Source organism: Embiotoca jacksoni, unplaced genomic scaffold, assembly GCF_022577435.1.
Source record: "Embiotoca jacksoni isolate LCO1_2020_lvr unplaced genomic scaffold, fEmbJac1.0.p SCAF_5, whole genome shotgun sequence".
Taxonomy (NCBI): domain Eukaryota; kingdom Metazoa; phylum Chordata; class Actinopteri; family Embiotocidae; genus Embiotoca; species Embiotoca jacksoni.
Window position 1 is genome coordinate 13,120,213 of NW_027185403.1, and position 144,179 is coordinate 13,264,391.

At 41.7% G+C, this 144,179-nt stretch overlaps 1 protein-coding gene across 3 annotated transcripts; it reads right to left on the bottom strand.

Moving 5' to 3' along the window:
• Nucleotides 1–5,521: 5,521 nt before the first annotated feature.
• Nucleotides 5,522–119,669, bottom strand: nlgn3a (neuroligin 3a). 3 transcript variants are annotated; one of them, XM_069171433.1, is made up of 8 exons: nt 119,336–119,669; nt 96,994–97,715; nt 95,837–95,896; nt 85,880–85,939; nt 78,129–78,278; nt 44,063–44,248; nt 15,435–16,224; nt 5,522–6,499 (listed from the first exon to the last, which is right to left on the bottom strand). In XM_069171433.1, the coding sequence occupies exons 2-8, from the start codon at nt 97,463–97,465 to the stop codon at nt 5,644–5,646; spliced, it is 2,574 nt and encodes an 857-aa protein (XP_069027534.1). In that variant the 5' UTR covers nt 97,466–97,715; nt 119,336–119,669; the 3' UTR covers nt 5,522–5,643. The 3 variants fall into 3 exon arrangements, with proteins under 3 accessions (XP_069027534.1, XP_069027535.1, XP_069027537.1); XM_069171434.1 differs by lacking the exon at nt 95,837–95,896; XM_069171436.1 differs by lacking the exons at nt 85,880–85,939; nt 95,837–95,896.
• Nucleotides 119,670–144,179: the final 24,510 nt, after the last annotated feature.

Here is a 144,179-nt window from a genome sequence, read left to right on the forward strand (position 1 = left end):
GGGAAAAAACTTAACTGTCTGTGTTCATTGTAATTGAAGAATATGTCACCCAGTGCACTAGTCTGGCCCCGTTTCTCTGGGTTTTTAAGAGTTTTTGGATGACGGAAAGTGCAATGGCACACAGGCATACACTTCATCTGGCTGTGGCTGTGCACACAGTACTTGTTAGCAGGATAAATTCATTGTTTGGTTTGGGTCTGCTTGTGGGATTTGTTGACAATAATAAAATAGATAAAATATGCCAGCCTTATCCTTTAATGCGAAAGCTGCGTGATTGTTGGAGGAACAGAGCACTCAAATTACAGTGATGCTCTTTTTGGATTGCAACGCTCTCTCTCTCTAAGCATTTTGTAGGATGAAAAACATACAGAACACCATTATCAGCCAAACCTCTTGGCTCCAGGCCTGCTGAAAACGGATGTCATGTTTTATATTCATGAGAAGCACAATAAGATACAGAAAGAATAGATATTTTATTTTGATAACGCCAGTTTCCGTGATTGTAAATACATTCTATGGACATGAACACAGAAGTAACAGGGCATTGTTAAAGTAATCTGTACAATGACACTGAGATAACACAGATTTATCCTGACGTATTTGGGCTCAAAGACCATTGGTTCTGTTGATTACAGTCTTAGTTTTTTTTTTTTTTTGTGAAAAATGGGGTACAGTATCTGTGTTTGATGTAACCAAAAAAAAGCTCCTCGTTAGGAAAACCTGAAAAAATACGCCAGTGATTTGTGTATGCTGAGAGGGTCCAAACGAAAAACATTCATTTTTTTTACATTGAAATAATAGATTATTGATGTTTTGGAGAAAAACAGGCTATTTAAATTTAACGTAAAAGATGTTTGGTTCAGTGTCTTTCTCAATAAGTAATTTTCATTAGCTTCGTCGTCAGCAAAGAAACGCAGTAACTAAAGAAAATTACACCTTAAATGACTGGAAATGAGTGAGCAGACCAGATTATGGCACTTATGAAGAAGAATAAAGAGAAAATGGGCAAGTCATGTCAGTATGAGACAGAGGTAGAGCTGCTCAGATTCTTTTTTGTGTGAGGGAGGTAAAAAAACCAAAACACATGCATGCACAAAAGAGCAAGAAGAGAGCAAAGATGAATGAGACAGGAAGCAAGAGATGAATGTGGGGGAAAGACGGAGAGGAAATATAGGTAACAACAAGTTCACCATGGTAGAGATACAATTCTCAATATCTTCACACACACACACACACACACACACACACACACACACACACACACACACACACACACATGAACAAACACATCCGCAGCTCTCTCTCCCAGCGGGTGGCACTGTGTAATTTGGCACATCCATTTCCGAGGCTGGGTTTGTCTCCGGTGCTGTCGAGGCAGTCACAAACCCCATCGGGGTATTCCAGCCAACCCTTGAATGATGTCACTTTCGAAACACACTCGCTGAACTGCAAACAAATCTCGACTACGGGAAAGTGTCTAGCTCACAACTGTCCCATTTCTCCTCTGCTGGTGATTCTTGTCATCGGAAGTTCGGACTAATACAATCGAGCCTTCAGGTGCCTGATTGCAGAAAAGGAGTTTGACCCCGTTTCCTCTCGCTGTACCGCAGCACTGCAGTTTCCATGGTCTTCCCCTTTGGTCCGGCACTTAATGATGATCTTCACAGGGCCATGTTTGTAACCCAAACTGTGTCCCCGAGGCCACCAGGTCTACCCTTGCCAATACTCAGCGACATCTGCTCTGCTTTAACAGCATATGGAAAAATTACATGGCAAAAAACAACTTGCCCTCCCATGACATTTCTTCCCTTTGATAGTTCGCTCTCAACTCCACCACTCAATTTTAGCCCAGTGCCACTTTATGTGTGTGTGTGTGCTGGAGCCAATGGAAACTGACCTCCAACCACTGCACACGAATCAGACGAGGGAACAGTCCACTTTGATTCATAGCCCGTGTTAAAGGGTCAGTTCACCCAAATCACAATTTTTTTTTTATTTTGACAAAAAAATAATATTTCGCCACAAAATACATTTCCTGTAAAATTTGCAGGAGCTTTCATCCACATCTTGAGACATTCACCAGTAAGTAGTCTTTGCTCATATTTAATCATTAAAGAGTGGAATGGTGATTGGACTTTTGCTGCGAACAGCATTTAAAATGTTATTCAACACAGAATCCTTGGCCACACAATGATTGTTGTAAACCTGTCAGCAAACAGCTGCTCATTTATACTGTACATCCAGCAGGGACGGAGCAACATTAGCATTTGTTTAGAGTGGTGTTTCTGGCCACCTGTCCAATATTCACTGTCTTTTTAAATGAGAAATAATGTCAGAGCGGTGACAGAGAACCAAATCAGTCAGGTTGCTGAGTGTTGAAAAAGCTCCGCTAAAGGGAGCAGTGTAATTGGGTGATTACTATCTGTGGGTTCGATCCATAGTAACTGTAAAAATATTGATAATAGCAGTTACAAAAATCGGAAATTTTTTTGCCTGTTACACAAAATAAACCACAGACCATATTGAGAACTTCTGCCAAAGAAAGAGTCCCCAATAAATGATTGAACAGTTAAACCAGTGCATTCAAGAGCAAGTCGTTTTTTTACAAACAGATGTTTCATTTTTTTATTTAAATATCTTTGCACACACGCACACACACACACACACACACACACACACACGCACACGCACACACACACACACACACACACACACACACACACACACACACACACACACACCAGCAGAAGTCTCACTTCCTGAAAACAGTGACAAATAAAACCCAAACTTTCTGCACTGTTAGATGCCAAAAGAAAGTTGAAAGTGTTTTAAAGTAATTATGGTGAAACGATCCTTCAACGACTTATTCCAATAAGGTTTACAGAATCATGATTCTGTCATTTTCATTCTATTATTGCTGATGTAAGGAGTTTGACCATTTCCACTGGTTCCTTCTTATGGAAGCACATACACAGAGACATAATGTTTCTGTATGTATGACCATGCTCCAGGTAGAAACTAACTGCCTGTTTCTTTCTTAACGGCTGCGCCTCATTTGAAGTCAGTGGCTGATTAGGAGGTGAGCTCCACATAAGGCAGGATGAGGCAAAAACAAGATGATGCATATAGATCAGTCTCCAAGCAGTTTTTTTTTTCTTCAAATAACCTCTTCTCTCTTTTTGCTACTGGCAGGATTGGTGATGAGCTGACCAAAGTGTGCTTCTCGCTCTGCTGTGTCTCCAATCATCAAATACCAGGGGAAGCTGTAATGGTATACTCCATAAATATGTTGAGGTCTATGTGCATGAAGTATGTAAAAATTGCCATGCAGATCTAGGATCACTGGTCGGGTCGCATTACTGCACTTCGCTGCAACGCATGAGACAATTTGTGGTATACGCCAAGATGCTTAATGAAAATTGTCAGTTTTACTTGGAGAATCAATAACTCCAGTTTTCTCCCAAAGAATAACATATAATAGGATGCGATGTGAGTACATCAAGGCAATCTTTTCACAATCTCCCTTTGCTGCAGCACTACTTTGCATGAATTAAAGTAAAATCTGGAGTTATGCACGCAGATAGGCCCCAAGCTGTTAGCCTGCTTTTCTGAGAGGTTTCAGCGAGAGAAAAGGAGAGAAGGAGGAGGAGGAGGAGGAGTGGGTGGGTGGGTGGGGGGGGGGGGGGCATAGAGAGGAAGTCCTGGGGGAGAGCGGTGCACTTGCTGCAAGAATATTTCTTTTTTAACTCATTCAAAATGGAAATAATAAAAAGTCATAAAAGGGAGGAGAAGAACTTTGATCAAGAGAGGAAAAAAAAAAGTTTAGTGAAACTTTATATTCTTCATTTTTTTACAGTTTTAATTTGGCACATGGCACAATCAGCATGTATGCATCTGGTATACATAAATAAATATTAAATATTTTATACATAAATATACATATAGAGCTCTAACAAAGACACCTCGAGTGGTCTTAGCTTGGTATGTTTTCAAATGACAACAACAATACATATAAATTATTTGTGTTGGTGATTTTCAGTCTGAACAGTGTTTTAATTGTTTTTTAGGTGGGACTGATATCTCCATAGAAGCCCTATACATATATGTATGTATGCCCATATTTATATATATATATTCAAAGAAATACAAGTGTGCACTGATGTAGGTTTATTCAGTGCAAACAGGCCACTGTCTGCTTTTGAAGAGGAACTCTTACAAAGTCAATGGAATCGTCAGTTAGTTCAGTTGAATCTTTAGCTATTTTTTTTCTCTTACACATAAAATAATAGATTTATTTTTGTAATCTTTAAGCAAAATTAGACATATATAACTTTAAAAATAACAAAAGTGCTATTTTGCAAAGACAGACACCCAGAGACGCAGCAGAAACACTACTGGTGATGAACCAAAATCAACAACATGAGAAAGTACTCCACCCCCCCCCCCCTCAAAACCACAGTATATAACCTACAAACAAAAAAACAGGTGCACGGACACACACACACACACACATTCTCTCTCTCTCTCTCTCTCTCTCTCTCTCTCACACACACACACACACACACACACACACACACACTCGCTCACTCACCACTCTTGCATTTGCAAGTTCCAACAACGTGTCTCTTCCTTTATCTCAACCTCTTGACCACGCTGGCACGCAGGGGATGAGAATCATTTTCACATGCACACAGACACACAGGTGCTCTAAGCAGCATGTGTACGTGCACACTTTGTGGAGATAATATCAGATAGCTTAACAGATAAATTGGCTGTAAAAGATGCACTTTTTTTCTTAACAAAACAATCACAGTAACATAGTATTTATCTCTGCCTTCTCATCTCCTGGCAAGAGCTGTCCCGACAAACCATTTCTATACGCGCCAAAAAAGAAAGAAAATAAAGATAACACCATTTGTGTGGCTGTTGTGTTGGTACGCAACAGAAAAATAAAAATGATTTGCCCAAAATGGATTTAAAATCTCTACATCTGCATATCCTTTAGATTGCCATCCTCGATTCAGTCTCTCATCTTTGAGTCTCATCTGCTTGTAACACGCTCCATATGGAATAGTCTCAGGGAATAGAAATAATGACAAAAAAGAACAAGCTTCGTAAGGCATTGAAACGTAAAACAAAACAAAGAAGCAATTAAAAACATTTTGCAAATATTGACGTAGAGGCCATTGTTCTAGATGTGTCTCCCACAGGAGGAAGGGATGGGAAATAAAAAGCACTTCTCTTTGTTTTGTTATGAATTCAAGAAAAAAAGTGTTGATATCTCCTCAGTCTGCTTTAAAAAGGCTTTTAAAATGATTATTTTTAGAAAAAAACACTGCAGAAAGACCCCCTCCCCTGATCAGGAGAAGGGAAGCAGTTTGATTTTGGCAGCTCTGCACAACTTGACATCCATAGAGAGCTCTCAGCAACTCTCCTCGTAGTAAAAGTCTAGTTAAATCTCCTCACGTTTTAATCCGACTCCTGCCCTTCCCCACCCCTCCCCCTCGCGGCCCTCCCCCTCCCTGTGATATTTATAAAACACAATCCTCTCCTCCATTCGTTCATCCTCCTGCTCCTCCTCTACCGCACCGCCGCCGCCTCCTCCTCCCTCGCCTGCGCTGGCTGCCCCTGGCCTCCTTAAAGCTATACGCGGGTGGTTGAGTGGGAGTGTGGCAGGCCGGTGGAGTTGAAGCCAGTTGTGAAGGTGTTGTAAGGGTGCAGGTTGGGCATGCCCACCAGGGAATTGGGGATCATGGTGATGGTGTTGGGGGTCATGAGGGGGATGTCGTCCGGAGAGCGCCGCAGAGTGAGTGTGTAGTCGGGCAACGAGGCCAACCGCAGAGCCCCCTCATTGCTGTTCCCCGCCTCACACTCATGGTGCGTCTGGTTCATCTGCAGCGACATGATCTCCTCCTCGGGCGCGTGGTGGCCAATGTCGTTGGAGGTGGTTTGGCGCTGCGGGCTGGGCTGCCCGTGGCCGGAGTCCTGCCGCCGCTTGTCCTTGCGGTAGTAGAGGGCCGCAAAAGCCAGGACATTGAGGAACAGCAGCGAGGCTCCCACAGCGATGGTGACACTGAGCTCCGTGGAGTAGTCCCGCGGGTTCTCCACGACCAGTGGCCCTGTCTCCTCGTCGTCGCTCCAAGAGTCTTTGTCCTCACTGTTGTAGGCCGGGGACATGGGCGGCCGCTTGGTGTTGAACGGCCAGTTTTTCCCGTTGGGCCTCTTGGTGGACAAAGTGTTCTGCGTGGTCTCTGGCGGGGGCACTTTGGTGGTGGTAGAGGTGTAGTGGAACATGTCGTGGAGGTTGTACAGGTGGGGCACTAGGTGTTTCCAGAAGGCCACTTTGGTGGCACGGTAGTGGTCGCGCACACGTGGCTTCAGGCCGATATGCAGGTACAGCTGGTCTTGGGGGTTGTACTTGGACCAGGCCACCTCCTCGAAGCGGTTGGCCTTGGTGTGGATGAACTTGGTGTCCTGGGGAACCGGTTTGTTGGGATCCCTAAAGACACAGACAGAGACAGACGAGTTAAATACTGTTCTGACAGTACATTTTATTATTCATGCTTCGACACTCATGCGGAGACGGGAAGCACATAGAAATAATTAAAACAAAAACAAAACAGTATGAGTCACGGCTTTTATTTGGGTGTGAATGAGATTCAGCTAGAGGAGACTTTATTGATCTTGCTTGACAAATCCACAATAACAATAGCACAAACGCACATCAACTAACCAACAAACCATCCCCTGCAGTTAATAATTGATCCAGATGCAACTGGATCAACTCACATAGACTTCCTTTTTTCCTTTATTCTCAGAAGCCTTCATGCAGCAGCACCTAATCCCTCTCCCCCTTCAGCCACCTCTTTGTGGGTATAATGTGCCTGTCTGTGTCATCCCTCTTCTCTCTACCCAGATGTTGTTCTTCTTTCAGTTCTGAGGCAGCCCACCCACAAAAACCAGGGCAGAGTCTTTTAAAGTAAACACATATGAATAAGTCAGCAGGCTTTAGGGCTCGCGTCAGGAGGCATCTTGTTGTTGATAATCCAACGCTGGTGGAGCCCCTGTGCTAATTGCTCGGGGAAGGCAGCACAGTGTGCATTGGCATCCAGTGTACCGATGTAAAGTGGACCATATTAATCAAGACACTAACGGAACTGTAGAACTGCGTGTGTGTGTTTGTTTGGATATAAAGTTGTGTGTGTGTGTGTGTGTGTGTGTGTGTGTGTGTGTGTGTGTGTGTGACTGAAAGTGAGAGACAAAAGGGATGTGAGAGTGTGAGAAAAAAAAAAAAAAAAATTCTCGATGCAGTTCCTCTTTTCATCTACAGAGTTCACTGTTCCACTTTTCACTTTTCAACACTTTGCCTCAATCGACCAACCATTTCAATTACAGTGAAGCTATTGATTTATTGAGGGGGATTAACATATAGCAATCGCCAACAATCACACAACTCTTTTGTTGCTGTACAATGTGAGGAGTGGGAGTTGTGCAGCCCATTAGTATTGCTTTTGGCGCTGATGAAATGACGTTGTGATGATGTCTGTGCAGAAAAACCTGAAGAATAGCCTTGTTGCCTTGAAAACACAATAACTGATGTTGGTGCATTGATGTTAGAACTGCGCGAGGATCTGTGCGACTTTCCTCTAAATATCATGAAATATTCCTTTGTGGGTCTGATTGCAATGTCAGAGGCAAGCAAAGTTCAAATTTAGTTGGGGATTTTGGGATATGGCGGCGACAGTGTTTTCTCTTTGTATTTTTTTTGTTGGTACAAGCTAAACAAACAACAACCTGCAAACATGGCTAAAAGAATTAAAAGCCTTTGCAGTAGAATTCACCCTACATCCTCTCTCCTGTTCGTTTCCCTGCTGTCAATTTTTCTTTTTTCAGGTCAGTGCTTCTGGGAGAGGTGAGAGAGACAGAGAGAGACAGGGAGAGGGAGAGGTAAAGCAAATTGAGATGGCTGGAGCTGAATCCCTGGACCTGGGCCGGTGTCAGCAGAGCAGCCCGTAAATAACCTCTTTTATTAGGCCCGTAATGATCCCCAATGAATATTGACAGCCAGACTATGATGACTTTGTAGCTGAATATCAGTAATTAAGTTTCAAAGGAGCGGGTGGTGGAGGTAAGGTCATATTGATCTCCCTGCACGCAACATGCCAGAGAACAGGATGTCAATGGAGCAGCTGGAGACGTGGTTGTCTGCAGCCTGCATGCATATGAATTTTCACTGTGCCATCACACACATACATGCAAGCAAATGTTCTCCCCCCTCTGCCTCTCACACATATACATACACATGACGGCATTGATGGAGGTCAGAGCTGTTAATGGGAATTCTCTATTTCCATGACACTGCAAATGCTCTCTTTCCAGGAGGGTCAATTTGCTGGATTGTGATGGCAAAAATATTGCAAAAAGGTACTTGGAGAGATCTCAGAAAACAATCAGTGTGCGCAGGGAGCAAGGGAGCGGTGGTGCAGAGGAGTTAGAAAAGCTCTTCGGTGGCTGGCTGGCTGGTTCAGTGCAAGTGAAGATGAATAATTTAAGGAACACAAAGAAATCAATGTGGCATCTTTAGTTAATTTGATTTGCCGCATTAGAGAACAACTGGCTGCCTTATCTAATTACACACACATATGCTTGGGTAATTGTTGCAAAGTCAATAGTAAACAGGCTACATTCCTTTGAACAATTTTCTACCACTGCAGCTCAACTTTGGACTGCTTTTTTGGCTTTGAAGTCCTGCCCTAAGCAGTCGAGTCAGAACGAGCGATCGGAGCTCGGGCTCTGCTTCTCGGTGTGGTGAGGGCTACTGGGTTACCCTGCTCTATTTGTACCAGGGCTTACTGGGTGTTGCTGTGTGATGCAATTTAGTCGGATCCACTTTATAATGTTTCCAGAGCGCTGTGTGCTCCATCTCTGGTAAAATGGAGCTGTAATCATCTTTGAAGTTTTCTGCAACCTGTTTAAATTCTGTGCAGAAATTACCATTAGCTCACCTTTATGACTTCTCTCCTATAGTCTACACTCCAGTATAACATTTTCATAATGAATGCTGCATGAGTGGAACAGCTGGCAAATACTTTTCGCTGGGAATATTTCAGGGAGGTGTTAATTTGTTGTCCCTTTGTATGCATATGAGGACAAAATAACATAAAAAATATATATGTGCAACAGTACTAAACAACAGCAAAGTATACAGTCACACATACATTCACACGGTAAATTCTAGGCCTCACAAGCTACTGTGTTCACGGCTTGTAGATAATAAATAATTAAAGAAACGTTTAAGGAATTCTGATGTAACTACACACAATAATCTGTCAGTGAGAGCTCCATGTGTGTGAACAGAGAAATGTTCTTCTGTCTTTGTATATGAAACAATGTAATGACTAAGAAGCCAGTTCAGACTTGTCACAGTTGAATACTAATAATAAAATTAAACAGGCAAGGAGGAGAAAGCTATCAACAGCCTGCTGATCAAGACTGGCCAAAGACTTCTGAGTTACCGCTCTGTAAAGAATTTTCATACGAGATAAAAAAAAAGAAAAAAAAGAAAACACTTATTAAACATTAAACAAGTGCCTACTCATTTGATGTGGCAGAGTAACCTCAGATTAAAGCTGACACTTTGCACTTGAACCTCACGGTAGTCGTATCATTTCAAACATTATAACAGCTGGGTGATGAAACTCGGAAAAGTCTGTTGCTGTCCAAACACTTCCCGAGCTCGTTGCGTGTGTTCAGCTCTGTGACTTGCATGAACGGGCCCTGGCGTCATGTGATGTTTGTGGTGCTGTTGGGCTCTCAGAGCTCCCCTGCATTAGCTGATAGCCTGCCTCCTGTCAGACCTCCCACCTAATCTGGATGGTCATTGAAGCTGTGGCTGGACTCCCAGGCAGAGGAGAGGGATTATTACATCCATAAAAGCAGGGGTTTTAACGGCCTTTCAGATTTCCTCTGATGTGATCATATAGCTGTGGTACTATAAACCATCGTCTTCACCCTTCCCTCCTCCAGCCCCCCCCCCTCACCCAACACACACACATACACTTTGATGACCCGCTAACCCCTGCTATCCTCGGCCTGCCATGCGTGTTTAAGTGCTCGCATGTGTTTGGATGTATGATTGACTGGGAATTTGTGTGCATGCGTGTGTGTGTGTTTGTACTGTATTTGCGACACATCATGGTATAATGACCTCTCGGACCACACAAGTGCAGCACTCAAGACATGACACATTTCACAAAGCTGTACACGAGGTGTATACCGCTGACAACAACTCTATCTGAAAAAAAAAAAAAAGCCTTGTGTAAGTGTTAAAGAGCTCCTCTATAAAACGCTGTGCCACCTGGATGACAGGCACGACTCCTGGCACTACCTACCCATGTGTCAGAAGGGGACCCGAGCTCATTACCTATTCTGTGCCCTATCTGCAAGCACTGATGTAAAAGGTAGATAAGGGGAAAGAATGAATATCATTTTCTTTCTTTTTTTCATTTCCCATGCACCTCCTTCCCCTTTTCATCCTGATGTAATTTGAAGCGCTTGAATGATCATAGACCTAGCCATCACCAAATCTGAAAAGACACGTTTAGGTGCCCTAAGGCAGAAGACAAGAATCTATTTTCACTGCACTCAAGGTCTCTGAATCGAGCTGAGTATAGCTTCTCAATATAAAACAAGGAACATGTATTAATTCAGCGGCACTGATGCTCATTTTGCTAAGCTTCAAAAATATGCAAAGTTGAAGACTGTGTTTTTTGTTGTTGTTATTGTTGTTACTATTGTGTAACAAATTCATCCCCTGCAGTTGTTTGTCTACTTACCAGGTAACACAAAGTTAAAGGAACTGTAATTTCCACTCCAACAGAAGGCTACCTTCCTCCGCTTTCAGTTTTTTTTTTAATTAATTTTTTTATAAAATACACTCAAACAAAATCTGGGTGTAGATTTTGTTTTGGTGCAGCGAGAGGGGGCAACTTCAGCACTGAGGAGGCAAATTATTAGGCGGTGCTCTTTTACCCTTCATGTGGTTGCATGCTGGGGCACAGGGCTGAGTGATGCGTGGTTCATATTTAATGGCAGCCTTCAGTTCAGCAGGCTAAATGATGCAGGGCTGAGGTGCTGTGACTTTGGGGTGTGTAGACGTGTTGGAGGACACAGCTCTCCTTATTATGGATGCTATTGATTTGTTTGATTGGATGAGTGGCAGCCAACAACACACCTTAGCCTCCTCCATCACTTTCCCTGCATTCACTTTCTCCCTATTTTGATAAATTATCAGCTTTCTACTACTTCAAAATTGATCAATTTTAGTGCTAAACATGAATACTTTTTAGTTATATTCATTCCAATTTAAATCTGACAACCACTCACTTATAGACGTATACATACAAATCTACTTCCTCTTCTTCTCCTCCTCGCCTGCTGCCCTCTTCTCATTACATTCAGCGCACAGCATGGACACCGATCAATGGCATCCAGGCCCCTTAACAAGCCACACCACTTCCTTACCTTCTCTAATGCAAATCAGGATATTGGCTACAAATCTCCCATCAAGTGAGTGCCTACTTAATGGAGTAGGTAGGTGGCTGCTGGGGGGCTGTGCTGTTTCACAATGCCAAGCATTCACAGACTCCTGCTGCAGGTTGAGAGTTGGCCCTAACGAAAGAAACCAAAGAGGATAATCCGGAGAAAGGACAAGGAAAGAGATCGGGGATGAGTGATGTAACAACTGGACAGCTGGGGTAAAAAAAAAAAGAGGAAAAAAAACAAACTCTGAAGCTGTGCGTGAATGAGGTCAGACAGGAGAAACAGCTGATATATATGTGTTGTTAATCCTACAGAGGAGGGGTGTTCGATTGACAAGCAAGAGGAAAACAAAAGAAAAAGAGTTGTAAATCACAGCGATAGCTGTTAAACTACGTAGACGCACTGTTACTTCTGTCTACATTTGATTGGTCGGCAGCCATTGTCACAAAAGCAATTAATAGTGCATATTTTAGCTCGTGCTGTGAACATAATACGTGGGTAGATTTTTTTTTTTTTTGGTATGGAATAATGAGAGAGAGAGAGAGAGGGATGGAGGAGAATGAGAAAAATAATTCGACACATGACAGCGCTCTGCTCTTTAACTACCTAGCAGACCCTGCACAGCATGTGGCACAGCTCACACATAGAACAGGGGAAATAAGCACTAGGCAGCAAAAAAAAAAAAAAAAAAAAAAAAAACAAGTAAGAAGATGGACCAACATATTTATAGCACTAATGATATATAATGTTTGATCTCCTCTGAGCTTTTCATCATTCTGTCTTTTCTGAAGTGTTCTGCCAGTGTTTTTGTGTACAGCCGCATTGCTGTGCTTGCATTTGCGTTTTGAGAAGGCGCAGAAGTTGGGGAACTCGTGGCAAAAGGTTTTTTAGAGAAACAGTTCAGAAGAAGTTGTTGTGACAATAAAGTGCAGGCCAATTTTGCCTGTCAGTAGTAAAACAAATGTTACAGCCAGAAAAATAACTCGGAGCAGAGTAAATCCCCGGCTTCTGAAACGTTCCCAACTCTCAGGAAAGAACAGGCTCATAGTGTAAATGCACCACTCGCAGTCACACTCACATACATGTGCACGCATACACACTAAGAAGATTTGACAGTGTGCGCTCTCTGTATGCTTTTATGCTTCACTGACACTGATGGGGAGGGGGGGCAGTGGGGGCTGGGGGAGGGGGGGGGAGTTAACACAAAAGAGCCAGGGACAGGAAGAGCTTTGGGGGGAATGCTGCTATGATACACACTGTTGACATGCAGCCCAAGTGTCAACATCATGTCACACATGTTTCTACAGCCGATTTAGAGACCGGGGCAGGAAGTGCAATCTGGGTCAGCTCATTACGAACATCTGGAAGGGGGAGTGAGAGCTGCTTTGCAGATACAGGCAAGATGGCTGTTGGACGGGCCACGAAGGCGAAAGCAATCCAACTGGGTCTTAATTAAAAGTATGTCCTCCAGAGCCAGATTGGGTTGGGTGGTGTTGGAGGAGAGATCTACAGTATATCCCCCCTGTATGGTCTAAATGAGGAGAATGAACTTCAGAAGCTGTGGGAAATGTCTCGCATCCTCAACCCCTCCCACCCTCCTCTCCCAAAGAGCTGATGGTAGATTCTTTTACATGGGCTGGAGTAAAATTACCCTTTAGAGCAGCCCGCGGAGTTTTTTATTATTATGCTGGCATCTAATCCCAGGCTCTTTACCATCTGAGTGCCTAATTGTGGTTTGCCTGTAATCCTCTTGTCTGGAGTTACGCCAAGGCCACGCACCATAGGATGGATACAACCCGTAGCAGGGCGAGCGTGGATCTCGAACCAGTTTATCCTCCTGCTGCTCTGCTTCTGATCTCTATCAATCAGTGACATGGAAATCTACAAGCAACTGACACGGGGTCAGCAGTAAAATGCAATTTGCTGTTTCTACTTCTGCTGCTTCCCTTCGGTGAAGGCCAGGTTAGAGTCACAGCAGGCTCACTGCCCATGATACTGTGCTGAATCTGAGCGGTTAAAGGTATGACAGGCTGTCATCCAAATTAATTTGGCTGACATCGCAAGATCCAAGTTCAGAGTAATTCAGTAAGCAGTACGCATTGCTACCTTGAGGAATCAAACTTTTCTCATTAAGATTGAACACAATGTCTCTTCTTAGGACAGCAGATCATTTTCTTGAAAGGACAAGTAATAATTTCCATCTGTATCTCCGAACTGCAGCTTTGCATGTGTTGACACAAGATGTCTGCCAGGCAGACGAGACAGATGTTAAGTCCGAGCATTGCTGATGGACCTCAGTGCTTTCCTTGAGGAGCCAAAACAGCCGACATCAGTCCATCTGCACTCGTCTGCCATTAACAGTTCAAGGATCCCGCAGCCAGACGACTGGAATGTAAATGCCACCTGACTGGACAGCAGATGATATAGAGACATAAAAAAACAGAACAGGATTTCAGCTGGCATCCCATTCAGGATGGGATCAATACATCGCTGGTAACAGGGATTGTCAAATTAAAATTAAGTTGTTTCACTAGAAATGATTACTGGTAGTCATACAAAATGGCCAGGCTTTGAGACAGGTGGGGGTGAAATTGAGCAGGATGGGGAGCGCCAGTCACCCTGAGCACAAGTGATCGACTGGGTCCAAGCTGAGGGAATCAATACCGCTGAGGGCAAGAGTTTGATATGGCTCCCTGATAAGTCTTTCTGTCTTTTGGGCCCCGGTATAATAGAGCACAGATAGTATTTCTAGCCAAACACAAAAATAACACACATACACACATAAGTATACAGAAAGGCAGGCAGCCGTGCACACATACTCAACCCAAACACTCAGCTGAGCACGAATAGGACAGCACACATTCTGGAGGAACATTTAATCTTCCTCAGATTCAATATGTCTCAGGTTTTCAGACTGGGACCAAAGAAGTCCAGGCAAAAAAACAGCTGTGAAAAAAAATGTCTCTGTTGAAAAATGCCTTTTCTGTCCCATACTGTAGAGCTTCCTTTTTCCTGCAGCTCCTTTTCTACAGCACAGAAGTGCTTTTAATAGGACTGAGATAGGATTTCTCTGACTTTCTATTAATAAATTAGCAAGTCTGTAATTGTGTGATCATTGGTTTTACTAATTTGCAAGTACTGCTGTAATACAAACACGCAGTAGTAGTCTGAGGGAATACGTTGTGTTTCTGCTGTTAGAACCACAAAATAAATCTTATCTGAAAACGGATTGAATATGAATTTATTTCATGTTTGGCATTTTCAGTTTTCCCACTGTTCAAATAATTTCCCAACATATAGCCATCTAATGTTGAGTGTTCCTTATTATTATGGCACTGTGTTGTTGGTGAGTTTACTTCCTTTGGACTGTGTCGTAGACAGGCTGAAATACTCTGAGATAATAGCAAAAGAAAATAAAGATAACCCTTTGTGTACATCCATCACTACTCCTCTATCAGATGAAACAATTCAAATATTAACTGTAGGAAGTCACACCTCCAGTTCAAGTTTAAGTTACTACTTCTGCGTATTTACTACTTTTAACAAATGTGAAGGAGATGGTTTGTTATTTTTCCTTTGTAAGAGACAAATGGTCACTGGTCTTCATCTTACACACTAATCTCAAACTTGAATTCACTTTCCTTCTTAATGAACAATTTACAGTCAGTATACAATGGCTGCAACTAATGATTTGTTTCGTGATTACATAATCTATTTTCATGATTACTAGATTAATTCTTTGGTGAATGAAACACAAGAAAATTGTGAAAATTGTCTATTACATCCTGCAGTCCAAGTTTCTATTTTGACCTCTTTTGTCCAACCAGCAGCCCAAAAACTAAAAATAATAAATCTAAACCGATTAAAAACAAAATACAAAATATTTTACTTACCCAGTCTTGGCAAAGTTGGTCCAGTAGGTCATGACCACAGCACTGAGCATGACATCATTCTTGGAGAAGTTACAGGGGAAAAGGTCAGTGGGACCAATCATAGGAATTCCAAAAACATAGGGCACCTCGTCCCCGTGGGCGGCGTCTGACCAGGCGGGCTTCATCAGGCTCTGGCAGTGGTGGTAGAAGGCGTAGAAGTAGGTGGGTGAGCCGTAGCGAGCGTGGAGATCAGCCGTCACCACCGATGGCTCAACCCACTGGTGGTCGGTAAACAGAGCCACCAGCGTCTTTCGCCTGGTCTCCGGGTTGTCCCTGTCTGCCCAGTCTGTGTACATGAACTTTATGGTCTCCCTCAGTGTATCCTTGCCCTCCGGGTAGCCGTACAGACTGTCCACGAAATCAGACACAGAAAAATCAAAGTCGTTTCCCGATACGCCGTCCTCTGAATCCACCACGTTCTCCACAAACCGCAGCCCCTCCCCTTGGTTGACCCCCAGCATGATATCGTAGTTCAGGAACTCGCCCTGCTCCATTAGGATCTCAGGGTCATCAGGGATAACGTCACCGTCAATTACGGGTCCAAAGGCTACGTGGTACCTGGCGGGCTGTATGTCCTGCTCCACCAGCTCCCTGGAGCTCTTCTTCCTCAGACAGTCCACCATGTCCGACGTGTCCAGGACATTGCAGCCCACCTTCTCCGCCAGGAGACGTGTGTACTTGACCGGCTGGTAGTTCACTGCCCAGCTGGAGAGGGCTGACCCACTCTGAATGATGGCCCTGTGGAACAGACCTGCACAAGGACACAAGAAGAAGAGATAGGATGATGTGTCACTGTGAGGCAGGAAAACTCAGTTATGCACTATATTGCATGATAGTTGTTAATTTTGTTGCTGTCATGATCAAAAGGGGGCTGTCAGCTACACAGTTGATAAGAATAACAAAGGCCAGACAGAACAAGTCCTTGTTGCCACACAGAACAATAATGGAATCATTGCTGTGATAATGAAGGTGCAGATGGCCTGCTCTCACAGACAGAGGACAAAATCAGCACTCTGTCTGTCATCTTCTCTTCTTACGTCCATCTCCACATGCTCTCTTAGTAATCATATCAGTGTGTTTGTCAGGAGTAGACGCTGACATTATAGTTTAATAGGCAAAACAGCCGATACCATAAAACATATTAAATCCCTCACTTGTATAGAACAAACCACAGTGTTGAGTATATGAACCATGTTGCTCATTTCCTCCCGGTGATGATGTACTTTTCAAGGTAGCTTAAATTGGCTGAACCTCAAACACTGCAATTATAGACACAGATGCTCCTTTTTGCAGTCATTACACACACACACAGTACCCCTGCATCAGTTATGCCTTACGTAAGTTAAAAGTCTTGTCTTTTTTTTTTTTTTTTTTTTTTTTTTTTTTTACCTGAAAGATCACTAAATTCTACAGAAGGTTGTGGGTGGATTGCTAAAAATAAAATTAGACTCCTACTCCCTACATTTGCAAAAGGTACTGAGCTGCACATTTTCACCTGGCAACACAATACAACATGGTGGCACACAATAAAAGAAGACCAAGCTGAAGAGAAAAGCATGCTCTCCTGCTTGTGTATCACTGAAATAGACACATGTTGAATAGAGAGGCAACAGATCATGTATTATATCAGTCTACATACAGTAGGAGTTTGGTGTGTGTGTGTGTGTGTGTGTGTGTGTGTGTGTGTGTGTGTGTGTGTGTGTGTGTGTGTGTGTGTGTGTGTGTGTGTGGGCTTTGAAGGGGGCGGAGGGGGTTCGGAAACCCAAGGCAAACAAATCTACAGTCTCATGGGGTGCTCTTGCAAATTCAATTACATTTTAGTTGCAGTGCAGTAAGAAGGAAATCTAAAATGACTTTTCACCACAAGGAACAGATCCGAAATAACAAACATAATTTCCTTAGAAGTAATTGAGTTTCATCCCCGATGAAAAATTCCTCCTTATAGACCTCAGAGTGAAGGTGACATGACATCCTGTCTCTTGGGTAGGCCTCCCTTCACATCAATGCCAAAAGCCTTGCAACCCCTGTCTTGACAGCGCCGCTCACCCGTCCACCTGATACGGTTTTTCAAAAAGTGATATTTCACTGATCTCAGAGAAAATGAGAGGCACAGCTCTCAGCACTTGACCATGCTGCTGTATGGCTCGTGGCACTATCACTGCATGAATCAAGGAATTCCACTGAACTTGTGATACTGAAAGCCACGGCGGATGAAATGCTCCTGAAATGTCATGCATAAAAAAAAACAAAAAACGTCATTAGACGATCTGACATTGAAAGCACAAAGACTAGCAGGGAAACGTGCAAGCACGCATGGTGACATTTCAGCATCTGTGTGGGTGGCTGCGTGTTGAGATCTTTGTGTTTATGAGGTAAACAGCAGACCTAAGTGCCAGATATATCACTGGTAGTCTTAATCAGAGGCGGCGGGGGGCTTATTTCTTCTTGGCAAAGACAAAGTGTTTATTTACAGAGCTATTTACATTTATTTGTTTGCAAGTAGTAAGTAGAATTAATGTGTCTGGGTGAGTGAACTGTGAAATGTTTCTGTAGTGAGTCTGTTTTACTAGTATAAGCCACATGTTGCGTATTTGAACAATGATTTTTGGGTCTGAATGTTGGATTGTTATGTAAGTATTTGATTTCACCCCAGAGCAAGAAATCAGATCTGATGTCTGTGTTTCTGCATCACGTGTTTCTTTCTACATGGATGAGACCTTCAGCTTTCAGTGGCCTCGCCCTGACGCTGCCCTTTGAGCTGTCCTGTGGTTGTGTATCTCAGCAGGACGGTGGCCTGCGCCGTGTCTCAGGGAGCGGAAGCAGATGTCGAGGGTTTCACCCACTTGAAAGCATTAGAGGAGCCGTCGCAAGATGAAAGATGGCCGCTTGGAGGCAGAGGGGAGGGGGCTGGGGCTTAATCCTGACATCCCTCCCTTCTCTTCCTCCTCTCCCCTCCCTTCCCCTCCTCTCACTCTTTAGTGGTATTGCCTCTCTTCACATCTCAACTCAGATTGCGCCGTGCAAACAGAGCCAGTCATGGTGCAGGGAGTCTGTCCTGAATCCCAATGCCGCCAGCCATGCCACAGCCACTTTCTGAATGTCTTTGATCAGAAGTTGCTGTAGGAAAACGGTTGCCAGCAGAGAAGTTCTGTGATTTCCAGGGCGATTGACAGACATACGCATATCAAACCCGTTTGCCGTAATTGAGGATAGCTGCTTGAATGTAACTTGGCTTGGTCCGACGTGTACCTGCACCCAAAACCAAAAGATGGCCAGCTGCAAAAGAAGCTGCAGCCAGGTTGACACTGCTGGATTTATCTCCCGCTCCGGTTGATGAAAGGGAGGGAGAGCGACGGAGGCTTTACTATTGTTTGTCGAGAAACATATAAATCCAGCGCGCAGGAGCTGTCATCGAACCGATAAATATGTATTAGAGCTGTATGTGATGAGCCCCACTGTGGTAGGAAGCTCACTAGGGAAGGTCAGAGAGAGAGAAGAGAAGCACGGGCTTCATCACCCACTGAGGGAATCCACTAATTATCCACACTGGGAGGTGTATATGTCTGTGGATAGGAGTGCACGCGTGTGTGTGAGTTTGTGCAAGCGCGTGTATTTGTGCTGACTTTGATTGATAGGACACTGAGATGATGAATACACCGACAGACAACAGGCATCATCATGATGGGGGTTAACCATTTGTGACATTGTTTTGTCTTCGGTATCTACTCTGACATCTAAGGAGGGAAACGATTCCTCACTCAATATCTGGATGAATTAAACGTGAGATCCAGCTTCATCAACATGCGTGTCACATTCATATCTAGCATGTTTTATTTTGTAGGAGCAACAGATAGCCCTATCATTATCTGCGTGTGTTTGACATGCCAGAACTCGACACCAAAACTGTGAGCAGATCCATCAAACCATAGCGTTGTTGGCAGATTGAGGTCACGCTGAATTATGACTGGAACTCCAAGGTAATCACTCATTGGGCGCCTGCTAAAATGCTGTCGCGTCGCTCTGCAGCCTCCTCAGCGCTGCGGTTTGCTGACCTCGACCGCGTTGCCCCCTCACTAGACACCCGTTAAATGGGCATGCGGTTCAGGCCCAGGATTGGTGGAGTGTGCTTGTGGAGATAATTCACAGATGATAGAGGGGAAGGAAAAAAAGCTTGACCTTGGGGCTATGACGATCACCGCATTGGTTAGACAGTTACACACACACGCACACGCACACACACACACACACACACACACACACACACACACACACACACACACACACACACACACACACAGGCTCCAGCAACACACAAGTTTGGGCCTTGTTTTGACAGTAGCAGTATGGATAAAATGCTCTGCATCGCTGTGGAGAGACAAACATGATGTGGCTCCGCTTTGGATCACTGCTGATATATTAGGTGGCAACTCCGGGCTTGTGTGAGAGTTTGTGTTAATGGACAAGGATGTTCTGTTGGCGATAATGCCGGTTAGCACAATAAATGACTGTATTGTACTCTGGAACAGCTGGCAAAATTCACTCAAGCATCAGCGGTGAGTTTTATCAGTCTGGCCCTGAGATATATGCGACTGGAACCACTACAACCTTAACAATGTCATCTGAAAAAATAACAAAGATAGCACTGGCGTTAATGTGAAGTCTATCAGATAACCTTGAAAGTTTGGATCGCCCCTTTCATAGGTCAGTGATTTATTTTCCGAACAATATTCCACATGACTTTAAAAGCTAATAGGGGTGAAAATATGTAAAGCAGCAAAATCTGATCAAAATTCTTCTCATACACATAAAACCCATCACAAGAGAGAAATAACGCGGCCACTGGGACATGTATTCCTCTCTCTCGCTGTTTTTTCTCGCTCACAACTTCTATTAGATCTCTTTTTTTCGGCTTCAATCTTTCCTCTGCTCTGTTTTTCTGTCTCTCGGTCACGTTCTCCCCGTCTCTTTTTCTGAGGGACCATGCTGAGTACCTCCCTGCTGATTATTAGACATAAGCCTGCGTTCAGTGGAGCTTGAATCCTCTGAGCCATCTTACCTCCACCATCTCTTCACTGTAAGCAAATCTCCACAGAGCCGTGGACTATGCAGAGCCCCCTCTGTTGCAAACATTACTCGCCGTCTACAGTCAAACTAGGCTAGCACTCAGTTGGACACACTCAATAAATGTTGCTCTACCTCTCTTACTACATTTCACGCAGGCTCATTCCTTTCTTTTTAAGTGCTGTTTTCTTTAAAGCTCTCATGTCCTTCCAGGATGCCACAGTATTTCTGTTTTTCTAAATTATGAGGATATATGAAGTCCTTTAATCCTGTGATATATTTAAAGCCAGCTGAGAGATGAATACGTATAACATTTTCCTAATTGTATATCCTTGGCCACTTGCAGTCTCATAATACAGGGTTAAAGCTGCTGTCTCCATGGCTACAGCCAACAGGCTGCATCCACTTAAACACAAGTGCCACTGGTCTGATCATGCATTAGTCCATGGGTAATTTCACATTGGTCTGGCAGTCCTGAAAAAACACCTACATCGTTTTTGTGCTCCATTAATATTTGGGCCCAATATTGAAATCCTTAACTTTAAAACAGTGCTGATGGAATCAAGAGAAGGCAAAGCTACAGACCTCTGAGACAGCAGCAGAGTCATTGAATATACTTCCTGGATTCCCTTACCTACATACCTACAAGGACATACTGTAAGGTAACGCACAAGAGTATCCGGACAGTGAGCATGTGTGAGCATTCCTAAAGTAAGACTGTTATTTGTAGTACCTTTTTGCTGAAAGGGACAATCTGTAAGATTTTTATTTCAAAACATTCAAAAATTACCAAAAATTATCCCCAGAATATGAAGATCAAGCGGTGTTGACGTCCTGGCAAAGATGTTTATTTATTGTACAGATCTCTACTGATGTTAGCATGCTAACCAGGTAGCACCAGTCTGTCCTATCCCGTGATATCATGCTGCACCTCAAGAGGCGTCCCGTCTGCGCTGAGTTTCAAAATGAGAGGAAGGTTGCATATGATATCTCAGTTAGCTTGTCATCGAGTTGCCCATCAAACGGAGGCAAATTTTTGTAGCAAACAAACCAGTCGTACAGACCTTGTTTGGAAAACTCAAAACGGACCTTTACTGTAGCTACGAATGACACAAACTGTGGCAATAAACATTCCAAAGCATGTTTAGATATACGGTTTTGCTTTGGCTGTTTTTTCTTTTTTGATACTATGGTCTTGCTAAAAACATCCATCCATCCTAATATCTAACTAATTAATGCCACCAGCAATCTGATCAGAAGGAGTTGGTGCCCAGTCTGGCACGTTCACGCATGGTATAACAGTCAATCAGCTCGGATACTGCTGCTGCTGGTGCGACCACTGACCATAAAAGGCATCGGTAATAGGGGGAGTCTTTCTAATAGAGAGAGCACTATAATTTCGAGAGGGGAGCAGGAATGACACCATAATAACTTTGTATTTCATGGGAGAAATTAAAAGGGAGTGTATGGAGCGAGAAGCTTTTTGGAGCCAGCCCCTTGGTGGTATTGCAATTTAAGGCACTTCCACATTGGCTTTTTTTTTTTTTTTACACACAGAATACACATTTTTGTATGCAGTCTATGGTCCATACAACCTAAATTTACAATCATCAGTTACAAAAAAAGCCAACTACCACCTAACTGCAACCAGTCAAAAATCGGCGAGCTGGACTAAAGGCAGGCTTCCTGGATGCTACAGTGACTCACTATTGACCCCTAACATACAAAGTGGTATTACAAGACACACCTTACAGTAATTTCTACATATTCCACCTTTACATATGAAAAATGACATACAATCATCCAAATTGGCATTACTACCAACAACTGATTACATGGATGTTTTGTTTCCTTTCTCTGTCATGGTTACAACTATTCCTGTTACCTAGCTTTATATGTTTCCAGATTTTCTCTGGACTGGTTTCATAACAGATGATCCAACAGGACTGATGCCAAAGAAAATGCATCTTCCTCCTGGAAATGGACTCTTTTGTTTTGCATTGATTGTAAGTCCAAAGTGCACTGTTGCCTAAAACGTTAGCCTCTCCTCAAGCATCCCATGAGGTGTTGTAGCAATATTTAAGTGAAGAGCAGTGGGCTTTAAAACAGAAGGGCTGCCCTGCTCATGTTTCATCATGTCCATAAAGAGACAGTGTCTGAGGGGCCAGTGTTTTCATCTATCAGTGTGAGACATGCTTCATGCCAGCCCTATATAATGTTGTTTGAAGCTGTTGGTCTTCTGCTCTAGCCTCTGTAGAGACTGCCTGCTTGCCTGCAGGCTGTGGCTTAGGCCAGATAAAGAGTTTGATCCAAGAGGGTGGATGGATGGAGGAAGAAGGGAATGGGAAAGCAGAACAGAGGGGGGAGAAAAGGGAAAAGAGAGAGGGAGGGAAGAGAGGAAGGCAGGGAAAGGATGAAGGTATTAGGGAAGAGAGGAGGACATGGGAAATAGCATGAGGCAAAAGTGGAGGATGCAGAGGAGAGGAGAGGAGAGGAGAGGAGAGGAGAGGAGAGGAGAGGAGAGGAGAAGAGAGGAGAGGAGGATAAAAATGACCCCATTGACAGGCTGTACCCAGGTTTAAGGATCGATGTGCATCTGAGCCCAGCGAGTGTGATATCTCCAACTAATCACGACGTGACATCCACTGGTCAATACCGCACACTCCAGGCCTCATCATCACACACGCTGACCTCCCTCTGTCTGCACGCACAGCACAACAGGGCCACCGCTCCTCCTTGAACTCATCAATCTGGCTGCTAATCACAGGCATGCACACCACACCTGAGTCAAACAGTATTTGTGGACTAATTCTCAGAATTGAATTCAGCCTCGACTTGACGTGGGTAGGGTTTACGACATCGGGACATTTCAGATTAATGTGTTGTCATTCGTGGTACAGCAGATTAAGCTGATATTTCAAATAGTTCTTTGTGTTTGTCGAAACTTTTTGCTGCTTCTGTGTTATACTGTCCGATAGGACAAATTGGATCTGACATTCTCAGCTGGATAATGCTGCCATTTACTTGAGCATCCTGTGATCCAGTTATGGTGCCCACAGACACAAAGCATAAGCATAAATACACATGTAACCCACTCACTCTCTGCTGCCTGAATAACATCTTTTATGACACTTAAATGAAGGTTAGGGCAGCTTTTAAGTACTTTGCTGTGGTTGACAGAAGCCAGAAAAGCATGTAGAAATGCATTTGATGGATGAAACAATCACAGGGTGCATGCAGGCTTGCTTTTTTATGCCGAATATGATTAGACATTTTTATCAAAGAAAAATGTTTGTTCAAGGTAAAAAAGTTTGTACAAAATAAGGAGCAGATTACTCAACAATGTTATACTATTATGGATCCCATGTGCAGTTAAACCAAGAAAAAGCCTCTTCCTTGAGCTGTTTCCTTTTATCTCTGCATTTTCATGACTACACATGTATGTGTGCATACACACTGCATTTATTTTCTTCCTCCTGTCTCCTTGCAGCCACCCTGCCATACCAAGAGAAACAGAGAGGCTGCATGGTGAATTTTTCCATTTGCAGTCATGCATGTGTCACTAATGCTGCAGCCTCTGAAAAGCACAGAATGCTATCTCTTGTGTCCTTCTAGTGCTAGCTCACTTTGTGCTGTGGCATTTCAGGCGGTATTCACCGAGCTCACTCCAGACTGCTGCAGTCCTTAGATTGGCCAGATAGCTGTGTACACACAACAACACACACTGTCAGCGAGTCTTGACTAGGCGTCGATGTGGAAATGCGAAGAATAATGAGTTATTACAGGGTTATCTGTGTGTATCTCCATGTCATGACTGTAAGCAGCTCTGCTAATCTCATTAGATGAGACAAGTTGTTAAAAATGTTTTCTGATTTCCTCTCCCTTCTCCTACTGCATCCACAAATAGATTTCAGATCAATGTGCTGAGAGGAAATGATTAGTGCTTTTAGCTCCCACAGAAACCGGTTTTCACAGGAGATCCGTGCAAATGGCTGCTGTGTAGTAACAGCGCAAAACATCTGACTCCTGTTGTTTCTAAATATATGCACCATATTTTACACCCCATCTGCATTGTACAGCAGCCCCAAAGCTTGGTTCATTTTTACATATGCAGTGACAGACAGAGACAAAGATGCACTGACTTCAAGGGAGCAAAGCTCCATAAGTAAGAAATCAGATGTAAAATAAGTAGCATGGGAGGGTCAAAGATATAAGTCACACACAAATATGACAATTCAGCCATGAAATGTGAAAGGATGGGAAGCTTCTATTCTTGGCAACATCTTGGCTATGACAGCCAGATGGGACGGCTGAAACTAATTTTTTGGGCCAAGGAAAGCCACAGAGAGGGCGCAGTTGCATTTGTGACAGACAAATTATCACAAGGGGTGTACGCTCCCTTGGGGGGAGGCAAAGACGTAAAGACAGATTGACAGAGATGGAGAAAGAAAGAAAGAGAGACCCTGATCTAAGTGTCTAAGTCTTACAGAAACAAATTAGCTGTGAGCTGTAGGGTACAGGAGGTGCAACTGAGATGGATACGCACATCCCGGCTAAAAGCAGGAGGTGGGTGGAAGCTTAGTGCTTACTCTGGCCCTTTTCAAAGACTTCCAAAACAGCAGATCACTTGCTTACAAGCCTTTGAGTCTGGTTCAGAAAAGGGTACGTCCCAGATCTGATTGTAGCTCACATACAAAGGCAAACAATGTGCATGGTGTTCACGCACCCGGAGCTCCAACATGTTGGCCTGGCTGTACATGTGCATCCTCTAAATATCATCTGTTTCTCCAGGGAAATCCAATCCTCTCTCGCTCACACAGAAAATACCTACAGGCAATGCTTAATGTATGTATACCATACAACACACCCACATGAACACTAGCACGCATGCACGCACACACACACACACACACACACACACACACACACACACACACACACACACACACACACACACACACACAATAGATTACGGGAAGCTCATTAGGCACTGCACACAGAGCACCTAGTCGGCAGCAACCTTTTTTTTTTCTGACCAAGAACATCAACAACTCTTTTAATCTCAACCACCATTAATGAACCAGAAGTAGAGAAAAAAAAAACACTCCCCTGGATGTGCTGTAATTCCTGCTCCCCTCTCGAAATTATAGTGCTATTACTGATACCTTTTAGGGTCAGTGGTCACACCAGCGGCAGCGGCGTCCGAGCTGATTATCTGCTGTACCATGCAGGCTGGGCGCTGGCTCCGACAGTGTCAACATATTCTCCTAGCTGTGCCTATGTCACTCTGTGTGTTCCTCTCTCCCAGGGTCTGACACCGCTGGTGCCCGCTCTGCCCATTGTGCCAGTTGCCCTGCAGCCAGAAGCAACACAAGCTTTGTTTAATTCAAGACGGATGCAAACAGCGGACAAAAATAGGAGGGATATGGGTCTCTCACACCTCGACCTCATTCCCTGGCACATATTAAAGATTGAGAGCAAAAACTGCGGTCTGGGATGGGACAGCACTTCGAATGTGATCCCAGCACCTGACTGTGGAATTACCTGCTGAGGAAGGCAGCTGTGTTTGTGAGGTTATTCAGCCTGTATGTGCTGAGAGAAACACAGTGCAGAGATTGCAACACTGTCACAACAGCCCATCCCTAGAGAGCACTATGTCTGCCCTCCAAGCCTCATGCTTCATACTGTAAACTCCCATTGAGTCAATTACGGTGGCAGACTCTTTAGCCACTGCGTCCACTTACTGTAAGTGAACGTTGAGACAATTGGGTTATGACATGTTCTGCTGTAAAAATGGCTTGGAAAAGTTCCATTGGCTGCAGCGGCTCTCTGAATATCTACTCGAACAAATCAAGTCAACTGGAAATCCCAACAATTAAGATCTATTTGTGCAGCCTATCTGAACTCAGCTCTCAGCCACTGCGCATCGATCTGCTGCAAAACTAGTCCAGATCAATCCATTCAAGTGTTTTTATTTTGATTGGGAAATACGCAGTTGCTGAGACGTTGAGTTCAGTAATAGAGATTAAAAACATGTTGACCGCAGTGTTGAGATCTGAGATCCTTCATTTTTGTCTCCTCGGAACAAAAGCGTGCTGACTACACATTTATCTTCCCTAAAAACTGGAAAATACATCTCAGCAAGACAAACAGACAGACATATGGATGAAGTAAGCTGCCAACGTCTATTCTTATTGTGTCACAGACGAAGAGAGAAAGAAGGAAGAAAAAGGAGCGGGAGGTCATGGCAGTTTAAGAGAGCAGGGGGAAAAAAGAAGTGAAAAAAAGTGCTAAGACTCAGTGTGTGCTATTGTCCCTGGAGAGTATTCAAGGCAGGCAGAGGCTCTCTGCATAGGAAAATGGCACTCCGCATGCTAACTGTGACTTTGCATTCATTGTGAGGAAGACGCAGGGTGACTCATACAAGCATTTCATCGGGAATATGTGCCGTTCTCAAGCTTAATACGAAGGCTCTGAAACAATTTTCGAGTGTGATTTGGTAGAATTTAATTTCTCAACACCGAGATATTTCTATGGCGTATGAGTTAGAGAGATATGTCAGATTCATGGCTGGATCTAAAGACAAGTCTTTTCTTCCTACTGTAGATTTATCAGGCCAATGACAGAACTATTTGATTTCGATTGAAGCTAAGACAAGGGGAGAAACTTTAAATAACTGCGTTACTTCATTTGTCAATGGGTTATTGTCATTTTTTAATTTTTTTTTATGAGAGTTTAGACCATGACAGTGGCGAAACAACTACATTTGGAGCCAGTCCGCGGTTAAGAAGCATCAATGGCCTTCGGAACAGTTTGCTCAAAGCATTTTCATTTAACTGCATTTTGTGCGGCTCTGCCACCCCTCTATAGGGTCATATTGGCTTATGATGCTCTGCAACTGTGAGTAAATATGAGCCTGTGTATTAGATTTTGGGCCTGAGATGAAATCTAATTTCTGTGGGCTCAGTGAGAGAGATTGCTTGCTGATACACACATCCACACATCCAAGGCCACATCTGGCAGGCCCTATCAAATATACATGAACTACAGCAGATCATGATATGGCCGCACTCCCATTTTTTCTTCAGGTCCACCGCACATTCATGGTGCTTGTAAGGTGTTTGATTGTAAAGTGTTTGATACAGACATTTACTTTGATATTTACCAACTTTGCAAAGATAAACATGGCGTGACATACATTTTTTTCTGTCAGCATGTACCATCATCTCGGATACTCTCCGATCTCATGAGGATACCATTTAAGAACTGAACATTGTAATGAAGGCAATAAACCATGGAGATGACTTGCCTGATATTGAAAAGTGACAGTTAATTTCAGTCATTGGTGAAGCCAGCTGATAACAGATTGATAGTGTCACAAACTGTAATGGACAACTAATTAATATCCATTGCACTGCCTCCATTTGGACCATTAATGTATCATATTGACTTTCAGATGAAACAAAAAAACGGAGTGACAGAAAACATCTCAATGTCTGGCACGGTGTCAACCTCATTTCAGACCGGCTGGCCTAATAACAAGGACATTCCCCTTGCACAGCAGCACTCCAGCCGTTTTCAATTTTGGCAGGACAGAAAGCAGTGTATTTTTACCTCCGGTCTTTTCTGTCAAGCTCTGAAAAGGCCAAATGGGTAGTGGTGGACAGTTCCTTCACCACCTCGATGCCCAAAATTGTGTTGGCTGCTTACACTGGAGTGGTGGTGCAGGGAGTAAAACACAGAGTGACAGGCCGAGGTCCCGGCACAAGGGCAAAGAGCTGTGAGCTGAGCCATGGTGAGTCCCCGCCCTGGCAGCATCATTCACTATTTATTTGCTGCCTGTGCTCACTGGCATCATTCTGTTTGCTTATGTTGTGAAGCTCCTTGGTGCGTGTACATACGTCTGCATTGTGGTGAACTTTTCGTGCTGCCTCGTGGAGCCGTGCGACTGCCTCACTGAGGTAAGAAAGGCATTCAATAGTTGCCTTTCCACCTCAGCGGTCACACCTCAGATTGTCAGTCTTTTACATTGAAGCCAGTCTGTAGGCAGCGGAGGAGAGAAAAGAAAAAAAAAAAAGAAAGAAAAGGAAAGAAAAAAATATTATGGTCATGTGAGAAGGTGCACAGTTTCCTTTCTCATGTTCCTGTCCTCTTTCCCATGGTAACATGCCTTTCACTGCAATCTCTCTGTTTCAATATCCTCACCTATATTCTCCTCTCTGTTGTGCCTCTTGCTGCCAGTGCCAGTAGGCACACAGCTGTAGCCACATGAAATCCCGTGGAGAGGCAGAGTATGTGGACTTAGATGTACACATGGACTGTGTGTGTCTGTATTTGTGTGAGTACGTCTGCATGTGTGCGTAGCAGAGGTGAGCTGAGCATTCAGGGGGGAGTAAGGGGATATTTACGCAGGACAACCTTTAACTATAGTCAATCCCACGGGTTTGGACCTGCCAACGCCAGAGCTGTGTGTGTAAGACCTGTGTGCTCACAGAGTGTGTATCCCAGTGTTTGTGCACGTACGTACATGTTTGGCCAGTATTGATGTAAGTCCGTGGAGATGAGTTATGTATGTGTACGGGCATGCGAGTGAGACTTGAGTGTGCTTGTCTATCAGTTAGGCCCCATGCTGGCATGCTCCACTTTCTCAATGTCAAGCTAACACATATTCGACACCAACTAACGTCACAATACTTGACACATATCGCACCCACAGACATTCTTTTCCAGCACACAGTCACAGTGGCATCGGTAAACCCATTGCCATTACTATAGAATGTGTCATTGTCAGCTTCCATCACCATATAAAGAAATGACACACAGGTCGGGGCTGTAACACACAGATTACACATCTACGTTTCAGTTCAGTTTTATTATATATATATATATATATATATATATATATATATAAATATAAAATAAAAATGTGCTACATTATTTTTATGTAGCTATATTATTTAGGTAAGTAAATTTTGTGTTTTCTATAACCTTGTGAACTTTTAATATTGTCTGGTGGAGGCTTCAAATAAGCCCACTGGGTTTTTTGCCTCCCCTTGCACTGCACAATTTTTTTAATATATTTATAAAATCTTGTTTTCAAATTTGCATAAAATAAAAATCCGATCAAATCAAATCATGGCAGTTTTTTTGTTGCTCTGATCAAACAACACATGCACAGTTCAAACTAATTTTTTTACAAGATTGATACAAACTTGTAGACAAATTGCAAAAAACAGAGACAACATGCAAGTGAGGATAGATAAACATAGATTGTATAGACAAATACCAAGAGTGCAAAGAGAGCTGGAATAAATACTGATCTAGTAATAGGTTACTTTATATATGGAAAGTGTGTGAGTGTGAGCAATATATGCATTTATACATGTCTATACACAGTGATTTACTGACTATGATTATTTAGTGTACATGTTAATGCAATTTAAACTGTAAAATACATAAATTATGATTGCTGTGGATTGCGTATTATCTCCTTTCTTATCTGTTGTCGTTGGGTTTTACTATAGGTATATATGACTTAATTGAGTAGGTGGGCACAGCAAAAGGTTCTGGATTTGTGTTGACTGGTTATTCCACTAGGCTTCTTCATGGATGACATTTGACTCATCTCAGTAGGAAAACTACAGCTATAAAAAAAATAAATGAATGATGGCTGAATTCCATTTCTCTGCATCTGTGCTTGTGTTTCAGGGTCCTAGTATTGTACATGCCAGCTCACTGACACATGTTTTTTTGGTACTGAAACAAAATGGAACCATTGTTAATGAACATCCGTGTTTTTCCTACTGGCTGAATGTGGCTACTGTGAAAAAGGCCTGTTGTTAATATAACAAAGCCCTAAGAAAGACATGTTTGCAACATTCGGTTCAAGTTCAAGTTCAATAAAAAAGTGTATTGAGCTGTTTGATTAGACAAAGTATACTCATTATATGACTCTGTCTGTTACTATATTGTCCTAAATATGTTTAGTTTTCTTTACAAATGATTCAAGGCCCACTTTCTATTTTCTTTCTGAGACTTTTAACTGAACCGCAGGATCTTTATTCGTGGATGAAATCAGAACAGCCACTGATCTTTCTCCATGACAACTGAGCAAACACCATCTGCTGACTGTTGAAAGCTATAAAGTGGAGCTGGAGTTGGGATTTTTGTTTTTTGTCCAAACAGTGTTCGTTTTGCATGTTTACGGCATTTGATTTAAACAACTTGGTCTAAAACATTTAACATTATGTTTGCATTTGGCAAATCTATCAAATTCACACCTGACAAATAAAGGTACAAAATTATATGAAAATTAAAATCAATCCAAATCATATAATTACATGTCCAACCTTAATTTAAAAGATTTAGGATTTATGAATCTGCGTGCCTTGTTTTATTCGATCAACAAACATTGTCTTATTATCATGGTGGTCTAAAATACTATCTTTACTCACAGGTGGGAATTACGACTACATTTCCGTGACAGGGGAGTCAATAGTTGCCGTCATTTGGTTTAAATAGCTGAGTCCATATCAGTTTTAAAAAACGTTGATTGTTGTCAGTCTCACCAGAAAGCTCTACACTTTGTTTGTCTGCATTCCTGCATGGAAAATGTTAGCGACTGGCCTGTGCTAATTCGCTGAAGTACTTCCATGGAAACATGTTTTCCTGTTTGAATTTTAATCAAACACGAGCCACCCTTTTTCATCCGGGGATGTGTTTTGGCTGTGACGGGGGTGCAGTGTTTTTGGCTCTGATCTGTAGCTGTTCCAATGAATACCATCAGATATTCACAGTGCCATCTCTGATGTCGCAGCTTTCCATCCTCCTTGCCAGCTTCATCAGTTCTGACACAGAGAAATAGACTTGTGCTTTTGGGTTCCTGACAAATTACAGCAATACAATCTACAGTGTTTGAATAATTTAACATCGCACCGCTTGGGGGGAATCTGGAAAACAAAAAAAATAACAACACACACACACACACACACACACACACACACACACACACACACACACACACACACACACACACACACACACCAAACGAACCCTTCTCTCAGCAGAAGGTATCATCTGTCTATCCCCTGGGATTGTGTAATCTTGTATCTTTCTGTATCTCTGCAAGTGAGGAGCATGTTTTGTTATCAGTTGCTGGTGCCCATCTCCAGGGAAAACTCAGGTACCCATACACCCCCTTGTCTTTCCCTATGGGTCAGGTTCAGAGGGCAAAGTGGGTTGGAGAGACAGTTGATCAGAGGAAAGGTTTATTCCGTACAGCTCTTTAATAGAGACCAGAGGGATAGGAGGAGCAGCAGAAGCTGGTAGGGCTGTAGTACAGTGGCGCTGTTTCACACACAGTCTCCCTCTCGTCTCCTAATGAGCATTCTATTAGCAGCTAGGGGACGGATTTAGGCAGTTATGGCAGACGGAGAAGGCTGGCTAACAATGCAAGTGGTTAGCTAAACAGCTGTTCCCTCTCCGCTGCCACCTCCCATCCTCGGCTAATGAAGCCCTCACCGATGAGCAGGAGTCCTGGGACATGCTGGAGAGCAGGCACTGATACCCAGACAGGGAATCTCAGTCAGTCACAATCCTAATACAAAAGTCTGTATGGAGGATAGCTTCACCAATAGGACAACCACGGTTCCAATTAGATAGTGGCTGTAAGGGGAACCCTAAGAATAGCACATAGGGCTCGCTCAGACATTTTTGTGAGCATTCTGTGCTGCTCTGTGTTTGGAAAGTAAACACTCATTTGCATTGTTTTTTCTGACTGGAAAATGGCAGAACCTATGATGCACTTCATAATGGATAATAGACAGATCACGCTGATGATTTTGGTGAAATGTTGCTTCATTATCCTCTACAGTGTGAGTGGCGTTCACGGTGGTGGGCATCGATCAAGATTAGTGACATGCCATATGGGTTTGTCAACATTTTAAATTCTGCAGAGGATGCATGCTCTCCAAACAGCCTTTACATAAACAAGGAGAAATGTTTCAGCAGTGATGCCTATTTTTCAAAAAAAATTGATGCAGCATTATGCTTGGCGAACAAAAAGAACAATTTGTTTTACTTAAATGTCAAGTCTGTCAAAGGCTTGATCATCTGCTGAGGGCCTGGGTCACCTTCAGAAGATGTACGGGTTAAGATTTACTTATTCTTTTTCTCTCTTTTTTGAGCTGTCACTTGAGCTGTCAGATCTGCAGGATGCTGTAAATGAAGGGCTGCTCTGAACGTGGGACTGCATCAAAGCTTGGGCAGGAGGTGTCAAGATTCTGAAAGTCTACACTTTTTGATTTTGCAGTAATTAGCCAGCTGTCCTTACTGTAGGTGTGAACATTGAGTTTTGAGTTCTCGGTAATTCCTTTTCTGTTCATTCTTTACCCAGATACTCCTACCAATGAGATGAATATTAAACTGCTCGTCATCAACAGCTTTGAGGGAATACGTTTCCTTTTAGCGTTTTATCTAATCTGCTTTTGGTACCTTGTGAATAGTGTTTTGTTTTACTCCAATTTTACTGCTCTTGCTTTTTAATTTCACAAATTGGTTTCTGATTCACCTCATTGCTAGACTTTACCAGCTGAAAACTTCCTGGCAATTTCACAATAAAAGCCTTCCAGCTGTTTAGGGAGCATCATCAAGATCCAAGGCAAAACCCTTTGTTTTATTTCTTTAGTGCTGTAAAACAAAGTGACAGCATCATTCTGTTTTCTCCTGAAAGTAAATGGCACCAATACACCTCAATGAAACCTGACCAAAGGTCTGAAAGAAACTGTAGAGCCATGTGTAAATGTTGTATGTTAATATTGCATAATTAAAATGTATTCTGATGGTATTCTTGTTTGTTGAAAAAAGAGACAATGCTTGTGAACATTGGTGCAGGTTTATTACCAAAACAGAGCAGATAATTCAAGGAAAATTACTCTGAATATATTTTGATAAATAAATATTCAATATTTAACTAAAATAATTAAAAGAACATTCTCTACTTTAATTATTACAAAATTAGTACAAAACTGCAGTTTTTCCAAGAGGGTTTCTAGAAAATTAGGAAATTATGGATCGATTAAATATAATTTTACTTTTCAATCGGGAAGCTCGAAATGTTTCAAACACTCTCTGTGATGCAAGAACGAAAGTCCTGGGTGAGAAATATTATAATACTACTACTTGCAAAATACTTTAACATGTACATTTTTGACTGTAGAAAGTAAACTCCCAAAAGGGCTCTAATATTCCCCCCAATATTCCTCCAAATCTACCTCAGTATACTCAATATCTACAGCCCTGGTATGGACAGATCACACATTCGGGGTTCAACATGGCCCAGGAGGGCTTTTGTTTTCCATCAATTTGTAGATTAGATTAGGAAATGCTGTGAATGTTGGCTGTTTTTGTATCATTTCTTTGTGGGCAGAAGATAGTGAGATAATGATAAACTTGTATTAACAACCTGTTCATATTAATTTTTCACAGGGAAAAAACAAAACATACATGAGCTGAGAGCCCAGCATAATGTAGACATTGTGGGGATTTATACATGCACTTGAACATATCAATACTTGTCTGTGCTGGGAATGATTCTTATTGTATTTAGGGCTGGTATGGCAGAGGGTCTAAAAACCCCTATCAAAGCGGACACTCCTCCATTTTTAAATTGTGTATCTGTGGTAAAACGGGAGTAATTTGGAGTGTGGATTGAGGAGGTGATTAGTGCAATATGTGCAGTATGATTGCTTTGTTGTTGAGGTGTGAGAGGTCAGGTGTGTTTGGATATGTTGCACAAGCTAGTTTGTTAAAAGCATTAAGAAAACATTAACAGCAGCTGCTCATTATAACATGAAGATGCTTTTTTTTTTTTTTTTTTTTTCCTGAATTTTGATTCTTGAATGTTTTTCTTTCTAAAGTCTGCAACATTAGTTCTCAGTTCAAATATAAACTAAATCTGGACACTGTAAGTTAAAACAGAATTTCCCATCCAGAAGAAAGGTATTGTCTTCAAGTTGTGAAATAGCACATTGGCAATACTGTTCTCTAACAGTTGTATTCGATTTAGTGAGTCACTCTCTTTTACCACTGAAAAGGATCTATAGCTTATGTTACCTCTCTAAGCTAAAAATCTATTAGAGCCTTGCGGGCTCGAGAGCTAAAGATTTAGTCTTTTTGTCAGGTTGCACAATGTTGGCCCTTTATAGTAGAGGTTTCTGCTTGTCAGCATGTTTGCTGAAGTTCCTCTCATTGGGGATTGCATTGTGCTCAGACTATGCAAATTTCACAGCTAAGGCTAATGCATTTGCACTGCCCAGAATTGAACGACTTGGTGGGCAGGCTTGCAACGGCAGATCACAAGCTGTGGACTCACATGTGCACCCACAGTGGACATTTAAGTTGTACAGTTACAGCACATTATGTCAGCAATGGGGATCCAGACGGTAAACATGAACGCCATTCTCTGTATCACACTAGGATAGGCTCTCAGCAAGGAAATCCCTCGGGCTGGCTCCTATTGCAGAGTAATTGGACTGATGTTTTTCCTATGTGACACTTCTTATCACACATTGAAAAAACAATTTTCCCTCTAAGTCATCCTGTCTGTAAGCACAGACTGTAGCAGGCTCTATGTAAACAGAACGATGTGTATATATATGGATGCCTATAATCATGCAGTGAGCAAGTACTCTTCCTCTTTGTGTAGATGAAGTAGTTACAGGAGCATTGAGCGAGAACACACTCATACATTTCCTATTTCAGAACAATTTAAAAGTTGCAAAAACATCACTGGAAACAGTTTGAAACACCTGGTAATGTTGCCTCCTCGCTGCGAAAGATGTGTATAAATCACATGTTATGCAAACTCAAATTGACTAGGAATGTGATGGTGCTCTCAAGCATGGCGTGCCTTCAAAGCAACTCCACACTATCCATCTGTTATTCACGCAGAGACATTGGGTGCTTTTTTTTTTTCTCCGCTGAGATAAACAGATGTACGGACACCGAAAGGACTGACCTAGCTAGCAGAGGTGAGCTGTCAGCAACAACAAGCAAACACAGAGTGCTCGTGGTCATCACTAAAGGGGAAAGTTCAGCTAATTACATCGTTGTTGTTCATCTGGCAGACAAACACGGAAACAACAGTCTATTTAACAGCACATCTAGCCAGCCTCATTGCCTGGTGTGGAATGCCTAATGGATAAACAGGGAATCATGGGTAAAAAAAAGAGAGAGAGGGAGAGAGATCTAAAAAAGCAGTGAAGAATGCAACAACAAAAAAAAAAAGACAAAAAGAGAGCGAACATGGATGGACATAGTGATATGCGAGAATAGCATGAGGGGAAACTATTGAGTGGTGGCAGAAATTGGGCCAGTGTGTGTTGAACAACAGGGAATAGAGGGAGGGTGAGAGAGAAAGAGAGAGATAGAGAAGGTGTGAGAGGAGGAGGGAGGTCAGTGGAGATGTGGAGATGGGCGGAGGAGGAGGGACAGGGGAGGGAGGGTGGGTGCTATGAGCCCCCAGTGCTCAGCTGTCAGTGCTTCCTCTGCAGGTGGGGCAGGAGGAGTGCCAAGTCCCTCTCTCCCACTCACACAGACACCCATGCATCCCTCTATAATGGATGCTTTACACTGGTGCCAGAGAAAGACTGAGGCAGAGAGAGGGAGACATGGTGAGAAGACGAAAGAGAGACGTGGGGGAGGGTGGGCAACGAGAAAAAGAAAGAAACTGCTGTGAGAAACAGGGAAATAGGAGCTGAAGAAAATGCCTCAGAGATTAAGGTGCTGGAGTGTAACAAGAAAATGGACAGACACACAGAAGGAAGGACAGACAGACAGACAGACAGACAGACAGACAGACAGACAGACACAGACAGAAACCTCCATCAAGTCATTAGACCAATCAAGACAGGAAACAGACGAGACAGTCTGGGAGCAATATGATGCAGCTATTGGTTTAATTGATCTAAAGCCTAACAGGATCAAAGCAGGCTGAGGCACAGCCAGGACCTGCAGTCCTCACCACCACTGTCACTGTCCATTAGGAAGTGTATGAATGCGCCTTTGACAATGATTTATCAAGACTGATTCATAGATGGTGTCTACCTGAACTTATGACTTGCCGGTGTCTCCAGTGGGGATTGCAGGTCATCAACAGATGACATATTCTGCAGTCGCCTCGTTCATCAGCTGCGATTAGATTCCAAAAGCAATCTCAGCTATACATCACCAGATGGGTCTCATTGTATTGTCTTGGAGAATATTGCTCTGACAGCCCAGTGTGTGCCACATGTCGCTCAAGCTGCCCATGCCCATCCGTACAGTTGTGGATCTGGGGCTACAGGTATATGCGATGCTCTGAGCTATTACCTCCGTTGATGGAGGCATGGATTTACTAAAGTACTCAATTATCCCCTGCTTCTTTCTCTGACCTGCTGCTCGTCTCTTTAACACCTATAACTCCATGCTTTATAGGCTCTACTACCTGCTGCAAGCAGAGACAGACTGATGCCCGGAGTACTTGAATAAACTGCCTTCACCGTTTAGGACCATTTGTCAATTCTTCATTCCTCTCCTCTCTTCTGGCTTGGGATAGGTAAAGCTGCCTCACTTTGATGGACAGTTCAAATGGATATTATTTTTTAGAGTGTTAACCACAAACTGGCTACCTGACCTCAGAGGCTTCATCTTTAACCTAATAACACCCCATCACTCTGCAGGGCCTCCCCCCGTCCTCCACCCTGCTCAATATAACTTTGACTTAATTTTTTCTTTGCAACGCTGAGTAGTGAAGAGAAAAAAAACACTTATTTGCTGCCTGAATTAGGCCAATTCCAATTTCTTTCAAGTACAAAAGAGACTAATACCTTTTTGTCGGTGGGTAATCCTCCATCTTTGTTTTGTAAAAATAAAGCAATTTTGCTCAGCTAAACAAAGTCAAAGACGCTGTCGTTCAAAGAATGACAAAAAAATGGTAGATAGGCCACTCGTTAAAAGCAGTTTGCTTTTTCCACACAACGAAGGCCACACTATATGGCAGACAACAAAAGCTGAGTAGTCAGCGTAAATAAATACAAGCATTCTTGCTCCGCAGAGATGGCATCCCCCTGGTTTAATTATCGCTCTTGTCAATCGAGGCGGAAGAATACGGCACCTGACAAGGCGCGTCCCCATTCTCTCATCTCGTATAGGCCTTTTTCACACCCTGAGATGCACAGACACCCTTCAGCAAACAGCCAAATCAAACCTGGAGATAGAGGCATTCTGTTGCCCCAAACACCCAGGTAACTTTACAGTGTCGAGTTGCTGTATGCCTTTGACACCTTAGAAATAGGGTCTATTCAATTTCGACAATCGTCTCTGGTTTTTGTCAAGCACGAGGCATTTGCACAACAATGGCAGCTGCATAGTGTATGAATAACATCCCAGGGATGTGGTTATGCAGCTATCTTTCCCGGTGACTCCGATTCATATTTCAGCTCTTGTAAGGGGCCTTTATTTGGTGCTTAAACCTGACAGGCGATGGATGCCTGAGCTCACAGAAATGAAGTTGACGCTGAGTGGGGATGGATTGCACCTTCAGATCTGAATGGGAAGAGTTCGGTGCTGGGACATTATGGAGTGCAGGCCTGTAGGCCATTCCACAAGGAGAACCTCCCATGGGTCTCGTTTCAGAAAGGAAACCAACATGTGTTATTTTCAAAGGTCACAGACAGATGTAACATTACAGTTAAAGAAGTGATGTAATGTACACGCACACACTCTTCATTTGGCCTCTTGGCCTCCTTCTTCACTCTCTGAGATAGGGTAATTTCAAGCAGCATTTATATTAGCCTTAGATAATGTGTGTTATCTCGTGATACAGCACTGAATGAGCGCACACGTTTTCAAGGCTGAGCACATCCTTGCAATTCCCAGCAATACTGTTTGTGTTCTTTACTCTAAGGACAACTACAAGCCTGCATGTACATGGTAAATGATTGTCGGAGCAGAGGTTAGGTGCTCATGGCAACGCATGCTTTGAATCCCATGACAGCAGCGATATTGACAGAAGCAGATTGATTTGGGTTCCAATAAACATTGCTGTCAGTCTTATTTCCTTTACCTATAGGTCCATGAGTTAAATAGATGCCAGAAACAGCACATTTGCACTTCTATTTTTCAAAATTATACACCCATCCAAGTTTGTTAGCATCTTTATAACACCACTGTAAACACATAGGGCTTAAAACATTATAAGTAACGCACAACACTAATATGCATTAAAGCTACTGTATATGGAAATATATTCCAATTTACAGTGAAACTGTCTTCATAATTTTTTACATTGAACATGTTACAATAGGTTGTAGTCCTATTTGTTGAAATACAGGAACACACCTATGACAACGCTACAAACGGCAAAAGATGTGGCTCGTTTCTATTCCCACTTTAATGGTAAGTTTGCATACAATAGTCAATAATGTAAACTAGTAAACTAGTTAGTGAACTCCAAAATACAATTCTGCTATTTTCAAAAGAAATTCTGGATTACTCATCAAAAGTACGATTGTCTGATTTCAGTCAACACAATCCTGCAAATGTTTCACCATAAAAGCCTTGTTAAGTAATGAAGGGTTAGTGTCTGCTTAAACACTGGAGGGCTTTTAATTTGAACAAGAAGTGTTTAGTTTGTATAACTGCGTAATGCATTATTTTTAACAGGGCAAACGGTAGCGGATCAAAACTAGGCTTTGAGTTGGCATCGTGAATCAATCAGTGCACCTTAAATGTCAGTATGACAACTCTGACCATTCCATTTGTTTTTATTGGCTCTCTTGCACGGCATACACTTTAGAGCTGATTGGATCTTACTTAAAAAATGTAAGTAAATTTCAACTGGATGAAGACAACCGTGGAAATCTTATTTCCTCACCTTGAGACAAAAGTAGCAGAGCATCATTCTTGTGCATTCTGGCAGCACTACACATATGATTGTAGAAATATACAAAATCTGAATCACAACATTAACGTAAATATTTACTAAAGCAAAATCTCTTTGAAATTAACACTGAGGTTTGATGGGCTGAACACAAAAATCAAATAAAAAAACTGTTGATGAAACATGTCTTTAGTCATTACCTGACCATCACATGTCAAAAAAGTCAGACTACTGCAAAGTGATAATGATAATGATGTTGATTTAACATTGAAGCTATATGTATAACAGTTATAACAATTTCACTTTTGAGGATATAGTCACATTTACTGAGATGTGTGTGACATTTTAATTTAGGTTATTCTTTTCTTTGTCAGCCAATTTGACTTCAGATGATTCACTGTGTGTACATACTTCACAATACTTTATCATAAAGGACACGGCAGCGATTGCAATCCTTACATCACACTCAAGTCACTCTAATAGAAGCCTTAGTATCTCACCCAATCAGCAGAAGGAAGTAATATATCAATTCCCATGACTTCCAGTCACATCCTTTCTGAGACTGCATGAATCATGAATTTGCGTCTGAAAATCAACAGAAAGTAGTTCATAATGAAAGGTAGCCAAAAATAAAGTGCAGATTTAAGATTTGATTTAAGGAAAACTTAATCACCCTCTGTGCTATCGTTCCCACTAAATGGATTCAAAAATGTACCCTTTCTTTAAAACTGAGTCCCTGTCCCACTGCCATCTTACTACTTATGGTTCAGGGGGTTTCAGTGTTTGCTAGGGGGTGTCTTGCATTAAAAAGTCTTGGTACTCATTGCACTGCTGTAATAAAACCGTGCATTTAACATGCACATTTATGGTCCTCAATAACCCAGAAGTCTTAATAAAAATGAAAGTTGACATTGGCATGAAGGATCCTCCACACTAGCTGTCTTTAATGTCCAAGACATTCCATTAAAAGGGGAGCACTTCCTTAGAAGTGGAGCTTTTATCCTGATTGCTTACAGGAAGAGAGAGAGAGAAAAAAAAGAGAAGCCAAACGACCTTCAGTGCCTCCACAACTAGCCCTTCCCTCATGCGTGCTCTGTGAATAGACACGCCTGTGTGCACATGTGCGAAGCTGAGATACACGCACTGATGCAGCCACCTGTGTGTAGATGTACAGTATGTTTCCTGTAGGTTTTGAATGGAGAAACAGATGTATCGACTCTTTGATACAAAACACTCAAGACATATGTACAAATACACATCTGAGTCATTGGCTACTGTGTATTCTGTTCATGTACAGAGAAGCCATCTCACTTTTTAATGATTATTAGGAGATAGGGAAAAAGACAAATCTGCATGTTCAATTAGCGCCTGTGCGATCCCAGAGAGATAATACATGGGACTGGCTAATGTCCTTGCTTCTGAACTTCTTTAGCCGTTTTCCTTTTGAAGCTGGAGAAAAAAAAGAAGATGGGGATGGAGATTTCCCTCAGTGGGAACACAACTGTTGAGCTACATTTAATAAGCTGGTCAAAAACACTCTCCTGCCGAGAAAGATGGCGCTTTTAATGACCATTCTGCTTCCAAAGTCTCAGATGTGCAGCTAGATTGCTTGCCACATAGCAGACAAGGCAGCCATCTTATTAATAGCAACGCACCACACATGCTGCAGACTAGGGAGCAGAAATCCAGAGAGGGAGAAAGGGAGAGAGACACACACTGGCACATGGAGAAAAAGCATGTGTCCCTTGCATGCTTTTACTGCCTGTGAAGGCAGGGAGACAGATGGGTGCAGTAAGGAGGAGATTAGATGGAGGAGGCAGGGCACGGACCGTCTAAAAAATCTAGCCCTCATGAGAGGATGTCCAGGCCAGCCTCCACACAGGCCAGAAGGGGGAGGCTCTGTGATGGATGTACCCTGTGACTGGAGTCCTCGGCACGCCCACATGGAGACGCCACCAAGGCCAGGCCGGAGGAGCAGGCAATCAAAGAGAAAGGCCGGGGGGCTTGGATGATATAGGAGGATTCAGCTTATTAAATAAGCTTCAGGAGGAGCATGGAGCATCTGAAATAAGTTGTCACTCTGCCACCAACAGGCATAAAAGGAGCCTCTGTTAGATGGAAAGTCTATGCACTGCAGGCAGTGATGACAGACTGTGTACAGTAAGAGTGGGAATACTGTCATTAAGTACACAGACACACCAGGGAGCTCCAGAACAGTGTGTCATCGTTGATTTACTTTTCTTGCTTTTTTTTGCTTGGGTCTAGTTAACCTACATCTGAGCAGAAGGTGAAGGAGAATGTTTGTGTCTACACAAGTGCATGGACACGTTTTAATCTCATCCTATGTTATCATATCCTACCGTACTCCACATATTCAACTACGCAACATTCAATATGACACGACTCCCTGTATTTCTACGGCTAGAGAATGAAGTTTCATTTGTAAGCAAGTTGGAATAAAAAGTGAGGTGGAGCCATGACATACTGTTTACAATCTTGTTTCCTGACTTAATTTCCATTCAGAGTGCAAAGTAGGAAACTCAATATAAGACACTATTGATGCAACAGTTTGCTAACACAGATAGAAAATCATTACACAAATCCATTACTAGTGGCCACCTGAAACCAGGTCTGCTCATGACAGTGTATAATTCTTTTGATTATAGATTTTGACTTCAATTTTCACCACCATGCGCATCCAGGCACTTTGATTAATTTCTTGTTTACTGCGTTGTCCTGGCAACAAGCACATACTACCAGTTTTTGCTTCAACAGTTAAGACTATAGAAGAGGAGGAGGAGGAGGAGGAGGGGTGGCATACAGTGGAGGCTGTGAAAACAGGTGCAAAAAGACATTTTTTCACTTGGATTTCCTGTCACATCCAGCAGCCCACTCCAGTCCTAAACTTTATATAATTACAACAATCTGTGCTCTCAGAGAGTCTGTGTGAAATCTGATTGCCATTGGTAACATTCACAGCAAGAGTCCTGGCGTGATAGAAGGCTTCCTGTTTCAATTTCCTAGGATCCCTCAAGTTTTACAGGCTCTTTTTTTTTTCATATCCCATCAGTGGGGCATACATTTCCATTCAGGGGAAAAAAAACAGACCCGGTAATATCCAATTTACTGGGAGGCAGAGGAGATGGTTTCATTGGCAGTATAATAACATGCTACATGGAGCGTAGCATTATGGAGTATGAATAAAAAAGGCATTTATGGTAAAAATTCAATCCAAAAGCAGTCATCATTCATCGGAGGAAATCAAGGCAATTAGTAACACTTTGATGCAAATTGGAGAACGCAAAAACACATCACAAACCCTCGGCACTGTAATGGGGCCCAAAGCGGAGCAGCGCAAATGACCTCGTTCAGATGCATGTTGGTCTGCTGATCAAAAGTCCAAGTACAGTGATTTTACTCTGCCTAGTGACAAGAAAACAAAATAGTGTGTGTACGGGTGTGGGTTGGTGTGTGTGGTGACTGGAGGAGGGGGGGGGGGGGAAACCACTTAATGGCTTTATGACCACTACACTGCCTAAAACCAGGCCTGTATGTGCTGAGTGATTTCTTTAATGTACTTCCATATAATGTACAGTAAAAGCCCTGTGCTGCATTCGCAGCCATGTGTGTCCGGAGCAGCATGTTTGTGTCATGTTAACACATCGACAAGCGGGTGATGTGAGCGTGGCAAAACTTAAAGATCTCTCATTTGGAATATCACCACCGCATAATGTGGTGCAATGTGAAAACAAACAAAAAAAACACCTCAGTATCCTGATAGCCTGTCACGTACAAAACAAAGCTGTCAATAAATGCAAGAGAACAGCCAGCTTTTAAGTGGATGGATGAATGTGTGACTAACTTCCAGGTTAAGTATGATGCAGTGACAACTTGGCTGCGTGGGGGTGGAGCTGGGGGTTGACATTCATGGATGGAGCGCAGAGAAACAGTTCATTCGTATGAACCGAAGCGCTTCCTGCAGGAACTTACCTGTGCGTAGTGAGGCTCCATCTTAATTCAGTGATGCATTAGAGGAGCATGAGTCTGAGGGATGTTTATTGCATGTCCAAGTCAAGCATGCATGCTGCGTTTAGTATTACAAACATGACCAGCAAAAGCGGTATATCATCATGAAGTAGCATTAAGGTAGCCAGGAGATAAACAACATTGCTTAGAAAGAGGACAGTGTGAGCGTGTGTGTGTCATTTAGTGTAAATGTAGTTTCCACTAAAAAGCTGTCTCTGGTACACTGTCCCCTTTTATCTTGCTTACAGAGACACATTACAACTACATGTTTATTCCGGATAAGGAGAGGGATACTAAGCAAATCAGCAAAGTATGTCAAGACCCACATGTGGCTCAAAATGTGCCGTGGAGTTTCAATTTGTGGAGGGACTGAAAATCATAGTCATTTATATGCAAACACCTGCTGAAAACATTCGTTATGCTGTACAGTACCATGGAATACATTATTCGATACCCGCTACCTGCATCGGCAGTTTCTGATATCAAGCAGTCTACACAGCAGCAGGCGTGAGCTGCACAGCTGTATCACGCCCCCCCCCCCCCCCCCCCCCCACACACCCCGCCCCATTGTGTGTTACTGTACCTTCAGAGTGATGGGAGAGAGTGAGCAGGCTGACGCAGGAAGCTCCGATTCCAGAACCAAACACAGTGATGCGGTTGGAATCTCCTCCGAAGAAGCCGATGTTCTCGCTGATCCACCTTAAAGCCTGGATCTGGTCCAGGAGCCCGTAATTTCCTTTAGCAGCCTGGTCACCGGTGCTGAGGAAACCTGCAACGCATAAAGATAAGAAACTTAACAACTCAGCCAGAGGAGGCCAGTCTAATGAATCACATTTAATAAGATAAAAAATAAATAAAAAAGCAGCTAGTCAAAAATTACTAACCCAACACTGATATTGTCACAAACAGCTTCATGCCAAGTGACAGCAGCGTTGAAATCATGACTTATTAGATGACATGGCTGTTGGTAAAATAGGAGTGCGTGTGACCACATGTCATCTGCACCTTACGGGAAATCAATGGCAAGTCTCCCTGGCTGAACACCCATCATCGGATATATTGAGCAGTCCTGATGAAAACCGTGCGAATCTATGAAAACTTTAGGAAGGCAGAGAGACAAAAAGACGTGATAATAAGATTTACAATTGTTTCGATGTTGCAAAATCCTCAGTATGGACTGCAACCTCATTATATGTCCTATCAAAGTCACCATCTTCCTCTGACATATTTATATTCTCTCGCACTCTCCAGCGCCACAAACTTTCCATCTAAACATTGAGAAGTGCCAGTATTCGTGTACATTTTTCCTCCATGTCTGTGTAATCTGCCATATGAGGTCTGAGTTGGACAGTGAGTCTCTCTTGGGTACATCAGAGCTCATGTTAACACACCACCCTTTTCCAGCTCCTCTCCAGGGCCTAAGCTCTGCTGAATGATGGGTAATCGAGAGTCACGGAGAAGATCAAAGGCAACCAATCCCGGAAGTCCACACAGTGGACTCAGTGTCCATCAAACCCCTGAACATGCACGCGAGGTGACAGCTAGGAGACATGTGTGGAAACCAGCACCCCACTCTCTGCAGCGGCAACACCGCCAAACATTTCACAAGCGATAAATGTGTTGGTGGTGGCGAATGTTTACAAGCCTCCAGTGATGGTCCTTCAGCATCTCAGCATTGTTCCTAACTTCTATTTCATGGTGTCTGCCCCCATGTAATGATGAACTCTATGTTTTCGAGTCCTAGGGGTGAAAGAAACAGTTTGGATATCAGCGATGCAAAAATAATATTAAAAAAAGATCAAATCTGTGTTTTGACTCAGATCAGCACAACAAGGCTCACTTCAGAGAGCAGCTTGCTGTGGGGTCAGAAGCTGTTTATGGTACACTCATTATCTTTGTTTGTGCGAATCCGGAGACACAACCTCCTTGCCCCACCCCCCTCCAGCAGGCCCTCCTTACCCCAAGGGCCCGTTGGCAGTGGGCAGGGGGAAAGGCCAGGCCTGATCATTGATAGGAGAGAGGCAGTGGCACAGGAAGCAAAGCAGGAGACAAATGGATCAACAGATGGTCTTCTTCAGATGCATCCCTGAGGATGACAGAGCAGCAGGGCACATGCAGCGAGAGAGGGAAAGAGACAGGCAGAGGAACAGAGACAGACACAGAGAGGAGAATGGAGGACTCCCAATTGAAGAGTGTCTCCTTTTCTTTCCCTCTCGTGGCTCCTCCTTGCTTTCCATCATAACTAAAGGACAACAGCTTTTACAATCCTCTCCAGGGTGCATGGGGGAGACAGAAGAGGCGTCACTCTCCCAGAATAACCCTCATTTGCAAAATGGTTCACACTTCACCAAGTGGATGTCAGATGGGTTAAGAAATGTCAGGGGACTGTCATGTAAAAGGAATTCTGTACAACTGTTAGCCTAATTGAAAAGATACCGTAAACATGATCCATTTGGAAATGTAATATGAAGCATTGCTAAATGACAAAATGTAAATAATAAGCACGGCATCCTCAGCTGGCATAATAAAATACTGCTCAATACTATAGTCTTTTTGTTTATCTCGGCTGATTCCCCAGCATCTATAAATGAAACTGGTCATTAAAATGCCCAGGTGGAATCCAATATCTTAGACAACAAGACATGCTGCAGGCACCATTTAAAAATACATCTAATATAGCTTCTGGTTATGTTTTAATTGGAAAGGTGACAGAACGTATTTTCTTTGGAAAGCAATTAAGATAGCAAAGTAATTGTTTTTATGCATGCCTATTTTTTATTTTTTACATTTATAGCAGCCTTTTGTCTTCACGCTCGTGCTCTGGAGGGTTTTGTTTTGTTTTCTTTATGTCACCTATAGGAGGTGATCACCTGAGCATCACCTCCGGACGTCCAGGCTACCTTTTTAGATTAAAGTCCAGGAAAATATTTACAGACACATTCTGATTACTTAAATATTCCCACGTAGTGTATCATATTGTTTTACTCTGGTTTGAGAAATTTCTCCTCACTCTCCAGGGACTAGATTTCCAGATTCATTAGATGATCCTTGTCTGATCAGCGCTGCGTGGGTGTTGGCTGCACATGAACCATGATGTGCAGTGTACTATCTCTTCACAGCTCACACCTACACAGGACCTTGTGGATTCTGGGCTGCAGCTCGGTGCTGCTGAACTGTTTGGTCAGGCTGGTTATGTGCTTGACTGCACTCCTCAACCTGACATTCAGCTGATATCTTTAATACACACTCTGTGCTTTACAATGAGCATTTAATTATAAACTATAATCACATAATATCCATCTTGGTCGGCTGCCTGAATTCAAATCAATATGCAAATTCCCTTTTAAATGATCTGACCAATTAACTTTGGCACAAACAGTATACACAATTACAGTGGCCCAGTCAAGCTAATTCAACATAAATAAAGTAATCATTAAACTGTAAATAGTTCTAGTTGATCTGCTACTTTAAAAGTAAAGTTCCTACAAATTAATTTGTACTAATTTAATTTTCTCTGTGACATTATTAATCCTGTTGTGAGTTCAGTAACAAATGATAGATTAAATGAGAGCTATTTTAATTTCAGTCTTAATAACTGAGGCAGAGCCCACGTGTCATACCTACAGGTTGGATACAAACGTCATTTGTGGTTTACCTGATGTTTCTTTTTTCTCTTAAAAAAAAACAAAGAAATGATTTTGTATATCAAGCTCAAGAGGTTCAGCGAGAAGTCTTTGCTTTTACAAAGGAACTAGAAACACATCAAAAAATAGAAAACAGCCCCGGAGCTGAACTACACTGGAGAAAATAAATCATGTGAGTGATCTTTATTTAAGTCAAACATCTTAAATCATGTATGCCAAATCCAAAATGCACTTAAAAAGATCTGTTGATAAAAACGGGTTATATAACCATCACTTGCAAAAGGTCATGTCAAAGAATAACTTTTCAAATTGTGTCAATGGTTGAAACAAAGATTTCCAAATATGGAACCTGTCAGCTGGATTAGACATCACATTTCTTATTCACCACAAACAAACTGTATGAGTTAATAACAGTGATTCTGTTCTCTTTCGCTGCGTGTTAAAGCTGTAATTTGTACTGACTGATTACATGATGCGTTTTCATATCATGTCTTAAAACTGTTCCTTCCGTGACAGTGATGCGGTGCTCTGCTGCAGCGTAGCACTGACATGTTCTCCTTGTGGCAGCACGGAGATGCAGATTCAGTCCTGGCAGCGGCAACCGTGTTTTGGTCACATCCGGGTCAGGTCGCACCTGTCTCCTTGCATCGTCCTTGCAGGGCAAAACATTGCGTGTAAGTCGCGCAGCGTCCCTTGCAAGGAACACTGCTTCCCTTGTCACCTTAACATGACCAGAGGGTTCAGTGAATGTACAGAGCATGACAGCGTCCCCTCCCCGCTAAGTTCGCGGTTCAGCCACTGTGCCGGAAGCAATATGCGAGCAGCACACACGGATAGTCGGAGACCAGGTGATCGCCATTCAAACCCACTCTTCAATTTCCACACATTTTCACACACCAGCCACAGCCGTTGCATCACCTGAATATCAGAGAAACTGTTTGTTTTTCCGAAAAAACAACAACAACAAACAAACAAACAAACAGAACATGCGCTGAGCGTGATGCCACATAATCCATTTTGCGGCTTGATCATATTTAATCAATATGTATGTGCCACTATCTCGGTCTAAACTGAGTGTCTGTTTCCTCCTGAGCCGAGGCAGCGATTTCCTTTAGCCATGCTTCTCTGCATTGATATTGCTCTATTGATTATGATTTAAATGTCTGTTTCCTATACGGCGGGCTATAACTCACGGTGTAACGGAAAGACGTGACGATAATGATCGCTCTGACCCCAGACATCTCTCTTAGCCTGGTCTCCCAGATAATGGAATGTGTGTAAACTAATGGCGGAGGGTAAGAAGGGAGCGAGGAGGGGTGAGGGGGAGGGCAAAAGCTTGTTATTGAGCTGAAGAGTGAGCTCACATAGGGACAGATGGAGGGAACAGATAGGGAAGAGTGGAGGAAAGGAGAAGAAGGAGGAGGAGGATGGGAATAACAGCGGTGACGTAATAGAGGGGATGTTTTTTGGCTTTCTGGTGAATTCATTCTTGCGTTTACTTCGCCTTTTCCCTGTTTCTTTCTCCCTCTAGTCCTCTCCCTCTTTGGGGGTGCCGATTAACAAGGCCGTCTGTGTCCAATCTCTCCTTTGGTACCACCCCTCCCGCCCCGGTCTCCCTCTTGCCCTCTCCCTCTATCTCTTCTCCTCCTTCTCTTTTCTGGCGAAATAAAGGCCCACACAGTCACAGCCTTGACAGCCCCCACTAAGAATCCCCCACCACAAAAGAGCTCCAACTTCCCCCCAGCCAGGCCCGGGCTGAATGGGAGCCTCTGGGGTGTGGATGAGAAGCAGAGGATGGAAGGGGCCACCCTCCACACAGCCACATAAAGGGCCTGTGTGTCGGGCTCATGATGAGCAAGGGGCATACCCAGCGGTCCATCCTCCACACACAGCCATTCCCAAAAGATTTCTCATCCTTTTCTTTTTTTTATGGGCGCGGATTTCAGTGGGCTGACAAGTCTCAATTTTTTTTTTAATAAAAAACGAAGGCTGTTTGAAGGGAATGGGGCGTGGGCCTGAATGAAGGTGCCTGCCACTTGGATCATCGTACAGCTCCTGTTTACAGCTCGCTGCCCCAATAGCATGGCTGGAGAGCGGTCTGATCTGAGAGCAGGAGGGTCAAGGGAGATAGAGAGAAACAGAAAGGCAGGGAGGGAGAGAGAAAGAGAGAAGTGCGAGCAAGCACAAGAAAGCCTCTTCATGGCAGCCTGAACACAGAGAGCCATTTACCCAACACCACATCCTTGTTTCCGGTGGAAGAGAAAATAAAGACTTTGGAGGGAGAAGAAAAAAAACAACATACTGTCTGATTGTCCCCCCTACAAATTACTAGTTCCATGTTAATGAATATAACATCACAGCAGAACCGCACTAGAAAATGGTTAAAAAGAATTTATGTATGAGCCCCCGATTCCTGCTGGCCTCATCACGAATCAATAATTAAAGAAAATATCAGACCGCCTCAAATGGCAGCAAAGTCATCTGATGTTTCAGGGGCCTGCCCCTCGACACAGGGCGAGTTCAAACTGCATGATAACACACTCACGAAACGGCAGGTCTTTGCTAAAAATGTGAGCAGACCGATGACTGCCAGACACCTAAATGCTTTGGCTTAGCATTAGTCTCAGCTGTGCACAATGTCGCAGATAGATGCAGTGTCTGCGCCTCAAATGAACACTGCTATGATGTTGTGGTCGAACGATGCTGAAGATAGAGCGCTGTGCACGCTGTGCTGCTGTACACAGAGTCACTCACATGGAAAATGGGGTTTGTGTGCAACAAAGCAATGAAAAAAAACAACAAAATGTCAAGAGGGAAAATCTGTGCCGCACAAACACCAAAGCTCATCTGACACATATCTGAGCCCCTAAAACCCAGATCTCTCACAGACAGACAAGGGCCTGTTGTGGCAGGCAGGGATGAAAAACAGATACCGTAAGTCAGAGCTGGTGGTGCACGTGGCAGCTGCTGGTTGTCCTGCATGTGACTTCGGGGGCTGCTAAATCTGATTGTGCGATATGTCCCGGTGGTCAGACAACACTGTTCAAGGGCTCTGGTGAACAGCAGCCCTGGCAGCTACTACAAATGAGCAGTTTGCATATGTATGACCCCTGGCGTCTGAACGTCACTCAATCAATCACACATCCACTGTAGCGGCTGCCGGCTTTCAGTTTTGTTGCTCTCCTTTTGCTTTCTCACCCTCCCCTCCCCTCCCCTCCCCTCCCCTCCACCATCTCTCCATTTGCAGGATCTCTGTCATGTTGCCTGTCTTCCTCTGCTTTAGGTGTCTGTCTGTGCCTCTCTCTCAGTAATTTTGTCCCCCACTGCCTATCACCTTCTCTCCTCGCAGTATCTCAGCATCTTTCCTTCTCACGTAAAAGCATGGACAGAGGATTCTCAAAGACAGCGAAAAGCTTTTACATGAAGGGGGAGCTTTGCATCTCACAGCTGGTGCGGAGGCGGGCCTGCATACTCGCAGGAGGAGAGGGAGAAACTGGTGTTTCAGAGTCGCAACTACGAGGTTAAGCAGCACTTTGGTTCCACTTGGAGGAACATACATCATAGGGAGATATGTAATGAACAATAATTTGCCTTTGCTAAAGTCTGATATTTAAAAAAAAAAGAAGCCATCTTAAAGTATAATCACAATCCTTTGTTGAAAAGAACACATCTTCAGGGTGCTCTGCCTCACTTTTTGGCCTGTGGCTGAACAAGTTCAAAGACCTGGTGTGAAACACGACAGCAAGCCCGGGTGATGTAATTCGAGGGCGTGGTGAGAAAGTTCAGCACAACCAAGCTCCAGGAGGACGGGGCAGGGAGCAGTGATGCACTATGATACCACGGAGGAGATCAGAGCCTGGCTTATCAAAGCACATCGCAGAGGAGAGGAAGGTCATCATTTAGAGCATCTTCAAAGCTCGACTCCTCGCCTCCTCAGGTTGGAGTAGCTCTGATTGCTGCCCATAACGAGCTTGGTTTTGGTTGACCCTACCACAGGAGAACTTGTGAAAAAAAGCCCAGGCCACAGCTTTTATTCCTGATACTCTAAATCCTGTCTGCTTATATTTGTTCATTTGTAAAACTCTGCCAACTACAGTTGTAAATCTACTGCAGCAATTTAAATGAACATCTGTTTTCCTGAGGTTTAGCACAGTGGTGTGTACTGTATGAGAGATTTTTTATTTGTCGTCAGATGGGTACAATATTTTTGGCTACAGAACGTGGCGCCGCTGCCAGTGGGGTTGTGTTCTGATTTGGAACTGACTCCAAGTTTACAAGAAGCACTGATTTGTTTAGAAACATGATTTTTGATTCTGCCTATCAAACACTGAATGAAACATTTGGAACTGCTCTGCTTTCATCTGCATCGCTGGTTATTCCCAAATCAATCTAATGTACAGTGGTTAAATATGCCAGGCCATTCAAAACTGGAAAGAATAGGACTGGTGATTTTCCACGTGGTTTCATGTTGTCGACAAATGAAAAGACTGAGGTATTACCAGTGGAGCCAAAGCCTGATAGAGCACGTTCCTATATTTACCATTAACCTCCACTGCTGCCCAAAACAGCATAAAGGAACAACTGTTTTGGATGACATATTCCCTCATTATGTCCAGCTGTTTCACAATATAAAAAAAAGCATAAAAGTGAGGCCCAAAATGTCTGAATGAAAAATGAAAATACATTTCAAAATATGTTGGCATATTTGTTATGTCTAACTGAACAGTAGAATATTAAATTCACCATTCATCCACTGAGGCCCAAATGAAGTTCAGATGACCCTGCATGTGTGCCTATTTTAAATAAAAAAGAAATACAAATCACCGAAATCTGACTCTTTGTACAAGAGTTAACCTGGTCAATGCCACAATTTTGGTTTAATTTGAATTTGATCGCCGACCTGGAAATAGAGCACGATCTAAAACCATTCTTTTTCATTTCTCGTGAGAACTTTGTGTGTTTTTAAAAGTGTCCACAAACTCTTGGCAAAATTACAGATTGTTGATGTAGTCTCAAACGTTTGGGACCCGTATCTTCAGTAAGAACTAACAGGCTTGGGAAGCGACAGAAAGTCAGGAAGTACCATTGCTGAATATAGCAGAAATATAGAATATCACCAGCTTTATCCTTAAAGCTAGTGATACGGCAAAATGTAATGATGGATTAAAACGTATTTTATTGTCGAGGGTTCATCTCACCTGACGAAATCTTTAAAGCTGTATCATACATGACTGCAGACATAATGCTCCAGAATAAGCTAGCAGATAAAACTCTGGTATACATGTAAACAGTCCCCTTATATTAAGCTTTTTACTGACAAGGATCACCAAGTAGTTCATAACAGCAGCGTAAATCTAAATAAATCCATTAGAGGAGGGTTTTTCTTTCAAAACATAATTGTTTTCTTTCCTACATGAAAGTGTAAGTTCAAAAATATGCGTTGAATTTGAACCAGGATTCCCTTACAATCAGTAAGAAGTAAGAAAAAAAAAATATTCTACACCTGAACCTACCAAAGCACAAGGACAGTTTGGAACAATTAGAAGGTTTATGTGTGTAACTGGTTGGGCTTTGGGCTTCAGCCATGTGTGTATGAGAGAGTAAATAGGAGTGCCATGGCAGGGAGTGTGGGTGAGTGCGCAGCCACTGTGGAAAAAGTGAAGAGGACGACTTCCAACAGAGTGTGCGCGATTATTTGTTTGTTTGTTTGTGGGAGTGCACGTGCACGTGTGGAGCAACGGCTGCATGCGAGTGCGGTGGTGGTGGTGGTTTCGGGGGAGGGGTGTATGCAGTGCAGTGAGGGAGGTATGGATATTAATCACCACGAGGAGCATGGTTCTGTGGCGCCGCACGGAGATGGATGGGGTGTGAGTGCAGTGATGTCACCCTGACAAATGGACCGGCCATGTTGGCTGAGACTCGCACATCGCCTCTCATTTCAATTAGTTCCTCGCACAACAACCTACCTAACCCACAAGCTGCAGGTTACACGTGCACAAACACATACACTTTGGTCAAAAACACACCCCCTCCAGCAGCGCCTCAGCCCACAGACTTCTAACAAGATGCACTGATCTGTAAGGATACAGAGGAGCTCCTTTAATTAATCTAGCTCAATTATGACAGTTCTTCTGCTTTCAATCCCAACAGTCGGTCACTCATTACCATTCATATTATCAGCCAAATGCACTGACTAGGTCTACGGCCAGCACACTAGCCAGTGGAGACTGGCAAAGAGTTTGGGTGTGTTTATGAACTAAAGACTGGGCACTGCCCGCGTGTTTTCCCACAATATCAATTTCATAAAGTGCCGAAACGGTGGCGGTGTGAGCAGCCGCTTGGGCCCGTGGTAATAGCATGCATTTACTCTCTGATGTGGAAAAAAGGTACATGATCTGAAGCAGCCATCATAGTGAGCAGCAGTTCTGACAAACTGAGTTCAGGTATTAAAGGTCTTACCTCCTCACAAGCTGTTTATAGCCTTGCTCTTAAAAGCCTGACACTACTAACTAATGGAGCCGGGGTTGATCGGAAAGTGTCCGTCACTTATAAAAAAAAAAAAGTGTTAAGCCCTGTTTTCAAAGGTCTGATGCAGCTAACCGGAGGAGGTAGGCCTGATTTCAAACTCCTGCCCGTCTTGGGTGAACTTTAACACTGGAGGACTTCACCATGCTGTGGACTTGCCTCCAAGCCCTCCATGTTTAAGTACCTATCAATCACCATCTTACTTCTTCTACACCTTCTTGCTTTCTGCTTCTTCCCTCTTTCTTCTCCATCTGATCTCTGCTTCTCTCTGCTGCGATCCTCCTCCTCACACCAGGAGAATGGTGAAAGAGGATCACTTTGGTATGATCTGTGGCCGGGCTGGGCCATTTGAGGCTGGAGTGGAGCGCTAAGTTAAGGGATTTGATCAGAGACTCCTGGGGCTTCAGCTCCAGTTCGAGCTTGACATCAGTAGTGGGTATCTCTTCATCTGCCCGTGAACACATCGGGAGGTTAATACTAAACCCTACAGACGGTGGGGTGGGAGCTTCATTGTGCCACATGTCTAATTTGTCCAAAAAGGTTACTCAAAATCTCATGCCGGGGAAACACAACAAAGCACATTTAAGAAACAAATGTGTGTCAGAGTAGCAGCACTGTGAACTGCCATCAAGAGCTTAGTTTTTCATTATATAATCAAAAGAAGATATGCAGGGCTAAGAAAAGCAATCAGAGTGGGTGAAAGTGAATGCATGGTTATGTGGTTTATTAACTCACAAACACCAAACACATTTGAAATGTCGATATTACCACTGTATCATAGAATCTGAAACCACGAGGTTTGACCGTAAGAAGAATTAATTTATTTCTACCTTCTGAGGTTGCTGTATGGCTTCACATATTCCTTTGTTGATGAAACATGCCTGTTCTCTCACCCCAAGAACAGTGAGAGATGAAAAATGGATGAAAAGCTTTTGAAATAATGTGTATGATTACCATGATACTTCTACAATACAGAAAGCAAGGTTGCCATGTGTTGTTGTATGTAACACAAAGGACATGAAACATACAAAAGACACTTTGTATGTCCCACAAAAGATGCCAATTTTTGCTTTATTTTCTGTCTTTCAATTGATACAGAAGTCTTGTTTCCTGTAAGGGTCTCCATGTTCGAACAGCTGAATTCAGCTGATTCCTTTTTCATTTCTCTTTGCAGTTCTTCTTTTTAATCTAGCAGCACTAGAGAACTAGGTTCCATCAACAACAAAAAGGTTAGATCTTGCTTTCCGTTTCATCTCGGCCTCCTGCGATCCCCAGGGACGTCTCTCTGTGCTCGTCTGCGCTGCTCGGCGATGGGAGATTGTGCCAGGGCTCTGTTTGTTTGGCTTTCTTCCCCCCTTCTCATCGTGCTGAAATCTGCCTGACAGTTCGGCAGCATGGCTCAGGCCCCACAGGAGCTACCGTCAGATAAAATGTCACACTGGCTTTGTTCCACATGCCCTATAGGCTGGCCAGACGCACTGTACACCTGAGAGCCCGAAGGCCAAAGCACAGAGCAAAAGCGGCGAGGAAAAGGTGGGATGGAGGCAGAGCAGCCTCCAGTCTTGTTAATTTTGCTGCCTGTGTCGTCACCACACTTTGTTAACTGTCTTTTATCTTCATTGACAAAATCAACCTTGATGGACAATTAGATTAGACTTTTTAAGCTTAGAGCTATATGATTAAACCACAAATAAATCATACGTGGTTCATCGACAGCGCTAATTCAGCATCCTTCTCTGTTACGGGGAGATGTGATTGGATAAGAGGTCACTATCCCCGCCATCGCTTAACATAACAGCTTCTGAGCCTCAAACTCTTGACATCTACAGTCAAACCTGATCCATTTTTCTGAGAGGCAGCAGCACCAGACCCAGCTCCTGTCTGCGAGCCTCAGATGAATCTTCTCACTGTTTCTCTAATGAGGCTCGAGTGAAAAAGCCGACTGGTCCTCTCACAGCCGAGCGCTAGGGTGGTTGCCACTGTCAGCTCCTGTTAGCTCAGCCTTCTCCGGTTCATGTTTCAGAGAGCCCAACACACTCATCCCAAAGGAGCTCCTCAGTGCTCCTTTATACAACCCGACCACCACCTCCCCCAGCCCCTCAATAAATTAATAAAAGAAGGAGCAGCTCCTGCAGGTAATTTGATTAAATACAACATCCCCTGCTTTAAAGAGCGTGCTGACGAAGCAAAAATAGGACGGCACGTTGTCGGAAGAAATTGTCACTGTGCTCATACATGACCCCAGCCACGGCAGCTCAGCTCTCCTCCGCTCTCTATCAGCTGAGCATCGTCACATACTCCACTTTCCAAGGACATCTCGGAGTATTATTAGATGAAAAATGCTCTATGCTCCAGATTACTGAGCTTGTCAGTCACCTAATTTGATGCAATCCCCACCAGATCTCTTTCCTTAATTGAGTTTCTTTTGCTTTATTTGATCGCAGACGTTTATGAGTTCATATGTTGGAACTGTGGCTGCATGCTGCATAAGCCTGAGGGCTTATCTAGGGCACATGCTCATAATTCTCAAAACAGACACATGTAAACAACAACATGAGCTAAGACATTTGTTATACACCAAGGACATAAATGAGTGCAACCAATTTCTTCCAAATGCTGGGGGAATTGTATTAGCATAAAAAAAAAAAAAAAAACGTTATACGAATATTCAAATGCCAAATTCTCATATTTTAGTTAACATGGTTTGCCTATAATTGCAATATTCTTCTTGAAGTAACTGAGTGCAATATTATCAAAGTAACAAAGTATATGTGATAATTCATTTAATCTAATATACAGTACATATTTCCTTTGCCCCTGATGAACACTTCACATCTTTCTGTGTTTATGTCATCCCCACGGTCTTCTCCTCTGCCCTCAGGCTGGAGAGCGCCGAGCAGAGCTGGGAAGGATGTATCGAGCCACGATGTATGAATGGAATGACAAGCCATCTCAGTCTGAGGGGAAACCACTCATTATACAGATTGCTTTGTGGTGTTTCTGGGTAGTCGAGGCCAATGTCACCTCTCCTCAGTCTGGCCTCAGCCTGAATGGGCATCGCTGCCTGCTTGGAGCTCCCGCTCTCTTATCTCCCAGCTGACACACTTTGTTTTCGACTTCGTATCCTTCGGGGGGCCAGTTTGCCTCGAGGTTGCGAGGGTACATTACTGACCCGACGACAACGCCAATAATGGGAAAGAAACAGACGTGTTTTAATGGAAGAAAGGATGCTGAATCTTATTAGCAGGACATCTTGTTTCAGTCAGTGCTGCAGCAGCCCTCTGGCTCTATGACAGCATCAGCAGCAAACAGCTAGCAGGTGCAGAACAAAAATGAAGCCAATTGTGTTGATCAAATCGTCTCCCACTCTACAACCACACATATTTCCCTTCACTTGTGCCCACTAACTGGCTAGGGATAATGCTCTATAATATCTGTTAGTGCTCTATGTGGTGCTATCAAGACATATGCTGATGACAATACCATTCTCTTGTCTTTGACAGGTAAACTACACTGCAATGGCTCCCATGTTGGGAAACAGGTGGTTAACAGCTCTTCTCATCTCTCGCCTGGAACGGCTGGAACAGGCTGTGTGTTATGGCTCACTGTCTGCGGCTGAAAATCCTGCAGCCTTTCTACCTGTAGCAGCGTTTTGCAATGGTGGCAGGTCTGTAGCATACTGAGTTCCAGAGCTGAGCCTTATCTCCCCCAGCCTGAAGAATCCGTGATTCTGTCCTCTGGATTGGCGTGGGGAACAACCTTGAGTGGCAGGCTCCTGTTCTAATTAAACCAGCAGAAGCATTAGTCCCGCTTGTGAGCAGTTTTCATAATTACCCATGCAATTCATTCATTATTTAACTTAACGAGGTAGCTCAGTGGCCAAACATGCTGTGGATTGCAGGACTAATTTGGGAGAATGCCATAAAGATATTGGATACCTGAGGTTTTTGCCCTGGCCACCTGTAAAGCCTCCGGATGATGAGGGATCAGGAATAATGACTGAATATTTGGTGTTATTAAATTTGAAAGTGTCTGCTGGTGATGTAGGCAAATACAGAAAAGCACTCTTACTGCAAAGTCTATTAAGTTCAAATGAAATGTAAGTATGACCTTTCTAAGCTCCTTAATTCTACTAAATTGGCTCCAGAGGAGGCTAATTTAGCCTTTTACAACATGGGGGGGAAATGGGCATTGGATCAGTGGTGCCACCAGCTAATGGCACTGGACCCTGACTTGTTTGCAAAGAAAAATGTGTTAACTTTCTCTCTTAAAAAGATGGGACCATCCTCTCCCTCAAAAGTGTTTCACATTTTTTCTCCCTCAAACTATTTACTTTCAACCAATTGCTGGTATTACAATGATCATTTTTACCACAGCGGCATTGTTAGTACATGTAAATGGGAGTTTACATTAAATTGCAGATGCAGGGTGTAAAAGCATACAGTCAGCATTTTATAATCCTGCATGAAAATGTTACCCTACGTGGTGCATGAGTTTAGATGCCAGGATGAGGATACCGAATCATAGAGGGCTGCACTCAGAACCCAGCCTGCAAAGAGCTGGGGAGATAATTGATACACAATTCAAGTCTAAAATGATGGGGGTGGATGATCAGGTTAGACTGGTATGATACAACCCTGCAAAATTATTGAGTCAGGAGATAATCTGTTTTAATGCAGCCCTTATACCACTTATGATAATTCATATTGTGACACATTCTCACTCATACATAACAGCTGGATCCACTGATCATAGGAGCAGCTTGAGTCATCCTGCCTATGGCCTTTCATATTTCATAAAATAAAATGTAAAGCAAAAACATCTTCCATATATTGTTGCTGTCAGTGGGGATGATCGGTTCGGGTGAGCTCGACGTTTCCAGTCAAAAAAATGACACGGATCCCACGTGAGTCAGGAGCGACAGTGACACGCGACTCAAAATCCGAATTCAACTTACATGGTCTGACACTTTTAACAGTTCAACTAATATGATCTGTGTCATTGAATTTCTGACACTCAAGAATCCATAACCGTTTCAATTCCTGTCAAGCATTGTTAACTTGTTTACCGCTATATTAAGCACTAGATATGCTGCCTGAGAGAGAAGTATATAGCCCGTGGCAATTTACCTCCAATGACAGCATTAGGCTCACAGCAGTGTTACAGGAACAATGAATTAAATTACCCACGTGTTCTTGTGTATTGTGGTCTGTAGATGCTGTATTTTTTATTGCATCAAATATTTATGGAACACTGAGGCCTATTTTCCAGGATATATTACTTACATTGGTACTGAACATGCTGTAGTGAGCATATGTGAAATGATGGCCATGTTTACTTTGGGCTTAGCTGACTTGTAGCTGGGTTGCTGCTGACGCATTTGTATTGTCACTGCTGTATTTGCAGCACAGCTTGCTGTTGATTTAAGGACTACTGACTTTGGGAAGAGCAAGATTAGAATATACAGTATAAAGTTGAAGTCTGGAAATCTATGGTATTGTTGCGAGTGTAAACCAGTTCAAACACAGCAGCACGCATCGTGTTCAGAGCACTGAGACATCACATCACAAATCAGACCGAAGCCACAGTAAAGCCACTTCCTCTGCCTCCACTGTCAGGGAATAGAATTGTATTACCAGACTTGTAACTGTGCTCCACTGACCCAGAAACACATATTTCTAATTGTTCTAGCTGGTCTCTGGGGCTTTCCTCGCAAAGCCAGGACCTCTTCGCAATCAGACCGCACCGCACGGCCCATCAGGACCCAAAGGAGAGAGGAGGATCCCCTCAGGCATGGCAGCTCTCCCCTGAGCAGACGACTCCAAATGCCACCTCCAATGCCTGTCCGCATTTCATGTTTCATGTGGATGAACAAACACAAGGTGCTCGCACACGTGCAAACATCCAACACACATTTGCACTCACACACACAAAAAGTCAAACACCCGCGGACAACTCTATTTGCTCTCCCTATCCCCTTGAAAGTGCACCAAAGACCAAGTCGGGGCGAGATGGACTGTGTGTGCTTTTTCAACCATGCTCCTTCCTGGACAATCTAATAACACCAGACCGCGGTGATGCAGCAAGGTCGGCCCCGGTCCAAGGTTACTCTGTTGGGTCCACAGCTGAGGAGGTGCGCTCAGAGGAGGGGAGGGGAGCGGTGTGCACGCGGCCAGCTAGATGAGATCTGATCCCAGATCCACAAGCCCCTTAGATTACAGTATAATACATTTATAATTGAGAGTGATAAGGACTGTGCCAAGTAAAGTGTGCTGTTGATAATCAGTGACCCAGGAGAGCAGGCAGTCTTATTTTTTCCTACAGTATAGCGAGAGGCGGGCGGTGTTGTGATGAGATCCATGCTGATGGTGACAAAATAAAAGCCACCTAAACAGCTGAGAGATGAAGAATTATGTACTTATCAACTCCGATCTTATCAGCCGGCAAGTATGTTTTGAAAACTTAGCCACAACTTTTGTTTTGTGACGCCGTTCAGGGCCCTTTGAAACAATAATCTCAATATACTTTGGACAATGTTATCCACTAGAGTTCTGTCTATCTGTTTTCTGGTGGACATGTCAGGGGCTAATTGTTAAGAATTGAGTTATTGAGCTGTATGCCCTTCTGCAGCCCCTGAAGGACTAGCACCAATACAAACAGCTCCCAAACACTATTGGAATTCCACTGGAGTGCCCCTGACTTAGCCGAGCCATAATATTGTTCTAATAATTGGAGCTCACACGCCATCAAATATCATGTCGGTTTGTTCAATTGATTCCGACAGGGGGAGAAGGAGGGGAATAAAAAAAAACATGCATTTGCAATTTTCCCATTTGTAATCCAAATAGCATTCCTCCGTTCTGTTTTTAATGATGGAAAATACTGCGAGGCGAAAGCATTTTGTCATTTGTCCTCTGGCTAACTTTTATGTAATATTGTATGCAGGGCTGTTAGGGCTTTGACAGGAGTACAAACAAGTGCACATGCAAACAGTATGCAGAACTAAGCTGTAGATTTTGGCTCCAAGTACAAAGTTGATATTTTGACTTCGCCTGTAAATGGAAATACCTTGGTGACAGCTGCATCAAAAACACTGTAATTGAATGTATAATGTAATCAGGTAATTTGATGCGAATTATCTTGATAGTGTTACATTCAAATGGCATAGTTGACAGAGCAGAAGTGGTGTGTCAACTGCCTGTTTGCCGCGTTCTGCAGCCATCGCCGCAGCAGCAGCAGCAGCAGCGGTGCTGAGAACGATGAGAGTCGTATCAGAGCCCATCAGTAAAGGCAGTGGATTACTTTTTGTGGGAGACTGCTGACTTGGCACGCAGCAGAATGAGGTTGAGTGAAGGCAAGTGGCAGAGCCGGATGATAATGAAAATAGTTGTGATAAAGACGTAATGGATGTGGGATCTGGGTTAAAAAAAACATTTCTGAGTAATATCATAGGGAAGGTGTACAACGCCGATTGACTTGGTCTGATTACACACAGACAATCTGCACTTTAAAAATACATCCCTGCTGACTCCTTTTGCAGACGCTGCTCTTATCACCTGCGAACAGAGCAGAGGCAGAAATGTGTCTAATCAAACAGTTGTCGTTCAGAAGTGTTTGAACATGTTTTAAAGCATTTCAAGTGCCAAGTGAGTTTAATTAGAATGGCAGCTGATTAACACTGCGGCGGATAAAGACGAGTGTCCAAAGAATATCAACAGTGCCTCAGCCACAGTCGTCTGGCTGGGCTCTAAAGTCGAAATAATTTAACAAATGTTTGACAGAAGAAGGTATGGGAAGAGAAGAGACTAATCCGTGATATGAAAAATGTAGTTTATAGTACAGTTGTTTGCACTTTAAAATAATTTTGTGCTCAAGCCAATGCATATTGGTGTGTACAGTGATAAATAGGGATATGTGTATATGTAACATGTAGCTGCAACATTTTCATATTTTCTAAAGCAGGTTTTGTCCATTTTCCTCAGCAAAAACTAGGTGCTATAATGGCCGTGTGTAAATGTGCTAACTAGCTCTGCATCCCCCTTTAATGCTCCCTCGTACACAATATACCCAAAGGGAAGCGTGAATAATAAAGACTTCAAATGACAGGCACGCAGCAGGGTTAATGATAAAGGTCAACTTGCCAGCATGCAGCCAGCGAGTGTAAAGGACAAGTGGCATGGGGTCACAACTCACATGGGCTCCTGGCCAATATATGGTAGCAGGACCCATAATTTTCCAGAACCAGACGAGAGCTGCCATTGCGCAGCAACCATTCCCAGAGCAGCTGCCATGTGCTGCACACTTCACTGATGGTTTTATTAGGCTGCTACGTCGGGTTAGCGATGACAAAAACTAATACAGTTTGATATGGGGAAACACAGCAAGGCCCGTATCTGTGTAAACAAAACAGAAACAGATGAGACGCTGGAATATGAGGGGATGAGTCTTGGTACAGTATGCTAGTGAGGTTGTGGATTTTCAGCATTACATTGCAGAGGAGAAGCAGGATGTTTAGAGTGCAGCGAGTATGCAACTGAAAAATATCATGGAGGGAGAGGAGAGGCGGTGCTCCAGAAGCCCAGCATCGATTTGACAGGCAGCTCCACGGAGAGAATGTCAGCCAACACCTGAAGCCACGCAACTTCGACAAGACATTCAGGATTTATCAACACATTTCACTGCTGTTATTCATGAGAAAACTGGCATTCTGCAGCACCTGACGCTCACACCATGATATTTACAAGAATCCCTTCAACTTCCTGTGCCTGTGAGGAACAAAGCCTCCTTTTCTTCTATAAACTAATCTCAATTAAGCCCTGCTGTTGATTAGGTACCTTGTGCACAGTTCTTCAAAAATCAGGACAGAATGGACACTGTAAAAAGAAAAAGCCAACAGGCACCAGGTCTGAATGAAATTATTTGTATCTCCGTCTGTCTTTTTCCACCAGAAATTAGAAATTATGCACAGATGTGTTCTCTTATGTGAATTAACTGAACTCTCAATACGTAAACTGACTTGTTCAAATCCAATTAAATTGAATTATACCTCTGTAACTTGCTAATTTCAATAATTGTACTTGCATTCAAAATTGAACATCTGGTTCAGTGTTTATCGTTACATAACTTGGTATGGTGCTATACTGTGATATAAAACCTGATGTTTGTATTTGTTGTGATTACCTTTTAGGCTCCTTTGCTGGAAACCCAAACCCTTGAAAAACATTTTTAATCCTCTGATAAACATAACTAATCAAATTAATTCATAAAGACTAAACAAGTGGAACTGTGCAGCTTGAGCCTTGTGTCATTTTGGAACAAAAGGGGGGAAATATATATTTTATTAAAGTAAATGTCTTTACTTGCCCTGCACGCTCTGGAACACACACACACACACACACACACACACACACACACACATTCACAATTACTGCATGCAACATGCTTCTTTATTTTAACCCGATACCCTTTGCATGTTAGGATACCATTTCAATTTGTTCCCCTTCAAATTTTGTTTCTGGTTATGTCAGTAAATGCATAATTTTCAAATTAATTGTTGGATATCAACCATCTGCACTGCTTCTCTTCCTCTGTAAGCTGCTTTGTCATGCTGTAATAAAATGTTTCCCCTTTATGATGGTGTTGATGCATAACTTTGTTCTGTTGTTGTTGTTTTCTTACATTAGAATCAACGTAGGTCAATCCTCAGCAATATGCTGATGTGCAATCGTAAATTTTGGTCATGAAGCAGCAAAAGGAGGTCAGTGAGTCAGGATGAGATTCAGGTATGTCGCCGTGCTCAGGGATTTTGTGTTAGGGCTGAAAATGGTTTTACATCTTTTGATATTAGCAGTTTGTCATTATTTTATAGACAAAACTTCAAATATTTCAAAGTAACTCAACATTACCACTTATTCAAAGCAATCAAATACAAGTCCATTTTCTGTCTGCCTTTTTGATTCTCGAAATCTCTTTTAGTTTTTACAAAAAGGTCAGCCACCAGCCACCCTTTAAGATGTGATCTCAGGCTGTTCTGTAAAACAACATATGCTGATGGGCGGAAATCTTGCTGGTGGGGAAAGATGGATTAATTGTTTGTTTCTGACTGATTTGACTGAGTACATGGAAAATATTTCATTTACATGTAAACATAGATATTCAGAAAGTTTGAGGACTTTTAACCATTTAAAAACGCTAAAACTTCTGACATGTAAAATGAAGAAATATATATTCTATCTATTTGTAGGTCAGCAATCAAATGTAATAAAAATGTGTAGCATAGACTTTGTTGACTTGTACAAAAGGTCAGAGTTCTGTGAGTTGCGTCCTTCCACTGAAGAAGAGTTCGGGTGACACTCTGGTGGATTTGATCGACTCATCGGAGGTTTGTTCAAGTGGCATCAACTTTGCAGCCATGGTCTCAGAAGACGAGACTAAACCACTGTGCAGGATAAGAAACAAGGTCGAACGCTCGGGGTGGACTGAGACATTTTACAGTGCATGACTGGAAAAAAGTCCTTTTTACTGACGAAGCGTCCTTTGAGACTTCTGGCAGTAACAGAGCATGTGAGGGGAAGAACAGGAGAGGGAATGATGTCACACTGCATCAAATCAACAGTGAAACACTGTGGTGGCAATACTCAAGTCTGGGGGTGTTTTGCTACTCTTGAGTTGGACACCTGCACCGAATCAACTCCACCCTGACTAAGAAGAAGCAGCACTCCACTCATCAGAGACACGCTCCACCCTCTGGTTTGCTTCTTCGGGGAGAAGGTTTCATGCTGCAGCAGGATAATGAGCCTAAACACATCTCAAAGCTTTGCAAGAACTACTTGAAGATGCACCGACTGTCATAGACTTTCTTTCCCAGTCACAGACCTCAATCCAACTGAACACTTATGGTGGCACTTGAAGACTGAGAAACTCAAACATTCCTGACATGACAAGAAGCTCTTTGGAGCATTATCACATCAGGCTGGGATAACATGGGTTATCAAGTTTGACCAAAGGGTTAGTAATGAGGAAAGTGGTACTGAATTCACCTATTAACATTGTGTGAACAACCTCTCTCTCACTAGCATTAACTTTCATTATATTTAAGCAACATTTATTTGCAGGTTACAGTGGATGGTTGGGCCACAAGCCTAACCAGATGTGACTCTATTATCAGAGACCACATCTTGTTCACACCCAGTGTCCTCCCAACAATCAATGTTAACCTCTTTTAATCCTGGTGGATTTTCTCCCCTCACATAAACATGTAGTTTCAGTCTTCTGTAGGTAACCACACCTTCGCCATAATGTATCAGTCATGAGGACAATCTGTCCCTCACCTTAACAGTTTAGTGTGGCTTTGTCCAACCAGTAGTGTCTTTTAGGTAATTAAAATGCTCATTTGGGTAATTTTCACATGGATTAACAACCAGTTTTGACATCACAAGTTACAAAGACGAGCACAATTCAGAGTTTCCATCTCCATGAAAGAGAAAACTAATCAGGTTCAGTCTTGTGTAATGCCAACTGACAGGCAGAGAGTAAAAGATTACACCCTCCCTTTCCTGCCTAAAGTGACTGCAATAGTTACATAAGAAAAAGGCATTCAGGCGAAGGTAAGGCCCACAGAGTTCCTTGTATGCTGGTTTACTACAACAAAGCCCTTCCAGTGTGTTCTAATTCTCTACATTTCCCTCTGGAGTATCTCTTCCTTCATGGGGTTGAAAAGAATGGACGGGCAGAGGATGTGGTAGAAAATCCCACATGGATAAATTTTATACCAATCAAGGCTCTTAAATAGTGAAGAAGATGAAGTTGGACTAGGTTGAACCGCAGCCACGGCTCCTTTGACAACAGAATGTAAGGATATATTGCACCTCTGTTTCACACCACGGTAGAAAACGACTGTGTTTTCTTCATAGCGGCTGAGTGGGAATACCCTCCCACACGCTTGATAGAGCTCCTTGAGGTTACGACACATTCGAAACCACATATGACCCTATAAAATTAGCTCTCATAGGAGGAAGATAGTACTTGCCCGGCGTAATATAACCTGTCATGGATATATTGCCACCTATTTGCTTACTATCATCCTTCTGTGGATACTTTGTTTTAAGTATAAGCACTACACCGGATATCTGGCTCTGCATTCTGCTAAATTAACAGCTCTTTTATCACCTGGCATCTTCCTCAAAGCTCCAAGCAGTCATGATTCTCCCTGAACGGGTGGAATTCTCACCTCTGTCCTTTTCTAATAACACAAAACTCCTACTCGAAGGGTGTGATTAAAAGCATTGTGACCAGACCTTGTTCACACGCTGTCCCTCTCAACCTTCCTCCCTCTGATTGGTGCAGTTCCACCCACAAAAACCAGTGCAACACACACTGTTGAATCACCCCCCTCCCTGCTCCCCAACAACTGTGCTGCCCACATTAATCCATTATCCCAAAATGTCCACCTACCTTTGCTTAGCAATCTCCTTCACCACCACCTCAAGTGCCACACTTTACCTACCACGCCTCCAGGGTAGTTGCTAATTTGACCGTATGCTCCCCTCCCCTGCTTCTCTCCTCCTACTTTTACCTTGTCACTTGAGCATCCTGCTCCTCAGCCTCTTCAGACTACCGCCTCTGTTAGCCCCTCTGCAGCAGCAGCAGCAGCAGCAGCAGCAGCAGCGCTTTGTGGTGGCAGCTGTGGAGAGTGTTTCCCACACACGCGAGGACTGCTGACCTTGGCGGTTAGGCTTGGCCGCTGCTATGATTAATGCCTCTACAAGACAAGAAGCAAGTACCTCTACCTGCCTGGCCAATACATATCTTTTTACACACATCATTCTCAGGACACACACCTGATGATGGACACATCTTAATCCCCCCCCCCCCCCCCGTCTCCCCTCTTACTGTACCTACGCAATAATCCTTCCTTCACAATGCCGCTGAAGAGGGAATAAACAACTGAAAAGGAGGGAGTTTTAGCTTCATACAATTTTATTTTCCCTTCTCTGAATTATCAAACACAGTGCACTGGGCTCATCTAGAAGGTTTACATTTTGGCTTCTGTTCGATAAGGCAGTTACCTGTATGTGTTTTGCCCTGAGGAAGAAGAAGCGCCCGTGTGCATTTTGGTTGTGAAGTTAAAAATCCCTGAAGGACAAATGCACTAAGAAGAAAAGCTGTGCTGCCATTAGGAGCCCCCATACTCCCTCCTAGAGCGGAGCATAAAGCGAAACAAAGCATTCAAGCAATGAATCACCACAGATAGATCTTTCAGGCACCATAAACAAGAAGCCCAATACAAGTTGGGAATAGACTAAAGTTATAAAAGTCTCAGAAATACAAATATTCACCTTCGGGTATACAATATATCTCGCTGGTATCATCTTTTGACAGAATGATATTTGTTCAAAGACTTCATACAGAGATACTGTTTATACTGTTTTCATTTAATTGATTTTTGGTCCCTGTGTCAATATCTCAGTGGAGAAACATAGCAGTAATTTGCAGTTCCCATTACACAGACTGCATTGTTTCTTCTCTGGTACTTTGTATCCCTCACTTCACTTGAGTTTGGAAATGCAAATGATTGTGCATTACTTAGAACTACCCTCTGATCCACTTATTTACACAGAAATTTCCAGACAATTCACACAAAACTGGGAAACGTCTGTTTGCCCGAGTTAATGGCCTCTGCCACAAAAACCAAAGGTGAAAGAATCGCTTAATCACTGCACTGGCAGCAACTACCACTGTGCATGGAATGTGGTATAAAGTGCCTACTGGGTACTTTATTTGAGTCTCACACTCAGATATAGTAAATTTAAGGACCACTCAAAACTATGCTCAATGTTTTGGCAGCGAACGACATACCTGGAAATTGGAGCAATAGCCCCGAATCAGTGTCGGGTCAGACTGTGCTGCGGTGGAAATGGAAATGCCATCTCTTGTTGCCCTACCATGCCATGTCGGCGCAAGTGAGATAGCAGCTCGGCAAATATAAGTCCTCTATCTTTGAGGAGCCTCTCAAATCTCTGCCTGAAAAACTACAATTTTGGTGCGCCATAATAGACTGAATTGGAATAATGTTTACTAATGTTTAGGATGCAAATGAAAGCTTCACAAGAAGCACGTTCTCCATCACGAGCAGTAAAGGTCAAATCTCCAGCAATAAAGCAGCTCAACCACAAACACTGACACAAGGTTGACATTTTCCCTCAGTGAACTGCTGTTCCATCTGTGCACTTCATATTGCCATCTTTGGGTGAAGCTTTCCATTTTTACATGAGACGCTGCAGAGGACCCTTGGACCAGATGAAAGCAATTGTCTGGTTTGCTCTTTGATGTCTTTGTAATGCATATTTACTGTTTTGATAAAAGCACTGTGATCATCTCGACATATTTTTCTATCTCTGGACAGCGCTACAGTACAGCAAGGCTTGTTTTGCGTACTGAAAAGCAGCACTGTAACACAGAAATTGATTTCTTAATGTCACAGTTTTCCGAAATGTCATGCTTATGAAATATAATGAGTTCTGTTCCTGTTTCCATTTGTTCTAGGATGAGGCGGAAGGACAAAACTCTTATCAACAGTACATTAGCAATCTGAGTTCAACTCCCAACAGTAATGGGGAATTTGTTAATTCAGTTTCAAACATCTTCGAACAACGCTGCTGTGATGATTCTGAGCAAGTGGTTCGACTTACAGAAACAGCACCGTAAAACAAGGCATTTCAAACAGCAGCTCTTAAATATAAAATTAATATATGGGGTGGCACAGTGTTGCAGTGGTTAGCATTGTCGCCTCACAGTGAAAAGGTTCTTGGTTCAAATCCGGGCCTGGGCCTTTCTGTGCAGAGTTTGCATGTTCTCCCTGTGCAAAAACCCAAAACATGCTCCTCAAGTTAATTGGTGGTTCTACAAATTATCAGCAGGTGTGAACGAGAGCGTGAATGGTCTTTGTTTCCGTCTGTCTCTATGTGTTGGCCCTTTGATGGACTGGCGGCCTGTCCAGGGTGTATCCAAAGTGAGCTGGGATAGGCTCCAGCCCACCCGTGACCCTGTTCAGGATAAAGCGTGTATTGATAATGGATGGATGGCTCTTAAATATATCTCAGCTGGTTGGAGTTCAAATTGACATTTGTAAAATCTCAAAGCTGAAATAAATGCAACATGGAATCATCAATTAAGCACTGTGTCTGTCAAAGCTGGAAGTGAGTCAAATTCCATAAAATCAGCCCACATACCTGCTACTGTGATCAAAGGAGAAAAAAACAAAAGAAATTACCTGATAGGCCATTTTAATTCTGCTGTCTTGCTGTGTCCCTTTTTCAAATCATAATTTAGTAACTGTGGTTTTTGCTTTAGCAGATGTAGCCGATGAAAACAAATGAAAACAAATGATTTCTCTACAGTTGTGAAGCCAAAATGATCAGATGGTAATTGTTTCGGGGAAAAATAGACCCACAATGTTCATGTCACCTGCCGTATTTAAAATTGATCCCCTATCAAAGCTGCTGCAAATGACAGTGTTTTGTTTTGTAAAAAGCACTTTTGATAAACGACTGCTGTCAGTGCTGACCTCTCCGACAAATACAGTGCATTTCCTGTGGCTGCTTGACATATGAGCCATCCTCTGTTTTGCCAATTAGTTGTTTTCAATGTGAACTAGCAACAACAGAAAATATTTAAAGGCTTTGTTAAGACTGCAGGCAAATCCGATTTGTTTCAGATCTTTAGGACAGACTGTCCGCATCAGATTCAGTGTGTCCAGGCATCACCAACCTATCCGCATGGGTTGCTGGGGTAACGACATATGTGTAGCTACGCTGGTTATGTGGCTTTCCAACGCAGACGATTTATTTCGGTATCTTTTCACAGACTGTTGTTCTCATTGTCTTCCATAGCGCCAAAATATCCACTCTCTGATAGCACTCTGCTAGTGGTAGCATAGATTCTGCTCACTCTGTCACTCTGAAAATGACATCATCATTGTGTGTGAGTGATGCAGGAAATTCAACTGAGACACATTGTAGAAATCCAATTGGAATCACATTTCAAACTACCTCCAAATATGGTTTGGATCCAATATGCATTTCATGTGGTTTTTGTTGTCTGGATATGTAAAAAAAAATTATTTGGACTGGCAGTCTGAACAAGGTCAAAGTATCTCACCTAAATGGGGAGGATCATTTTTAATGTCATTGATTACTCCTGTGATTCTCCTGCATGACAAGCAGATATGTCTGCTGTGAAAAAGGTTCTGTTTGGCTTCAAACTATTGATGTTGTTTTTTTATTTTTATTTTTTAAATTTTATTTCACTTTATTAATGTTTGTATGTTATTTGTATGTATTTGTATTTGTATTTGTATTTGTATTTGTATTTGTATGTTGGTATGTTTCATGTCTGTCTGTCTGATTTTATAGAAACAAAATACTGCATGAAGGCAGTAGCGTGAGAAAACTCAGCTGCAGGTTCCAGATTTTGGACTTCCCCATTAGTGTTCAAAAACCATCCCGGTATTACAGCAAAGTGTGTAACATACCTGTCAGCCTCTAGAGGATATCGTGTCAGTGTTGCGTTTGGCCTGGATTCTTGTGGCCGATGCTGATACCAATATTAGGGAGTAAAGAAATGTAGATATCAATACATTGAGCAATATTCTTTTGATCCCATAAACACTTTTGACACTTGTGACAAAGACATATAATAGTAGGCAAGATATGTTACAGTTTATTGTACACACTCGCATCAGTGCACTGAAACGTTAACTTCACTGGGAAATTAATAATAATAAAATATTTAAAAAACAAAACAAACAGAAGAATTTCTAATTTCCCTGGAGCGTATTTTTCTTCAAAATGTTGTGTATAACAAAAAAAGTTCAGCATACTACGGCCAGCGTACACGCCAATACCGATATATCTGTGACTAGCCGGTATCAGCCAATAAAATCAGCCAGCCGGTATATTGGTTGGACTCAAATGAAAAGTATATGCAAGTATGACCAGAGTCAAAGATGCTGGTCATGTGACAGAGATCATGTGACATAGTATAAAGAGTGATAAGGTCTGAGTAGGGTGGCAGGTCAGGAGTGGTTGGATGGATGAAACCCAGGACTTTCACCCAGGAGAGCAGGGTGTTCATCTGTGAGAAAGCGACATGGATTTCTCTCAAACAATGTGTTTTTTGGCAGCTACACCTAAGGCACTTTGCTTTTCCTGCACAGGCGAGGTATGTGGTGGACTGACAGATATATTAAACTCTTTGGGGTGATACCAGATTGGTGAAAACAATTAGTCTCGATTAGTTCTTCAAACAATGACTACATTCTTTCAATCAGGAACATCCATCGCATTCAAAGCGACACCCCCCTGTATGTGATGTGTGCCAATTAAAGCCCAGTGCTGTGCTTCAACTGAGATCTTATATTTCAACTGTAATGAATTGAGCTTTTTTGAGAAAGAGCACAATTAAAAACAAATTTATGAAAAGTTAATAACCTTTAAATACTTTATCGTGCTATATTCCAAAAAACATCCTACAGGAATAAGATTCTGTGTCCTGCTGTGATAATGTTGTTTGACATCAATTATTTCTGTGGGCTCAGTGCTACTCAGCATGATCCTCATTCACTTTCAGTCAATACTTTTCAAGAGTTTTAAGCTCGAGAGGAAACATCTTCTCTGGGACGGTGAAAAGCCAAGCAGCAAGAAACAATAGGCCCCATCTTGGCCCCGTCTTGCAGAGCCAGACGTTTGCAGCGATGTGTCGAGCAAGAGCGGCTTAAGAGTTAATTTCCTGGCAATGATTTGTAGGAGAGCAGCATCAACAAGCTGCTGCAGACTGGAGCATGAAAACCATTACTTCAATCCCTCACTCCCTGACATTAATAGGATGAATAAATGTTTTTGTTCTCTGCTTAATTTGGATGAATTCATCCAAATGGCTATGAAAACAAGTAAATATCCATCTCAGCTCCAGTCCTGATAATAAAAGACAAAGAGAACTCACTTTGCCTTTGCTTTTTCTTCCACCTACTGTTTGAGAATTCTTCTTCTCTGTGCTGAGCTCATATATCAGATGCTAACCAAAATGACTGAGACTGGGAACGTGTACTGAGGGAGGCTCGTGTAATGGGAAGGGTTTATTTTAAGTCCATTCACCCTCGCCACACGGGAGGTTGTCATGTTGAATTTTATTCCGTAATAACTCTCACAGTGATTTTTGTGATCCCAGACATCCGATATAACACGAGATGCACCCAGACAGATTATATCCCTCACATGAACTGGTAGTAAAAAAAAAATAAAAAAAAATACCAGATCCACATTTTCTAGAAAAGCAGGATACAGTAAAATTGTGGAAGCAGATGCAGATTATTTCCCACCAAGGAGGAATACACCCAAATAACTTGGACCCCATTTGCACTTAATCACTTTATATGTCTGGGCACTTAGTGTAAAGTCATCCAAGAACCATTCAAGGGGGATTAGTTTGAGATGCAGTCTCAGCCTCCACAACATGCATACATAGTTTTTAAGTCTTCTGTACGCCAGTGAAAATTGGCACTCTGGGGATCTGTCTCTTCTGAAAATGGCAGAAGTTACACTAAAATTAGCCATCATCAGTGGTGGTAAGTAAGTACATTTACTCAAGTAACATACTGAGAGCAGTATTTTGCTGCTCTTTCTATTTTGGTCATTGCATTTCGATTGAACTTTTTTTTTTTACGCTGCATCATACTTTCACTACATTCATTTTACAGTTCTAGTTATTAATTCCTTTACAGATTAAGATTTTTAAAACCTAGAAGGAACAAATACAATGTAATGCATTGCTATTCATTATATTAAACCACCCAACAGTATATAAAATAATAAGAAAAGTTCTGCAGCCTGCTAAAACATTGAAATGCAGCTTACGTGTAAAGGCATCAATGATAATGTAATAGTATAATATATAATAATGTAAGCCATCAAAGCTGCACTGAGTACTTTCCTAAAGGTGTAAAAAGGGCCAGTGCTTTTATAGCACAGACAAGAAGTGCCAAGAATACATGCTATTGTATCGCTACTCAACCAACATCCAGCAGAGTATAGTGTTTGGGTCAGGAGGTCATGAGTGCACTGGGTGCTTTTCAACTCTCAGTGGAGCGCAGCAGTTACTCTGTAGTGAAAAAAACAACTACACAAACTCTACACTATTTTGCTCTATAGTTCACACACGGCCTCAAATATCCCGAGCTCCCCAAATCCCCGGCTGCATCACCAGCAGTCACCATCTTTAGTTTAGGGAGCTAACATAGAAAGGCAAAGTCCCTTGCCACACACAGAATAACTCTGACGATTCAACAAATCAATGCTAAATCACCGGCGCTGCTGCTTCAACACTGAGAGTGCTGCTTTCATATCTACTCCTATAGTAGAGTTAAGGTTATTTTGATTGGATCTAAAACTATTCTTTTGGAGGCTGGAATAACTGGAGTAGACCGAGGTGACAGTCCGCAGCTGCAACGGTCGCACCACAAAGTGGCTGTGATCAGAGCGATATGGAAGATAGACATCAAAGGTCACAAATAAACCAAGTCAGAGGTGAAAACTCTCCACAAGTACACTCTGTACTTGACCATTCTCCTTTTTAGAGCACTCGGCGGAGAGGAAGAGTCTCACCTTGGGTTTTGGCAAGAGAGGCGGCCTTTGTTAATTTTTAATGCATTTGGAAACTAGTAATTAAGTCCCCCCCTCCTCCCCTCTCCCCCCAATGGACTGGGAAATTGACATGCTCTGGAGAGCCAGTGAGTAATTATATTTGTAAAGAGCAGTGATACAAGATACTCCCCTCTGACTGGGACTCATTACACATCATTAGAAAGGAGCAGCAACTAGGAATGTGCACGCACACCTCGTGCACGGGACCACACACCCACTGCAACACCCACATGCATGTGGGCACACAAGCCACGCACTTTAACAGACACAATGTGTTCTTCTCTCTGTCACACACACACACACACACACACACACACACACACACACACACACACACACACACACACACACACATGTAGATCAATGAGCAGAAATCCAAACACTGTTTACCTTTGGTAAACAGACCCGGTTCCACAGGTCACTGACCCGAGAGGAGAATGACAAGCCCTAACAGGACAGTGTAAAACTCCATACTCAATATCTCATCTGCTGATAACCAAACTGTGGTGGGTCAATAAGTAATTAAAGATTAAATCTGAAATGAATTCTCATTCATCTTAACAGTGAAAGGTTGAAATATGAAAGTCTCCAAATGGGGCCTCAGGAAAATTGTGGCCCACCCTTTGAAGCAATAATTACCATTACAGCAGCGTAGGCCTAAGAGCTGCAGGGGGATGATAGAACGGCCCTAGAAAGTTAGTAGACTCCTCTTTAATTGGAGCAGAAGTGGGAACGATTCAACACATCAGAGACTCAGAATAGAATCTGTAACTCTGTTCCATGTTCATCTTCTTTCTGCTGCGTTTCACCTGACTCCAAGTTCCTCTTTTTCTCTATGTAAGTGTATTCACATTTTGTGTATCTTATAAAACCACACTGAAATATTGATTTAATCCGCTGTGACCTGTATTCTGGAGAACACCAAACAAACTCTAAATCTATATTTAATAACACATTGAACCATCACTCAATAACTTTGCTTCATTTGAGTGAAACGTTGAAAAAGCCCTGCAAAAGCTGGAAACAGTGTAACAGCAAAAAAAAACCCACAAAAAAAAACGGTGCAACGAAAATGAAATGAATGACAAAGACAAATAAAACATTCATCAGTGATATTTACCGAGAGGCTGGTGCTCTCCAATTTGTTGAAATTTGCTGGTTGAAAATATTTTCCGCATTAAAACCTTTCAGCAGATGTGATAGTGTGAGGGCTGTTGTTGCCTAATAGTTTAGGTCTATTGTTTCTGTGAAATGAGTTAAATATTCAGATTGTTGTGTGTTTTTCAAAGGTGTTTACTGCATTATTAATGCAATATTCAGATTGCCCAGGGACGGTGGGAGAGCTATATTAGTGTCAGAAAGCGTAGTTTGAGTTGCTTCGTCTGCTTTCACTTTAAACTCATTATCTTGTCTAATTCTCTCTGCCTCCATTATTCCCTCATCCTTTTAAGCAGCCTAATTAAAAGGGTTTTCATTTTTTCATAAATATTTATCTATTTATTTATTTACTCTGTATTCCTACATGCAACTGCTTCGTCCTGCCTTCGAATCTAAACTACAGATTGTTTTTGTATTATGTAAATGAAGGGAAGTAAAAACTGGCAGTTTTTTACATCTGGCTGTTAGATGATCTGATATGAGGCTGTGAGGCTTTCGGCTGAGAGCACAGGCAAATGTACAGTGTGTCCAATACAAGCAGTTAATCTACTCCATTTAATTCTGTTTAGGCTAGATTAATGCTGAAACTGTTAGCGACACCCACATTCAATCAACAACTGCAAACAAAAATAACATGAAAACATGTAATTACGATTCCTCATATAGTGGTGCGAGTCATACTTTATGACTGAATATCTTCAGACAGCTTAGTGTTAATTGGCCCATCATGGTCTGACTTCTCTCTGGCCTGGGTTTTATTTGGTGTATATGAGTGTGTCTGTAATAACAGTTTAAAGCTGTACCATGGGGAGATTATCAGACCATGCTGCAGCGATGGACATTATCGCTCAACTACATGCATCATTTCTTCTCTGCTCATTGCTCAGAATGGCTGCTGGGGAGTTCACCACTGCTCTGTGAACTGCATTTGTGTGTATGGTTTTTTTTTTTTTTTTTTAAGGGTGTATTTTTTTCCACGTGTGCGAACCACATCTGTATGTGTGTGTGTGTGTGGTTTGTTTTTGCTTTGTCTCACTGCTCAGAGTGTGCTTCTTGATGTGATACGAGTCTGTGTGCTGTGTGTGAACGTGCCTATGCACATGTGGTGTTTTGAGGGTGTGTGTGCATGCATGTAGAATGACATTTAGTGAAATGTGGCGGTGGGAGAAGAAACATCTGACTCATAATTGAAGTGCCATAAAAGAAATATGATCATGAATCTGTATTAGGCTTACGTGCTCGGCTTTAAACCGGCACCAAGAGCATGAGGTGGCATGCTCAGCCAAGTCCTCCGACTACTTTACCACCAAGAAGGCTGATTACAACGCTCAAAATGATACTCCACAAAAATGACAGAGGGAAACACAGCATATTCAAGGCAAGCAGTTCTGATGACAAAATCGATAGGCCGTTGCGCTCTCATCTCCATCAAAAAGAGAGTCTCAGGATGAATGTAGTTGTGCCTCTGTGATTCAACCTCAGCAATCATCTCAATGTGCTGGAGGATAAAGCAGCACTAGTCCTCTGTCACCCTCCTGCTCTTGACATGTGGAGTTCTCTGAGCAGCACGGTGAGGCAGACTGCTCTTTTAAGGATAAGGCTGCCGGTCTTCTATATCTTTTTCTTCTGTATTGCACAAACAAATGTCATGAACACATCAAAACCAAAACTTAGTTAATCTAACAAGTACTGCCTGTGCAACCAAAGCCTGATGTCACTCAGTGGTTCCAAACCTTTAAACTAAATCATGTCTCAGAATGACAACTTGTCACAGGTTGTATAGTTGTGCTCTGTTGTTAATTATCCAGCGACTGTTCAAATTAATCGAGCAGCCCCTTAGGCAGCCCCGGGCCCCGACCCCAAGAGTTCCTGTTACAGCTTATTTCTCCGTGCCACACACCTCCATGGTTTTCCAAAAACTATTTAATACATATAAATGAGCCAGACTGATCCACTGGGTTACGTGTTTTTATTACAGTGAACATGGGAACTGTAGTTTATTTTGAGTCAATATATTGTGCATCACTCAGCTGCTGTAAATACTAGTACACGAAATGTACATTGCTCAGTTTGCTGTTCTTCTGAAACTGCTGAGTTAGTTTGTCGACTTTATGACTCTTCTTTACTCTTGCTACTGTGATGCTACATTTTATGGAAACTGGAAAACTGACTGCAATTCAGGCATGTCAATTAAACAAGGTATGCCCCCAAACACAGCTCTCTTTGATGCCTATTATTTAATTAATTATGGAATTATTTGTAGAGGGATCGACAGAACACTGATCAGTAGGAGTGCATTTAACAAATGACATCATAATAAGTAGTGCAAATTTTTTTACGAACTTTGTATTTCATTGGAGAAGTTGATGCTTTTTGAATGGGAGTCTATTGGAGCCAGAGCATTTTTGGAGGCAGCCCCTGGTGGCACATTCTGCATTGGCTTTACTTTTCAGACCCAGAAGCTACGCCCATTTTTACATGCAGTCTTTGGTTTTACTGTGATTCCGTATCATGCAAATACAATACTTGGCACTAGTGACCAGTGTCCACTAAGTTACACAAAACAATTCTCTGCAAATGCATTGCTAATCTCACTTTGTGCAATGCTTGCTAAAACTAGTCCAGTTGTTAAAAACAAAAAATTCAAGCTTTGTTGTAAAACATTTACAATTGTAAGCAACTGTCTTCTGGCTGAGTGCCCCAGATAGGGCAGGGGAGTCTGAAAGCCGAGAGAGACAGACTTGTTTGATTTTTGTCTTTTCATGGTATTTGTTGACAATATGAAACATAGAATAACACCACCGATATATTTTATGTCAGTAGCTGCCAACAAGCAGAATCAAATCTCAGGCAATATTCCCAACAAAAGCAACAACAACATGAAAATTAAATTTCATATTCAAAGTGTTTGTAGTCAGTCCACAACCACTCTGAATGTAAAAAAAATAAGTGAGGAGGGAAATCAACTGTGTCAGAGAGATGGATGGAAAAGGTACAAAGCTGGGGTAGAGCGCTAACAAACTCCATTTTGTGTTTCTGCAGCTGTTTCCATGGAGCTCTCTGTCACTCTCTTTTGCCCTCTCTCTCTCTCTTTCTCTGCCTCTACACTCCCTTTCTCTCTTTCTCTCTCTCTTTCTCTCTCTCTTTCTCTCTCTCTTTCTCTCTCTCTCTCTCTCTCTCACACACACACACACAAGTGTCTGAAAGAGGATTCAGCTGTGAGTCAATCTGCAACCAACCACAACTCAGAGAGAAAACCTCTCGTTCTCTCTAACAGACTCTCCTCTCCTCTATCGCTCCAGCATCACGCCCATCTCATCATTTTTTTCCAACCTCATTACAATAATTTCTTAATTTATTCTAAACCCCAGTCACAACAACAAACCCACATTTGGCACACTCAATTACTGTGATTTTTATACATGAGCACCACATCAACAAGAAGCGCAGGAACCAGTCCACGTATTTACAGTCCTGTGTTTCTCCCTTGACCTTATTTGGAGTGTATGTGGCAATCAGCAGCGCTCATTACACCTACGTGCCCTACAAAGATGCCCCAGAAAAATGTCCTTGAACAAGGAGGTGAAGGGAGAAAAAAAAAAAAGAGAGAGGAAAAGATGCTTACCGAGGACTCCAACGCGGTAGTTGAGAGTGATAACGATGACATTTCCGTAGCTGGCCAGGACGCTGCCATCAATCATGTTGCCCGTCCCCTCCATGTAGGATCCTCCGTGGATGTAGACCATCACAGGCTTGGCCCCGGTGTCTCGTATGTCTGCAAGAGCGGCCATCATTAACACATTCACATTGTCGTCCACCCACTCCGATCAAGGGTCAGCTCAGATTCAGATACAGCAGTTACAGCACATGGTGGCCACAAACAGACAAGCTGACGATCGCCTCCCAGATACCAGCTGTAATCAAACAGTCTGCCGACCTACTAATGGAAATGGAAGCAATATTCTATCATATCTGCTGGATGAGAAACAAATGAATGTCCACGCTTTATGTTGAGTTCAACTCTATTATAGTAATCGGCGAGTTCAGCTCTGGAAAATGTGGCTAATCATTTATGTCATATTAACCATACTACTAGGGCTGCACTTGGTGTTGCATTGCCTTCCAGGAGGCAGACCCACTTCCTAATATAGACACGCAGGAAGCCATTAGGGAGAATAAAGAGAGAGGTAGTCTGACACATCTCCTAAGCAGGGAGAAGGCTAATCTGACTTGACAGTGATAGGGAAAATGCAGTGGCTAATTACACAATGCTACCTTGCACCTCCGCTTTGCGCAGGCCTATCAGGCTGCGGCCGTGTATTTGCACGGTCTTGCTTGGAGTTGCAAACAGGCGCATTTCTGCTTCGGTTTTGGTAAAATGTTGTTTATTTTATTCCCCAAGCAGGATTTGATCCCCAGCTGGAGCGACACTCCAGCCAGATAAAGCACATCCAGAGGTAGAGGGAAGAAGAAAGCCTCTGTCTGAGGAATAGACTGAATTACTGACTGGCTAGCTGGAGCTGGGAGACAGGACAAGAAACTCTCTCTCATTTTCACTCCTGCTCCCCCCGCGTTCTGTGTAGCTTCTCGCCTTCCCCTCCCTCACTTTGTATCGCTTTCACTCACAGACTCTCCCCTGTCTCTCCCTGTTTCTCTCCCGCCTTCTCTCCATCTCTTTCCAAACTCCCTGCCTCTCTCCCCCCCCCCCCCCCCCCCCCTTAAGCCCTGAGTGGTGAGAATGAGAAGGGGTAGGAGGGCAACGAGCGAGGAAGACAGAGAGGAGGAGAGAGAAACACAAAGACAGACTGGAGGGAAGACAGAAAGGAAAAAAAAAAAAAAGGAGAGAAAAAGACGGAAAAAGAGAAAAACTAAAGAGAGCAGGAAAATGAAAGAAAGCAATGGGCTCAGATTTTCAAAGGGTGGTATTGTATTCTGGTTGCTATGGCGACGGAGAACCAAAATTCGAAATCCTCAAGAACAGCTAATCGCAGACCACATCCTGCACAGCCCAGTCTGCATCGATCTGCAGGCACTCCTCGTCATTATGCACCCCATCACATTAGAGTGCTCAACATACAAGACAACTACTTAAATGCATTTCGTAAAGACAGTTTTTATTTCTGTAACCCCTATAGCACAGCTTGGCCTTGATTCACAGTTGTTTTTTTCATCATTCCCTTGGTTATTCATGGCCCTGTTACGTTTAAAAGCAAAGCAATAACTTGGATATGATGTGGCCTTATTTATGGCTTCCTTTATCTTGCTGGTATCTGAGAAGGCTACACAGTGGAATGTGATTTATAGCTGACACTTCTCTATGCACACACTTATCTTAGACAAGAGGAGGAGGGGATGCATGGGGTGACAAAGCATGAAAAGTACAGTCAGAAAGGGAAGGGGGGGGGGGGGATTGAGGGAGGGGGCAGCAAAACGATATCCTACACAAGCTACTCAAACAAATGGGCCACAGATACAAAGAGAATGGCAGAGAGGAAGAAGGAACAGGGGGCAGAAATAAGAAAAAGAGATTAGTCATGTCAATGTTATCAGTCACCTCTTTTGTTGAATCACATCATGTCTCCATGACAACAGTTAAATCCCTTTGGTAGAGCGATACAAAACATTGAAGCTCCACTTGTTCTAATCTATTTATTGAGTTGATCTGATGTGGGAAGTGTCACATAGATGTGATATACAGTTCTCAATGACACTGATTCGTCACTGGAGGAAGATATACATGCAACAGATCCCAATTGAATTTTGGGTTACAGTGGAAAACACAATAACCCTTTTTGGAGACATCTGCATCTGGGCCAGATCACTGTATGACTCGGAGGTAAAGAGAGGGGCAGCTCGTCTTAACCAATCAGGTCAGAGCTTTGTTGGTCACTGTGCACGGCCTAATCTGGTGAAACAGGTGACTAAGTGGCTACCTCAAAAAGCTTACTTCCTGATTCACTACTTCTCTGAGGCAAACACATCATTACATCAGCACACATATTCATAGCATCAAGACTCAGCACTAGAGCTGTGGTAGAAAAGAAACAGAGATATGCTGATTAATGCACATACTGGTAGATTTGCAATAAAACTCCATCCACAATGAGCTCGAAAATATAAATAAAAATAAACGTTTGCAGATGAACAAAAAACAGTGAATGATGGAAATGTAGATGACAGATGATGTGCAAGCTGAACAGAACAATAATTCATGTACAAGAACATATCAGTTTTCTAACATGTTTCTTTCAACCAAACAAGTGAGATCATGCAGCATGTACTCTACAGCAACATACACTCCCAGCACACGTCATACAAACAGCAAATAATCGTATCATAGGAGAAACAAATCGACTGAAAACGGCCCATTGAATAAATAAATCAAAGGTTTTCTGTTTGGCCAGTGAGGACAGTCACACCTACAAATACATCACAGTGCATGAATTTGAGAAGGGACTGAGCGGCACAACCTTTCAGAGGTGCCTCACAGTGGCTTTGGACTGATTGGAGTGTCAGTGGGAGGCATAACTCAGGCCTAACCTGAGCCTCTAAGTGTTGCTGCTGCAAGTGAATCCCACCAGGAGGGCTCGGAGCACTCCGTCCTTTCCCCCGGTATCTTATTTTCCCTCCCCACCTGTACCTCCACCTTTTTGTCCTTTGCCTCTCACTCCATTGAGAGCAGTCAGTCATATATCTGACGTTAAGCGCCCCAGAACCGGCCTTGACACTGCGGAGTGGGACAGGACAAAGGCGAGTGGAGATAAGTGTCGGTGGCATTCACTGTGTCAACACTTGGTGAAACATGGTGGCTGTCAGCGGCTATCAACGAGGTCTGAGGTAGGGGGGAAACGGGTGACAATGTCCTGATGTGGCAGGACATGACATGTACCCTACTGTAGAGCTCTTGTCAGGCCCAGCTTCACAGTTCATTCATGACAAGTCCATTACTGGCCATGGTCACATTTAAGAGCTGCATATAGTTTATCTGGGGAGCTCCTCACAAAACAGGCAGTGTAATTACAGCAAATTATAACGCAGCTTGTGTTATTGTACAAGTCACTGACAGTACTCTGAATGTCACTGAATGTCTGCTTGATATTCCATTCATACAGAATCAAATGAACTAGCACTGTGTGACTAAGCCTTGGAGGGTAGTATGGGCTGAAGTGAAGGAGCACACACTAACAAATTTTATATTTTGGACTCACAAAAAACAGTGGGAGGAGGACCACACAAAAAACAAAAAATAGCTGTTGTATAGCTGTCGCTATTTTCGGAGCCTGAAAATCATCAGGAGTGAAGGCATGGGCAGGAAAAAGAGCACCTTATAGCTGGACTATGTTATACTACACAGTAGTCTCAACAGCAGATATTTTGATAACTGAGGTAGGTCTAATACATGTAGGTATAGAGATATATAAAAAGGTATATAAAAAGGAGATGTATGGGCCTCTACTATAAATCTTGGCATGGCTACAGTAAATGTAATGGGAGGAATGACCTTTGTGCGAAGGTGACTTCTTGCACCCAGGCTGCTCTGTTTGTGTGTTAAATATGATGTTGGCAGCAGGGCACAAGCAGTGTGTGTATGTATGGAGATAGAGAAAAGAGAGATGGGGATAGACAAAGGCTGAGTAAAATGAAAGGAGCGACACTGCACGGCTATTAGCCAAAGCCCCCTACAGCTGGCCTGGATCTGGATGAGAGGAGGAAGCAGTGGAGGTGCTGTCATCTTTAAGACCCAGAGACAGCTGTTTACTCCCCGAGTGAAAGAGGAGTAAACCTTTAGTCTTTCAAGGAAGCCCGCTGTCAATGGTGCGAGCCACAGAGGCTGGCATTATACTGTACAAACTCACTGAGGGGTTGACTACAGCACACCAACAAACACACTACAGCGCACAAACCCCTCGGACGTGCTGTGCCGTTGCATAAGGGACGAGTCAAAGTGCCTCAGTGAACTAATTCAAAGCCCGAATCCACTCCATTCCCCAGATTTATTTTTTAAAGGCAGTGTGTTTTTACATGTTTTTGCCTTCCCAATTATTTAGTGGCACTCAAGAGTAAAGGACAAGGAAGAAAAAGAGCAGAGATAACAATAACAGTCTTGCTCTCCCTCCCTATGAAATAGCTCAAATGATGCCCTTGTGGATTAGCCATTAGCAGCAATGCTTATCTTGAAAAAGAAGCTGAGCTGCAGCATTCCAAAGATCTCTGAATAAAATGGGCTTCAAGGGGCACAATTCCTCGTCCCGCCACATCAGAGAGAATAGGATAGTGGCAGAATGGAGAAAACGGTGTGTGAATTGCCCCCACTGTCGATTTAGCACTCTCCAGGCTGCCTGAGCTGAGCTGAGGGCTTTGCTGGATGGGGATCCAGTCAGGCCTGTGCAATGGAATTAATGGTAATACCCAGGCAGGTGGAGCTCAGCTCTGCTCCCTGGCACAGCAACCATGGAGAGGGTGTCTGGGGGTGGGGGTATGTCTGTCTGTTGTCTTTTCCAGGGCCTGCTTGTGGAGCTTGGAAGCAAGTATATGTGGTGGAAGCATTCTTATTGATTAGTTTCAATGTGCCAAATGACAGACCAACACAGATCTACTTTTCATCAGTGGGAGAGGGCTGAGGCAGCAGTGGTGCGAGACACTCTAGAGGTGGAGTGGGGACGGCTGCCTCTCCCCGCCTATCACTGGGCACAGTACCTCGACACCACTGCCATGTTCCACCTGGGAGATTTAGCTCCTACACAGCCTCACTTCCTCTATTTACATGCCCACCTTTATCTAACAACAGCAGGTAGGTGATTGAAAGCTTGCACTCCCTTTTACAGTGCAATAACAGCCTCTGTAAAATTGAGTCTTGATTGTGGGCTGGTGTAAATCACAGCAACTTGGCCCACATGCATGCTCGTGCTGCTGGAGGGAGCGACGTGTAGAATTTGAATGCACTTTGAGGTGCCAGGGGGTTGACTGTTGCGCAGACAGATGGGCGGACACAAAGGGACAGACAGCCCGACACAGGGGCAGACAAACAGACAGAAGGGCTAAGAGGGAGAGCCTCAGGGACAGCCAGCGGACACAAGGAAATATACAGAATAAAGAGGCATTATATTCCTTGCTACATATTTCCTTTTGGTTATCTCTTCGTCTCAGTTGAATATTTTTTATTGACTGTTCCACAGCCTTTTTTTTTTTTATTTTTTTTTTTAATCTAAACTTGTTTATTATGATTGCTATACATATGTAACATTTCTCTGGCAACACTATTGTTCCAACATTTATTTCAATTAGAATTTAAGAACATGTCTGGAGGGTTATAACAGGGAGGAGGGGCAGTTCAGATACAATAGAGGGGGAGAGCAAATTAGCCTGGGATAGACAGACTGCCAACTGAGACAGCATGGTAACGCTGGGATGAACAGACGGAGAGATGGAGTGGGTTACACAGGGAGACCAGACAAGACAGTAGCTTTCTCAACTGAATGAGAATATGTGGATAAGAGGTGCATCGGCCAAGAAGTGAGACAGAAAGAGAGGGGGAGTTCTGCGGGTGTTCAGATTCTTCGTGTCCTTTAACTTGAATACAAATGTTTAATTTTCATTGGTAATGCAACACGGAGATTGCTGTTACCTGCAATAATAGTACAGCTGCTCGTGAGAGCAGTGGTATGTGAGACAGCTTACAAGGACTTTGCGATTTGTGGTGAGGAAAGTCTTTTTTTTTTTTTTTTTTTTTTTTTTTTTTTACAGAGGTAACAGTTCTCTGTGTGGGGAATTACAGAGGAACAAAGGGGTGTCCCTGAATACTGGTTTGATATGACAGTTCAACACATTCACCAGAACAATGAAAATCTTCTGAATCATGTTCAGGGATTGATGGCTAACTCTGTCACACATGCATTAGTTACAGTGCAGCAGCAGAGATTCTGCTGGGACCGTATTGTGCTTCTACGGTGATGCTCTGTAAATAGCATTAGTTGCGCTCAGTAAAGAATAGACTTGTCATATTTTCAGTGAGGCTAGTCTAGCACAACAGCTTGGACACCAAGCCACTGTGTACACATGCAAAGACTTGCCAGACAAAGGGATCGGCACTTGTCAGCAATTTTAAACGGACTTAGGGCGACATTACTGACGCATGTGGGCTTGCTTGAAGGAAGACAAACCCGCACACGCACGCATGCATACACACAGTCAAGTCAAAGACTGAAGGCAATTTGGCTTCAGTTGTAACAGCTCGCCCTGGCCTTGAATGAGGAAACACCTGTGTGTCAAAGTGGTGCCATGGCAACGCTTCCTGTTCTGTGATCAAGGCCAGCGTGAGGCTTCTTATTCAGTGAGGCGCCCACTGGCAAAGACGAAGGAGCTTCCCTACAAACCCTTAAACATCTGGAGACAACCCAGCTGGGTTTCAAACCCAATGCGGGACCCACAGCAATGCCAGCACTCACTGTGCACACATTCAAAACAAATAAGTGAACAGTTCAGTTGGCCTGCCAAATAGAAAGTCCTTATGCCCTAAACATGTACTGTGGTCCCAAACAGCTTTGCTCCAGACATACAGTTAAATATTGTTCATCAATGTACACATACAGTAATGTCCATCATAAACAAATGGAGCATAAACCAAGGGCTTTGCCTTGATAACAACATCAGGCTTGCATCACCTGCCCTAAAGTGGTGTTAGAAGATGAGGGTGGGGCTATATCAAGGGTTTGATTTAGATTCAGAGACTTAAGCCGTTTCTGTTGCAGCACAAGAATCGTCTCTCATTCTAATCTCGGCAGAGATCCACCCTGAGCCAGGAATATCCCAAGATAAATATGGAAAGTGAACAATACGATTGCTGAGCAGCAACTCCCCATTTTCTACACCTCTCGCCTCTAATCCTCTCCAGCAGCACTCCTGAACTGCCGCTCCTCATCTAAATCTGCTGTCAGACCTAGTGAACGGTCTGATATTACACTGCTGCTTCACTTTCCCTCTGCTATTATCGTCACCAATACAGCTGCTGGCCACACCTTAAAAAGGGGCTCCAACCACTGCTTCTGCCCTTGTGTCACTACGAGATATTAAAATGACTCTGCCTGTTCTGGGTTATCCAGCCAGCCACTAGAGCCTGTCTGACTCTAAAGCCAAACACTCTTTTCATCAACTGAACTTAGATGCCTTGGAACAAGAGCCTTCACATTCACTCACATGCACTCTATTTTACAGCAATGCTCTACAGTTTATAATGTGACAGGGGTGCTGGATGATTGCATTTGCAATTAGAAAAAAAAAATAATAATAATAATAATAAAAAAATCCATAAATGATCGGAAAACAGTGAGATTTTTTAGAAGGAAATCATGCACCATCTTTGTTCACCATGGAAAATACCTTCATCTTCATCACCGTCGTTATCCGCTAAATCCTCGCCCTGTTTTTTTGCATGGGCCCCTGTTATTGAAGCGGGGAGAGACATAGAGAGGCACAGGGAAATTCAAAATAGCATGTTTGGCAACATAGAGATGGAGATTGGAAAAGAGGCATTTCAACAAGAGCAGTAATTGAAATTGAAACCACTTAAATAATAACAATGTTCTTTTAAATACATTCCCATAACAAAATTTAATTTGTGTACACAAAGCATATAAAATAACAGAAACACAAGCATTTTTTTTTTTTTTTAATGAAATACAGATTTAAAAACATTGAGTGAAAAAAATAACACCTTGCAGAAAGTAAACACAACTCCACTGTCATTGTAGCATATTTAGAGCAGAGTCATACACCACTGACATTTTCAGAAATAATTATTCAGGGGAAACCAATCCAACTCTATACGTAGTTTTGGGTAACAACACTATACGCTTCAAGGGTGGTTGCACAAATGAACAGCTAAGCATGTGATTTGGATTCCTTAAAGTGGTCTTTAGAAAGATTACTCTGCATTTAAACAATACTTTAGTAACTTTCTATTCCCTTTGGAATATGCACCTGACAATTTGAGACTCACATCCAGTTAAAGACACCATAAAAAGACAAATAACATGATATTAACGGAACTGACAAGCTTAAATGACGCATAAATCAGGATGCAGGAAACAGTTGAAAGAAAAGGTTTCAAACTAAAAACGAAAGAATGAGCAGGATTGTAACTTCCCCAGAGGTCCTGTGATCTGAATAAATCACAAGATTTCATGTATCATGTATATTCAGTGATGTGAGCAGTTACTTCTACTTGTCTCTTTGCCCCAGACAATAGGTGATATGTTGTGATTGTGTGTTATCGTAGTACACAAATCTACCCCCTGGGATGGCTGCCATGTACAAATATAGTGCACAAGCCCAATCTTGACATTGTACTATCTACAACTGGTAAGATATCATTGTTTACTATTTTTTTTTTTTTTTTTCATCAGCAGGGCCTATAAAGAGAGTAATGCTGGTTAGTCATTTGATCCATCCATTCTCTACTCCATCATTTTTATATTTTTTTTATTGGGCAACACCCAAACCTATTATTGATCAGGTCAAAGTTTTCTCTTTAACTTGCTCAGTAAAATAAATCCTAATGCTTTTGGTGCCCTTACTCTTCTTCCAGTGTGATCTCTTGGGCAGTATGAACACCAATTAATAACAAAATATAACAGGCTGATAGACATACTGAAATGATGTGTCATCTTGAAATAATGTTTTATAAGCATGAAAGTTCACTCAGCCACTTTGAAGGTCGGACCAATGAGTGACCAGTGGGGTTGACTAAGTGTGATTACATTGATCTCGAGCATTTGTTCTGAAATGTAGACCCAACAATGGCGGGGGTGGTAGAACTAGATAAACCGATATGAACAGCTGAAACAACGTCAGTAAATATCGAGGAATTGATGCTGGACCAAGAGCAATGCCTAAAATGAACCGATGACGAGTGGTGAAACTGCTCTAATAGTTTCAAAATTAACTTGAGATCTACGCCCAATAGGATGCAACAAAGTACAATGGAGTGCAGCCAGACCCATAACACAGTAAGTTTGGGTAACACCAGGTCCGGATCTGATCCCTGCCTGAAACAACTGCCATTTCTGCTACAAATTTTTTTTTCTATCCCTGTTAGTCATTACAAAATCCTTCCTCTCTTTGCACTTTAGCAAAATATCATCCTATTCTGTAAGAAAATGGGCTGAAGACAAAGAAATTGTCTGTCGATTGATGATCAGTAGGGATGATCGCAATAACCAAACAGGGCTGTTCGTTAGAATAATTTTGGCCAAACTCGGAACTGGAAGTCACTTGCTGCGCTCAAAGACTCTTTGAATGTCAACGTCCAATATTTTCTGTTGCCAAAACTCTTATTAGGGGAATTATTTCTATCATTAATTTGGGAGATCCAGTCAGTTAGGTGGTGACAGAGATGGACACTATAGAACAAGTCACAAAAGCCTATATAGACCTCTGGCATATAGTATACCAGTTAAACAAGTTGTATTTGAATGAATATGTTGGCCTGTTTGAAAACCCTTATCCATTGTTAATTGCTAGATACAATACATTTATGCATAATGTAAAAATCAGAGTGTCATGACATTTACTGAGTACGTTTATTCTCTGAAGTGGAGAAGCCTTTGGAACTTTGTTGATTCCACGGTCAGTACAGTGACCTCAGTCTGTTCATCAGTTTTGTATTACGTTGCGTAATGAATAATTTAGTTCCTTTGGTGTTATGGCTAAAGAATTTAAGTTTTATTGAAAGCAACTTGACTTGTTTTAGTTTCTTAAGATGTTTTGCCTCTTATCTCAAAGGCATCTTCAATTGAAATTGAACAAACTAAAAGAAGTCCAGTTGCCTTTGGATAAAACTAGGATTGAGCAATATTTTGGATGAGTGAGAACCTTATCAGACAAAAATGTTGTTATCGTTGTTTTTTTTAATATATACATATATATTTATCATGTGGACACTGGTAATTGAATAACTAAAACTTTTTTTTTTTTTTGTGGGGCTTTGCTGTTTCTGGTACTGCCAGAAGTATATGTATATATATATATATATATATATATATATATATATATATATAATGTATACCAGTACCAATACCTTGACGTCGATACTGGTTTCTGAATGATAGTGTTTTTAATATCAATTGAATAAAATCTTTTTTGACAGGAACCATAAATTACAATACACGCTGTGGTACAAATCTTTAGTTTTCTTGCAGTTTAGATGGGGACAGTATAGCGCAGGTTGTTTTCTGTAGCTACAATGCCACATTATGTTTAGCCAGGTTTAACTTGAATGACAGACAACACAAGCTATAATTCTGGAGTCCTCTGTGGTGGCCCCCAACACAGTGATCTCACTCAAGTGAATGGGTTACTTCACACAGTGCTAATGTCAATATAAAAATGGCCTTAGTCTTCACATTTGGCAGACATAGCAGCAGAACAAACTTCCAAGCTGCAGCAGATCAATCAGGAGCAACTTGCAGGAATTAACTACCATTAAGTTATCAGATGTCATGTCAGCACACAAACAAAAGAGTTTCACCAGTCTCAACACCTTTCTTTAAGGCCTGTTAGCAATTACAATTATTCTAGCATTCACGCTGCTATTGACATTGTAAAACAATGAGGTTATTGAGTGATAGTGCTTTAGACAGGCATAGATTGGATGGCAGGTGTCGACAGGGAAGCTCTGTCACTTTGAATTGTGTTGTCTGTGAGCCTGTGTGTGTCAAATGCTGGATCTATAATGGGAACTGAAAACATGTGATATCTGCAATGACTCAGCAAATAAGACTATATTTGACCTTGAATCTTTTGAAGTGATGCCACAGTGGAGGAGTGTGACATTAAAATGAAACTACAATGAATTGATGAGTTTCTTTGTGTAGCCGGCATTCAGGAGTCAAAATTTGCATGGCTTCAAAACAGGCGGCATCTAGAATAACACCTATTATTCATGTTCCTTGTAAAGTAAAATAGAAACCTGTCATATTTATGAAATCAGGTTCAAAGAATCCACATTTGATGGGCTTACTTGTTATAAAAAGAAAATTGAAATTGAACCTTTCTACAGGAGGAAATTGCAAGGAAAAAGAGAACCCAGTCCTTGGCTGTAGAGTTTTACATGAATAAACCCAAGCATGCACAAGTATGTACACATACACCCACGCACTCACACACACACATACATACATACAGAGTGCTCTCAGACTCCAGAGATTTCTCGGATGAATCCACAATTCACTCAATACATCGTGGAAGGGCTGAATGTTAACTGCCTTTCCTTTGCTGGAAAAAGGTTCGCTGACAATAGATGGGCCTTGGAGTTAAATATCAGAAAGGTCAGAATGTGGAAAGGGACTTAGTGAAATGTGAAATGTTGCAGCCTTGACAATTTAGAGCAGTTATATTCATTCTCTAATCCTCAGGTGGCCATTTTTCTCTTTCAGAGAGCCTGGATTTGTCTCTCCTCCTGTCTGTCTACTCTCTGTCTCTCTCTCTGTGTCTCCATCTCTCTCAATCTGTCTCCCAGTGCAGAGGTTAAGGAACAGCTTGGGAGGGACACATAAGAGAGAATGATGGAGAATGCAGCTAAAAGGTTAAGGAGGCTGTAATCCTGCAGTAAAGGACAGCCAAAACTCACACTGCGCTTCAGCTGTTCCCAAATAAAAAAAAATAAAAAAACACAAACAAAAGCTGGCCAAGTTGTCTTTCTGCCTGTCTACAGCTCGATAATGGAAAGAGACAAGTTTAACAGAGACCACAGGCTTCTGAGTGCGGAGGCAACCTAACAAACTGGGGTCTCTTACCACGATTCTTGATCGAATTTATTACCCATGTTAAACAAAAAACACTACATTGCACAAAAATCTTACAAAAATAATCTCCAGGCTTTAAGCTTCTTAATCTTCTGCCAGACACAACAGTTATTTAAATAAGTGCTGCGTTGCAGTTAAATATGCATCATTGCTGATTTCAGACTGACTCAAGGCCTCTGAATAATGCAGGCATGTAGCCTTTAACAGCTAAACCATGAGAACTTTATAAAAGGTGCAATCAAAAGGTTCCAAGATGAATGGAGCGCAGCACAAAAATGCTCATGGAGCAGAGGGAAGCAAAAATCCTTCATGACTAAGTATTCCAGGTTACGTTGGTTGAACATCATCAACATCTGTGTTGCGCGTTTTTCTGACAACTACATTTGTAATGACAATTTACATTCGCGATTTCACCATGAACCTTAAACTTAAGCAGAGAACACACATCAAATTTTGTATCAAAGTTTTGAGAAACAAAAAAAGACGCAGAGAGCCAAATCCAGTGGTAGTGGGAAGCAACGATTGCGTTGTTGCGGGTGGCGAACTTGTCCAACTTTTACGTGTCACGACAGAGAAGCAAAGTGCCAACGCACCGCAGTTTATGTTGTTTTCCCTCAGACACCTCAGGACGTCAGTAGAACTCGGCGCTGACAGTCTGACACTGGGGGATGAATCACGGTCCGCAGCCCCACGACTCTCAAAGAAAACCCACCTGGTTGCACTCCAGACTTGACGTGCCTTTTTGGTTTTGGACAGTGACGTTCTGCCCCTCTTGAAATGCGAATGTCACTCAAAACACATGTAACACAAGTGCGAATGTTGATCCAGCGACCAAACTTGGAATACTTACAAAGGTTATTTCCTCCCCCTACTCCATACGCATTACTGTGCTGAGCTCTATTCATGCGCAACAGGGACACTCCTGGAACCTTTTCAACGCCCCTTGTATAATCAAGAATTTTAATATTTTAGCACTGAGGAGGTTGAAGGTACCCTGTGAAATTTGTTTTGCCACTAGTGGCGCTATGGAGTAATGTTTTTAAGAGAGGGTCCACAAATTGTTTGTATTCTGTTCGTGCAACAGGTTACACATGGATGCACATGAGCACATGGGCATTGAAATTCACATCCTGCTGTTGGTGTACCACTGTTCAACTGACAACTTGTGGTAATGACACACAAAGACAAGTGGCACAGCACCAATAAAATCAGTGAAGCCGAAGTCTGCAAGCAAGCAAAAGCAGATGTACACAATACATAACTTGAAATATTAAAAAATCTGATTTGTTAATGTTGTATGAGGAAAAACTACACTCAACATGTTTCTGGGTCCTTGAGGATACAAGCAAAACGTTTTGGTGAGAAATGCTTGCTTACAAGAAAAGTCTGCAGGGCACCTTCAACCTCTTTCTCCTTGCCAAAAGCACTGACAGGTGTATTATTACAAATTCATGATGCGTGTCAAAGTACTGTTACATTTTTCAAGATACCAAACTTGTATGTGTATGACATTGAACATATTATGGTGCAGCCGTAAACATGTGTGTAAATAATTCATTTCACCTAAGGGCAAATTTAAGGGGCTGAGGACACCATGTCTTTTTTAACAAGAGAAACGAGAGCTAACTAAGTGTGTTTTCATCTTTAAATGGGCTTTAGGACTTCACAGGCTGTCGTCAATTCCTTTTTAATTTGGGATAAACAAAGAAGAGAACAAAGATATCGAGCCTTGGATTGAATGTGGAAGCTGGAAAACACAGCAGCAGGAGGTCTCTGAATAGGAACTTCCTGCTTAGGTCACATCTTGCATGTCAAGTTAGTGTGATCGGCTCTGCTGGCCGGCTATAGCCTCCACTCACTGGGGTCATTATTCGATAATTGTAGATCACAGTGGTAATCTTGTGTAAAATAAAGAGAGAAGAGGAGGCATCTGCTCTGTTTTCAAATCACATGAGCCAATATTTGTTCTTGCTTTCTTGGAAAGTTTTTGCCCTGTCTGTTTGGCGTACAGATTTCCTCGGCAGCACTAGAGGAGTAGCCCCTCCTTCCTCGAGGCAGGGGCTGAGTCGGCCAACCAACAGGATTACCATGGTGTGTTACTGTCTGCCATGGCCCTGACGCAGTCTAACCAGGATTGGGGCTCTTCTTCAGTTTTCACAGCTCTCTCCAGCATCTGGAGGTCATCTGGTAAGAGGAAAAAAAAAATGTCCCTTGTTTCTGCTGGGGCAGTTAATCTACAGGTTTGGCAACTGATCGGACTCTTCAGTACTGGCAACGAGCTGCGTAACACATGGCAGCCTGCTGCCTGTGAGAGCTGCATAGGAATGATAGTTGAGTGGTCCAAATCACGCCAAAATGTACAACAGATTTTTCTGCACTTATCTCAAATAGACTCATGATAAGGAGTGAATTTATGAGTCAGGAAGGTTGATCTCAGAGTGTCTCTCAGGAGCAGAGACCAGTGTGAAGGATGGGTTTTATAAGCAGGTTCACAAGCAGTGAAACAGACATGCTGTAAAACCCCATACAAAATAATGTGCATATTATACAAACAGGCAGCATGGTGGGTGCATATTATCACCAAAACTCTGCCTCTGTGAGGATCTCTTTGAACGGATAACATTTTACAGATTTTAAAAAAAAAAAACCAAACCTGTTTTAAAGACAAAGACTGACCTAATCAGGGTTTGTCCTTGCAAAATTGACCCATCTCGAGCTAATCTAACACTGAGGCTGAATAGTGCTTAGCTGTGTCCCTGCACATCATTACCCCTCTCTTCACTCCATTCACTCTGACTCAGACCAGAGAAAATGACAGAGTGATATAACCAAGGCTCCAGTGTCTCATCTCTGTCACTGCTCTGAGCTCTGTGTACCTGCTATAAGGCCACTTCAGAGAGAGAAAGAGAGAGAGAGCAGCGGGCTACGGTGCTGATGCTGCACATTAGATCACCTCCACATGACCTTAACCACTACCTGATCGGACATCTTGGATGTGCGGTGCTGCGCTAGTCCAGCAAAAAATGTGTCTTTCTCAAAATTTTGGTCAGAGTAAACATCAAATCACTTATGAACAAAGACAAACGCTCAGTTGAATAAGCTGTGTCAAAATAAACCTTGCTCTCAAAAGCAACCAGCCATACTGATACTGAAAATAAATGAACATCTACAAAAATTTTGTATTGAGCGTCTATCATTTTCTAAAAAATAAGGAGGTCTTTGATCTTTTGTCAGGGCACCACTGAGTGGTTTAAGGGCTTTCCTTCTGGTTAATGGAGCAAAATGAGCCACATCTTTGATATCAGCGCATCAAATGGTTTCCTTGCACAATAGCCGCAGGATGCTAATAGCACAGAATCTATAGTATAGATTTTCTCAATTGTTAGGTGAGAATTAATTCCTGAAAAAGTAAATGTTCACTACCACTCTGCTAACTTAATTTTTTTTTTGTCATAGATGTACACAACCCTGGACAAGTCATCTAATGCTTATATCTCTTATGATCAGTTCCAGGGTGATAAATCTTTCTCACTTGATCAGCATCAGGTGCTTCACGCATGATAAGAGGGCCATTATTCAGCTCCTGTCACAACTGCATACTGCTGCTTGGCAACAGTCACACAACCATTCCATCAAGAATCAAATACTAACACTTTTTTTTTTTTTTTTTTTATAAAAATCAAACATTGTAACAGATTGTAAAATTGGTAGTGGAGATGTTATTAGTACAGAATATGCACAGTGTGTATGACTCTACTGTAATATACAGGTTTGGATTAAAAGATTTGGAAACATACACTCTGCGAGTGTGTGTGTGTGTGTGTGTGTGTGTAGATATGTATACATGTACACACACACACACACACACACACACACACACACACACACACACACACACACACACAAGCACATAGAGAAAACAGTGTATATATAATTAAAAAAAAAAAAAAAAAAAAAAACTGATCTAACCAGTGAAATTAAATGACATTAATTAAAATGTCATCTGATGATCTGTTAAACTCTTCACTCTTAATTTGTCAAACAAGACTTTAACTTCCTTTTTGGAAACATTAAACCAAAACCAACCTTAGATGCTGCTTTCTACATTACCTAAGAAGGATAAATTATGCAACATCTGCATAGCTAAGTCAACATAAGCCAGGATTAGTAGAAGCAGTTTAAAAAAAGGTGAAAGTCAAAGAATTTCTAGTGAGCCTAAAAATTATAAACTTTCTGTTGATGGTGACAGAAGCTCTGCAACAGTCACCTCTCTGCACAGTAACGTCAGAAAACCAACATATAAAACGTATGATAAACCATTTTCTCATTACCAAACATGGAGAAGATAATTGAAAAATTCCAAATGGAAGGGGAATATTAAATAGATATTTCTGTGTATATTCCACAACTGGGACTAATTCAGAAGCAGAGGCGCCTGAAGGGCCAGTCTGTCTCGAACAAAATTGGTTTACCAAAGCAGAATGTACGAGCGCGCAGAGTGAGGCCAAATAGCTGCCTCCTGCCTCCATGGAAATCAACAGCAAAAGTCTCCCAGCTGAAACTGAATCTTTGCTGTGGAGCAAGATATGCTCAGGATCACAGTCTTAAGGTGACTCGGAAAGACCCAGAGTGCCTTCAGGCAAGCTTAGAAAATTAGCCCTCTTTTGTTAGCAGCAGTGTTACTTTAGCTGTTGCTAATGAAATTGGGCTGTGCTTCTCTGTGGCTGTGTGTGAGCATTTGCCACATGGACAGATGAAAGCTGTCATGACAATAAAATACCCCACCACCCCCTATTTGAACAATTAAAAGAGAGAGGTGGCCATCTACTTTTTTTTTTTTTTTGTAAATTAAATCAATGGCTGAGGCTCCGGCACTTTCAGGTGTCGTGTTTGACAAATTGTTTCAATAAGCTGGTGTCTTAAGTGCTGTCAAGGCAGTCTGAAACATGACTGAAGTTCTTTGCATACCATGTTCTCGAATTCAAAGTATTGCACTCATGCCTCTGATTTAATCAACAGTTGTATGATAACTTAAAAAAAATACACTTTAAACATGAATAAATCATACAATGTTGATAAAAGATAAATAAAATACAAGTTATAATAAGACATCACAATCCATTGCTTGACAAAGCTTCATTCTTTATTTAGGGACCTGCAATTCACTCCTTGACTCAGGCTTTCACAGTTAAACAACACTCCGTCATGTGCACATGCACACGCGCACGCGCACACACACACACACACACACACACACACACACACACACACGCACACGCACACGCACACGCACACACACACACACACACACACACAGCACAACCACTCAGTCATCTCTCACACTCATGTCAAGGTCGATCTGAGTCACAAGTCCCACGTTCATCCCAATTAGCACTTTGATTTGGGAGTTGATAGGTGGTGATATTGGCGGCACCCATCATTCCTCTCTTTCACTCTTTCAATTCCTCCCTTTCGCTCCATGTTTTTTGCTTTTCTTTTTTCAGGTTTCTTTTTTTTTTTTTTTTTTACATACCTCCTTTTCTACACATTTTCTTGTTGGGTTTCCTGGCACATTCCTTGGATATTCTTTTGACTGTAAAATGAATGGAAAAACTACAAAATAACAGAGAGCTCTGGAAAAGATCGCATGTGACATGCAACAACTCAGACTGAGTCAGACCCCCATCTTACCCCCCACCGCCCCCACACACACACTCCCCAACCCTCCCAGTCTTCATCAACAGCAAGAACAACAGAGGACCTGTTGGAAAAGTAACTGGGGGTGTTGCTGCAGAAATATTCCAAAATGGTGGAATGAATTTGCTGCACCCTGGGACACAAGAAGCCCATATTCACATGCACTTCTATTTAAGACCCATTACAGCCACACAGAAGGCAGAGGGGCTAGTTTTTTATCAAATTGTGCTGTTCACATTTTAATGTAATAAGTGAAGGTGTTATTTGCCCATTTGGTTCTCAGAGCACTTAACATTTCAAGCCCATTTTTCTGTGTGGGTCTCCTTCAAGTGGTGAATAATGGGGGGCCATTTAAAAGAGTATAGATCCAGAAATCCCAAAACTTTTAGGACTGTCAGTCTTTGAAGAGCCAAATCTGTGTTTGCCTTCCACACAAAAACCTGTACCTACTTTTCACTTTGTGCAAAGACAAACTGGATGAAGGCAGGAGAGTAAAGGGTCTTACATAGGTCAGGCTGATGCCACAGGCCTCTCATGTACCAGACAGAATATTTCACCAACCCTACAGAAGATCATTCACTTATGAGGCAGGCTACTAATTCCTAATATCCCCAGAACAGTCATGACAGTGAGGGTAGGAAGGTGCACCAAGTATTTCCAATTTGTTTCTTGTATGATTCGATTTTTTTTTTTTTTTTTTTTTTTTTAATGAAGTCATATTAAGCAGTCATTTAGTCATCAAAAGAGGAACCTCTAACAGTGGCATGGAAGGGGAGAGTTGATGAAAAGACTAAATGAAAGATCTAGTCAAGATGGAAGGTTGAGATGATGGATACGGACACAGCATGCGCCAGACAACAGGTCATGCTCCGCGCAAAAAGAAAGCAAAGGTGGCACAGACTTTTAGAGAAAAGGACAGAAGGAGTGGGAAGCAGAGACAGGAGAGAGGAGGAGGAGAGTTTTGGCTTCGTCCCGCGTACTCGACACACTCACCATCCTCTGTTGGAACATAGATGTTTAGGTAAAGACAATCCTCGTGTTGATCCTGTATGTATGTGGTAACTATATCCAGGTTGAAGGTGAACCATATTGGCATCATGATCTCTGGCACAGCATTGTGGATATTTTGGGGGCAGACGGGAGCAAAGTGGGTGGCGTTCTTGATCCCTGACCAGGAGGAAGGAGGCTCCGGGGGCATGAAGCGTTTTTCTCCCAAAGGGGAGGCAGCGTAAGGGACCCCTAGATACTGGTCGACCGGCCCCAGAATCTCACTCGGCAGAGGCACCCTCACCCCGCGGAGCTTCCCGTACTGTGTGTTCACAGTGGGGTGGTAGTTCTGACCTCTCACGGCCTCGAAGCACCAACAAAAACTTAATACCCACAAGGACACGCTGAAATAGGTGCAAATGTGGGCACGGTGCCAGTTTTGCGAGGGGAAACAATTTCTCCTTGGAGAAAGCCACATGGTCCTTGTGAGTGAGTACAAGTACAAGTGACCAACATACAAGCCGGGGCGGCCTTCTCCCCCCCTCAGCAAACACACAGGCTTCCCGCTCAGCCTTGTAGTCCAGCCACCTGAGGGACAGTCATCAGCTGTGATAGTGGAGCCCACCGGCTTACAGACGATGAGAAACAGTCGCAGTTATGCACTTTCTCTCTGCAGCAAGGTCCTTATTCACTGTCCTCACTCCGCACGTCAGATCCTTTAGCCGGTGCTGCAAAGGAAGAAGATGGGAAAATTAATGACAGTTCCTTGACAAGCCACCAGTTTGCTCCCATTTTTAGTCTGTCATTTTTATTGACTCCGAGTCCTCTTCTGTCATGACATAAAACAGCTCACATAAACATGACAGAGCTCTTAGCGCTATCATTAATCCACATAAATCAGAGGCCTTCCTTTGATTTGGATATTGCAATTAACTATTGGGCAACTTGTCAAGATGTACCTATGCTAATAGGACAACTCTCAGTGGGCAATTATTCTCTGCTTTAAAGGCTGACATTTATGTTAACAGTTGAGGAATAGCAATATTTAGAGGAACGACAGTACTAAAACCCAGCAGCAGGAGTCATCCACAGGAACATAATAACATGATGAAAATTTCATGTCCTGTTTAATGTCATGCAGCATTTTCCCTACAATTCCCTTTGGTGTAGTCTGAACAAGGTAGAAATTAAATTGCATCCCCTCTTGTTTGCTCTTATAAGAGATTGCGGTTTGGGATGAGCAGAAGAAGGGGCGGAGGAGGATGTAGCTACAGGCGGTCCAGGTGCCTCCAGTGTCGGCGCTGTAAATGCTAATAAACAGTCCCAGGGTGAACCTGCGGTGCCATCGACAACACCTTCCCTCACAGCCTGATCAATTTTCAATTTCTGTGGCTTAGGGTCCCCCTCAGCCTTGTATGCCTACTGCAGAGTTCGCTCTAATAACAATGGAGAAGAAAAGCCAGCATTTAGAAGAGGATATTGCATTCCAAAATGACTGTGTAAATGATTTATCATGTATCAGCGGCCGTTGGAAGGCCCCTAACCACCGAGAGAAAGCAATCCTGTCGTTCCTGGCAGTGCTGTTATCGCAAGGCTGCTATTCGCATCTGCTGCAGCTGCGGATCAGCAGATAGTCTGCTGGTGGAGTGCGCGTTCTTAGTTGTACAGTACATGGAAGTCCTCGCTTCAGATCAAATACATACACACAGACATACATATTTTGTAAATACAGCGGATGAGCCCATCTTCACTGAAATATGAAACGTGTGTGTGTGGCGGACTGTTCTGCTCAGCGACTCCCGCACAGCGAGCACCTGCTAAGTGATAATACATGAAAAGCCATCCATATCCAATCTGGGGACTAAAAGGCATGCATTGCTGGGGGCCAAGAGCTGGCGAAGGCTTGAAAATGCTAGAAAAGTCATACTGACAAAGTCCCTTCCCTGCTCAGTAGGATCCCTGTAGCAGAGGCAGAAAACCTAGAAGACTTTATTACCATATCTCCTTGTTAAAAGGCAGAATGAACTACATTGTTAAAAGCCTTTCGTTCCTGTTTATTTCGATACAAGACATGAACATAACACTCAGCAATACCAAGTACTGTGCCGCAGCATTCACAGCTGATGTGACACACTCGAACCTTGGTGGAATATAATAAAAATAAAGCTCAACTAAAGGAACTACAAAAACACAATACTCAGCTTAACAGACCTGCACTAAATACTGCACTACTATCACAAATGTTATGTTAAATTTTCTTGAAACTATTTAAGAGACCTGTCTATTCAACTTCATGGTTGTAATGTTTTGTGCTGCTGAATTTCATTGTTATAATCAGACGTGTTTTTATTATTTTGTCCATCCTATTTATATAAATTACAAAGCTGTCCACCCCCTTTACAGCATGTCAAAGACTAAATATTGGAAACCCTTCTCACACAATATAATTCAACCACAACCAATAGCTTGTACAATGACCATAAAGTTTATTCATCACCACTCTAAAACAGTTTCTAAAACCGTGTTAGCCACATATTATAACCTTCATAAAGGTAGGATATGTTGCAGTAAAACTGAGTGTAAAAGTACCATTAAACTCTAATGAAAGGCACCTATGGCCAGGCCTACATGTAAGGTTCTTCTTCAAAAACTGGATTAAATATATCACATTTGTGACCCCTAATGAGTTGTTCAGGTAAAGACTTTCTCATATTGATGCCCCTATCAGACAAAGATGTGTGTCAAAGGGAGCTTTTCAAAAGGGCATCCTTTAGATACAGAAACACAATTTTCCATGTCAATTTGAACTGCAGCAATTTCTGTTTAGATCTGCACACACAGCAGCAGGATAAGTGTGATAACACTAATTCTACCCAAGATAAAATACAGCAGGTCAAACTTTTTAATCAGGACATAGCAAGGACATAGGACAGTGTGATGGAGTGTGTGTGTTTAGAGGACACACAGCACAGAGGACTTCATCAGTCTCTTCTCCAACAGCATCTCAGAGGTCCTCTCTGCTTTGATCTCTCTACCTGCTGAAGCACTGCCAAGGGAGGAACAGAGAGAGAGAGAGAGAATGCACGAGTTCTCCCTCATCATCCCAGAAATATTGATCGTCTCATCACCGTGGCCTTGCAGCCGTAATAAATACAACTGAGGTGATGGAGAGGGGGGGAGGGAGGGATGTAGGAGGGGAGAAGTGTAGGGGGGGAACTGTGCTGACTCTAAGTCAGGTTATTAGCCCTTAATGCAAGACAGCAATCCACCAAGTACATGCTGTTAAACACCCTCCTCCCCAATTCTCCAGGCCCCTGATTAATGGGACATGTTAAATCCTGCTTGTACAATCCCTATTCATCATTATTCAAAATGACCCCACTGGTACAACACGTGAGCTGTCCCCTTACAGATCCCACATGCAGAAGAAAATACATACACTACATTCCTCTTTCTTTTGGTCCGAGTTCACAGCCACGCGCTCCTACTGTAGAAGAACCTTTGTTCTCCTACAGCAGAGAGATCTCTGCGTCGCAATAACAGTCTGAGCGCAGAGCCAAATGTACTCCTACGCCCCGACATCCCTTAGAGAGAGGCTGAATGGACTCTGATAAAAAAGGAACCAATAAGAGTTCGGAGTAGATGGAGCATCAGACTCTCCACACTCTGTTATTATAGTAACTACTCTGCAACAAAGGTATTCTCAAGGCTGCATTAGTCGTCTGGAACATCTGACTTCAGATGAAGTGAGCCGTCCTGACCTGAGCGAGCGTAATCACTGATTATAAATGCATCTGGTGCTGTTACATTGTAACAGAGGCAGAATGTAACCTTACAGAAATGATAAGAGACATGCAACATGACGGGAACCAGACGGACCGATGTAACCTGGCGGTTACCTCAGCTGAACTCATTAAAATGTGAGGGGCAATGGCAAAAACTTAATTTAACGTCTTCACCTTCCATTTGAACTCCAGAAAGCTACATCTGTGCAAAGGCTTCGCTTTGAGATGAGCTCTGCGTATGATAGGACGGCTCTCTGGCCTCTGCGTTTCAATGATGTAGAAAATAGATCTGTAAATTGTCAGATTACATTTAGTTCAAAGACGCAAACGTGGATGTCAATACAGAAAAATCAGTAATGAATGTGTCTGCATAATGCATGTGTTGGCTCTCAGGCACACTCTTTATATAAGCTCCTGGGTCTGACGAACAACAGCACGCCATATTAAATCAAGGAGATTGGCATGTTTCAGAAACAACATTCACAAAATGTCAAAACCAAACTGCAGCTTCATAAGGCTCCTGCTGGGAACCATTGCTGCTATAACAGTGAGGAATGAGGGCCCACTCTTCCTCTCCTTTGCTTTCTTCGTCAGACAGAGAGGCTGTGCAGTCATTATTACTTAGGAGATTTGGCATTAAATCAAGGACAAAGACGCGGCACATTCTGACTGCTAATCACCGTGGTGATGCTGACATATTTTTAAAGAAGGGAAAAAGGGAGATGGGGAGGAATGACGACGCTGCTGCTGGTGCTGCTGCTGGTGCTGCTGCTGCTGCGGCCGCCTGCTAAGCCGTATGTCTCCACCCCTTTCTCCTGGCTGCTGGATAAAGGCTGCCATGAGTATCATTACCAGCCAAACGGCCAAGGAAACACAGAGAGGTGAGCTCGGCAGGCCAAATAAAGACGGATTCCAGGTGAGCACATGTTGAGATGAATTCTGTGGCTGCACAGCAAATAAATAATGGCTATTCTGTTAACTGCTGATGCTGCTTGAAACAACTGTTTGCTCTTCGTGACTAAAATGATAGGGACAGATCTGATCTAGAAGTCCTAAAGCTGCAAGTCCAGGCAGTGGGCCCAAACGTACATCTGTATTGCCTCTCTTTCTCCTGAGTGTGTGCCTGCCTCTGAGTGTCAGATACAGTTTCGGCAGCAATATGATATAGGAAACAATATGCGGGGCTACAGGGATATTAATCAAAGCTAACTGACTCAATTAGATGGAAACAGACTTAGCTTACATTTTAAAAAATATAAATAAAGAAATTTCCCCAACAGTTCATCATCCTAACTCCTATTGATCCACTGCAGAGTTCCACTAGATACTCCTACTGGAAAAACTCAAAGTAGCTAATCACTCAAGTAGCCCACAGGGATTCTTTGAGAAACCGCAGGGGCAAGTATTGGGTCCATCTCTAATCTAGCCATATGTAAACACATTAAGGCTTTACACATGGCATACTCATTATCCAAGCTCCCACAGATGTCGTTTGCAGGGTGGGATCTGTTCTCTTGACAGTGTTTTGTGTGTAATTTCTCTCACCATGCCAACACAGCTCCAAAAAGTTTGTAACCAATGAGCAGGAGATGAGGGCCCTTTAAAGTTATCGGAAATGAGTAAATCACTGACCATAAACAAGGCTATTTAAAATCGTCATTCTGTTTATAATATGCTAGGGCTGCACAGTTCTGGATCAAATGAGAATCATATTTTTTGGGGGTATAATTGAGATTTTAATATAGTGCACTTATTTACTAAATTCAAAAACATGTCATGGTGCCTGATACAAGACATTAACTTTGGAAAAGCTCTTGTTTTAGTCTTTTTCTGTGAGTTTCCTTTTTTCCCCTGGGTTTATTTTCGTCATTGACGTTTTCTGCTGCTCTGTATCACATGGTTTAATGCTGCGTTGTTATTGGTTGAGGGAGAGACTAGGAGCACTTCTTTTGATGCAGCTGATGTCCCGAATGAAAACGTAGCAGAATCTTTAGCATTTATGAGTGAGATTGCATAGGGGTAAGAATCGAGGTTGCAGCTTTAATACAATTAATTGCGCAGTCCTATTTCATACATTTTAAAAGGTCCATTATGCATTTGCATTGAATGACTATGTTATTATAGCACTGAGGTTCTGTTATGAATTTTGGGGAATTATTAGCCTTGAATGGCAGCATTAATCTTTTGCTCGGTCCACCACTTTGGTCCAATTGAAAATATCTCAACAAGTAGTGGATGGGTTGGCACGAAATGTTGTACAGCCTTTAATATTTCCCAATTGCATGAATCTTACTGACTTCAGTGATCCACAGGCTTTTCCTGTAGGGCCTCTACAAGGATAAAAAAAAAAAAAAAAAAAAAAAAAAAAAAAAAAATTCTCGTAATGAAATGTCTTGTTAACTATCATATGGATGGTCATTAAATTTGGCAAAGTCATCATTGGTGGCAAGAAAATAAATCCTAATGGCTGGAATACGTTGGTTTATTACAAAATACCACCAAACTAATGACATCATCCTCAGCTGTACTTTGTTTTTATTGATAATTAGCAAATCCCAGGATGCTAGCAAGCTAAGATAAGAAGATAAACATGGTAAAACACACCTGCTAAACGTTGACATGGTAACACTATCACTGTAGGTTCACATGCAGACTTTAGATTTCAGCTTAAGGCACCAGTGTGCTTCAGTATATCCCCACATAGCTACTAGCATAAGAAGCCAGAAGAAAAAAAGTGAAGGAAAAGAAGACCAAATGTTTTACATTCAGCATCATGTCTGCATAAATATTCTCTGAAAGCATTCATTTCATCAGGCATATTATCACACAAGAGTCCGTGAATCCGATATTGTGCGTAAGCATGACCAATATAAGTTTCTGAATGTTGTCTTTCTTAGTTGTTCGTCAAATCATCCTACATCGCTGAAGTGGAAACTCATTTGATTGGACTTGGTGAGCACATGTGAAACATGATTGAATTGTTGAAGAGGAAACACTCGAGCATACCAAGGAGAATTCAGCAGATATTTCAAGCAGCTCCTCTCATCTCCTCCACTGTGAGGACAGCACGTATAACATGGCAGCACAAACATCAATTTCTGGCTTACAGTGGAAAGGAGGATGGATTTTTAGCCTTCTGGGATTCTAGTCCCTATAAAATTGAGGCAAGTGCAAGGAACCTGAACAGCACCTGCATGGCACTACGTGTATAAAGCAAATCAAAGTTTATGACAATCACTTCAAATGTGAGCTGCTAAGTGTGACTCCTGCTGCACTCTTACGTGTAAATGCTGCTCGTCATGGAGCTCCCCGACTGTTCCCGCCTGAGAAGAGAACACTCGTAGATTTACAGTGATTGATTCTAGTTATAGATATTAATGAGGGTATCAATGAGATAAATGGGTTAGTTCCTATTTAAGCTGTGTAGTGTCATTTTAGGTGATGCATCTAACCATACGCAGTGCTTTGAACATTGATCCAAGTGGCTCAGCAGGGGGGCTCAGTGGATGGGATGGGAGCGTGGTCGAATTTTTCTTAAGGCAGCTATTAACACTTAAAAAACATATAGAGCTGAAGTGAGGGTTTGCTTTGAGTTAATTGAGGTCTGGCTGGTAATTACAACAGGGAGTTGATCTCTCACAATCAGGTTTCCAAGTTCATTGGCACTACATTATAAAATATTAAATGGATCGGCTCCTATGGCTAGTATTGACTCTTCTACTCCGAGTTAAAGCAACAATGCATTTGTTGGCCCGAGAAAAACATTTGCAGAGAACAGTATCAAATACAGACACATTTAGAGGAACTTACATTGATGAGCAGTGATTTAAAAAGAACAAAAGAGCTCTGCTGGGTGAAGAGGAAGAACCGTTCTCATGATAAGGTGATTTGCAATAAACTCCATACAATACACATCTAAAAATGGGATGACATGGGTAATTTACAATGCAGTAAAGTCTACAATTTGGTGGACATTTCCTGGTAGGAATAGAAAAAAACAAATTCTTTCAGATGTCTCTGCCACCCACCGCCCCTCATTAAAGAGACAAAAAAAACAAACAGAATCTTCATAAACCATATAATGCCAGGCCTTTGAAGAGCTGATCATCCTGAGGAAAACACTTAGCTGTGCACAATTTAAAAAAAAGCAGTGGAGCCTTGCACTGAGTGCATGTAATTCACCACTTTCATCCACTGCATTTTGAATTATGTTTTCTGCAGACAGATATTAAAAATTCAGATAAACTTGTCCAAGAAGAATGTTACATTTATTTATTTTTTTTACATTAAATTGAAGCCTTTTGGGGCTCCACTGTGAAACGTAATAGCTTTGTGCATGTGGGTGTGCGCGCATCCAACGTACAGTGTACTGCAAACATGCTGAGAAAATGAACCTTTCAGTGGCCTAATAAGCTAGATAGAGCTTTAATTTAAGGTAAGTAGGCTGCAGTCCTCAGTGAAAATTGAAAGATCAGCTTTATCATTCAGTGTGAAAGGGCTCACAGAAACATACATATACAAAGCAACGACATGACCCAGATGCTGCCTGTAAAATTAATGAGCTAATAATGCATTAGGTGCCTGAGCATTTGCAGCAGTAATGTGCAAACTGAGAGCTATTCCACATTCAGGGAAAAAAAATGGTGTTAGGCTCTTGACTTACTGGCAGAGCACAAATTAATTAAACCGCTCTGATCTAAAAGTATCATCATCATCATGCGTCTTTTCAGTAACATTGCATCACATAGGGCAGTTTATCAGTAGCTTCACCTCTTCCCTTGAGACATGTGCTTCAATGTTAGATGGTCTTTTAAAACAGTCCTGAATCATACGTCGAAGAGGTCTTAATTGTGATCGCCGATCAATTAAGCAGAGATGAATTTTGAGAAAATAATGAACGCAGTAACACACAACACATTATTCTGATGTTTTCTTTCAAAGACCTCGAATACTTGGCTTCCTCGCTGAGCGTTCACAAATGCCGAAGGCACAGTGGTAGAATGATGTTATTGACATGCAAATGCCTGGTAGTTCCAGAGAAGTGAGAGGTGCCAAAGTGTATTCTTGTGTGACAAGCAGGATTTCTGAATACAAAGCTGAAAGCACGTACACGAGCGCTTGACACAGAAAAACCCACAGCATCTTTACTCATACATATAAAAAAGACCAAATGGATCCATGGATGTGATGGTGTGGGCATCATGGGGGAGCACAGAGGGAGCACAGGGTTACTGTGGCCTAATGACTGCAGATTAAATGAGGTCTGTCCACTGTACATGATGCCAGGAGTTTTATGGGAGCATAATTAAGTTTCAAAACAACCCAACAGTGATGTGCTTTTAACTAAAGGTCAGCAGTAAACAGCAATGTGCGCCACATTTGATTACTATGTATATCGCAACATCAAAAAAGATGCTGCTGCACTAATGAGGAGGTGACCTTCATCTTCAACGTAAACAAAGACCAAACAAACACATACTGCACTGCATGGCCATTAATAAGAGGTGTTTAAGAAATGAATAGTGCTTTATTCAGAAGGAATATTTAACATACAATCTGTGATATTTCAGAGAAAGCCAGGTTTGCAGGGGAATGCAGAATACAGATGAATGTAAATTAAAACCTCCAAAAAATATATAATTCCTGACAGCTTCCACTTGAGTCCAATAACAAATAATCTGTATTTAGAAATGTAAATATGGCTGGAGCATTTAAATATTAATTCATCACATTACAGGCTCATTCAGAGCTACAGCCAGGTGGATTTAGAGGAGATGTAGAGGGATTAGCGAGGTGATATCAGTCAACACAGTTGAACCATCCCCTTATCCAACACCATCACAGTCCCTGGCTGCTTTCCCCCATTGATCCCGTGCAGGCTGCAGGGCTGGAGCTGGGGCTACAGTAAGGGCTGTATTTCCCCATAAAGTTGATTTCATTTCAAAACTTTAAAGCTTATCCTCAAATTCTAAAATACTTCTAATTCAATCATGATCACATTGCTCATTTCGGTGATAAATAGAGTGGATGTGGTGTGGCTTTAGGCAAAAGAGACACACTAAGACATGCTGGCGTGGTTTTTTTTTTTTTTTTTTTTTTTTTCACCTGTTTGTCTCCTAGTTGTCTATTTAGACAAGCAGCTGTCTTACTCTGCTCATTACATGTTCACATTGATAGTCAAGATATTATTAGCCAGTCCAGAGAGGGACATATTTAATGACAGTGCCCTTTCTTGAAGGCAGAGACTAAACAACAGAGACGACCATGGCTGTCTTGTTACTAATACTCATCTGCATAGACCGGGACAAAAAAAGCAAAAATAAGTGTATCTGAGGAGCACTGCCGGGAAGACAGATTGTTACTTTTCAAACAGGGAGAGGGGCGAGGTTGGTTGAAGACGGGAGGGAGGAAGGGAGGGGAGCCAGAGACATGCCTCAATATCACACATGGAGGAGGCAACGCTGTCCCCTGACAACAGTCCTTCCGGCTCACCCTGGCAGATATGTTTACTCTCCATTCAGTATTTCTAATCCTGTCTGAAAGCCTATCTTGAATGTCAGGCTTCTTCCTAAATTGGCTCGTGTTCTCAGTGATTGATTAAAGTACTGTAACCCAGCTTTATCAGGACCACCCTGAACTCTGTATTTCTGCCAGATCTATTAGGTAATGCATCCTTTGTTATAGTACTGGTTGGTCCCCACCCCCCCACACCCCACCCACCATCCCCCCACCAGCACAACCTCCACCCCCCGGCATCCAACGTCTTCAAAAAACCCACAGATCCATTTACTATGATACGGAGCACTCGGCCGTACCTGACACCACGACAGCACGGCCTTCAGATCAAATAGGAGAGCCGCCTTAAGCTCACAACAGTTTGTGACAAATGTTGCATCCTAATTCAATATCAGCATTATTCGGTGAAATTGGCTTAAATTTATCACCAGAGTCCAAAACAGTGCGCACAGGGATATACTTAAAACACATTTCATAATCCCCATCGCTCCTTTTCCAGCTCTTGACTGATGCCCATGGTGGTACCACGAACACGTCTGTGTCCCCTGACATTGAGCTAACAATATGGCTATAATTCATGCGTTCTAATGCTGTAATATCCCCATGCCATTGCACACAGAGGAGAGGAGAGGAGAGGTTGCCCTGATATTACTGCTGACGCCTGAGTCCTAGACGTTGCACTTAGAGTGTCTCCTGCAGGACATTATTCAAACACACACAGCCGCTACACAAGTCCGTGAGACAAGAGCGGGCCACTACGGTCTCAAACACATGCGTCCTCAGACACTGCAGCTTACCGAGGGTACTCAAGGTTGGGTAGCAAGGAGCCACACATGCAGGATGCTGCTGAAATCCATGCCGTTTTCCTCCACATCATGCAGATAAACAGTATACTACAGTATACTGCAGCACTAAATTTAATGGAACGGAAAGACACAGAACAGACATTTTGCATATGGAACTCTGGGTATGAATTAAAATCCCATTTGTGTACTTTAAGCAGAGTCGAAGACCACATTAATGACTGCACGCTTAGAAGTAGGCCACGTCCAAACACTGCAGGCAAATTTGGCCTCGGGTTGTCTGCACTTCCTCAAAAACTGCACACAAGCCACTACTGAATATCTCTTCCTATTCTGTGCCTACTTTGCACCAAAGACGCCCGGAGCAATGACTACACATACTGTAGATACTCTACGCGCACTCATACTCGCGATTGTGTGACTGTGATCGTGCGTCTCCACTTACAATTTCCAAATTAATTTTTCTCCTATGAAATAATCTGTCTCGCACTATCTGCCTCATTTCAGGCTTCTTCTTATAATGTTTTTGTCAGAGCAACTAGAAACATCCCTGCTGTTCCGTGTTTCATTAGCAACCTGAAGGATACAAAAAAAAATAAAAAAAAATATAGAAAGAGCGAGTTAGCTAGCATCTGGATGTCAGCTAGCCTGAGTGAAAAGTCACATCAAATCAGACCGCGCTACATCAAATCAGACTTGAGGGCACATTATTTATTCATTTCACTGCTGACATCCAAACCATGCCCTAAACGGTGACACTTTGAAAACTATTTCTCTGTGCTGATATGAGTGCAGCTAGCAGGGGCTCGCAGAGGAAGGAGAGTTTTATGTTCCTTTATGCCAGGCATGAATGTAGAGGAGACAGAACAACGAGGCCATTGTTGTTCTCTAGCTGAAGGGCCTCGGCGCTTTTGCGAGGAGCAAACCCAACAATCAAAGTGCCTGCATGCCTGCTGTAAAATTTCATGTGACTACAAGGCCTTTCTGCAAATGTTCATGCATACTACAAGCAAAGCCCTTAGAGCCAAAATGGCACGTCACCTATTACCAATATTTACCCCTGTGGTGAACAGCAACTAGCACAAATACTGTGTGCGTCTCACTCTGTTTTTTTGTGTATATGAGTGATTTGTGTTGTCCTTTTTATGTTTTATGAGTTGGCAGTGGAAAAAAATGGTGTAATAAATCAAGATGAAATTTTCACTCGGCAAGGAATAAAATCCATCTTTTTATTTAAAGCTTGCTTTATGATTTCATGAACAACAGAATTCGTTATTACAACCAATATATCTCAGGGCTGGACATTTTTTTTCACAAATGTGTGTGTGTACTGTGTTACTTTTAAATTATTGAAAAAAATATCTGTATCTTCACTCCAGCAGCAGCGTGAAGCCGAAGATTGCCCTCTACTTCCAGAGGTTACCATCAGCAATGGCAATGCAGCCGTTCTCCAGGAGGAAATCCATATGTGATGGATAAAAAAAACAAAAGTGTGTTCAGTGGAAGAGGAGGGCTGCCTCTGTGCGGGATTAAGCGCTTTAGATCTAATGATGAGAGAGGGCCTGTTTTTATTTGTTTTCAAACAGGCATTTTGCACTTAATGGAACAGCGGGCTGTGTTCTGTCTCCGGAGGTTACAAATGCTCATCAAGGACCTGGCCTTGTCAAACAATCCATGAACTCTTAATGCCACATTGCACGAGATACTTGCTAGACAAGTTCAGAGAAAGCGCAGAAATCAATGAGAAACAATTCATCCCAATTTACAATGTGATTATAGCACTTAAGGTTTTATATCATACCCTTATGGTGTGTGTTTCCACACCAGTAAGGGACAGCTCATGTTTTGGAGAAGTTGGCTCCTCTAGCTCAGAATTCCTTGGTGGGATTCTCGCTCTTCCTATCAATATCTGAGGCAGTGGCTGCCAGAAGATTTGGTAGCTCCGGATGCCCGGGGCTGTAAATCTGGGCCAGGGGTTGTGTGGGATGCTCAGATAAATGGGTTGGGCTTTGTTTTATTGCAACACTGCTTGTCTTAACTTTCTGTGTCTACGAGGGATTTAGAACATTTGCTACTGTCCTTGGGCCTCTCTCTGCAACAGCAGCTCTGAGTCGGGTTTGAGTCAGCCCTGGTGCCCCCAGATTACATAAATATCCTCCATTCACACTCTACTGTTTTGGTTGCTTTTTTTTTTTTTTTTTAATTATCTTTAGCAGTATTTTTTTTTTTTTGTGTGGGGATGGGGTGCAAGTTTCAGATTAAAAGGGAAACTGAGGATCCTTATTTAACCCAATTCGACAAGTCCTTTCACACTGTGCTGAAAAATTTAACAAAATAAAGAGTTTCCTCAGTGAGGATGGTCATGCTCTCAAGTTCTCCTCTCCGGACCTTTGCTAATACATTTGACTAGAAAGACCTTCACATGTGATGCAGCTGTTTGTCGTTTGTGTGCAGCAAAGCATCAATATGAAGGAGAAGTGGGCCACAGACACACAAAGCACAATTATCCCCCAGGAAATATGTCACATTTATTTATCATTTGTGATAAGGTATTCCTCATTCGTGGTTCTTTCAAATAGCACAGTGGGAAACAAAGGCAAATATATAGTTTATTAGGTCAGTTCTAGATTCCTCCCCTTTTATTTTATAACACACTGATCATTGATCTGCTGGATAAATCACATGGGTATCATTAGAATCAACCCTGAGGAGTCAGTGTGTAAATGTGAGTGTGTGTCAGCTGGCTCCTGACTTTCCCCATTTTTATTTTTTTTATTTATATTTTTTATAAACATCCAATCATGTAAAATGACGTGTAGAAATTTGCCAGTCCTACTGAAATGTACTATTGTCGAGTTGTGATGCCTTTTCACGCTATGAATAACGTAAAACTTCTTCATTTAAATAATTTATTTCACAAGTAGACTAAGGAGATAGCTTGGTCATACAAATCAAGAAGAGGCTCAAAGGATGTGAATTCAATATCCTGTTTGGTGAATTGTTATTCTTCAGCCGAAATGGCAAATGACTCCATTCGATATCCCATTAGTTAACATATTACTGGGTGCCAAGGCTACCAAAAAGCTTTGACAATAAATGCTTATTGTCACTGTTTGCTTTGGAGTTGGGGCTTCTGTGGAATTTTAAATGCATGAAATTTGTGAAGCAGGTTTGGATTCAAAGAGGACGTGATTAAAGAGAATAAGAGATGAGAATGGCAGTAAATTCTGGGGTGTCAGAAAGCGTTGAATCATTTAGTAATTTCCAACGTGGCGTGGAGATCTGCCTCAATCAAAATTCTTCACATAAAAGCAGGACGAGTGCAGGACGATACAATTCACATGCATTTGTATTCTGCTTGTTTGTGTGCTGGTATAAAAAAATAAGATAGTAAATCTGTAGTTGTCCGCTGCATGAATAAAACTAATTTGGCAGAATTCTTTTTTTGTTTTTTTTGTTTCACTGGCTTTCTCCAGCCCAGAGCTCACTTGTCAAAAGGCTTATCCAGGCTTACCTTTCTCCACCCTAGCCATTTTCCTCTTGTTTCTTTTCAATCTCACCTCTTCCTTCTGTCCTTGCTCTTATCCTATCTGATCCCCTCTCCATTCCTGCTACTCTCACAGAACCATTTCTATCCAACAGTATCATTTCACTCTTCAGCTTCAGGACTGAACTGCCCACCATTATTATGTCATTCAACACCTGTACTTAAACCGGCCTGCATTTCACAGAAGGGCCTGTGAGTGAAGAAACTATGAGACAAACTACAACTGTTGAGTCTCTTGTCCCAAATCTACTTTCCTGTTGTAATGACACAAGTGACTTTCCAGGTTTTCACCAGACAAGGGAGCCATGAGGCTGCATTTCGATGTCACACAAGCACATTTAGTTAATGAAAACACTGTATAGTCAAGGTTCAAATAGCATCCCACAGAGTTATAGCATTCTGCAAATAATATGCGATTATGAGCTTTTGGACGACATAATTTGGGACATTTTAGCAAAACCCTCAAATCTGTGCTACTTAAAGGATCAGAAAAAGTGCCTAGAGGATCCTTCTCGTCCCATGTGTTCGCCCACATCACAAAAACTCCCCAGAAACAAAACTTTTCTCTTGATTAAAAAGCACAAAACCATCAAAATCTAAAGTTGCTCCCTTCAACTTCACTTATTCTCTCACACTATTGTCATAGTGACCCACAGCCATCGATTCATCAGAGCTGCCATCTTGGGAGAGTAAGTCACAGGGCTATTTCGGTAATGACCTAGATTTTCAGGTGAATGTGGATCCCTATCATTGTAATGAGTTGCAGCAAATCAAAGAGAACATATTAGGTCAAGTAAACGATTTTCTTCATTTTTTTTTTCTCTATTCAGACGTTTTTTTTTTTTTATTCATTTACTGTCAGAATATTACAAATAATAAATCAAGCTAAATGCTGTATTATTCAAATTCCACAGCCAAAGTGAAAAGTGTGCATCTTGCCTTTAAAACACAATCAATGCCAGAGAAAATTCCCCAGTCTAATTTCCTTTCGTGATAATTTTGTCAAATTAATATCAAGTCAATTTCCTGGAGCCTGTTCTTACACAGAGTGATGGCATGATGATGGTATCATTGGAAGAAAGCTATAATTGTGGAGGATGGGTCCTTTTTGGAGGAATGTGGCACAGATGGGCCCTGAGCTTGATGGAGGAATTTCTCTGTCCTCAAAGGCTATCAGGAAGCATTGCCAAGCTGGCAAGAGATATAAATAGACAACAGTCAGGAGCAGGTCTATGTGTAAGCACCAAAATAAAACAGTCCCAAAGTAGGTACTATCCTATTAAGGTGGAGGGTTTACAATGTCATTAAGGCAAAATTTAAAAAGCTTTCACACTGTAAAACACTGCACTAGCAAGAGCAGCTGATTCGATTTGGTTACATATTCCTATACTGCTTTATTCCTTTGCTCTTACAAAGGTTACTGAGCACTACGACTTGATCAGGACACAGTGGACACCCATCAAAGGGCTAACACACAGACAGCCACTCACTCACATTCATACCTAGAGGCAATTCAGTACCTGATTCGGATGTAAAATGTGGGAGGAAGTGTGAGCATATGAGTACAGGCAGAGACACAGCTGTACACCTGAAGACAGCGAGGGCATGTGCTCAGGATTGTTTTGGGGATTTGGGGAGTTTTAATGACCTAAGGAGGAGCTCATATTCTACAATTAAACATAAATTACATTCAAGCTTTTAAGACCTATTCTAGTCTTTATTTTTTTTAAATGTTTCTAAACAGAACGATATATGAGCATTTCTCCTCTTTTTAACAATTAAATACCAACTATTAGAGAGAAGGTTTGAAACAATATTCAAATAAATAGATTTTATATAAATATAAATAAAGATAATGCAAAACAAAACAGAAACGCTTTTTATTGCCTGTTAGGGCTTGACCAAAATTCCTCATGGGGATATATGATTGCAGTATTTCTAAAATTTTGACCGCAAACCACAATGCAATCTACACAGGGACAAACCAAAAGCCCACACTGTATATTCAACTGGTCTGACTCCCCAGTGGCCCAAATAGTGTAATGAAAAATAAAATCCAAATAGCCAACAATTTAGTCAGCTAGACCTTTGAACAACTCACAGCCAGAAATCCAGATGAAAAGTGCAGTGCCCAGTCTGCCTAAAAACACACTTTAAAAATGATAATGCATCTATATCATTCACAACCCGCCTTGAGAAAGAAAAAAGAAAGAAAGAAAAAAAGGTGGGGTAGAATCCTGCTGATGCTGCTCTCAATGTCAAAACTGATCAAGTTAAATCTAAAACCTGATACAAATCTTAAATAATTGTTTGGCAGGGTAACAGATGTGTGTTTGAAACAGACGAGGACAAAGAGAAAAGAAGATAAAGGAAAGATGGAATACTATACAAAAGGATATAAAGCAACTGTAATTCAAGACAAGGGCCTACTTGTGGAGCAGAGGTCTGTGAGTGTGTGATACCCAGCCAGTAGCAGTGGAAGTTTGTGTGTTTCTGTATGTGTGTGTGGGAGAGAGCGGAAGGATCTCTATTAATCTCTTGCATTACTGCAGTCATTTCCACTCTCTTCATCACTAGCAGCATGTGCTCTGTGAGATTTAAAATATTTAAATCTGTAATCTGTCAGCATTATGAGGTTAACACACACCCGCAAGACTGGTGTCCTATCCGTCACTGTGCTTTCCACTTCACATGGCCCCACATATATCATGAGGACCTGACATGGCCTTTTGTAGTTCTGGCTGGAAAAGACTTTGCGGCCAGTGTCTGTAATTTCTCAACAGCAGAACAAACATGCTGCTGGACCCTCGAGAAAAATTAAGGGAAATGCGCGCAGCTGAAAGAAAAGGAAAAAAAAGAAAGAAGCTGTGGCACTGTGAAGCGCAAAGAAGCCTTTAATTGTTTCCCCAGTGAATGTGACCCAGTGACTCTGGAGGAGTTCTTCCTTGTTCTTTTACTACGGGTAAACTGGCATTCATTATTGATTTGGTGGCACAGACTCATAGTCTTACACAACATGGTCTTATGAGTGGGCCCAAGTGTTATGTCGTTTTGGTGCACAACTGCATTAGAGCCTCACTAATACAGTCTCTTCCACCTTTCTTAAACAACATGCTCTATTTTCCTAAAACACAGAATTAATAACCAAGAATGAATAAATTGAATGGGATTAGAGTTTGAACGACACTGACCCATATATGAATATTAGGTTGATGGAAGACACTCCAACGTAGCCCATTTAACCAGCTCCATGTCATGTCTTCATACGACAGGCTTTTACTAAGCTCCTTAAGAGCCTGCCCCAGGGGATCTATGGTAGGCTGGAGGTACTGACTCAGGCCTTATCTCCACTAATTTACCCCATGAATTAGACGGCCCCTCGTTTCTGTGTCCTGCCAGACCCACACAATACTCATTCCATGTTATGAAAATGAGGAGAGAAAGGGGCTTAGCGATTGCTTAGTTGGATAAGAAGCCAGGGAATTGACAGGGGAAAGGCACACTCTGCCACATCAACTTTACCTGGACAGTAACGTTCATCCCCGGGATTAAAAAGTGTTGACTTCCCGTCACTTGTCTCTATATTTTCAGGGGTGGATTAAGTGGAGAGAAAAAAAAAAAAGCAATTTAAATCATAAGGATTAAAGTGAACTTTTGGAAAACAAACAGGCAGGGCTTCACCACCGTGAGCCACAAAGTGAGGAGAGAATGACTGCTTCTTTGTTCATTTCAGACTTTGGACAGTTGTCAGATATTTTAAAATTTAAATGAGCTGGCAACAATCATACGTGGAAAGGACAGAAAGTGCACAACTCAGACGAAGCCACAGCAATCCATACATAAATCTGAGATGTAGTTGTTTCTCATGTCATATACTGTATATGCAAGTGGGAAGGCAAATGATAATGCAAATATGTAAATCACAGTCACAGTCTGCAAATAAGTGCGACGGTTTCTCAAAGTAAAGTCACTGGAATGTGAAATAAACATGCACACACTGCTTCAGTGGATTGATTCCGCTATGCCACAGCAAAAAAAGGTCATTTATGTGGTTTGCATGTTGCACATGAATGAAATGAACTGTGCTTTATCCCAGACTAAGCTTATGTAAGTCCAAAGTACAGCTTTGCATCTGAGAGACTCTCCCCCTACCATGACTGTCTCCGACCCCCTCCTTTCGCCGTCTCTCTCCATGTGATGCATTTTAAAAAAAGTCTCCATTAAAAAAAGAAAAACAATCAAAAAAATAGCTCCACATGTGCCACATGTTTGGTTATGTCCCTGATTTTAACTCAGCCAGCTTCGTCCTCAGTGTGTGCCTCGCTGAGTGTAAATTGTCTAATTAATAAATAATTAATAAGTAGATAACTTCTGGCAGACAGTGAGTGGAGACATACTGCGTGACATCTGCTTTGTAGTTAGAATGGCGATGTCCAAAAGAATCTTGTTTACTAAGCAGACATTGGTCTTTGGCAGGGAAACCTGTTAGTCAGGGGAGATGTTTTTGGGCCATGAACAATGTAATATCTCTGTTAAATATGTTATGTGCACTAGACTTGAGGCGTATCTTTGTGCCTCAGGCCAAAAGCAATTTGTTAGTCAAACAAAGACTCTTTCATCTTTTTACAGATTTAACAAATATGTCTTATTCATTATTAAAATGAATGTGACACAAGTGTATCTGGAGAATTACAGCTCGTTTCGGGTTATATCAAAAAATAACAATCGGGGTATTTTTCAGCAATTCTGTCACACAAGGTGTGATTTAATGATGATGAAAGCGCATCCTCCAGAGCAAATATGAGAAGACAAGTTGATCCTCCTTCTTTAGTCACTGTACACTGTGAAGGGCAATGAAAGAGCTCTGTTGACACGTCATGTGTCACAGTTTGATTTGGGTTTAAAAGATTTTGCTGCATTTTGTCTTACTTGTTGTCAGAGCTCTCTGCACTACAGCCATTGCTTAGGGCAATTAAAAACCTGCAGGACTCTGAATCATGTAAGTGGTAGAAACAGACAGAACTCTCTCAAAATGAATCTCTTCTCTTGTACCAAAAAAAGAAAAGCGACAGTTTAACACAAGTCTGTAAACTTTATTCTTGGGTAGACATTTTGAAATTGTCAGCCAAACCAAGGCAATTGTCTTGTTTGCTTGATACTGCGGTAAAAACCAATCTGCTTTAAAAAAAAAATGAAAAACTTCCCAATTCCCTTTTTTCTTTCTTTTTTTTTTTTTTTTTTTTTTTTTTTTGGTGCCTATGATGTTGCAAAGTTGTGAAAAGTGCTGCAACAATGACAGGCTTCTCCTGGGCTGTGGGATAGGCAGCGATAGGACATATTTTTAGAAGGTCAGAGGTATCCATTTGGGAAATTATTCAGCCCATGCTCCTGCAGCTTCAGGACAACATGTCAAACACAATGAAGAATATTAGAAAACACAAATAACCTTCCACAGCCTTCTTCATATGTGCAACGACACACCTCTGTGTATACACAGCAGAGCAGGCGCGCTCGCATACCTCTGTCTACGTGTCTGGGTGTGAGAGCAATAACGAGAGCACGCTGAAAGAGAAACCGAAGGCTAAATAACAAGAGGCCTCTCGGGCCAGAGACCAATGAGTGGCTCAGCCATGTTAAGTCAGGCCAAGACGTACTCAGGTGTATTCACGTTGGGCCAGGACGAAGCCTCGCTGACCTTTGCAGCGGACAGAGAGTCTCGTGGAGCTTTTCTTGAGCAGTCCTGACTCACAGGGTAAACAACAGACTCACTGCTGCACTTTGAACTCTGTGTGTGCACTTTAAGAGTGTGTTGGTGCTTGCGCCCATCACTGATCACATGTTGACCACTTCTTGATGGCCCAACCCTTCGAGTGTAATCAGTCTAGCAAATTGAACACGTTCGGCAGGCAGAGTTCTCTGTAATTACTCCCCAACAGCTGAAACCCAAAGCTCGGTTTTTGTTGCAAATTAAACCGCCATGATTGTTACGCAGCTCAAGTGCATCCCAGAAAAATTCAGAAAAGGGGCGAAGAATGGATATTAAAACAGCAGGGAACTTGAAAAATAGCCCTTTGCTGGACTAGAATACAAACACTGAAGGCCCAGAGAGAGAATTCACAAGCAGCAGCAGCGGCAGCAGCAGCAGCAGCAGCAGCAGCAGCATGCATAATCCTTCACATAATACTGAGGAGCCACATACAATATAAGTGAACACAATTTTCTTGCAATTCAAAACAAAATCCTAAGAGTTCTAATCAAATTTCATAGTGTTTTTTTCAGTTTTTTTTAAAGGAGTTCCGTGTGTCTGTGTTATCATTACCCATTAAGGCCTTCTTTCATCAATAGTGTGTGGTATGCATGCCAAATATACGGCTGGATCAGTTCCTAAATGCTTAGGTTTCAGGGACACATTGCTTTTTTTCCCAACTAATCACCATGACAACTCTTGCTTGACATTTTCACTCCCTCTTCCCTCTTTGGAATTCAACTCTCAGTTAATTATTCTTTCTACCATTGACTACAATGACACCATTTATTTCCAAGCATGCGCCGTGTGTCCTGGAATCTCAAATTGTAAGAAAGTAGACATATGAGGCCGAAAGGATCTTTATAGGGCTTTAAACTATGCTCTCGTCTTAACAAGCAAATTGAGCATGTGGTTTTTACCTTTAGTAGGAATGTAGGGTTGAAAAGTGAGGCAACAAAAAATTATATTTATATAAGAATATCAGTATCATGAAATGAAAAGAGGTAGATTTATAAAACGAATGGATTTCAGTGATGAATGGGGAGAAAATAACAGCTCCATGCACCACAGTAATAAAAGATGTTCTTCTGAGTTGACTGTGTCACTCTAAATGACAACAAATAGCGTTAAATATGCAGGCAAACTCACACTGAACCTTGTATTTTCATTGGGAATTTAAATTGGGCGAGCAATCGTTCACACATAAAACTTCCCAGGAAATAAATTCATGAGGAAAACTTAAAAAGGAATAGGAAAATGGGGATCCCCACGTATGCCTGTGGCAGATTATCCTGCTCCTCCTCGTAACAGATGGAGGTATAGCTTGCTACAAACTGGTGGGAGATCTCACTTGCATGCAAAAAAAAAAATCGAAGATCTGATTTCACCCTGGGCAAATTGATTCGGTGAATCCTTTAACTTGGAGCGTTGTATTTCCCTAACGCACACAAGCAAGTCATCAGCCTTTTTAATTTTTTGTTGTACCAGGGAGAGCAATTACAGAGAGCTTGCGCGTCATTGCTCCATCACGCGCACAAGATGTCTTTATGGCCAAGTAACAAGTGCTCCGGACATTTATCACAAGCATTTCATTTTCGTTCACAGCGGTTTTGTAACATGATACAGATACACACCGTTACCAACATCTCTGATAAGACTCGGGGTAGTCCGTTCAAGTCAGAATAAAAAAAAATCACAAAAAAAAAAAAAAAAAATCAAAATGCGTTTTAGAAGTATACGTGCTCCGTGCCAGGTTACAGCGCTGCGTCGATGTTGCGTGACAAAATAGCACTCTTTATCTTTTTCTGAAAAAAACAAAGGCGTAAATCAAGTCATTTTAATCCAAGTAGCCCGATGTGCTCATTTGCCTTCATCTTCCCAAATCACTCACAACGCAGACAGCCTTAAGATCCCCCCCCAGCAGCTCATCAAGTACCATGACATGACTCACCTGCCTTGTCGAGATGTAAATCCCCCCATGCCTTTCTGAAAATAAAAAGCCGGGACAGTGTTTCACTGTTTCGGGGTCTTCACTCGCAGTCGGGTCTGTATGTACTCCAAATATCCGTATAGTCTGCGCACTGCTTGTCTGCTTTTCGGGAATGACCTTCCTGTGAAGCGATAACGGTAACGGCTCTCATTATCCTCACTCCGCTGTCATTTGCACCGATTTCTCCCACATTGTTATTTTTTATTTGTTCAGCGGGAAGCTCTCCTCCCGGTCCTGGACGGCGCGTTCGGATGCTTTTGCCTTGACTCTTGGGCTCAACACGAGCTTCGCGGGGGCGCGCGGCGTGATCCCGAGTGAATATTCGGGAGCGCCGAATGGAGATGGAGAGGAGAGTTACTAGGTAACCAAGGGCACACGCATCATACATGAAAAGGAGAAGACGAGTTGTGCCTCCCAACTACCCTCTGCCCTTCTGCTCTGCCTTGACAGCTCATCAAAAACAACCTTTTTTTTTTGTTTTACTGATGGACCACTCTTTTTGTGGGCCTCACAAAAACATAATCATATGTGGCATCATTCCTCCTGGGCAAGTTGGCCCTGTACATGTTCTTTAATTGTTGTAGTGTTGCCAACAAATGACACTTTTAGCTAAATACAGATTGCAATGATAAACTGTAAAGAGCAGGCAAGAGGAGAACATTAGTTAAAGAAGAAGCAAGTTCCTAGATCCTGAATAGGCTATTTAGAAGCCTAATAAGGATTAAACAATATATTTATCAGCATTTCACACATGATAAATGAACTGGGTATTACAGCTTCACAACATTTATTTACTTTCCCTGAGTCAATCAGAGGATAAGGTTACAAAAGGTGAGAGAAGTAGAAATGAGTCTTAATCCAGAGGCATTTTCATCACCATCAGGGCCTCTGCATGAAGTTGGGCTTCGTGTGAGAGGCAGATTAGAGAAAGAATGGTCATGGTCATCAGTAAGCTTAAAAAAAACACACTGGATCCTGCATTGACCTATAATGCTACTGTTTTTGTTGGACTCTCTAATCATTGTAAATGCCCACATCTTTATTATTACAGCCTCTGCTCTTTGCAATGCAGGCTTTCTGTTCTAAATCATACCACTATACACCATTATGACAACATCAGAGCTATTTTGTTTTTTTAGCCTTGGCAAAGCTCCTCCACAAAAGTCATTATATAATTGTTTCCAAACAATGACAAGTAAATGACCAGTAAATCATCATCTACTTTACTAAAATGTATACACAAATACAATTATGTGTGATGAATAGATTACACATCAGCCTGATGGTTGATTTCCAAACATGTTGTTGAAATCATTACATTACCACCTTCATATGTTATTGTAACAGTCTCAGCATGTAGAATAAATCATTATGTAGTGTCTATTCAAGATGAGTAAATGGTTTTATCCTTTAATTTGGTGGGTGACAATGTGTGAAAAGGTCAGTTAGACCTCTCCAATCCACCTAATTCTAGTTTAAACAATGCCCTCACATACTTTTACAAATGGAGGACCCTCTGGCATTTTGACCCTTGATTCAGATATGGAAAAGACCAAAAAATGTGTGGTAAAAAAATAGAAATATATACACAAGTAAAGAGCATGATACACAATGCATCTTCTGGAGCAGACAAGCATGCAATAGATGCCAAATAGATGGCATATAGTAAAAAAAACATTTATAGGATTTTCAAACAACCAGCTCTCAAATATTTGTGAACATATATCTACTTAATATAATGCATTATCATGAGGGACTACACTAACAAATTGTAGAACGTAATACTACATTATTTCAGTCCTGTCGTAGCATCATAATTATCCCTCCACCTAAGTCTGCTCCCTCTATTGACATTTTGAAATCTTGGTTGAAAAACCACCTCTTCTCATTGGCCTTTAAATCCAATTGAGATCAATACCGTATCCTCTGTGTTGTTCCTCCTTTGTCCTTGTGTTTGTTCTGTTATGTGTATTGTTATATGTTTGTTTTTTCTTATCTGTTTACTGAAGTTGTTCAACAATTTGGTAAAGACTAATTGTTCTTAAATATCCTATAAATAACGCTAACATTACTTTTGCTATGGAATCTAAGTAGCAGCCTTTTAAATTAGTTGCAGCATTAGAAGGAAGTAAAGCTATTTAAAATAATATAATTACTTTAGGCCATGAAAACACACAATTAAAAATATACCTTTAAGAAGTGAGCAGTGCAGGTGTAAATAGTGGCAGGGTTAGTAATTAAAGCAACCGCTACATTTTTTAAGTTAAAGGTGGTAATCACTGAAATCAACTTTGCTGTTTGAAACAGAACGCAACATCCATACTGTTAATGGCACCCTCATGTGCAGAGACCTTTTAATCATAGAACAGCAGGTGATTGATGCTATGGCTGCCATTCTTTTCTTACTGACATTCAACACTAACAATGAGGAAAAACATAAAAGAGGCAGAGATACCCACACAGACAGACCAGAGTGCAATGCATCCGTAAGACATGTTGTGTTTGAGCAAGACGCCCCACCATGACACACTTTGATGAACATGCCAGACAAAAAAAAAAAATACAGCATAAAAAAAGAGTAAAATGTTAAAAAGAAAATCTTACAAGTGGTGTAAACGCAACATGTGGGGCATGTTGAGTTTTACAGGTGGGTGCAGCCGAGTCATTCATAGTCACAAGGACAATTTTCTTCTCATGGAGAGATTCAGCTAGCGCACAGATGAATGTTGTGCCTAAGGCAACTGGATGGGTTACTTCAAAAGCATGCGCGGGAATAATATTTATGCCTCAGGAGTCAGTGGGAGAGTCACAATGCAGGCATGTTTCTAGTCACTGTCCCACAGCATTCCTCTGACAAAGTCTCAAATCTATTTCAAACCAGCTTGGAAACACTGAGTTGGGTCAGAGTTGATATCATAAGACACAACAGCCATGCGAGAGTAGAACATTTCAAATAGGAGGAACTGCTTTGGAAGAACACTTGCAAACTGCGTCTTAGTGTGCAATTCTAACTATTTGAAAATGATTTAGTTTTTTGGTGGACTGACGTGGAACATCTCTTAAAGTGAAACCCCATGATTTAAAACTTGTGCACAAAACAGGCATGGCCAGAGTTGGAAGTATAAAAATTCTAAATCAAATCCATTTCCAACAGTTGTTTCTGGCCAGATGTTGTAATATAAAATAAAATGATGATTTAAAACGGTCTGTATCAGTTTTAAAACATCATGAAACATAACGGTAAATACAGACTACAGAATTCGGTGGCAAAGCAGAGCTCTGAGACAAACCATACATGGAACAAGAAAGCTCATATCTGTCAAATACTGTACAGTCAGGTTTTAGAAAAATATGTCAAGCAGGAGATGCGGGAAGGAAACGACAAATAAACAAGACAGGCCAACAGGACGGGAGAGTCAGCAGAACAGAGAAGAGGGCAACTGGCATTCTGATGACCACGACTGTTTATCAATAAAGGATCTTTTTAGCAGCACAGTAAAGGAATTAGAATACATTTGTTGTTCTTCTAGTAAAACAATGAATTACAATTTGTGCTACACTGATAGTGTCTTCTAAAGACTCTGAAAAAAAGATACAATAAAAAAAAAAATATATATAGAAAGAAATACCTGAGAAACACTTTGATATCCAATAATAGTATTAATGTCCCTCGAGTCACCTCTTCGTTTAAAGTTTTCTCTGAACCAGCTTCATCTTGTAGTTAGTGATATATTATCAGACAGAACAGAAGTCTTTAATGCTTCTGACTATCAGATTAGAGGAAGTTATGGATACTTCTATAGATAATATCTAAATGTGATATAACTGTTATTGCAGTTTTAAGCCTTTTTATTTACACACGTTTAGTCTATTTTTAATTGTTCTGCTTTAATCATCTGCTTCTGCCGCAATATTGCTATCATAATACTATATTACAATGTATTCATCTCTAACCCAGCTTAATCACATAATTTCTTTATCTGCATGAACGACATCATTTCCTGAGGAAGATCAATAGTTTCTCGGATTTCATTCAGTCCTGATTTGTTGGTGATGGAAGTGATTAACATAGATAGCTGTTAACCAGCTTTGGGTTTGCACTGCTGGGCTTAATGAAGCCAGATAACTCAAAGAGAGCCTGACTAATTTGTACCTAGAAGGGAAAACACTATTGAAGACATTGAGTAAAAACGAAAATAATTTAACATGGACACATGATCAAACTAACTGTGACATTTCTAATCGACAGAACCGTCTTCATCTATGCAACCAGAACACTTTGCAGTCAGTTATCATTCTGCAGGTTATTATTGCATGTGTTCCTGTTAAGGATGGGAATTGAGAACCAGTTTTAGTTGTGAACCAGTGGCACATTGCGTAATCCATTGCAATTATATGCCTCTGAGGTTATGAATTCCTTTTATCAATGCCGACATGTTTTTTCTGACAGTAGCAAAAACTAGTGCAACATTCTGCCTCTATGTTTCTGAAAACCTGCAACAAAGAGGAGTGGTGGTAAAGAGGAAGGTGTGGCTTCATTTCACAAAGGAAGATGACAACTTGTATTGCTTGTAATGGACATTCCACATTGTCTTCACACTCAGGGATAATGAAACAGCAGCAAAACAGTGTCGAGCCACACAGGAAACCAGGAATCCCGAATCAATATTAGAATTGATAAAGAATCTGACCGATAAGCAGAACTTATAATGGCATCGGTGTCAATAAATTCAGATGCATTCACATCCATAATTCCTGCTCATCATTAGGCGTGGGCCTATAGGAGCATCTTTATCAACCTTGCCTGAAATTGCACAATAATGGAATAACTGGACAACAGTAGCAGTTAATTCATGCCTAATGAGGAAACTGAAAAACGAAAGTACAACTATAACAGGCTGTGGTCAAATATCCCCTTTTTGCTAGAAGCATGTTTCATAGAAAGAGTGGGCCTGATCATCTGACATTTATTATTTACGGTGAATTATCATGGAAGACAAAGTGATTCCATTGCTATATTTGACAATGCACAGTGCTCTCGGCGTCTTTTCACTTTAACATGAACGCAGTGACTTTATCGACGTCAGAATCCTGCAGGAGTTATGATGTTCTTTTAAGGAACTGATTGGTTGGAAAGCAGCCTTCCTTTTTTTTTTTTTTTTTTTTTTTTTTTTTATCTCTGAGGCAAGTTAGATAGGCAGCACGAGTTACCACTGATATCCTGTTAAAAGTGAACTTTTTTAAATGACATCAAAATCAAATTTGAGATTAACCCAACATTATATGGCTGACTAATCTCAGTTTAAAAAAACACAATCCAGTTTACCTTTTCGATAGTTATTTTCTACCTTTTTTCATCCTTTTTTACCTCCTTTGTTTGTCTATTTTGGTCATATAATCACTGATAGGGTTGAAACTATGCTTGTGTCAATGTGTGGTATTCATAAGCCTGGAGGGACTTTACGCAAAGTTTAACGTGTTAATTTAGCAATAGAGTATATTGTTGTAGACTCGGCCTTGTGCCTGGGTCTTGTGACGCCTGTGGCTTTGAATAAACCTTTTTTATTTATCTGCAACTGTGTCTCTCTGTGCCGGTGTCCGCGCTCCACACTCCTGACATTTATTTGAATTGTTAATAATGACATGCCGGCCTGACTATCAATTTTCACGCACAACAACAACAAAGAATTTGAAAAAAATCCGTTTATTAAATCGGTAAAAAGTGGATGTTAGTTCCTGTTGTTTCACTTCTGTGGAATTTATTTTTCTCAAAAGCTGGTAATTTACTGAAATCATAAAAAGCAATGTCTTGTGTGAAATGATTAATATGTTTGACAGGTGGCCACATAATGAGAAAGATAATACAGCTTCAAATTGCTAGTGATAAAGTCCATGGTTCGTGCTGTTGTGTGGTCAGGTGCCCTCATAGGACTTGGACTAATGGTTTCTCAAAAACACTAATATATTTGGTTGCCAAAGATGAGAGGAGGCCTTGTGCATGGATAAAAGCACTGAGAAAAGACACATATACAACATTAGTTCTAACAGTAAAACAAGGGATGGTGACTGAACCGGAGCGCTTTATGATGAATGTTATGTTGACATGTTGTCACTTGCAGCCAGCAGTCTATAAATAAAATGGATCCCCATTCAAGTACTTCTTTAGGCGTGTACAGTCCCAGTCACACGGCCTCATTTTATCAACAAAGATCAGTTCTTTGATCACAGATGTGTAACCAAAACGATCTGATGACAGTCATACACAAAAACCAGCTGAGTCTCACGCAAACAGCCCACTTAAGAGTCTGTAGGGCAAAATGTCAGGAAGAGAAATCTTTGACCAATGTTTTCCTGTGTAAGAACATACGACAGTTTAACCCTGCGCTAAAGAACAAGGTGTCTAATTGGCAGTTCACCTACAGTATGTAATGTGAGAGAGACTGTGAACATAGACCTACGGCATGTTTTCCTATTTACATGCTATGAATGTCTATAAATGAAATGAAACATGTCTTTGATATTTGATTGATTCAGGTAACACAGTCAAGTTTGACATTTGGACCAGTTAGTATGTCTGTAGCCTGCTCTTTGCCAGCACACTCATATACCAGATGTCTGTTCACAAACAATACCTGCTGCACACATATTTTCACTCAATAGCACCTGGATGCAGTGATTCCAGATTGAATCATTATAATAACTTATCTGCTATGAGAGAACAACAAAGATTACACACCAACATGCTCTATTCCACACCATAAAATCCAAAATTGATGAATATCAGATAGTTATAAAAACAAATCTACCAAAACGACAGAATTACACACACACTGATGAAAAAAAAAAATACCAATTTATGTAGTGTATGTTTTCTCTGAGAATAAAAGAATTGCACTAAAATTAAAAAAAAATAAAAATAAAGCATTGAATCTACCCCCAAGAGAAATTTAACTCATGTTGACAGTTTAAAGTTGACATGATGTATTTTAACGGAACCTTTTATAGATTAATCAAGATCTTCTGTTGTTTACGCTTGGATAAATTAAGTGCTTCTGTCAGTACTATGTGTAACAGATGTCCAGCACGGAGCATTACCCAGTTCTCATATGGGCACTATCAAATATTTCCTGCTTTAGTTTGAGTAATTTGCAGCCTGTTTATTTCTCTTAATGTAGCATTACTCCAGAGACCTGCACAGTAATCTCTGTCAAAGCTTTCTCAGCACCTTTCATGCACTTTACCCTTTGGCTTGCAGATGGAATAGTAAGACTTGGAAGTGATGGTCGGGCCGACGTAACCATGGCAAGAATTTGAACCTGTACAACTGAGGAAATATCACATCCTAAGCTCACTGTGAAAAGATGCTCACTGTATATAAGGACAACTAATAAAATGTAAGCTTTCCACTTTAACACACAATCTTCTAGCCCAGCATTACTAGAACCAAATTCACCTGGTGAATAGATAGAATGCCTCGATTTCCACAACTGGAAAGAATCACCAGTGGAACATGGCCATCTGATGTTAATTTTGAAACTATTGGAGCAGCCTTTAACCAATCCGTATTGAGCACCGTGTGTTTTTTGCCGAAACTAACCAAGCTGTAAACAACAGGGACCATCCTCCAATGTGAGCACATGCAACATCATGTGGAATTTTTTTTGTTTGTTTTGTTTCATTTTGGACATCTTGGTCCGGCTTCAATTTCTTCTTTGCTAGGATTGTAACAACCGCTTCCTCTATTTCTACCACTGCTGCCATTGATGGAATGAAATTCAGAAACTAACACTCAACATCAAAATCATTGCACAAAGCCACCCCCACTGGTCAGCCCTTCAGACTGGCTGAGTAAACCTTCATGGAGCCTTCACAGGATTTCCAGACTGTAATCACAGTGAAAACAATGAGCAATAGACGGGGGGAGCCGGGACGACGATCTCCTGCTTAGGCCTGAAAATGTCATGCAATAATAACCTTGTAATTTGTAACTTCCCCATTTAGTTCATTGTTTTCCTATTTATTTTGCCTCATCAAACAGCCCAGTGTACACACGCAGTCAGACACACAGAGTCCCACATTTTGTCGAAATACTGGGGATCCACCAGGATGAGCGCATTATTCAAAACATGTTGGTGCAGCAGCTGCTCGCAAGGTGACAAAACCACAAATTATCTAAAAGATAGCAAGGTCAAAAAAAGAAACAGAATAAACACTGGCTTAACGACTAAAATCTCATGCAGAGGTGGGTGCTCTCCCCTCTTTCAAATTGCACAGAGTTTCTCAGTCCTCCGACTTCCAGGGAATCTTGACAGTGTTGTAATACTTTCATAGCTTTACTCACAGTTCGTGTCCGCAGTCAACTCACGTTAATCCCTCTGTAAAATGTGCATACCCTTTCATCATTTCTCCTCGTAAACATCCATTTTCAGCTTGGCTGAACTGCCTTTTGTGGTTTCAGAACACATGTATGGTATTTTGAGACACTCTCCTCTTGTGGTGATTGGGTCTCAGGTAGAGGCTGATTACAGCATCCCACATCAGGCACTTTCCCAGGTAGTCTCGGAAATCAGGAGATCTCCCTGGGACTCCAATAGTGGAGGAAATAAAGAGTTTTAATCAAGCTGTTGAAGCATGCTCTTAATACTAATGTTTTCATCAGCCACACTTTCCACTGGTCTAATGTTTACTACCACACTGTATTTATTAGGACACGCTTTTCTGTACAATAATCTTAACGGCATTATCATGGAAAAGGGTTAGTCACAGCATGTGTCACTGCCCAGGGTGGGAGAGGGGATTTAGGGATATTTTTGTGCCAAGCGCTGAGGGCTCTGCTGATCTGTTTCTTATACAAGTCTTTAAAAAAAGCTAAATCTAACATGCAAAATCTATTGTGAACACATGATTTAACTGAAGCAATTACAAAATCCGCCATGTATAATTATTAAAAACAAAGTAGTGGAGGTAACTGGGATTGTGTGAATTGGAAATGTTTTTTGTTTTTTTTTATGTCTAAACGGTTTTCAAAGTGATCGTGTTGAAGTAAATAGTTGCGAGTTGTGAAAACTCCAATCTCACTGTTTGCTATTAGTCTGTTTATGCTGAAGTGATACTTGACTAAACTGTGCAATAGGCAAAAAGCAGCTAGACAAGAGCTTGGCTCTCATGCTCGGATTTCCATATTTATTGCTTGAAATCCTGCAGGGAGTTCAACTGAATGCCAATCGTAGAGCTGACTCACTGAGACAAATATGCATCTGCAGCCTGTACCCCACAACACACCCTGTACTGTATGACACTTGATTGATTAAAATCTACTTTTTCAGGCTAAATATTATAGAATAAGTAACTCACTGCATCAGTACTGAAGCTCACTGGCTGCTGTTCTCCTATGGTGGGAAAACAATTCAATAGTAATAATAATAATAATATTTATTTATTTATTTATAGAGGAAAACTGATTTTATTAGATTGCATTTAAAAAAGCAGGTACAATGTTTTTCATTGAAGTAAATACAATGACTTAAGTAAAATCAGGATTAGCTGTACTGAATTGACCTGCCCCGCCTCTCCAATTAATAATAATAATATTTATGCTCACCAAATGTTTTTTTTACTATCTAAAATCTCTGGTTTTGCTCTTGTGATGATCATTTTACTGTTTGTTTTATGGCGCTACAAGGCAAAAAAATTGGAACCCACTGAAAAACTAAACTACCACAAGGAGTGTCTGTCCTTCACTAGAGATGCTTCTGTGTCAATATTATTTGTGTGTGTATATACAGTATAGATATATAAAACAAAATTCAAAGGAACAGAGAGATAAGGGGAACAAACCTGGATGCGGAACAAATCAAACAACCGCGGGACAAAGCAAACTAACAGACCTGCTGAACCTTCCAAGGTTAGCAGTGCCATCATACCTCCACCCTCAAAGCAAACTTGCATAAAGGATGAATCAAGCCTCTATTCTGTCTCCATACCTGCACACGCAGACACACGTGCACACATTAGACACACACGCTCAGATACACCTTAGAGCATGGAAACGACTAATTCTATCTGATGCAAATGTATGCATTGTCACTGTGAACTACGAGCCAATTATAATGCTATGCTTATTCTGAAAGGGCTCCAAAGGTGGAGGCACCTCAAGACATTAGTATGCCAATGTGTTTAAAGGCCAATTTCACCCTGCATGCGTCTGGAACAAAACCTTCAAAGAATTTGCATTTCAACAGAATATCACTTTTCACTGGCTGTTTATGAATCTGTGTCCCGTCGGTGCTCCAATTTCAAATTTGCTAGCCTGGATGCATAATCACTTTTGTGTCAAATTGTCTTCATTGAGTTGTAATAAGCAGAAAAAGATGGCAGTGGAGAACAGTCGTCCCCCCCCCCCACCCATCTTCCTCCCCAGAGTATTCATGAGAATTAGTGTTTCTTGTGGGGATTTTCTTGAGTGTATGAAGTGGATTTCTTTTATTCATTGCAATCCTGATTAAACACAAGATAACAGGAGCTAATAGACAGCATTCACTGCTGTCCTGACTTAAATGTACAGCAGTCCTCATCGCCCTGTAGCAAGAAATAACTGTAAAGCTCAGTCATATGTCCCCTGAGCTCCACACGGTGTTTCCCGCCTTTATTATCGGTAGTGATGACAGCTGGGGCCTCTTGCTGTCCCGCCCCTTTACTGAAGGAACTAATTAGCAGGTTTCCTCCTGTCAGTGCTGCCACTAGATGAGCGTAAGCAAGGTGGAAAAGAAAGCAATAAATGTGATTTATCTTTATTGGTCTCTCACACGTTTGATTTTTTTTTTATGTCAGTCTTTTAAACAACCTGCTCAGTTAAAAAAAAAATACTAATAATTATGAGCACAACTAACCTGTGCAAACATACTAATGCTTGTGTATATACCGTAGATCAATCTTGAGTGTAATGCTGACTAATTCTGAAGTGAGAAATTAAATAAATACAAATATAAATTCTTCTTCCCCAGACTTTCAAACCTTCATGTGATGTTAAAATGAGAAGATCTAAACATTTCAGAAGCTGCACTCACCATTTTGAAATTGTTGTGAGTATATGCAGTGTGTATGTCAAGCAATTCTATTAAAAATACAGCACTCGCCAGAGAAACAGTTTTTTTTTTCTCAAAGACAACCTCTCACTTTGAAATGCTTCTTGCCTGCAGCATACAATAAATGAGGCTCCGGTGAGCAGGCAGCAACTTTTGTCAACAATCCACTAAATGTTATGAGCTATAGATGTGCAGTATGTAGTTCAACAACATCCGACAAAACAAGCACATTAAAAGCCTTTGTACTGAAAATAATAGAATGTTCCAAGTTCAGAAGGAGGAAGAGAAAGGCAGCATTGTCTTCTGTATATTAACAATACTCTTGTCACATCAGGCACACAATTTATGTTTTTGTATTTATTTCTTTTCTTTGGGAAACTAAATAAAATGGATTGAACTCTGTATAAATATTGAATTAAAGAGGCTGTCACCATGAAATCAGTGACTGTGCTGAGGTGCACTCTGAACTCAGCAGAAAAGGAGCACTATGAGAGCAGACTTTTACAAGTTTGGTGAAAAAAAGCATTAAAGTACATATCAAAGGAGAAGAGCATGTCAATTATTTATCAAAGTGTGGAAGAACCACAAGTGCAGATGCGTAAACAAAGGTAAGGTCTACAGGATAGCGCTGTAAAGAGGAAAGAGGCCAGCTCAAAAGAAAAGTCCAGCACTCACAATCACACAAGGCAAAACATATATAGAAATAACCTGACAGAATTAAACTTTCAAGTGATTCAAGTTCAAATAATTCCTCTTCATTTTGTTTGTTTAACCACACACTGTTGCCAAAAGCATTACCGTTTCTACATGTGTATACAGATTTAAGTGTTCTTTGTGACCCATAAAAGCTGCAGGGTATAGAGCACCAGCAGCATCAGTAGCTACTGTTTATGTGTGGTAAAAGGTCAGCGTCTGTACATTTACAATGTCTTTGGTATTTACATCAATTTGCAAACATGTATGCATTAAGCACACAAGTAGTCAAACTTGATTGCATTTACTGTACTGTGTTGTAAACACACGTATTATAAACACATAGAGCACATAAATTGCATCCATAAATTGAATGTAGATGCTTTTAACACAGGTACTAATGTCATGTACAGTGTGTAAACAAACACTACACACTATAATGTGTAGAGTCCAGGTTTGATAAGGATCCCTTTACTATCTAGTCTTTTTAAATGTTCTCAAGAGAAGAAAAAGCGAGTGACCAAATTACTGAACCGTGAACTTGGTTAGCATCACCTTTGCAGGTCCATTTATCACCCTCAATGCTGTGATATTAGGAACCCCAGAGAGGCCGGGATATAGGCAGCAGACATCCAGCTCCTCCTCTCCCTGCTTCTACTGAGAACAGAAGCCCGAATCTCCCACCTGCAAAGTCTCCATCTGCTCCCCCTGCACAACACAATAACAAAACCTCCATAACCCAATACACAGTCAAGCCAACCTTGACTGTAATACCCTATGACAGTTTGTATTTGACACACGCATATCTGCTTGATGCTTTTGCAGTTATTTTCAGCGGCTACAATTGTCTCCAGAATAAATGCATTTGATGGTGCTCCAAGATATTTTTCTGTCTTCCCAAATTACACTCTGTGCTTTATATTGTATCTCAACTCTTTAAACTGATCGTCTGCAGTGCATCAGTGAGAGATGGTGCGGTACACAGAGCTGGAGAGGAAAGATGTTGAGGGTAGGTTTTGGCTCGGTATTAGTTATTCATGCGTGTCTGCCCCAAAGACCAGCGAACCTTCTCCACAATCCCACAACAAAACACATGTGAGGTAAAAAGTAGCAATGCAGATTATGCAACCTGGAAAGGTGACAGAGGAATGAGGGCACTTTACATCTTACTATGCGATCAAAAAGTGTTTTTTTCCTCTCTACATTATCCAGGCACAGTGGGATCCTGTAAAGACAAACCTGAAATCCTGAGAGATACAGTATTGGCGGGTAACAATGGTGAGAGCGTGAGGGGCACATATTTCTCTTCATTAAGTGATAAATAATGCAGGGGAATCGTATGAATAATTTTCTCCCTAATGGCTACTGCATGCTGAGAAAGGATTTCCAGTTCCAGTTTTTAAAAATTTAGCATGTGAAATGATGCGTCGCTATGTGACAAAGTGATTTTTCAGGGCAGGAGGAGAGTAGCGCAAATGCATCAGAAAGCTTTATAAAAAATATTTAAAAAAGGTGAAATTGAGTGAAGAGAAAATGAAAGATAGACGCAGGGACTTTTCCATTTAGTTTGACAACATCAAATCACAGAGCCCTTGACAGGCCTCAACGTAAACACCAATACATTTCATCTAATTGTTAAACATGTGGGGTGCTACAGTATGAATAGTTTCTATACTGCTCTATCTCTCCTTTACACTGGGAAGCTCCAGCTCTGCACAACTGCAATTCATTCAAACAGCTTGATGTCCACTGAGACGACACGTATATACATTTGTTTTGTTCTGCTTTAACTTCTTGTAATGTATTTGATTTGTTTATAAGTATATAACTTTGTGTCGTCATGGGCGACCATACAATAAAATACTCTCCTGCACTATCATCCTCAAAATGATCTTGGAGATGCAACCAGTTAATTTTAACTAAAGATTCAGTGAAGTCTGTGATTAGAAATCAAAACAGAAATGCTGACCATACGGCCAGCAAGTGTGGAAATTGCATTTTGCATCTGTCTGAATGTAGAATTCCTCATACTTTATATTCTCCTCATCAAAACTCAGAGATGGCATATCACAGATTGCATGTGCATTGGAAATGCAGCCTGTCACCGGTGGATAGGATAGAAGGCATGACAACCTATGGAAATTCAAAAAGCATATCCAATAACGCGTGACAGCTCTTTCACAGTGGTGTGATCGGCTGGATGGATGGATAGATTTTTTCAAGATAAAATGCCTCTCCTTGCTGTCAAAGTGTTTCATAAGTTGTAGTGACACATCTGTAAAGATATGAAAGAAACAGCAGATGCATACACAAAGCCTCGGTATAAAGGATGTGGACATCTTTCAGACTTTTTCAGCCCGTGATGCTACCTGCATCCAGCAGCATGGCATACAATATGCATATGTTATCAAAGTAAAAATCTGGCATGAAACTTTAATGAACAGAGAAATAGAAGGAGCGGTGCAAAAGAGAAGCTGATTTGCTGAAGGCAATGTGGAACTGTTTTAGTGAAGCGTAACGGACAAGAAGCAGGAAACCTGGGAGAAGAAGAACAATTGCTATAGGCATTTGCATTTCACATGCGAGTGTAAGAGCCACCGCTGCAATTATACATACCATTGAGTGAGGACATGGCAGCAATCCACAAAGCAAATTTCCATGCTTTGAACAGAGCCACAGCTTGCCTGGGGACTTGGCAGCTCAGGTGGCAAGCACGGTTAATTTCACCATTTGGGAGAACTTGTAAGCTTTAGCCTACATGGTCAGCAGCTAAATGTTACTTTCCCATCACTAGATACTATCTGATTTGCTGCCCTTGGACTCTTGTCTCTTAATCTTATTTTAATTGCGGCAAACTTTCCCTTGTGAGCTAAATTCCTTCTGTTTTTTCCAACAAGGATCCAGCAGTGATTGGTAAAACTGTCCAGGAGCAACAGCAAAGTTTGACCCTCGCCTACATTCAACCTATTTTGAAATCAGATTGCCCCCCCCCCCCCCCCCCCCATTTACCTCCACACACCAGACAGCATTAGTCCGCACCAGGGCTGGAGTTGCTAGGCAACTGAAGACACTTGCTGCAGACTGAAATGATTCTTTGATTCAAGGAAAGATCTTATATAATGCTTTACAGGCGAGAAATTTCATATAATTGCATAAAAATGGTCTTTGTATTAGAATAAATGTAGTGTTATGTTAGTTGGCACAACATACAAAATAAGAGCATGAAATTACTCCACATGGAACAGTGAAGTGACTGAAATGTATTTCCTTCCAAGTAAGACACTTTACATGAAGTAGCTTTGCTTTTACGAATGTGAGGTAAAAAAAAAACCCACAGACTTAATGATAGTGGTTCACTGAATTATGCAATAACTTGAAGATCAATTAACGACTGACTTAAATACTGATTGGTATGTTAATAGAAGGAAAAACAACACCATAGGAATGTGTTCATGTGATGATGGTGCCATTAAGGTCAGAAAAAAATCAGAGCAATTAGAAGGCATCACCCAAGTGCTGTTATTAAATGTGTTTTTTTTAATTGGCCCTCTATTGCAAAACATTTACATCCAGTTAAATATATATTTTCTATACGTGTATATATTGATACAGGCCATCACTTTTTGTATTAACAAACGCTCCCATACTGCACAGCACCAGCTATCCACTGTGCAAAGCACAAGACTATTTCAGTAATGTGTTAATTGTGGTTCATCTAGTTAATATAATATGTGGGTAGTCTGAGACACCAGTAATTACCATTTTCTATATGGTTCTCCGTGCTGCCGAGACCCACGGGAAATTACCGGGGTTAAAGGTCTGGTGGTGGGAGCTCCATGCTGTGGGTGACCTAGAGAAGCTTCCTGGAAATGAAGGCAAACTGGCTGCAGCGAACTACGTAACTTATATGTGCCTGGATTATCTAAGTCATGAGTGAAGAAGCTCATAAATATGCAGATTCATTATCCAGTGCTGCATCCCTCTCACTGAATCTATCATGAAGATTAATGAATATTATTCAGTCATTCATGATTTACTGTAATCATCAGTTTCAAATGTAGGCAGACAGCACCACCAACTGACTCTGAGCAGCACAAGAATGGGTTTACTGTAGGAATCTCAATTTTATCCAGCACACAGGCTATTTTTTTGAATTGTTTAAAGCCCCATTTACTGCTGTTGTGGTATTAGTTTGAGCTGCAATTTCTATATTATATTCACAAGTTCTATAGCTTCAAAGCATTAGGGTCCATTCTGATCACAGGCTGAAAATATCGTTTTTAAGTCAAATCCACTATAGATACCAGAGAAAAGAATTATACAATGAATAATAAATTGATGGTGATATAGTCAATAATATGAGAACAAAGTGGATTTGATGAATTGTTTCACCTAATATCTACAGTGTAATCATGAATCTTGTGTTGAAGTATATGCAGTCTACGGCTTCACCACGAGGGGTCACTGCATAACCACTAGTGGAGCATAAGCAGCAGCTCAGTTATAAACACAGTGAATGTGAATCATGAATAAAAAATAAGGTTGCACTGCGGAATATGATACAGTACAACTCTATTGATCCCAGACACGTGGGAAGAAATTTTATTTTCACTGAGACTTTGAAGTCCATGAATTTACAGTCTGACCTACCTTCACCCCAAAGCAAACACGCAAAGGCGTGCACACACACAAAATGGCAGCCCAAAACAAAACTGTGTGTTTACTTGCTCTTTGATATATTAATTTGCCGTTTGTCATTTTCTGCTTAACATTTATCCACTTCAATGACAAATTGAAAGTTAATGGAAAGCATAAAACCTCAATCGTTTCTTAATCAGCTCCAGTCCATGTCTGTATCCCTGTCTAAAATAGATATGTCTAAAACTTCTTTGAGGTTGCACATATACAGTAAACACACATTCTAAGCATATCACGAAATGTTTGACTCTATAAGCGTATAAACCAGAATCTTATGATTTAAAGATCAATTGTGTCGATTTCTTCGGGAGTCAGGTTCTTGTCATGCTTGTCTGTCTTGCTCATGGATTTTTTTTTTGTGGTTGGTGGGGTAGCGCTGCAGCAGTAACTGACACTGGTTCCTCAGCTCTTTATTCATACACAGCAGGATTATGGGGCTGGAGATTAAAGGCAGGTCCAGCAGAAAATCTCTGGCCATCTCCTGACACACGGAGGGGTGCTCCATCAGTGCAAACGCACCACCTTTAGTACATAAAGAATGGTTTAAGAACAGTTAGTTATTATTGTAATGTCTTTAAATGAACCACATTTTAATGTTCAAATGCATACACTGTAAAGGCCTGGATCAACTTTCTTATTTAGCCAGAGCCTTAATGATTACAAAAATAGCTTTACCCAGCCAGCAAAAGGAGGCAGGAGCTAACATGTAGCCTAGTATTTCAATGAATTCACACTTTGAATGAGAGATGCTTTCAGACATTCTTAAGTAATTCAATTTGGCAAATAATAAGACTGACCTTGTGTGAGTATTAAAAAAGTCCTGGCAGAGGAAATAACACTCTTAACTCAGCTCTGCAGTTTTGAGTCCACAGCTCTAAATAACAAGCTTGTTTCTGAGAACATAGTTTTGAAATGACACTACACTCTGCACACAAAGCTCTGACGTTCATTACTAGACATACAGTTTAGTTACTCCCTCCAAGACCGTTCAGTTTAACAAGCTACGCTGTCTATAAATCTGTCTTTTTGTAGAATTGTGTTGCTACAAAATGGGCACTGCAATGTATATAGTACAGTATTTGTATGCACTGTAAAAAGTACCTGCTAAGTACATATAAATGTATTCTGCAAATGTAACTTCACAGCATGATCATTAAATATGTAATAGGTTAATAAATTTAAAGCAAATTAGAAAATATTGATTCAAATCGATCTTAAAACAAAATAACACTAAAGTGATTTTAGTGTAAGCGATGGAGGACAAAATATACAGTTCTTAATCTCCGCAAAGATACATTCAAAGGTTTACTGAAGATAATAGGAGGCTTCAGAAGAGAAGAGTTTGTAAAATTGAATATTCCAAAGCTACTCCTTACTTATACTTTCTGGGACTCTACTTCTTTGGTGTGCTGATGTGGGGGATTCTAACACAAAGAGGAAATGATAATGATTTTAACTTTCAAACACACCTGTTCTAATAAAACTGACAGCTGGAGCCTCAAACTAATCTAAAAGGAATGTGAATTTGTCCCCTATCAGTTTGAAATCACATTAGGAAGGGAAATATGAGGAAGCATTACAGCGACTAATAATTATTTTAACATACATAAGGCCATGTGAGTGTTGCTTTACTGTAAGACAGACTTAAAAAATGTATATCTGTCCTTTATGTCAAACTAATGAGTCCATGGAATGCTTAAAACCAGTAAAGTAACATTTACTTACCAGGCACATGTGCTGTGAAGGTAATGAGAGATATCAGGCTGAAGACCTTTGCCAGCTGAACGCTGACTTTCTGGCTCCTGTGCATTAGCTTTGCACTCTGGACGATGGTGTGTAGAACATGAATGTAGAAGTACAGGCTTAACGGCAAAAACACAACCGTCTTCACCAGCAAGAGGATCCTCAGGCTTTTATCGTTAATGAAGGAGAAGCAAGTGAGGTTGACAGGATCCAGGTGATCCACATGGCTCTCCAAGAGCCTCAGGGTCAGCTCCTTCAGCCCCACAGGAAGCAGAGGGAAGAGAAGCTGCAGGGCCAGGAACACCCTGCTGTCTACCAGGTGCCCGCAGCTCCACACCACCGTCAGGTAAATGGAGAAGGTAATGAAGGACACGTAGTGGAAGGAAGCGGAGCTTGTCAGGTGTTTGGCGGTCACCATGAATTCGCACAAGTGTGAGCCCAGCATCCAGCGGCCATGCTGCCTCCAGTGAATGGTCATTGGCCACAGGATAAGGTTGACAAGGTTGCAGCTGGTGCTCCCGAGGATGAACACCGCCACATTGCTTCGTATCTTGCTTCGCTGGCTGAGCAGACAGGACACAAGGGAGACCAGGATGAGGATATTCAAGCCAAAGCCAGGTACCAGAAGCAGAACCTTTGAGGAGGCACAAAGGTTCAAGTAGACGGAGACTGCACACAGCGAGGACGATGTCTCATTCATGGTAGACACTAGGGGAGATAGCTGACAGTTAGCGCAAAGGTGGACGTGGATGACTGATTTTCCTCCCCAATACAAGATTCTATAAAAGATAAGCCTGTAATACTCTGTGGAATTACTGTAACAAAGACAGAAATACAGTTTGTGCAACATGTGAAATGCAGACACATCTCTCCATCATGTAAACATGTTTTCTTCCTCACCTTACCTCTATGGCCAATCACCTTGACTTTTGCGTCCTCTGAAGTTTCCTGTTTCTAAGACATTCACCCAGTGGACCTAATTACAAAGGATTCAGTTCATAATCCCTTTCCTCTAGTTATAAGCCTCTAATAAAAACTGAATATCTTTAGCTACTGTGCACCAACTTAACGAGTGCACTGAATGTGGCATCACATTATTTCAGCAAATTTCCCACTGAATTTATAATGCTTTAATTGGCTTTGATCAGAAACTAATGAACCACAAAATATCATTTGTTCTATTTTATGTTGCTTTTTCCAACCACAGACAGCATTTATGTTTACTAGTGATTATTCATTTATTACCCTCAGCCCTTATTACTAAATATTCTTCATTACTCTCAGCATATAAGGTGCTTTTGCTCGAGTACTCTGATGAGACTGCGATATGCGTCACCCTTAAGTCATAATATTCTGTCCATGAAATGTCATGGTTTGTTAGCTTGTGTCTAATTTATTACCCGTGATCTACACGTCATTACCCAGCAGCTTCCTCGTGCTCTACCAGTGCGGAAACGGTCCTAATGAGAGTGGAAAACATATTTGTTTACTTCTCTGGGGCTTTATTAATGTGACACAGAATCTGACTGACTAATAGCTAACTACTCTGACATTACCTAAGAACAACATGTAAAAACTGGCCTGGCCACATGAGCACAGATGGGCTGCAAACAATAATTATGTTCATTATTGATTCATTTCTCGATTAATCAGTGAGATGTTCAGTTTTTAAAATGTCCGAAAAAGGTGAAAATTGGCGGCTAGTGTCTTCACACCTAAAGGTCTGGACCAAGGTCCAAACTAAGATTCATAGTTGTGTTACATTCTACACATTTGATCTGGTTTGTTTTGGTTTCACACAGCAATAATAATAAAAAAAAAACAAGTTCAGTTAAGAAGTTTGCATGACATATCTGTACTTGACATTGATTGGTTTGTAGACGAGCATGCGTCTGAACAAAGAAAAATGAACGAAACGATTCATTGAATTGCCATAATATTATGATTATCATGACCAACACTCATAAGTTTACAAATTTTTAGGTGTTTTTCAAGCTGTTTTGATTTCTTCATCTGATCAAATTATTATTAAATCTCTCCTCCACTCCATCCGCAGGTCCGGACCAAACAAGGTAAGTGTGAAAGCACCCAAGAAGCTGAGCATCGTGAACACATTATAGCTGCTTAACAACTGCATGTTAGCATTGTCATTGTGAGGACACAGCGCACAAGAGTATTCGTCATCCTCATCCTTGGTAGTATAACCATTGTTGAAAGTATATACAGTTAATTTGAGAAAGCCGTAATCATCAATACAGGCATGAACAACCTATTAACGTGCTCATCACAAATTGCTTTTCCTTTTAAATTACCAATGTTTTTTGGGTCTCATCAGGGCTTTGTTGTTTCAAAAACAATGGTTTGACATTGCTGCCTAAGTGATTACAGCAGGCTGTCCAATATAAGTGGTCAGAGCGAATAGGCCTAGCTAATGCATCAAGCCCCACTGTGCTGCTCACATGGCCTCGAATCACAGTGCAGGAGATATTTGATCACTGAGCACACAGAGCTGGACACCGCTGCAACTTCATATCACATACAATCAAGGATATTGTGCTGAAGACACACTAAGATGAACCTATATAAACTATGAACAGTCTGTTATTACTTACTTCGTGTAGTTGATTTGTCAAGCTTACCACCAAGTTGGATATACAGTATACTTAAAATAGTACTGAGGGGGAGGAAGGACTGCAGCAGTCATGCGGTGTTATTCAGACTTATATGTAAATGGTGAATCCTATCAGTTGGCGTGTCCCTGTTGGATTCAGCTTCCACTCCCTCTAGCAGTCGGTGCTCTGAAGACTGACAGACAGGCAGACAACAATAAGAAGTGCTGTTTCTGAAATTGATTGAAAATCAGAAATGCTTGCAGGAGCAGTTTGATCCAAACAGACAGGAGAGCTGGGGGTTGGACAGATAGAAAATGGAGATAAAGGAATAGAGACAAACACAGAGAGGCAGGGAGACGGGGAGAGAGGGAACGCTGTCAGTCAGTCAGTCGTGAGAACAGATAGGCCCTCAAGGTGACAACTCCTTCCATGAGATGGTTTTCCACCGAGGGTAATGGAGCTTGGGGCTTGTCTCACAAAAAGCAATTTATAGCAAAGCCAACTGGGGTCTGTGAGATGCAGAATCTCACAGAGTGTCTAATATTTTCTAAAACAAATTGTGCTGTGTCAGGCCTGTACATTTCAACCTGAGGCCCATAATACTCTGATGTAAACACGCTGTTTTCATGAAAAGTGAGTTTTTTTGAAGATCCATAGCAGGTCAGCAGATGTCAAGACATTGCTGTATCAGTCAGTCTACCCACAGGCTCCATTAATCACTCTTTTCCATGAGCATCATTTTAAATACCACATTAATCACACAGTGGCATATAGTATTACTGCTTTGCTCTATAGTTGCTGAAACTTAACAAGAAAGTTATTAAAACCAGAGTGCCAAAAAGTATGAATATCTCATGAACTAATCCTTTCCCAAACTGAGCCCAAAAGACTTGAAACCCAAAAGGAAAAACAGGCTGTGGAAAAAATACTATGCATTTATTAATGTAAGAAACTAGCACTGTGTGCATTTAGTGCCATCTGGAATGGCTGCAACGACGAATCTAATTTTGATGAGAAGATTATCATCTCGCACCTTAAAACCGTCGAGCTGTGAGCCAATAAATTCTGATGCGGGTACCAACTGGGCTCTTTCCAAATTCTTGTTTGGATGAAAATCCAAAAAATATGGCTGGCCTGGCTGAATAGGATTTATAGTTGCTTCCAGGGAAATGAAGAGACTTGTGCGGAAATCTCTTTAGCATACACACCACTCTCAGAATCACAGACTTCATTCTTTGATCTCCCTGCCAATTTCTAAAGCTTTTGTTGTGAAAACAGACAATGTTGTATGAAATCTCGCTTGAGCAGAAGATGGTAGTAAACTCTCAAGAAAGCTCTGATAAAACAAGAAGGTTCACTGCTTCAGAATCGTGTTGGTTTTCAAGCAAGTGGACCCCTGCTAATATGGTGCTCTTGATGAAGACAGAAAAATCTGCTCAGTATCAAACCAAATGTTGTACACCCATCAGTCCACTTGATACCGTGTCAATGTCACACTTTGCCTTGTCTAGATGTGAAAAGTTCACGCACGTATGACGAGGGTCAAAGAATAAAGTCATGTGATAAAGTGCCAAGAATGAAAAGGAGGACAGGGGCAACTTTGTGTAACCAGACAATTTCTCACAGCTTTGGTTTTCTTTGCTGTGGTCTGGAAACCCTGTTCACGTTAGCATTTGCTCATCCTCTGCAAAGAGCAGATTTGAGTCTGGGAACACCAGGCTAGGTTCAGGGTGTTTGGATGGAACAAACACAGACCAGCATCAAAGTCGACATGGATTTATTTTGTGTAATCTAAGTTGTTACGTAAATACATAACATATTTATGTGAAATACATCCAGGAACTTGATGTATGTAGTATTATTTTTTTTACTTTTTTTTTTTTTTTTTTTACCCAAACCTGGATTTGTTTCTAACCCTAACGATGTAGTTAGTCTTACCATGTGGGTTTTGGTGCCGGCCGTGACCTAAGACACCTTAGTTTTTACACCTTGGCGAGGCAGGACGTGACACTGACACGGTATTGTGTAGTGGACTGATGAGTGTATTACACACTTTGGCGTGTAAAGTTGCAATGACCAAGTGCATTTTTTGTGTTGATTTTTATGACTGAGACACACCTAATGGAAGTACTAATCATTAGACAGAAGGGTCTTAAGAGTCTTTGTGTGATATTACCACACTCAGTAATGTGTATTGGGAGTGCAAGTCTCATCTTTGGTCAAAATGTTCAGAGTTATCTGGATAGTTGGCCCTTAAATCAGATTCTCTGCAGAAAAGTTCTCATTTGTCCTTCAGTCTCTTTTCATCAGTGTCTGTAAAGTTGCCTCAGCTTACCATGTAAATTCTGATGGATTCAGGCTTTGGGGTGTCTCCCTGTGCGGGCTGCTGTTAAAGCTTGTGGAAAATCTCAAGGACAAAGGCAGGTAGAAGAAACTGAGACCTCTTACACATTTTAACAATCCCTTCTCAAGTGTTCCAAGTGTGGATAGATAATTTGTGGAGTGTGAAGATCAGGTCGAAGACAAATGGGGAGCAGCATGCTAAACTCCTCTGATTAAACCATCATCTCTGATTTGAGCTGCCCCAGAGCGATTGTTATGGTTACTGTATACTGTGAGAGGAGAGTGCTGTGTGGTTAATGACACTTTTTGAAGGCATAATGGGAAAAACGATCACATTGTCACATTGTCATGGTGTTAAATCTGTTTTTAAAGCTGGGGGGATAGATCAGTGATCTGTTCGGCTTTTTGTTTGTATGTTCAAGAATTTGTCTCAGTCACTGTTGTTTTATGGTGTAAGGGCTGTGGAACTGTGCCCTCTGATATTTGTATAGTGTGTTTTAAATTTAACAAGTCCTCAAATAGACTCAATATAAGTACCTTCCAAACGGACCTGGAGTGCATGATCCTTCCAAAAAAGGCTCACTGAAAACAGCAGATTCTAATTTGTTAGATCCATGGTTATGTTTAGACAATGTTCAGACAAATAGTTTGGTGATTCATAAATCTATGTGGTTAAAGTTGGGAAAATATCCACATAGTTAGAAATGCCACTTGTTGACTGTTGGTAGGAAATGGGATCAAATTCTTATGCAGTGCTGACCAAGCCAGCAACCCTAAAATCATTCCCCTGAGATTTGTGGTGGTACACTCATGTCACCACTTCTGCTTTTGTTATTGAATGTAAACACATTTCAATAATCCACAGTTGCTGGTTTGCTGAAAAGGATGAGCACTACACAGAAGATATTTGCAGAAAAATGCAAATGTGTGGGATTTAAGTAGAAATGCACCAATAATATCAGGGCCAAATTAATCATTCTCATTATTGTTTATTGTGGCTAATGCTGATATGGTAACTGTAAAATTTTAAAAAATGTGAGGAGGAAAATGTACATGTTTGAGATTGAGAAGGTTATGTTTCAAAGATGACAACAATATTAAGAGTCATCACCATGCCTAGAATAGAGTGTACATTGACTAAATAACCTTTGTGTATTTAGTTCAGCTTTTTGACATGTAGACTGATCAACAACAACACGTATCTCCTTCATGACAAGAATTTAAAGGCTACAAATACATATCAATGTGTCAGAATAACTTTACATACTCTTGGACTAATTAATTACTACCTAAAGCTGCACTGCATAGACAGGGCAAAATGTATTTTACATTATACTGGCTAACCGCTCTGTGTCATTATCCATCCTCTCCTCTAACCTCCGCACTCTGTTGCTGATCTTTACTGGACAGACATCACTGATTCAAGTTTGTTTTTCTGCTCATTCATGTGCTATTAGAATAACAAACAGCGTGCAGGGAGCTCAGCTCGACCCTCGTGACAGCAGTCACTGACAGAGAGCACAGGAAAGGGAAGCAAAAATGATTCCTCAGAAACAGATTTAATAATTGAATTATTTTACTTTTGGCCACTACTATATTCACCACTGGTTAAACTTCTCACCTAGCCTCAGT

What these genes read in the sequence shown, in the direction of transcription:
- nlgn3a (XM_069171433.1), bottom strand. Translation starts at nt 97,465, where the DNA reads ATGTGGCTTTCTCCAAGGAGAAATTGTTTCCCCTCGCAAAACTGGCAC. An exon ending in CTATGTTCCAACAGAGGATG is followed by an intron (nt 95,897 to 96,993) that starts GTGAGTGTGTCG and finishes TTCATTTTACAG; the next exon opens with TCAAAAGAATATCCAAGGAA. An exon ending in ACCAACTTTGCCAAGACTGG is followed by an intron (nt 6,500 to 15,434) that starts GTAAGTAAAATA and finishes CTGTGTCTTTAG; the next exon opens with GGATCCCAACAAACCGGTTC.